The sequence below is a fragment of the Jaculus jaculus genome, chromosome 11 (assembly GCF_020740685.1).
Source record: "Jaculus jaculus isolate mJacJac1 chromosome 11, mJacJac1.mat.Y.cur, whole genome shotgun sequence".
NCBI lineage: Eukaryota > Metazoa > Chordata > Mammalia > Rodentia > Dipodidae > Jaculus > Jaculus jaculus.
In genome coordinates, this window is record NC_059112.1 from 60,012,838 (window position 1) to 60,157,016 (window position 144,179).

General features: G+C 44.5%; 3 protein-coding genes across 8 annotated transcripts; 1 reads left to right on the forward strand and 2 right to left on the reverse strand.

Annotated features, from left to right (window-relative positions):
* The first annotated feature begins 59,653 nt into the window (after positions 1-59,653).
* On the forward strand, positions 59,654-96,445 carry Acox3 (acyl-CoA oxidase 3, pristanoyl). Of its 6 annotated transcripts, none has more exons than XM_045161443.1 (21): positions 59,654-59,792; positions 60,088-60,248; positions 60,485-60,601; positions 65,732-65,889; positions 66,272-66,508; positions 66,956-67,030; positions 67,443-67,532; positions 70,838-70,981; positions 74,665-74,753; positions 79,253-79,349; positions 81,017-81,199; positions 82,479-82,601; positions 83,433-83,553; positions 85,298-85,393; positions 85,806-85,928; positions 86,571-86,681; positions 89,038-89,153; positions 90,020-90,194; positions 91,337-91,404; positions 92,081-92,167; positions 94,936-96,445. In XM_045161443.1, the coding sequence occupies exons 4-21, from the start codon at positions 65,743-65,745 to the stop codon at positions 95,041-95,043; spliced, it is 2,190 nt and encodes a 729-aa protein (XP_045017378.1). In that variant the 5' UTR covers positions 59,654-59,792; positions 60,088-60,248; positions 60,485-60,601; positions 65,732-65,742; the 3' UTR covers positions 95,044-96,445. The 6 variants fall into 6 exon arrangements, with proteins under 6 accessions (XP_045017378.1, XP_045017377.1, XP_045017379.1 ...); XM_045161442.1 differs by having other exon boundaries at positions 59,656-59,792; positions 60,485-60,617; positions 86,568-86,681; XM_045161444.1 differs by having other exon boundaries at positions 59,656-59,792; positions 86,568-86,681; positions 89,083-89,153.
* A 9,332-nt stretch (positions 96,446-105,777) lies between these two features.
* Positions 105,778-106,205, reverse strand: LOC123453297 (cytochrome c, somatic-like). Its single transcript, XM_045130181.1, has one exon. The coding sequence runs from the start codon at positions 106,203-106,205 to the stop codon at positions 105,906-105,908; it is 300 nt and encodes a 99-aa protein (XP_044986116.1). The 3' UTR covers positions 105,778-105,905.
* Positions 106,206-132,375: 26,170 nt separating this feature from the next.
* LOC101593977 (transmembrane protein 254-like) lies at positions 132,376-133,179 on the reverse strand. The gene has a single exon (XM_004673086.2). It carries the CDS (start codon positions 133,175-133,177, stop codon positions 132,803-132,805), a length of 375 nt encoding a protein of 124 aa, XP_004673143.2. The 5' UTR covers positions 133,178-133,179; the 3' UTR covers positions 132,376-132,802.
* Between the last annotated feature and the right edge of the window lie 11,000 nt (positions 133,180-144,179).

Consider the following 144,179-nt stretch of genomic DNA (forward strand, 5'->3'; position numbering starts at 1 on the left):
AACCCAAACTTTCTTTGGTTTAAGTCCCAAAACCTTTCCACATCACTTTCATATCCTCTTAAAACTTACAATGATATTTTACCTTATAATGTCTTTTTTGATCCAAAAATACATTTCTGGATGGAAGGATGGGTTAGTGGTTAAGGCACTTGCCTGCAAAGCCAAAGGACCCAGGTTTGATTTCTGAGGACCCACGTTAGCCAGATGCACAAGGGGGTGCACATGTCTACAGTTCGTTTGCAGTTGCTGGAAGCCCTGGCATGCCCATTCTCACTCTTGCTCTCTCTACCTCTACCTCCCTCTCTCTCTGACTCTAATAAATAATTTTTTGAATTAAAAAAACAAAAATATATCTCTTTCTGTAGAAGCAGGATTAGAATGTGGTGTATAAATATGTCTATTGTAGTAAGTATGAACAAGCATGTTGTCAAAAACATAGAAGTTAATTATTTTAAATGTATTGTAAACCTGGTTTTAAAATTTGACATCATCTTAAAAATATGAGTATTAGAACATTTAGTGACCATAAGCATTGGAACAATTAATACCCATAAATTTAGTCCTACATAAGGACAGACTACATGAAACAGAACACATGACATGACATGGTTGACCAACATTAGACATTTCATAGACAGACATCCTTTTAAGATTTTAGTTATATTTTAAATTGGTGAGGACTTAACAGAGCAACAGCCAGTGATTTGAATTTAAAGTTGACATTTTTTCTTTGGTGGCTTATAATGAAAAGAAAGGGGAAAGGGAAAAGAAAGAAAGGAAAAAAACCTGGAAGCTGTATAGTGAGTTTTACTTTTAGCAAGGAGAGAAAAATTAGATATCCATATGTAGAAGATGTTAAAGAGGCCTAGTAAAGACAGAGTTTCTTTAAGAAGGCAGGGTTTGTATTTGATTTAGTGAGATGGCTTGAATTTGGTGTGAGAGGGAGAGATCCTCACAAGTCATAGCCAGATAGCAGAACTGTGTGTGAGAGACAGAGTTTTAGAAGGTATAAGATTTTAGAGGCTTTTTGGTGACAAGGGAGAATTTGGTAGGTAGAACAAGAAGTACAAAGGGAAAGACAGGAGTGAAGGGCAAAGAAGCCCTGAAGGTAAGAAACCTTGGACCACTTGCAACGTTTTCTAAGGAAGTTATCAAGACCAGTAAGAATATTAAAATCAACAGTACCAAATTCAGGCCAGTGATGGCCATTATCTAAAGAATATTGTGGCCAAATTTTAACAGAGAGCTGGACTAATTTGGCAGGCAGGAGTTTAGGAACTTTGAATTCCTTTAAATTAGCCTTGAGACATGCCAATGGAGTGTCTTTTGGAACAGATAATTTAGAACCCATTTTGGAGGACAAGGACTAGCGTGGCTAATCCTACACCAGGGATATCTCTCAGGCTTAGGGAGGGCAAATGAAACCCAATGATTAGGAGGGACCATCCTCACATTTGTAATGCTTGGGGTGCCGAGAGGAATTACATGTGGGAGGCTCCTACTCTCCATTGTCCACAGACAGAAAAGTGAGGAAATCCCAGAGTTTCTAAGGTCTGGGGTGGGGACGCCTCCACCATAGAATGAGAATGAATACCTGGTCCTGAAGTTGTAATTTGATGAGGGTGTGGATGTAGTGGATCACATGGCAAGAGGCTTGTAGTCTGGAGGTCTAAAGTCCAGTGGGAGCTGGTGAAACGAACAAAAGGAAGAAGCCCCCAGGTATCAAGCTGGAAGACTGAAGGTTTCTGGTCACAGATGGCTGTTTAGTTCAGAACAGTGAGCACAGTGAGATTTTGTGCTCCTGGGGGAGCAAGGAAGTAAAGAGGAGAGAGAAAGGGAGTGCATGGCCTGAAAGCCCCAGGGCGCTCTGATCCTAGACACAGCACCAAAATGTAAGGAAGTGTAAGAGAAAAGCAGCACTGGGCCAGGCTGGGGTGTAAGCTTACAAGGAGAACCTTAAAAAAGACAGACTGGACCAGCTGCAGGTCCAGGGAAGTACATAAGGAACTATAGTTATTTGTATCTTTACTCAGAATAAGGTTTGTTTTTTTTTCAGATTTTTATATTTAATTAATCAGCAAAAATTTCGATCAAACAGACTTAGATGAAAGCCAAAGTTCATCCAGTTATGGAAGCCCAAGGATTACATCTTTCAATATAGTGGCATTTGAACAGCTACCCAGAGTTGATCACATCTTCAGGTTCTTGCTCCTGATTCTCTGCAGGGCTCTTGAGACTAGATCATCACAGTGAGTTTCTGTTTTGCTTTGTTCTGTTTCCGATAGGATTTCTTTTCACCCGGGCTGGCTTCAATGACACTGACCTTGCTCCACCTCTTAAGTGCTGGACTGCAGGTGTGAGCGCTCTCCACATTGGTTAGCCACTTTGATGGCAAATCCACATGTCTTCAACCACTTTCTTATAGAACAATTCTAGGGTGAGTTGCTTGTACAATAGAAACTATTAATCAAGTATTCCGTTTGTTTCCTAGTCAGGAACGCTTGCTTCCTGCAGAATTCAAAAATGCTTCCCTTTCACATGCTGAAGGGAAGAAACTGAGGAATCGTCCCAAGTTTTCCATCTGTTTCTGAGGCAGTAGTGCTCCAGCAGCTGAGCGCCTCTCTGGCCCACGACTGTTACAGCACACATTTAATTGGATTTTTAAATTTTATTTTATTTATTTTTCAGGTAGGGTCTCCTCTAGCCCAGGCTGACCTGGAATGCACTATATAGTCCCAGGCTGGCCTCGAACTCACGGGGATCCTCCTAGCTCTGCCTCCCCAGTGCTGGGCTTAAAGGCGTGCGCCAGCACCCCCAGCTTAGATATGTTTACTCCTTATTTTGGGACAGGGTTTCACATCCCCGGCAGGCTGACCTTGAACTTGTGGCAGTCTTCTTGCTTCATCCTCCTCAGGGCTGAGATTAAAAGCGTAACACACAGTAGGCGTTTAAAAACATGTAATAAATGGTTTACTTTTTTCTGATGCTGGGGATTCAACTCCGAGCTTTGCAGCGCATGTCCTCGGCTGAGCGACACAGGCCGGAGCCTGAACTTGAGTCTGGCGGCTTAGGAAAGAGCCCACGCGGAAGGCACGCCCTGACTTCGTTTTGCCTGCTGCGGTGTTTGCGGTGTTTACAGAGGAAGCAGAGCGAGTGCGCAGAACACTTCCTGCGGCGGGATGAGGGTTCCTGAGCTCTGGGCCGAAGGAAAGGAGCTGACCCGAAACCTAAGACACGTTGGCCATTTGGCTGCCACAGCCGCCCTACCCCTGGAACCTCCCTAGTCCAGAATAAGGTTTTTTTTTTTTTTTTTTTCCTCCTCCTATTTCATTTAATGTGGTTTTGTGCTGAACAAAGTTGCTAGGCTTTTCCACTCCCAGTGATATATACCGATACCCAGTACATACTGGGTCTTCCAGGGTCTCAAAAGCAAATAGTAAGCAGTTAAAAAAAAAATACATATATATATACATATATATGGCTAGAAAGATGGCTTAGCAGTTAATGCAGCTTGCCTGCAAAGCCTAAGGACCCATGTCTGACTCTCCAGGTCCCAACGTAAGCCAGATGCACAAAAATGACACAAGCGCAAGGCCACACAAGCCCACTAGGTGGCACAAGCATCTGGATTTGATATCAGTGGCTGAGGCCCTGGCGTGCCAATTCTCTCTCCCTCTGACACTCTCTCTCTCTCTCTCTCTCTCTCTCTCTCTCTCTCTCTCTCTCTCGTGCGTGTTCTCTCTAAAATTATATATATATATTATATATGTGTGTATATATAATATGTAATATACATATATATATATAGTCTCGATGGTTCAGTTTTTTTTTTTTCACATGAATATCAACTTTCTTAGTGGCTCAGGTCCAGTTGAAGCCAGAATCAGTAGCTAAAGCAGTTGTGCCCTTGGCATTGGCAGAGACCCTCGACCCTCCTTTGGAGAGTGTGGGGGCAGGGAGCGTTGGTTTTCAGAGCCTATGGTCCCCCTCAGCTATAACCGAGGTCCACGGGGACCTATCCCCACTCCTCTCCTTCCTCTTCCCGAAATCCTGAGATCAAAGAGAGTAACCAAGCTTTCCAAGTGCCTTGGATCATCGTTCATTCACATTTGCAAAACGCTAACGAGGAGACTAGCTAGCACTCCACTTGAAACCATCAGGCCCTGAGATATTTTTCACCGCAACCTTCCCTCCTCCCACCCACCCCGGCTGTTTTTCAAGTGAGGAGAAGTGAAGAATTTTCCACCAGCCCCAGTGGCTCATGATAAGCCTAGAGGAACAGAAGGGCGAAGGCACTTGACGTTTTTTAAGAATTCAAGCCAGAAGATGGGACAAGGCGGCTGGCCAGGAGCTAGGCCACCGGGGTGTAGCCTTCGAACCCACGGCCGCCCCTTGGTCTTCGTGGGGGTGCGGCAGGTGTGGGCCAGATGGGCGGGTGCTCAGCAGCCTCTGCGCGCCTTCGTGACGGGCTCTGTCCACAGTGGCCTGGGCCGCCTTGACCCCGTTACACAGTGCGCTTGGTAAGGGGAGGCGGGGGTTCGAAACCCCACCCACCTCTGGCTTCTGCACAGATGCAGTGAACCCTGTTCCGGACGAGCTACAACAGCAGTGACAAGCGAGTGCACGCAGAGCCTCCGGGGGCCTCACCCACCGGGCGTTGCTGCCAGCTGCCACCGCCCGGCTACCCCGGGAAGAAGTAGTCTCGATTGGAGATGTCATACGGACCCCGCGGCTCCCTCCCAGCGTCCGGGAAGCTGCGGCTCCCGGCGGCGTTTCCAGCTGGGGCTGCAGCAAGGAGAGGAACCAGCGCCAGGGTGGGCTTGGGCTGCTCGGAGGAGCAGGGCGAGGATGCGCAGGCTTTCCGTTCCTTCATCGCCTGTGACTTCCAAGTCTTCCTGAGCCTCAGGACAATGGCAACGCAGAGGAGCAGTCCAAAAGCCAGGCTTCCTCCAGCCACCAGGAATGTGGATAGTGACACTGAGGACAGATCTTGCACCGGGAGGCTTGTTGCTTTTGCAGAATTCCTGTAGCGAGCCTCGTCATAATAGTCTTCGTAAAGGTCCCAGATGGACGTCTTGGGGGTCACAGCCGGGGTGCTTCTGTTGTTGAAAAACCTATGACAGGAGCAGTCGTGAACCCTAGGGGTGTAACACCTGCTGGTGTCTGGCTAAATGTATATATTATACTCACAAACTGCCTGGTAAGCACTTCTCTTAATGTTATTCCTATATATTAACACTACTCTCACTTTTGGTTAGAGAATCTTCTCTTTTCAGATGGCAGTGACCTTGGGATGACTTGGAAGGCATCATGGTGCTGAGAAGTGACAGAGGAGTGCTCCGGACTCCAGAATAAGGTTTTTAAGCAAAGTTGTCTGGGGAGGATATCCCACCAGACGGTTTCTTTTCCTCAAGATTTTCTGTGCTAAGGGAAGTTTATCAATTGGGAGTTGAAGAGCCTGTCAAGGCCACATGTTTCTCAGGTTTCTTTATTGTCTGCTGGTCTTAGGGATAGTTATTAACTTTTTAGTTCCCTCTAGTTTTCAGGGAAGGCTATTAACCCTTCCCATATAATCTTGGGCAATTATTTGGGTCCTTTAATAGCCATTCATTGCTGTGAGTGATCTAAAGTCATTGTGACTATCAAATAAAACTTTGGTGGCTGGAGAGATGGCTTAGCAGTTAAAGGTGATTTCTTGCAAAGACTGACAGCCTGAGTTCAGTTCTCCAGTATCCATATACAGCTAGATGCAGCTGGAGTTCATTTGCAGTGCCACAAGATCCTGGCTTGCCCATTCTCTCCCTCTCCTTCTCTGTCTCCCTCTCCCTCTCCCTCCTTCCCTCCCTCCTCCTCCTCCCCCTCCTCCTTCTCCTCCTCCTCCTCTCTCTCTCCCTCTCCCCCCCCTGTCTCTCTCTCTCTCCTTGCAAATACATAAAAAAAAAAAAAATAATGCAATCTTTTGGAATGGACCCGAGGAGATGGCTTAGCAGTTAAAGTCTGTTTGCTTGCAAAGACTGCTGACGAGGGTTCAGTTCTTCAGTGAGGCAGTTTAAGGTTATCAGGACCCCCAAGTGAACTGCTTACTCTTGGCTAAATATGGGAAGTGCAGGCCTTTTATGGAGAATATGACTTTTTCTTAACTCCTAAAGCCTCACCAGAGGAGGTGAACGTGTGCCTCCATTTTCATCACTTCTTTTCCTGGAAGAGAAAGGAATGTAAAGGGATTAGCCCCTTCCCTACAGCCTGATGCCACCAAGACACCTACCATCATGAGTGAACTGACCAATCCAGCCACCCATCCAGGAGGCTCACAAAAAAAGACCCTAATCCAAGTCTCTAGCTGGGCTTTCCCATTTTCTAGGAACACTGCCCCAGCCCATCTAGACAGTAGCCCTGCATCTGACTCCTTTACTTTAGCTCTGAGCTCCATCTCTCTAAGCTATCCCTCCCCTAAGATATAATAAAGTCTTTCTAGATCTTATCCTCCTTTCTGTGGATTTCATTTGTTAAAATTTATAAAACAAGAATTCAGAGGCCACTGACTCAGTGAAAGCTTTGTGTGACCGTGATCTTCTGGGCCCTAGATCTTGAGTAACTACTCACCCAAGAGCCGAGATAAGGGTCCAGTACTCTGAAAGACACCCCAGGGCTGCAGAGATGGCTCAGGGGATAAAGGTACTTATTTGCAATGCCTGCTGGCCTAGGTTTGATTCCCCAGTATTTCCCAAGTACCCATGAAAAGCCAAATGCACAAAATGGCACCTGCATCTGTGCTAAGGGGCCCTGGAATGCCCTCTCTCTCTCTCTCTCTCTCTCTCTCTCTCTCTCTCTCTTAAATAAATATATTTTTAAAAGACACCCCAAATTCTCTTATCAACAATACCCACATAAAGCCACATTCATAAAGTAGTACATACATCTAGAGTTCATTTACAGCAGCAAGAAACCCTCATGCACCCATACTCACTCATTCATATTCTCTCTCTTCCCCCAAATGAAAATTTTAAAAGTGGGCTGGAAAGATGGCTTAGTGGTTAAGATGCGTGTCTGTGAAGCCTAGGTTTGACTCCCCAGTGTCCACATAAGCCAGGTGCACAAGGTGGTGCATCCATCTGGAGTGTGTTTGCAGTGAGTAGAGGCTCTAGCACACCCATTCTCTATCTCTCTCTATCTCTCTTTGTGCCACTCAAATAAATAAACATTAATAAATTATTTTAAAATATTTTTAAAAGTTTAATGAAATATTTTGAATGTATTAACTTAGCAAAGCACTGCCTCCCACCAACCCAAAAGCTAAGTATGTCATCAGACAATATCTGAAGCCTATTTCAGAGACCTCCCTATTTGCTATAATCTGGCCACCTAATATCCCCACCACCAATGTATTTATTTTCAAATATTTTTATTTATTTTTAAGGAAAGAGAGAGGGAAAGGGGGTATGCCAGGGCTTCCTGCCACTGCAAACAAACTCCAAATGCACATGCCACTTTGTGCATCTGGCTTTATATGTGTAGTGGGGAATCAAATCCAGGTCATTAGGCTTTGCAAGCAAGTGCCTTTAACCACTGAACCATCTCTCCAGCCCCCAGCAGTGTATTTTTAAATGCCTTTATTTGTTATGGATAAGGAGATCTTTCCTCCAAATTCTCTCTGAGCCCAACCTCAGCAATCCCCAACCTCAGCAATCCCCAACCTCAGCAGCTGTCTCAGTTCTTGTGCTCCCAAGGAAGAAGAATCCATACCAGAGCACAGGTAAGGCAAGTAGCCAAGGTTTCTTTTTGGAAAACAAGAAAGCATAAGTGAAAAGTTCATCCTCCAGAGTGGAGAGTAGCCAAAAGCTACTTTTAGTCTCTGAGTTCATGATTGTTTGTCTACCATTTCTCCTCCCTTGGGGAGGTGTGGAATAAACAGGTGGAAGCTTCCTTAGAAGCCATCTATGTTAGTTACTATGTTGTTGCTATGACCAAATACCTGGACAGAAGCAACTTAAACAATAACAGTGTATTTCAGCCCATATTAGAGGACATGATCCATCATGGCAGGGAAGGCGTGGTGGCAGGAGCATTGAGGCAGCTAGTCACATTCAGTTCACAGTGAGGAAGCAGAGTGATGAATGCTGCTGCTCAGCTAGCTCTCTTCTCTTAAGATAGTCTAGGTTCCAGATAGTGGACTGGTGCTACCCACAGTCATGGTTTGTCTTCCCCTTCAACTGACCTCATAGAGCAATCCTCCAGAAGTTATCCCAACTAGATGATCCTTCACTAGCATGTTTAGAGACTCCTTTCTTAGGTGATTCTGGGTCTTATCAAGTTGACAATCATATAAACTGTCACACTATCCTTACCCACAATTTAGTCTGCTACAATTATATGTGTTATATAAAAAAATATGTCTAAAGGTGTAACTAACCACAAAGTTGAGTTTACTAGAGGAAAGGGCAACAGTGTCTTGTGTTTCCTCCTCAGAAAGGAGTTCCATGTGGGCTGGCTACAGCCTGCTAAGATTAGCTTTGTTGTTTCTCCCAGATCCCTGTCTTTCCTTTGATCTGTCTTAGCTTGGCTATCTCATACTCTAGCTCCAAACCTTCTTATTCATCTTTCCCACTGCTCCTGATCTGCTCATTTTAACCCTAACAGGATGTAGTAGTCAACTTCATATTTCTCAGATGAACATCCTGAAACAGGTACTAGGAGTTCAAGAAAGTCCTTGAATCCCAAATCCAAAGTCCATGTCTAATTTTTTTTTGTTTTGCTTTGTTTTTCAAGGTAGGATCTCACTGTAGCCCAGGCTGACCTGGAATTCACTATGTAGACTCAGGTTATTCTTCTACCTCTGCCTCCCAAGTGCTGGGATTTAAGGCATGTGCCGCTATGCCCAGCTCCCGAGTCTACTTTTAACCAAAGAATTGAGTAGGATAAGACTAAGAAGAATAATTATTAAGTTATTATATTTATTGAGGGAAGTACTGAACCAAGGGAAGGAACATGAATACACCTAAATGGTCTGAGAGCCCACATGGTGGGACTGGAAAAACTGTAGAGAGGACAGAAAGGAAAGTACAAAGAGTTCCTGCCATGTTGAGGACAGGAGGAAGTAAAGAGCGCAGGTGGAAAGTAGATGTTAGGTGGTTCTCCCCTCACCTGACCCAGTTGGAGTGAGACAAAGGGAAACTCACCAGCAGAAGCTAGAGGTTTCCCAGTGGTCAGGAATTTGAGAGAGAGAGAGAGAAATATTGAGAGAGATTGTCATCCCCTAGTAAAATGAATTTATAATGTTATGGCAGTGGATTTTACCTTCTGGCTCAAGTGAGCCAGAGCCAGAGAGACAGCTGCTTGACCTGGGGCAGAGACTGGCTCAGGAAGTGGCCAGCCATGATGCCAAGTTCTGGAGTCTAAGTTTAACCAAATACAATATCAGGATTAGATCTGAATTCTATAAAAAGACCTCCCTCCCAGGGAAGGGCTCAGGTATGGAAAAACAGGTCTAGGGAACTAGGCAAGAGATAATAAATCAGTCCCCTTGGTTTTTCTTTTCTTTTTTCTTTTTTTTCAATGGTGAGGACCAAACCCAGGGCCTTGCACTTGCTAGGCAAGCACTCACCCACTGATCTAAATCCCAACCCCAGAGATAAGAAGTCAGATCATTCTTTGATTTCTGGCAAATGCAGACCTTCCTACCTTTTTACATTCAGGGGCCACCCTAACTGCCTAACAAAGCAACATGCCCCTCTCTCTCTCCCTCTCTCCCTCTCTCTCTCTCTCTCTCTCTCTCTCTCTCTCTCATTTTCCCTTCTCTTAAGAAAGCACTCTAAGTGCTGAAAGAGGAAGCAGGCCAGTGACTGGTCAGCCTTTACTGCTTCCAGCTTAGTGGGAAGCACAGAAATATGGCAGAGTCTCTCCCAAAGAGAGAACTATTCTAAAGGACCTTGAAAGTGAACTGATGGAGTGCAGGAAGACAGTCCTGGAAGGAAACATTGGGGAGAAGGAATAGAAGCAAAGAGTTAAGGAAAAGTGGGCACATAGCAAACTGGTCACCTTTAGGGTTTCCATTCTTGTAGACTTCTAGGCCTTTGCGAGCACTTGAAGGAACCCAGGTAGATGGAGTTGGATTGTCTCAAGACTTTCTGAGCATGAGCTGACAGAGATTTTCTCCCAGAACTGTGCAACAAATGGTACAGTAGTGTCTGACATTATCTGAAATTGTTTCTCTGTGGCTTCTAAAACAGATGAGCTATAAGCAGAGTTATCACAATACTTAACTTTGATGTAAGGTTCAGGAGTGACCAAGACCATGTAGACCACTCTAAGGCAAAGATGGAAGCTTTTACTGGGGAAAAACATGAGCTGCCAGGACAGAGTGGAGCAGTCAACTTTGAGATTACAGATAGTATGGTATATAGAGCTCTTCAGTTGGGGGAAGGTGAGGAAAGGAAGGCATTCCTTTTTTCTTTACATTAGCTATAGGGTGAGACCAGAGGTGACCAGGTGGGAGATAAGGGGGAAGGAAACCTAGACCTGGGGCATTGTTAGGCAAGGAAGGGATAATGGCTGGGTGGTTCTTTGAGGAATGTGGATGACCCACTTTCTTATGTCTCTGTAGCCTTCCTGCTGTCCTTGGTGACTCCATTTTGTCCTGACCTAACATTCCAGCCTTTTGTTAATGATAAGAGATGAAGGTTAATTTTTCATGCTGACCATAAGGGCGATGAGTTCTTATGGGAGAGGTTGGATAATGCAGTGGATAAGTCTCTCTTCAGGGCAGGTGATTAGGAGGCAGTTTCATGGTGGCTAGAGGTGGCAGAGTGATGAGATCAACAGTGCCAGTGTAGCATGTTGTTATGACTTGATCCTGAGTGAGGCAGAGACTTCTCTCATACCATCCCTGCATGAAGCTGGCTTCAGGGCAGTTTCTGGCAGACACCTGTTATAGAGAAGGTGAGGGAGATGGGCTCTGTACACCCTGTGAAAAGACATAAGAGAGAATGAAGGAGAGTGTTACTCTTGTCAAAACCACAGGTGTAAAGAAAGGATGAGCATTTAGAGGTAGGAGAGAGAGGGCTTGGGGCAAGAGGAGGCAGAGGAGCATTTTGGGAACAGGGGAACAGTAGGGACACAAGAGAATTTAAGTTTGAGAGTGTCTGTTGGGGTGGCAGTGTACTTATCCCTGGATGAGATAGGGTAAGGGCTAAGGAATGAGGGGGCTTCTGGCTAAGGCAAGTGGGAGGAGCTGGGGTCAGGGTAGGTGAAGTTAATCAGGGACAGGCAGAGGCAGAAGACTTGAGTTAATGTTAGAGTCTAGTTAGATCAGTTTGAATCATTGTTTATATTGTAGTTATATTTTTCTCGTTGGGTGCTAGAATTAACTGTATATTTTGGAGATCAATAATGGCACTGTAGGAGAGACTTTTAGGAACCTGTAAGTTCAACCTTGTTTCCAAGGAAATCCCAGTGTCTATTTTTTTTAACTTTTTTATTGACAGCTTCCATACTTACAGAAAATAAACTATGATAATTCCCTCTCCTTCCCCACTTTCTCCTTCACAAATCCACAGTCCATCATACCCCTCCCTCTTTCCATTAGTCTCTCCTTTATTTTGATGTCATTGTCTTTTCCTCCTATTATGAGGGTCTTATTATACAAGGTCATGAATATCCAGGGCAATTTATGTCTGGATGATTGTAATAAGTCCTACCCTTCCTTTGGCAATTACATTCTTTCTGTTACCTCTTCAGTAAGTAATGGACCCTGAACATTGGAAGGTGTGCTAGAGATGTTTTAGTGCTGAACATACCTCTGTCGCTTCTTCTCAGCACTATGGTGCCATTTGGGTCCAAAAGTGAGAGTAGCATTAATATATGGGTATGAGTGTTAAGTAAAATGCTTATAGGACAGTTTGGTGAGTATAATACATGCATTTAGACAGACAAGAGCAGATGTTGCTGTAAAGAGAACAAAATGTTATATTTCTCTACATTTATTTATATCAAGCTTAGAGAAAAATAGAAGTCACTTCCTTGGAGGAGCTCATAAAGAAAATAGAATGAAACACTTGCTTAAGCAGATGGTGGTGACAGATTGGTCAAAGGCCTACCTTACACCCCCTAGGCACTTCCTGTAATTGACCAACAGACATGTTCACAAGTTCATTTTGTTTTTTATTCCCTATAATCCTCTAAGAATAGAATTTCCCTGCTGTAATGCACCAAATTCCCCTTTATGTTTAAAATTACTTTTATAGTTATAACTGTAACATATGAGTTGTGATTTATGGTTTAACTCCCATCCTATTTTTACAATAAACATTTTGTAGATTTTTTTTCCAATAAAAGCTGACACTCTGAGCAGTTCAGGACTGCTCTCAGAGATCCCACCCTCTTGGCATGCATTGGTTAACACCGAGCACTTGGTGAGTCAGTGGTCTTACTTGTATGACACCAGACCCCAGTATGTTGTACTCCTAAGTCTCATAACTTCCCCCAGCATAGGCTTTTGATTAGGTTTTCAGTACTAGGCATGTGTGGTGGTTTGATTCAGGTGTCCCCCATAAACTTAGGTGTTCTGAATACTAGGTTCCCAGCTGATGGAGATTTGGGAATTAATGCCTCCTGGAGGGAGTGTATTCTTGGGGGCAGGCTTATGGGTATTAAAGCCAGTTTCCCCATGCCAGTGTTTGGCACACCCTCCTCTTGCTGTGGTCTACCTTATGTTGGCCAGGGGGTGATGTCCACCCTCTGCTCATGCCATCGTTTTCCCCTGCCATCGTGGAGCTTACCCTCGAGCCTGTAAGCCCAAATAAATCTCTTTTTCCCAGAAGCTGCTCTTGGTTGGGTGATTTCTACCAGCAATGCAAACCGGACTGCAACAGCATGTATTCCTTCCCATAGTGTTGGCTTCCAGTCCACATGCCACCATTGCACCCATTGCCTGATTTGGCCTGGCTGATCAAATTTGAGGCTAGCAGTGTACATTATTTTAACCATTGATGACTTCTGTCTCCCATAGGACTGAATGCAGTGCAGCTTTTTCCACCTTTTTGTCAGCTGGTCTACAGGAAGGAGGTTTTCAAATCATCCCCAGTTTGATTTCTTGGTGACCTTGCAATTCAAGCATGTGAAGTCTTCAGCAATAGTCTTATCTATTCCTGGTGGGAAACCAAGAGCCTTGGGAGTAATCTGTAATGTTATGAGGGTAACAGGGACCTACCTGGCCAACAACTCACTGGAAGGCATCTCATCTCTGGCACTGAAAATTTTCTAGTAACAGTCTATAGCTTCTGAGTATACCATTATCCCAAAAAGTAGGTTATCATATGACTTATTCACAATGTCATAAATTTTGATTAGTCCTCTTCTCACCCTTCTTTTACTCAATCTCTTCCCCTGACCTCACTTAGGCCATTCCACCCCCACTAATCTGTCTACTTACATATATAGAATACCATCCCCTTAAGTCCTCCCCTCTCTTTCCTTCTGTATAGCCCTTTTCTACCTTACTGGCCTGCTACTAATTTTTACTCCAATTCACACACAAGTCTGTACATTTGTAGCTGGGATCCATATATGAAAGAGAACAAATGAATTTTAGGATTGTTTTTTTCTATTTCCGTGAAGAATGCCATTGGAATTTGAATGGGGATTGCATTAAGTATGTAGATTGCTTTTGATAAAATTGACATGTTCACAATATTGACTCTTCCAATTCAAGATATGTTCCTTCTATTCCCAATTTCTGTAGAACATTTACCACGAAGGGATGTTGGATTTTGTTAAATGCCTTTTCTTTCATCTATTGAGATGATCAAGTAATTTTTGTCCTTCTGTCCATTTATATAGTATTACATTTATCACTTTGAACCATCCCTGTATCTCTGGGATAAAGCCTACTTAGTTGTGGTAAATGATCTTTATATATATATATATATATTCTTGTATTATTTTTGCCAATATTTGTTGAGAATTTTTGTTTTATGGTTTTCAAGGTAGGGTTTCACTCTAGACCAGGCTGACCTGGAACTCACTACATACTCTCAGGGTGGCCATGATGTCATGACAATCCTCCTACCTCTGCCTCCTGAGAACTGGGATTAAAGGTGTGCACCAGCATGCCCAGCTGTTGAGATTTTTTTTTTTTTTTGCATCTATATTCATGCAGGAGATTGGTCTGTAATTTTCTTTTTTTGTTCTGTCTTTGTCAGTTGTTGTTGTTCAGGTGCTGCTGGCTTTGTAAAGAAGGAGTTTGCAGTATTCCTTCTTCTTCTATTTTATATAAAAGTTTGAGAAGCATTGGTGTTAGTTCTTCCATGAAGGTCTGGTACAATTCACCAGTGAATCCATATGGGCCTGGACTTTTTTTAATTGGGAGATTTTCATAGGCCTACTTAATGGATTATCTCATCTTGATTTAATTTTGATAGGTTATATAAATCTAGAAAATCATCCATTTCTTTCAGATTTTCAATGTTAGAGGAGTATATATTCTTAAAGTATGTCCTTATGATTTTCCAGTGGTAATGTGCATTAGAAGCTTGAGAAAGTCTACAGGGAACACCTCTGGACCATGGTCACAATGCCAATCCATCCAATTGGGTCTGGCAATGGTACCATTGCTGGTATTTTCAGTGGGGATGTGGGCAATGGCCCCATAGGGTTAAAACTTGGGGGAAAGAGTAGGTATAGCCCTATTCTACATAGTGACAGAAGACATGATTAGAGGAGTTATCTTTTTTTAATATATATATGTATATATATATAGCTGTCTGTACCATATCAATCCATGAATAGGAACTAAAAAAAAAAAAAACAGGAGTCTGTATATACACTTTTAATATACCTTGTCTGTTAAATTCATGGATAATGTACATCAAGTCATTAATAGACCTACAAAAGCAGCTAAATTCCCTGGCTGATTTGGTTATACAGAACCAGAGAGGCCTAAATCTGCTTATAGCTGATAATGGAGTATTATGCTTATTTAAATAAAGAATGCTGATTTATACAAACAGATCTGGAATTACTATGAATAGAGTCCAGAGACTTAAAGAAAGTGTGGCTAAAAGAGAGAAAAATTAAGAAATTTCTTGCTGTTGTGGGACAGCTATTGGTCATGGGCTAACTGGTATAAGCCCTTGATTAGATCACCACTAACAAAGATCTTCTTAGGATTATTATTTAGGCCTTTTATCTTGGACCTCCTAAGTAGACCAGATGCTCTCAGCCCAAGGTCTTATTAAAATCCAATGAAACAAAAAGGCTCAGATTTATAAAAGTTGATGTCTTTTACATAAAATTGACAAGACTTCAAAAGGGGGGAAAATTATTGAAGGAATGCCATATATTTAATTTTCCTAGCTTATATTGGTTTAGATGGACTATAATCAATGTATCTATAAGAAATGTAAATATACCTAGGACTTTCAGTGAAGTGATAGATGTTGCACATCCCTCCTCTGACACTGTAGTGGGGGGGGGGAGATTCTTCTGATGGTAGCTAACAAGAATTCTGTGATTCTGAACCTGACCACTTTGGACAATATGTAACTACCTTACCTTTGGAGACAGCTGCCTGTACTGAATCTTATTTGATAGAATCCTACACTCAGGGATGTAAATCTCTCCCCTTTCTAAGTACAGGAAAATTCAGACAAAGGACTGAAAAAGGTATTTAAGTTCAGCACAATCTGAGTTCAGGGCCTCTGTCAGGGTTTTTTTTGGCATTAGCCAACATGAATAAAAGCTCTCTCCCTCACTCTGAAGTAGATTTTACTTATTATTCTCATTGACTCATTAATTCCTATTACAATAGCAATTAATTTGATGTACATTAGAAATTTTTATTAACATAAAGCAATATTATATCTTACCCATGACTTAAAATTGATAAGGCTTAGGCAAGCTATCTCAACATATTTTACAAATATATCCATACACACACACACACACACACACACACACACACACACACACACACACATATATATATATATATATATATATATATAAAGGTGGGGGACTGGAGAGATGGCTTAGCAGTTAAGGAATTTGCCTGCAAAGCCAAAGAATCCCGGTTCAATTCTCCAGGATGCAGATAAGCCAGATGCACAAGGGGCACATGCATCTGGAGTTTTTGCAGTGGCTGGAGGCCCTGGCATGCCCATTCTTTCTCTCTCTCTCTCTCCCTCTCTCTCTCTCGCTCTCTCTCTCTCAAATAAATAAATTTTTAAATGTATTTTACCTAACAAGGATAAAAGTTATGACTGAAATTAAATCTTGGGCTGGAGAGATGGCTTAGTGGTTAAGCGCTTGCCTGTGAAGCCTAAGGACACCGGTTCAAGGCTCGGTTCCCCAGGTCCCACGTTAGCCAGATGCATAAGGGGGCACACGCGTCTGGAGTTCGTCCGCAGAGGCTGGAAGCCCTGGCGCGCCCATTCTCTCTCCCTCTATATGTCTTTCTCTCTGTGTCTGTCACTCTCAAATAAATAAATAAATAAAAATTTAAAAAATCTTTAAACTTAAATTATAAATCTAATCATGACCATTTGAGCAAATTAGCATAAACAAAACAGGAGCTATTTTTTTAAAACCCCAATGTTCTTAGGTATGGGAACCTTATCTTGGAAAATTAAACACTAATAAGTGAACCTTTATCGCAAAGCTCAGTTTTTCTGATAGTGATAACCTCAACAAATAAAGAAATATAGTTAACTTGGTTGAGTACCTTTAAGCTAGTTTTTATAACCCTAAAACCATGAACAAATTAACATTAATTGGGACTTTAGCCCTGACACCTTGAGACTTGTATGACAAAAAGGTCAGGTTGAAGAATTATGTAGTATTTAAAATTGTCTTGTAGTGGTCAGTGTTTTATATTTTATAAGATAGTGCCCAGTCTCTCTCTGACAGAGAAAATTAGATTTTGTGATCTTTGGAGTCTAATTTGCCCAGTGTTTTAGCAGACAGTCAAGGAGAGTCCCTTGTGGAACTTTGGAGGTAGCTTTTCAGAGTGACCAAAAGAAACACAAGCCTTACTACTCTATTTAAACATCTCTAGTGAGCCTCAGCTATTCCCTAAAGAGATATCCCTCTTATGAGGAGATATCTCTTGTACCCATTCCTGTAGCCAGAGAATAGAACAAAAAGTCTACTGGTGTGGGGTCTCCAGACACCAGCATGACTCATGTATTTTTTCATCTTAAGATCCATGGCTTTAAGTCCTTTCCAGTGGGTCCTCAAACAAGCTTGACTATGTTTGGGAAGTATGCAATTGAACTCTTACAGGATGGGGCTCTGTTGCAGTCTGGGTCGCATTGCTGTTAGAAATCACCCAACCAAGAGCAGCTTCTGGGAAAAAGAGATTTATTTTGGCTTACAGGCTCGAGGGGAAGCTCCACGATGGCAGGGGAAAATGATGGCATGAGCAGAGGGTGGACATCACCCCCTGGCCAACATAAGGTGGACTACAGCAACAGGAGGTGTGCCAAACACTGGCATGGGGAAACTGGCTATAAAGCCCATAAGCCCGCCCCCAACAATACACCCCTTCCAGGAGGCATTAATTCCCAAATCTCCATCAGCTGGGAACCTAGCATTCAGAACACCTACGTTTATGGGGGACACCTGAATCAAACCACCACATTCCGCCCCTGGCCCCATAAACTGATATCCATACATGATGTAAAATACAATGCTTTCAGTCTGACTTTAAAAGTCCCCATAGTTTTTATCAATCTCAATGATGTTCATACATCCCCATAGTTTAAGATCTTTTAACTGAGCCATAATACCAAAATATAACCTCAAAAAACCCAGAATGGCACAGAATAAATATTCGCACTGCAATAGATGACATTGGGCATAGCAAAGAAACATTCAACCAATACAAGATTTAAAACAACCAGGGCAAACATCAAACTCTGTAGCTTCAAGTCCAGCAACTCAAACCAGAGACAAATCTTCAAGTCTGATAATTCTAACCAGCAACAAGTCTCTGGCATTCCAATTCCGCCCCTCCAGCTAGGCTACTCACAGAACTGGGAAACTTCACCGGAGCCGGCAGCTCCTCGGCAGCCATCTCATGGTCCCGGCATCTCCACTGGGTCTCCACTGCAAGCCACGGTTCATCCTCATGGCCCCATGGGGTCTCTATGCAGGCAAAAAGCAAACCTGCTTCACACTGCCCATGGCCATTTCCAAAACACAAGACTGTGTTGCAAACTCAATGACCCTCTTTCCAGCATTTCTTATACTCCACGATACCAGGTAGGGTGCCAATTTGTTAATCCAGGGGGGAATAAAGCAAACTTTGAAGAACAGGACACTCCTTGAGCACTCAGGCCCTTTCAAAAGAGTCGACATTCTTTTTGTTGCCCCAGACAGGTCAGCTAGCCCAGTCTCAAAGGTTGTAATCTCTCAGTTGCAGCTGAACGGGCAGCAGTTCACCCAAAGATTTTCTTTTCTGTGCCATATCCCTCTGCACACACCAGTTCATTTCTACGCTAAGCAACCCTGCACAACTTCTCAGGACACGGGCACAAGAGCAAGCTTCTCACACAAACTGCTAGCCCAGTCCAGGCACAGCTCTTTCTCACCCTCATAAGCCAAACCTCACAGTCCATAGTTCTTACTGCCTTCAGGTCTCTCAGCTCTGACCAGATTAGTCCATCAGGCTGTACTTACAGTACTGCAAGGCATCTCTTAGGCGTAATTTTTGGCTTACAGGCTCGAGGGGAAGCTCCACGATGGCAGGGGAAAATGATGGCATGAGCAGAGGGTGGACATCACCCCCTGGCCAACATAAGGTGGACTACAGCAACAGGAGGTGTGCCAAACACTGGCATGGGGAAACTGGCTATAAAGCCCATAAGCCCGCCCCCAACAATACACCCCTTCCAGGAGGCATTAATTCCCAAATCTCCATCAGCTGGGAACCTAGCATTCAGAACACCTACGTTTATGGGGGACACCTGAATCAAACCACCACAGGCTCTAAATTGTCCATGGCTTTAAGTTCTCACCAGAGTTCCCAAACAGTTTTGGGGCTATGGAATTAAACTCTTACTAGATAGGACTGTTTCCCAGGACCTACAGATTTGAATCCTTACTAATGAGTCCCCTATTCCTGTTCTCATGGTCAGAGAACAGGGCCCCTAAAATTCTGTCTGTATATTATGTTTCTAGCCATACATTTTTTTTTTCAAGGTAGGGTCTCGCTCTAGCCCAGGCTGACCTGGAATTCACTATGGAGTCTCAGGGTGGCCTCAAACTCACAGTGATCCTCCTACCTCTGCCTCCCGAGTACTGGGATTAAAGGCATGCGACACCACGCCCGGCTACATTTGGGTTTTGAACATGTGCCTGTCTGAAGGAATATTGACAACATTAAACCTTGGGAGTAACTGAAATGTAATCCAAAAACCTTTGGAAATCTGTATATCACTAAATGCAATGTATGAATCTAAAAGGTGAAACTTTTCTAAAATTAGGGGAAACCAAAAAATACCAAATGAGTATAACCATTGGCAAGTGTGGTAGTTTGAATAGATGTCCCCCAATGGATTCCAGAGTTTACTAAAACTTCTTGGATTTTGAGCCCCCTGGCTGGAAGAAGTGTCAGTGGGCAGATCTTAGGGTCCAGCTGTAGGGTGCATGGTGTGGTGGTGGCTTTGAGATTCCAGTCTAAAGCTATGCAAAATGCCTGAGCTCCTCCTGGAGCTCCTGACATGTGCTGTGGGGTGTCGCTTTTGGGCTTTTGGCTTGGGGCTTCTCTCTTTCTCTCTCTGTCTCTCTCTTTGCTTGGACCTGTGAAAAGCAGGCCAGCTTCTTCTGCCATTATGGAACTTCCCCTGGATCTGTAGGCTTCAATAAATATCCCTTCCTCCATAACTGTGCCTAGTTTGGAAGTTCATCTCAGCGAACCTGAAGCTGTCTACTACAGCGATTATCTTCAACCATTGAGCAATCTATTTGATCTTAATTGATCATCCATAACATAGAAACCTGTATTTAGGGGCTGGAGAGATGGCTTAGTGGTTAAGTGCTTGCCTGTGAAGCCTAAGGACCCCAGTTCGAGGCTTGATTCCCCAGGACCCACGTTAGCCAGATGCACAAGGAGGTGCACGTGTCTGGAGTTTGTTTGCAGTGGCTGGAGGCCCTGGTGCACCCATTCTCTCTCTTCTCTCCCTATCTGCCTCTTTCTCTCTCTGTCACTATCAAATAAATAAATAAAAATAAACAAAAATTTTAAAAAAGATTATATTTAGGATATCTCCCCTCACCTTTCCCCCCAGCCCCTAAGGTAGGGTCTCACTCTAGCCCAGATTGACCTGGAATTCACTATGTAGTCTCAGGGTGGCCTTGAACTCATGATGATCCTCCTACCCCTGCCTCCTGAGTGCTAGAATTAGAACCAAAGCAGGAAATATGAAGCATTTACAGTTAGTACAGTTAGTAGCAAGTGTTTCTAACCATTTAGGCATCCATTTAGCTTCCAGATGGAAAACATTTGATTGAGGAATTTTTCAGTTGATGAAATATCTTGGCTTAGTTTACCTATGTGATCAGGGAATCTTATATGACAGAGGTGTCTTTAGGCAATCAGAAGAGAGGAACTATAAAGAGAACCAAAGTTATATGTTGTTTGTCACTTCCTTTTTTCCTTGTCAGAGACAATTGTTCATTTTGTCTCTGGATGAGGTCTGGAGGAGACATGGCATAAATATGCTTGGGGTCTGAGATGAAGGGAGCACCAACCCTTTTCCCAGAGTCTAGCTTGACATGAATTTAAATACCATATAACAGTAAGCAAGAGCAACAGCAAATGACAGAGCACAGTTAAGCATCCTGGTATTCCTGATATTATTTTGAAATTGTCTATTTGATTTTCAGGGGGAAAATGAGAATTTTACACATCTGTAATACACAGGGTAACAATTTAAGCTGAATTTAAATTAAGTCTGTTCATATACAAAAATTTTAGGATATCTTTAAGAGTCTGTAAACAGTTTAAAACCTTTAAATTTAGGCATGGTGTTTATTTTTGTTCAGATGGAAAATTATCCTTGTTTCTTTCCTCTTTTGGTTTTTCAAGGGAGGGTCTCTCTGTAGCCTAGGCTGACCTGTTTTCACTATGTAGTCTCAGGGTGGCCTCAAACTCACAGCAATCCTCATACTTCTGCTTCTCAAGTGCTGGGATTAAAGGCATGCACCACCATGCCCAGAACCTTTTGTTTCTTATAAAAAGAAATTAAAAAAGAAAAAAAGAAAATTAGTTTTAGGCAAAATTTTGTCTTTTTAGATTTCTCTTATAATCTTTTTACATGTTACATACCTTTATATACATATTCTTAGCAAGCATTCTATATGTCCAATATTGCAAAATTCCTTCCCAGTCCCTTCAATCATCTCATCTTATAACCCATAAAACTTAATTAAACATCCTTTTTTATAAAGCTATTAAGAGTGACTACCCCAGTTTGATTTATCTTATTACCTATTGACAAAGAAGCAAGTAGTATAGCCTCAAAGGAAATTGGAAATCTGTAGAGAAACATCCTTAGCAGAAAAACATAGAATCTCCTTATATTACTTGTCAGGAGCCATTTGCCTGGACATCTGTGTATGACCTGAGAGAAGCAGAATGTTTTGCCAAGCATGAGATTAGATATCAGCTGAGGTTCTGGGAATTGAGAAAGAAGTAACATTTTGAGCTGGAGGCTAAGATTTGACTATTCTTTGATCAATGTAGGAGGATGTAGCTTTCTCAAGAGATCCTGTGTAAATATTAGCATTTTTCTGCTTGCATTCTTGTGCTCTGAGAAGAAGTATAAAATAGCTGAACTAAATAAAGTCGGGGCTTCAGTATTCACTGACAGCCCTCCGGAGTTCATCTTTTGTCTCTTGTACATTTTTCTTAATCCTCACTCCCCCCTCAGGTAGTGTTCGGCTCTGCTGGTGAGCTCCAGCAATTACTTCTGTCATCAAAATCTCTATATTCTAAATGAAATCTAAGAAAAACAACAGACTTGTCTTATAATACCAGTATATATACCTATAGACTCTATATACCCATCTCCTGTTAACAAACTCCATGAAATACTCTTTTAAAAGGTATAAGTTTATGAATATAGGCAAAACATGACAACTGTTTTGGGATAATCTTTACTAATACCTCTAATACATCTGTAAAAGATTTTATTAAGAGTAGCTAAAGCAGATTTTTATTGTCTGTGCTTTGAGGCAGTTGCTTCCTCCTTTCAAGCAATAGGACCATTACAACCAAGATCCTGTCATTTTCATAATCTATTAAATTACCTGGCAAATTATAAACCACCATATTTGGTAGAATTTTGTTGTTCCCAATAATCCTCTATGCAGGTAGAAGTTGGTCTAGTACATAAACTCTGTAATTATATTTATGATATTATATAACAAATTATGACCCATTGATGTAAAATTTTAGCTCACTATGGGCTACAGTTAAATCTGACTTTTTTTAAAAAAAAAAAGATCAGGGCTGGAGAGATGATTTAATGGTTAAGGCATTTAGCTGCAAAATCTAAGGACCTAGGTTTGATTCCCCAGTACATGCATAAGCCAAATGCACAAGGTGGCGCATGCATCTGGATTTTGTTAGCAGTGGCTGGAGGCCCTGGTGCATCCATCTCCTTCTCTCTCCCTCCCTCCCTCTTCTCTCTCCCTCTCCCTCTCTGTCCCTTTCAATGAAATAAACAAAACAAAATTAAAATAAATTAAAAATAAAACAACTTTGAAATAAATAGAATGCCAAAGAAAAACTTCAGGAGAAATCTGTTGTTTTTTCACATCAGTGGTGTTTGGATAAATGCCAAAGGAACACACAACACACAAAACATGATTTAAAGGGGAATCAAGGATTCCCTGGAGAGAGAACCCTGTACTGACTATACTCACAGCTTTTATTTAGAATTCATCAACAGAAAACTATGAGGAGCTACAGCCAAACTGAAAGAACATTTCTAATTGCCAACATAGGACAAGTCATGAGTTGACTGATGTATATCCTCATAGTCCACAAGTTTGCTTGACTCATGTTTCTCAGTTCAGATCACATTTATAAGTTATTTGGTTTATGATTATTTCATCAGGAAATCTTTTTTTAATTTTTAATTTTTATTTATTTATTAGATATGGACAGAGGGAGAGAGAGAGAGAGAATGGGCACACCAGGGACTCTAGCCACTGCAAATGAACTCCAGATGCATGTGCCACCCTGTGTATATGGCTTACATGAGACCTGGAGAATTGAACCTGAGTCCTTAGGCTTCGCAGGTATGTGCCTTAACCATTAAGCCATATCTCCAGCCCTAATGAGGAAATCTTTGGAGAAGGTATGAACTCCTGCCTACAAGATACTCCACCCAAGGTGCACAGTCTTCCATGTACTCAGGCTTAGCTTGTACAAAGATCAGCCTATGGTGAATTAGCTTGCTGTCTACATCTCCCCTTTTCTTTTTCTGTTAAGTCATCTCTCAAACTAGACATATTGTTGATGTCACTGGTGTGTAAATATCTGTAAGTTGATCCCTATGACTATGCAAAGAATAATTAAAGTACAGGTAATTAACCCAATGGCCACCAAATTGAAAGGCCAAGTATTTGAAAACCAGAAAGATGGATTCAGCCAAAACAAGTTGTTGGTAAAAACCTGATATCAAGATGTCTTTTCAACATTATCTGTAAAGCAAGTATAGTTTTTTGCTGTTGTTGTTGTTTTGAGGTAGGGTCTCACTCTAGCCCAGGCTGACCTGGAATTCACTATGTAGACTCAGGGTGGCCTTGAACTCTTGGCAATCCTCCTACCTCTGCCTCCAGAATGCTGGGATTAAAGGCGTGTGCCACCATGCCCGGCTAAGCAAGTACAGTTTGAATAATTTGGTCATGTAACTGATTAATTTCTAGATCATTTTTAAATTTATTTTTATTTATTTATTTGAGAGAGAGACAGAAAGAGGGAGAGAGAGAATAGGCACACCAGGGCCTCCAGCCACTGCAAACAATCTCCAGCTGCGTGTACCCCCTTGTGCATCTGGCTTATGTGGGTCCTGGGGAATTGAACCTGGGTTCTTTGTCTTTGCAGGCAAATGCCTTAACTGCTAAGCCATCTCTCCAGCCCTGATTAATATCTATAGTAACCTTACCATGTAAAAACCCTTGAACATGTTTTTTTGAAGACATTTTTATTTATTTATTTATTTATTACAGACAGAGAGAGGGAGAGAAAGATAGAGAGTGAGAATGGGCACACCAGGACCACTAGCCACTGCAAACCAACTCCAGACGCGTGCACCACCATGTTCATCTGGCTTATGTGGGACCTGAAGAACCAAACCTGGGTCCTTTGGCTTTGCAGGCAAATGCCTTAACCACTAAGCAATCTTTCTAGCCCAAACATGATTTTTTAAAAATATTTTTTGTTCATTTTTTATTTAGTTATTTGAGAGCGACAGACATAGAGAGAAAGACAGATAGAGGGAAAGAGAGAGAATGGGCGCGCCAGGGCTTCCAGCCACTGCAAACGAACTCCAGACACGTGCGCCCCCTTGTGCATCTGGCTAACGTGGGACTTGGGGAACCGAGCCTCGAACTGGGGTCCTTAGGCTTCACAGGCAAGCGCTTAACTGCTAAGCCATCTCTCCAGCCCCCAAACATGATTTTTTAATACTGTCCCATGTGTAGTCAGATTCATTACAAGGATGTGGAGTGACATATATGGATTTATGTCTCCAATCACAACTTAAAGCAGCCTGGAACTGAGTAGCTTGAATTTGATCTCCAACATACATTATGGCAAAAATTCCATTAATTGTACTCAGCTTAGCAGCTTGTCATCTGTCTCAGGTTGTATAGTAAGGGCACTAGTTACATCACATACAGCTTGATCTACAAATTGAGTCATTTGAGCAGATTGGGTGATTGCTGCTACTGCCATGGCAGAGCAGTCAGGATGAAAACAGCAGGCATGCCAACAAACCACTTAGGTTGATTGAAGGATTGTGCTACTATATTAATGATGGTAAGGGTACTGGATTCTTCCCAAGGCTCAGTGAGATTTACTAGTACGTAGGCATAAGCTTACACCATAGGATTTGATCAAGAGACAAGCAGTAAATATATACACTATAATAGCAGCTGGAAGGACACAGAATATAAAATAGATTTTCTTTTTGTGTAATAGTAAAAGGACCAACAAGAAAGACATATGGGTGGGGAATACAAAGTATAAAGTTGAAAAAAAAAAAAAAAACAAGGTATAAAGTTGAATTGGTCCAATATGGTGACAATGGAAAGTAATTGAAGAGACATTATTTACTTTTTGTTGTTGTTTGTTTTTTTGAGTTAGGTTCTTGCTCTAGTCCAGGCTAACCTGTAATTCACTATCTAGTCTTAAACGGGCCATGAACTCACAAACTCATAGCAATCCTCCTACCTCTGCCTCCCAAGTGCTTGGATTAAAGACATGTGTGTCACCACACCTGGATACTTTTGAAAATTTCCTTCCCCACATTGAATATTTCGTAAAGGAGGAGCCAAGTCACCAAATACAGGTTTGTGGTGGTCCTTTTCCTAAAAAGATTGGGGGATGTACAGCCCCTTTTCTCCCCACATAATAGAATCATTGTTATATAATGTTAAGACTTTTGATAGACATAGGCCAGACCAGGAACAATTATTCTTACCATCAATCCAAGTTTTAGGACACCAATCAGTAACAGACTGATACTCAGAAAGAAGGTCTGTATGAATAGACCAGCAGGATATAAGAGGCTGAAACAACTTGTTTCTTTCTTATGTGTATAACTTGTTTCTTTGTCTTGTGCATAACTATCCACAAACAAAAATTTAGCTTGGCCAGATTTTTTAAAATTTTTATTAACATTTTCCATGATTATAAAAAAAATCCCATGGTAATACCCTTCCTCTCCCCCCACACACTTTCCCCTTTGACATTCCATTCTCCATCATATTACCTCCCCATCTCAATCATTGTACTTACATATATACAATACAAACCTATTAAGTACCCTCCTCCCTTCCTTTCTCTTCCCTTTGTATCTCCTTTTTAACTTACTGTTGGCCAGTTTTTAAGTGGAGCCAAGCCTGTAGCTTGGGTGTTAGGCATAAATTATTAGAACCCCTGCATATAAGCAAATGTGTGGTCCAATAATTAATTTCTGAGGGTGAAATGTGGGTAAGATTAAATTGGCTGTTAATTTCAGGAGGCTATCTGCCTTCTAGCTATGATGTGATGTTATTGAACGTTGGGCCTTGAGAGGCTGGGGATGTGAGGCCTAATGGAACTTCCTGAGCCTAGCTAAAGTTTGGCAAACTGCCTCCAGGCAGCTATGACTCAGCAGGGGACCAAATGGCCTCTGGTCTGCTACTTCCGCACAGGAAGTTAGAGTTAGAACCAATCATCTCACAGGTCGCAGTGTGCTATTGGCCCTTACATCTCACCCCATCCTAAAATCCCCGCCTTTGTTCTCAACATTATATAAACACCTGCTGGTAACAATAAAGTGAGTTCCTGCTTTGAGGAGACTCCTGGCTAGGTGGTTTTGTTCCTGGCAGTCAACACCCACCCTCCTCCTCAACCCCATGAGAGGAACCAGCAGGCCTGATCCTCCCCCAGCACTACCTGCGGGGGTGGGGGGAGCCCAGCAATTGAAAATAGGGAAAGGGAGGCAGGGCTTGGTGGTGCACACCTTTAATCCTAGCACTTAGGAGGCAGAGGTAAGAGGATCACCATGAGTTCAAGGTCACCCTGAGACTACATAGTGAATTCCAGGTTAGCCTGAGCTAGAATGAGACCCTACCTCAGAAAACCAAAAAGAAAAAGAAAATAGGGAAAGGGCATCCATCCATGTAATGGGTTCCATAAAGGGAGGTCAGCAATGAACGCTCAATGTGCATTTCCTTTTACCCTGGGTTTACACATTACCACACAGGAGATGACTGCCACCATGTCCACAAGCATAATTGGTGGACTTCAGGTTGTCCTAACACAGTCAGAACCATCTCATCTGATGGGAAAGTTTCTTCAGGCTCCCTCAAGTCACAGTAGGGCCTTCCTGACCAGTAGGACTGGGCAGGATTGGTTTGGGTTTCTCTGAGTTTGAGCAGCCATAAGACCATCTTTTTGAGCCTGGAAAAAATTAAAAGTAATGATAGTAGCAGATAGGTGTCTTTGGCCTTATTCCTTATTCTCCCTTTTGTTTAAATAAGTCATGTGTCCTGTTTTGATCAAAAATATGTCTTTTGAGTGGGGAGGCTGGAGAGATTGCTTAGTGGTTAAGGTACTTGCCTGCAAAGCCAAAGAACCCAGGTTTGATTCTCCAGGACCCACATAAGCCAGACGTACAAGGTGACACATGTGTCTGGAGTTCATTTGCAGTGGCTGAAGGCCCTGATACTTCCATCCTCTCTTTCTATCTGCCCCCCCTCAAATAAAAATAAATTAAGGGGCTGGAGAGATGGCTTAGTACTTAAGGTGTTTGCCTGCAAAGACAAAGGATCCTGGTTTGATTCTCCAGGACCCACGTAAGCCAGATGCACAAGAGGGCACATGTTTCTGGAGTTTGTTTGCAGTGGCTGGAGGCCCTGGAGTGCCCATTCTCATTCTCTCTCTCTCTCTCTCTCTCTCTCTCTCTCTGTCTGTCTCTTTCTCTCAAACAAATAAATAAATACAATATATTAATTAAAAATGTTTAAATTTTGTCTTTTTGTTGTTGTTTTTTGTTTTTGTTTTGTTTTGTTTTTTTGAGGTAGGGTCTCGCTGTAGCCCAGGCTGACCTGGAATTCACTATGGAGTCAAAGGGTGGCCTCGAACTCATGGCAATCCTCCTACCTCTGCCTCCCAAGGGCTGGGATTAAAGGCATGTGCCACTATGCCCAGCTGGAGTCTTTCTTTTTTTCATGACATTTAAAAATATTTTTTTATTTATTTTCAAGCAGAGAGAGAGAGAGATAGAAGAGAGATAGACTGATAGAATGGACACACTAAGGCCTCTAGCCACTGCAACTGAATTCCAATTTCATATGCCACTTTGTGCATTTGGCTTTACGTGGTAGTAGGGACCCAAACTTGGGTCATTAGACTTCACAGGCAAGCACCTTAACCACTAAAACATTTCTCCAGCCCACAAACTGTTTTTAAATCTGGTTCTTATGTATAGTCAGTTCCTAACATCTCTAATAGAAAAATAACTCAATATAGCTTAGTAAAAATGTATAGATTAAATGTAATTTTTGTTTTTTTCTAGTTCCCACCTATAAATTTGTTGAAACTTGAGGTAGGATCTAACCTAACCCTATTCCAGGTTGATCTGGAATGCACTTTGGCCTGCCTTAAATACACAGAAATCTTTTTACTTTTTTCTTTCAAATATTGGAATTATAGCCATGTAAGTCTGGCTATTTTTTAATAAGTGAAAATTGATCTAAAAATATGACATTAGTTTAAAACTTAGCAACAAAACCATCCCTTTTACATACCAATATGTCTACCTAGATTCTTTTTTCTTAAATCAAGCTTTTAATGAAAAGATCATAAAATAACAGTTTGTCACTGTACATTAAGACTGCTCGCTTCTAGAGGTGAGCCACAAGTGAATCACTTGACACTGGAGCACCGCGAACCTGCAGCTCCAACCTGAATGTGTCCAAATTCTGAAAGGAGTAAACTCAAATGTGACACGTGACAACAGCGATGGCCAGTACAGGAGTGCAATCCCAGTGTCCATCCTCTGCTTTGGGAAGGGCATCAAGGACACCCTCTTCCAGTTCCAATTAAACAAAACAGAAATACCCCATCCCTTCCCATCCCCCTTGAGGTCTTTGCAGATTCTTTAATGCCATTGTCTTCTGGAATTTTATCTTCTGTAATCTTCACTAAGAAAAGTAATGAAGTAAAAATATTTCCGACAAGCACATACAATAAAATTTTACATTTGGTACTTGTACCTAATTCTGAAAAAGAAATCCTTTTGTGATCAATCTAATTAAAGAACCCTTAGTCTATATTTAGAGGTTTTGGTATATTTTATTTTTGTTACCTATGATCATTGAAAATTGGAATAGAGTTATAAAGACTGCTTTGGAAAGAAATCATTATCAAAATTTGTGCATCCAATGTTAACCTCTATACTTTAATGAAACTTTTGTCATATGATTCCAATGAATATTATATTTCCCAAACAAGTAGCATTTAAAGTTTCATGAAACATTTAGCAAATCTAAACATAACATTTTTTCTTTCTTTTATTCTTTCCTTTTTTTAATGTTTGATTTTATTTTTGACAACTTCTGTACTTACAGACAATAAAACATGATAATTCCTTCCCCACTTTACCCTTCACAGCTCTGCTCACCATCATATCCCCTCCCTCCCTCCATTACTCTCTTTTATTTTGATGTCATCATCTTTTTCATCTATTATGAGGGTCTTGTGAAGGTATTGCTAGGCACTGAGAGGTCTTGTGTATTGAGGCCAATTTCTGTCTGGACAGTTGCATTGTAAGGAGCCCTACCCTTCCTTTGGCTCTTACATTCTTTTTGCCACCTCTTCCCCGATGGACCCTGAGCCTTAGAGGGTGCAATAGAGATGTTTCGGTGGTGGACACTCCTCTGTCACTTCTTCTCAGCACTATGTTGCCTTTTGAGTCAACCCAGTGGTCACTGCCATCTGAAAAGAGAAGCTTTTCTAACCAAAAATGAGATTAGCATTAATATATGGTTATGAACATTAAGTGTAGTGCTTTCAGGGCAGTTTGGTGTGTATAATATATGTATTTATCCAGACAAGAGCAGGCTTTATACATCTAAGGCTCATGACATTCCCTGCCATAGGCTTTTGATCAGGTTTTCAGTACCAGGCATGTATTCCTCCCATATAGCAGGTGTTCAGTCCAATTAGAGAGAAGTTGGTTTCCCCTAGAGCAGACATGCCACTAATGCACCCATTTGGTCATTTGACCTGTCTGGCCAAACTTGAGGTTTCTAGTGTCCACTGTTTTTACCACTGATGACTTCTGTATCCCATAGCACTGCATGAAGTGCAGCTTTCTCCAGCTTTCAGTCAGCTGGTCTATAGGGAGAAGGTTTACAGCTCAGCCCCAGCTTGATTTCTCAATGACCTTGCTGCCTAGGCATGTGAAGTCTTCAGCAATAGGGTCTTACCATCTGTTTCTCAAGGGAAACCAAGGGCCTTGGCAATAGCCTGTAATGTTTTAAGGTAACAGGGACCTCCCTGGCCAACAATTCACTGGAAGATATTCCATCCCTGGCACTGAAAATTATTTTGAAACAATTTATAGCTTCTGGTTGTGCTATTATCAAAAAAGTAGGTTTTCATGTCTTATTCAGAATATCTTGAATTTTTAAAATATATTTTATTTTTTTATTTATTTATTTGACAGAAAGAGAGAGAGAGAGAGAATGGGCATGTCAGGACCTCCAGTCACTGAAAATGAACTCCAGATGGATGTGCCACCTTGTGCATCTGGCTAATGTGGGTCCTGGAGAATCGAACCTGGGTCCTTTGGCTTTTCAGGCAAATGCCTTAACTGCTAAGCCATCCCTCCATCCCAGAATATCTTGAATTTTTATTGACCTTAATCCCACCCTGCTTTTACTCAATCTCTTCCCCTGGCCTCACTTAGGCCATCCCACTCCCTGTAATCTGTTCTTCTACTTAAATATATACAATACCATCCCCTTAAATCCTTCCATCTCCCTCTCTTGTAGCCTTTTTCTAGCTTACTGGGCTCTGTTGCTGATTTTTGGTTCAAGCTCACACGCTAGTCTACACATTTGTAGCTAGGATCCACATATGAGAGAGACCATGCAACATTTGGCTTACTGGGCCTGGGTTACCTCACTTAATATACTCCTTTCCAGATCCATCCATTTCCCTGAAAAATCTCATATTTTCATTTTTCTTTACCACTGAATTGAACTCCATTGAGTTAATGTATCACATTTTTATTATCCATTCATCTGTGGATGGACAACTAGGTTGGGATAGGATAGGACATCAGTGTCTATCTTTTATTGAGAGATGAGTTTCCTGGAGGTAACAAAGAGGAACCTGCCTTTTAATCCAGTCTAAAAGCCTTTGTCTTTTGATTGAGGCCATTAATATTAAGAGTTATAATTGGGCTGGAGAGATGGCTTTGTGGTTAAGGCATATTGAAGTATATACAAGTTTTATATATTTTGAATTTTGTGGTGTTACTCTCTAATTTTTAAAAACAAAAATTTTGAGGACCAACAGACTGGCCTTTTTATTATGCAAGAGAGAGAGAGAGAGAGAAAGAGAGAGAGAGAGAATTAGCATATCAGGGCCTCCAGCCACTCCAGATGCATGTGCTACCTTGTGAGCATGTGCAACCTTGCACGCTGCTTCACCTTGTATGTCTGGCTTACGTGGGACCTGAAGAATCGATCATGGGCCCATAGGCTTCTCAGGCAAGAACCTTAACCACTAAGCCATCTCTCCAGCCCCATTCTCTAATTTTTTTATAAAACAGCATATGAAAACATCATGACAAATACATAAATCATAGGCTCACCTTAAGAAAATTGAGTTGAAACTTTTTATCTCTTGAAATGTAAAACTCAATTACAAAATAGATCACAGGTGAAGTTATTTATGTAAGTCTACTGGAGATAATTTCCCATTTGTTTTTGAGACCTAAGAAGTAGAGGGGGAGAAGTTTTACAGATGATAATGTCTTATTTTTGTATTGTCTATTTTGTCTTGAAAACTAGGGAAACTCTTTCAAGATATCTTATAGCACGGATGTAGATTTAGTGGCAGATCAGGCTCAGGCTCAGGCTCATAAGGAGAATAGCTATATGTTTCTTTAAATGAAGGACTGGTAGAATAGCACTTTGGGAGTCTCTTTACCTGAGGAGTTCAGTTTAGCAGAGCAGATAAGAGCAAAGAGGTAGGTAGGGAAAGAGCAAAGATGTAGGTAGGGAAAGATTAGGGGTGAAGTGGCCAATTTTTGTTTAGGATCCAAAGTGTGCTACTTCTGGGAGCGGTTTTCTTATTGTGTCTCTAGTTGCTCTCTTGAGGGTAGGAGAATAGTTAGAATATCTGAGGACTCAGCCTGTATGTGATATCCCACAAGAAAAGCCATGCACTGTCGAAAGTGGTAAACAAAATTATCCAACATGTGCTTGAAAGAAAAAGAGCTGGGCATGGTAGGAGGTTCACCATGAGTTCAAGGCCACCCTGAGACTACATAGTGAATTCCAGGTCAGCCTGCTACTACAGACCCTACTTTGAAAAACCAAAATAAAGGAAAAGAGAGAGAGTGCTATTTTCTGTGACACAGTGAAAGAAGGCAAGGTCACCTCGTTGGGCCAGGCAAGGTAAGTGCTCATAGCTAGCAGTAATTGTTTAATGGGAAGAACAGAGGTTGTTCCCCTAGGAGGAGTAACTGGGCCTGAGAGCAGATGTGACAGTGAGGGACAACACTGGGCTCCTTTCAGATGAGCCCATCTCATTCTCTGTCAGGAAACCAAAGATTAATTTCAAGTACTATCTACAACAGTTTCAAGAGCTGTTCCTCTGAGATGTGAGCCCCAGAGGATTTCAACAAGTGCTGAAGCACCTTTATATATTCTTTATTATCTGTGGATAACTGCTCCATATTACCCTGGCTGAACCACACTCCCCAAGGATAGGTGGAATGTCCATTAACTTATGGTTCTGCTGTGGAGCTCCCATATGTCTCCTTGGTTTTTTCATGCCATCTGAGTTATAATGCCCAGTTCCAGACACCACTTTGTTTATACCATCCAGCAGTGTTTGGATAAAAGTGAAATGAACATCCAGCACAGAAAATATGTTTTAAAGGAGAGTCAGGAGGTTCCTTGGAGAGAGAACCCCATACTGACTGTACTCACAGCTTTTTTAAAAAATTTTTATTTTTATTAGTTTTGTATTCAGCAAATACAAACAGTTTGGTACCATTATTAGGCTCATCCGTGACCTACCCCCTCCCCATTGGCCCTTCCTTGTTGAGGTATATGGGTCATGCATTGTGGAGTTAGCCCACAGTTATTGGTATGATAAATGTCTCTGCGTATCCTGACCCAACATGTGGCTCTGACATTCTTTCTGCCCCCTCTTCCGCAAAATTTCCCTGAGCCATGTTGGGTTCATTTTTGGTCTGCTTCAGTGATGAGGTGTTGGGGGCCTCTGAGGCTCTGGCTCTCTGATTTGGTAGGAGTTGATTTTTCTCTGTGTTGGTCTCCTTCCCCCTTGTGCTGGTATCCGGTTCATCAAGAAAACAGCACCTTTGCTTGTTTTGCCAATTTTCCTTAGTTTCAGCCGGGGCCCTTTTGAGGTATGATGGGGTGGCTCTCTCCTTAGGATCTGCATCTATGTGAAAAAGAGAAGCAGATTCTCCAATGGACAGCAAGTTAGCTACAGGACAAATGAAATAACCCTTACATTTTTTTTTCTTTTTATTTTATTTTATTTTATTTTTGTTTTTTTAATTTTTATTAACATTTTCCATGATTATAAAATATATCCCATGGTAATTCCCTCCCTCCCCACCCCCACACTTTCCCGTTTGAAATTCCATTCTCCATCATATTACCTCCCCATTACAATCATTGTAATTACATATATACAATATCAACCTATTAAGTATCCTCCTCCCTTCCTTTCTCCACCCTTTATGTCTCCTTTTCAACTTACTGGCCTCTGCTACTAAGTATTTTCATTCTCACGCAGAAGCCCAGTCATCTGTAGCTAGGATCCACATATGAGAGAGAACATGTGGCGCTTGGCTTTCTGGGCCTGGGTTACCTCACTTAGTATAATCCTTTCCAGGTCCATCCATTTTTCTGCAAATTTCATAACTTCATTTTTCTTTACTGCTGAGTAGAACTCCATTGTATAAATGTACCACATCTTCATTATCCACTCATCTGTTGAGGGACATCTAGGCTGGTTCCATTTCCCAGCTATTATAAATTGAGCAGCAATAAACATGGTTGAGCATGTACTTCTAAGGAAATGAGATGAGTCCTTTGGATATATGCCTAGGAGCGCTATAGCTGGGTCATATGGTAGATCAATCTCTAGCTGCTTTAGGAACCTCCACACTGTTTTCCACAATGGCTGGACCAGATTACATTCCCACCAGCAGTGCAGAAGGGTTCCTTTTTTTCCACATCCCCGCCAACATTTATGATCATTTGTTTTCATGATGGTGGCCAATCTGACAGGAGTGAGATGGAATCTCAATGTAGTTTTAATCTGCATTTCCCTGATGACTAGTGACGTAGAACATTTTTTTAGATGCTTATATGCCATTCGTATTTCTTCCTTTGAGAACTCTCTATTTAGCTCCATAGCCCATTTTTTGATTGGCTTGTTTGATTCCTTATTATTTAACTTTTTGAGTTCTTTGTATATCCTAGATATTAATCCTCTATCAGATATATAGCTGGCGAAGATTTTTTCCCATTCTGTAGGTTGCCTCTTTGCTTTTTTCACTGTGTCCTTTGCGGTGCAAAATCTTTGTAATTTCATTAGGTCCCAGTGGTTAATCTATGGTTTTATTGCCTGAGCAACTGGGGTTGTATTCAGAAAGTCTTTGCCAAGACCAATATGTTGAAGGGTTTCCCCTACTTTTTCCTCTAGCAGTTTCAACCCTTACATTTTTTTATAGAGAGTTTAATAGGTGTAGGCTCTACTCACAGATTTATTTAGAATTAATCCATAGAAAAATATGGGGAGCTATAGCCAAATTGAAAGAATATTTCCAATTACCAACATATGGTAAATCACGAGTTGATGGACTCATGTATGTCCTCATAGACTACAAGTTTGCTTAATCGTGCTTATCAGTTCAGGTCACATTTGCAAGTTATTTGGGTCATGATCATTTCATCAGGAAACCTTTGGAGAGTTCCTGACTTCAAGATATTCCACCTAAGGGTGCACGTGTCTGGAGTTCATTTGCAGTGGCTAAAGCCCCTGGCACGCCCATTCTCTCTCTCTCTCTCTCTAATTGCCTCTTTCTCTCTGTCTGTTACTCTCAAATAAATAAATAAAAATAAAAAACAAAAAAATTTAAAAAAGATATTCTACCCAAGATACACAGCCTTCCATCTCCTCAGGCTTACCTTGTGCAAAAATCACCCTGTTGTGAATTGCTTAATGTCCACATAGTTGAGCTGTTTGGATTAGGAAAGCCATACTGTCATTTATCACACATAAGGAACCCACCAGTCTAGATGTCCCTCGGTTGATGAATAGTTAATGAAGATGTGGTATATATGTACAATGGACTTATATTTGGCAGTAAAGAAAAATGAAGTTATGAAATTTGAAAGGAGATGGATGGACCTGGGTAGGATTATACTAAGTGAAGTAACTCAGACCCAGAAAGCAAAAAGTTGCATGTTCTTTCTCATGTGAAGATTCTAGCTACAAATGTTTAGATTTGTATGAGTTGGAGTAAAAATCAATAGCAGAGGCCACTAAGCTAAAAAGAAGAAGAAGAAGAGAAGACAGAGAGTGCAGGGGGTATTGAATATATTTAAGTACATGAACAGATTATTTGGGGTGCAATGGCCTAAGTGAGGTCAGGGGAAGGGATTAACTAATGGAAGGGTGAGAGGAGGGTTAATAAAAAGTTAAGATGTTATGAATACTCCATATGGAAACCTACTGCTTTGGATAGAAACATTTCAGTGCCAGAGATGGATACCTTCCAGTGAGTTGTTAGCCAGGGAGGCCACTGATGATCTCAAAACATTATAGAGATTTGCCTAGGCTCTTTGTTTCCCACCAGAAATAGATGGTAAGACCCTATTGCTAAAGACTCCCATATGCTTGGGCTACAGGTCACTGAGAAATCAAGCTGGAGCTGAGCTGAAAACCTCTTCCTTGTGGATTAGCTGACAGAAATCTGGAGAGAGCTATGCTGCATAAAGCCATGTGGCAGAGAAAAGTCATCAACAGTGATAAACAGCAGTGGACATTGGAAGCCTTAAGATTGACTAGCCAGAGCTAGATGGATGGCTTAGTGGTTAAGGTGCTTCCCTGTGAAGCTTAAGGACCCAATTCCCCAGGACCCATGTAAGCCAGAAGCACAAGGTGGTACATGCATCTGGAGATCATTTATAGTGGCTGGAGGCCCTACCATGCTTATTCTCTATATTTGCCTCTTCTTCTATCTCTCTGCCCTCTCTCATATAAGTAAATAAAATATATATTTAAAAATCTAGGGCTGGAGAGATGGCTTAGCGGTTAAGCGCTTGCCTGTGAAGCCTAAGGCCCCGGTTCGAGGCTTGGTTCCCCAGGTCCCACGTTAGCCAGATGCACAAGGGGGCGCACGCGTCTGGAGTTCGTTTGCAGAGGCTGGAAGCCCTGGCGTGCCCATTCTCTCTCTCTCTCCCTCTATCTGTCTTTCTATGTCTGTTGCTCTCAAATAAATAAATAAAAAATTAAATATATATATATATATATATATATATATGTATGTATTTAAAAATCTCAAAAAAAAAAGTTTTCCTAGGTAGGCCAAATGTGCCAATTGGTACAATAGTGGCATGTTGTGGGGAAAACCAACCACTCTGTAATTTGACTGGAGGCCTGCTCCACAAGAGGGAATACATGCCTGGTACTAAAAACCTAGTCAAAAGTCTATCCTATCGCAGGGAGGTCATGAACCTGCTGTTGTCTGGCTAAATGCATATATTATGCTCATAAAACTACCCTGTACGCACTTTTCTTAATGTTCATAGTCATATATTAATGCTGCTCTCACTTTTGGTTAGAGAAGCTTCTCTTTTCAGATGGCAGTGACTACTGGAAGACTCAAAAGGCACCATAGCACTGAGAAGTGACAGAGGAGTGCTCAGTGCTGAAACAACTCTATCACACATTCCAGGGCTCAGTGTCCATTGTGGAAGAGGTGGCCGAAAGAAGGTGAGAGCCAAAAGACTGCTTACAATGCGCTCTTCCAGACACAAAATGGCCTGGATATCTATGACCTTGCAGTGCCTAGCACTACCTACAGAAGACCCTCATAATAAAAGCAAAAGATGATGACATCAAAATTAAAGAGAGACTAATTTAGAAAGGGAGGGGATATGATGATGGGTGTATTTGTGAGGGGGCAAGTGGGGAAGGGGAAGGAATTATCATGGTCCATTGTCTATAATTATGGAAGCTGTAAATAAAAACATTAAAAAATAAAGAAACCAAAGGGTATCTGTAAATAACATCTTATTTGTTTGAAGCCTAAATAAAAGAGAAAATATCAGGTACAGTCACTAACTAGTTGTCTCTAACCATTAAGCAATCCAGAAAACATTTTACTAAGCAATTCAAAATCCATGTGGTTTTTAAATGTGGGACAGGCTCTGAAGCCTTCCCTGCTGTGCCCCTGTACCCTCTGAGGGATCTGGGTCATATATCCCTTGTTCAGGCTCTCATAGCTTGAAGAAGACAATGAGCAAAACCAGGAGGAAAGAAAAAAAAAAAAAGACTGAAGTTTTTTTCCAGTAGCCACAGGCCACGCCTACAGGCAAAGGTTCTAGGGCCCTGAGAAACCCAGTGGCAGTGCCAGACTACACTGCTGCCAGAGTAGGAGGGGCAGAACCCCAAGAAATCTCAGCTGGGGCTCAGCCGAGGTGAGGGGAAACTCACCAGAAGCTGGAGTTTCACCCGTGGTCAGGCAACCCAGAGAGAGAGAGAGAGAGAGAGAGAGAGAGAGAGAGAGAGAGAGAGAGAAAGAGTTTGTTCTCCCCTTGTAAAAATGTATTTATAACTTTATGGTGATGGGTTTCACCTTCTGGCTCAAGTGAGCCAGAGAGAGACAATTGATTGGTCTGGGATAGAGGCTGGCTCAGGTAGAGGCCAGCCATGAAGCCAAGTTCTAGGATCTAAGCTTGAGCAACCACAGTGTTAGGATTAGGGTTGAATTCTAAAAAAAAGACCTCCCTCCCAGGGAGGGGCTCAGGTATGGAAAAACAGGTCTAGAGAACTAGAGAAGACATAAGAAGTCATGTAATGGGGTGTTGAGGGTCCATGGGGAGAGCTGCGATGTGCCGCGCCCTAAAGATGGCGTCAGCTTCTGCCTTCCACTAGCCCCATAGCGAGCACTCTCTGGGATAAACAAGTCCTTATTTGGCTGAGGCTGCTTAACTAATTCTGCTTCCTTAATCGAGGACCTGTCTGCATGGGCCACGTGGCTCACTAGGGTTGGCTAGCGCAGGACTACTTAGCTTGTGGGTGGGCTCTCCCCGGGGTCAGAAGATTGTTCAAGGTTCCTGAATAAACTGCTTAAAGAAGAGCTCTCGGGTTGCGTCATTCTTGCTGGTCGAGGTGGTCTCGACAGGTCCAGAAAAGTCCTTGAACACCAAACTCTAGGTTTACTTTTAATTTTAAAGAAATGAGTAAAAGAGACTGAGATAGTTATTAAATTATTATATTTATTAAGGGAAGTACAGAGCCAAGGAATGGCCCCTATGTGGCTAGAGATCCCATGTGGAGGATGTGGAAACAATGTAGAAAGAAAAAGAGAGGAAAGAAAGTTCAAGCAACTCCTACCATATGGGCAGCTGTAGGGGGTAAAGGAGTGAAGGAACCCCAGGAGGGGGACCCCACGCTCTGCCCGGATATGGCGACACCCCAAATCACTCACAAGAAGCGGTCTTGATGCAAACTGCAAGAGGATTTTATTCCAAGCGCGCTGGGACCCACAGTCGTACACCTCACAGGGGTAGAGGACTGCAGAGCCCCGAATGCAGGAACGGGACAGTTTTTATAGGGTTTCTAACAAAGCCTGTGCATTAGACCAATCATTTCTTTTAATATCAGGAGCCCACAGGGTATGAGCCAGTCAGTTTGTGCCACCCCATAGGTTCTAAGCCAATTAGTTTAATTTGTTCAAGCCCCTCGTGGACCAATCATTCTCTTATGACCTTGGTGGTCAGCATTTGCGCAGGTCCTTGGGTCGGGGTAGCAGAGTATGGTATCAGCCTCCTATGACCTTGGTGGTCTGAGGCAGGCTGCTACAGCTTATGGTGCGAGCTATTAAGGCTTACAGTGTGGGCTATTAAGGCTTATGGTGCAGGCTATTTACAGAAACCAAATAAGTGGTTTACTTCATTACTCATTTCCCATCCTTGAGGGCTATCTCATGCCCTTTTTACCTAGTTTTATATTAGGAGCGGGCTCTGATATAATGAGAAGAGGGATTCTTTACTTGCTTCCAACAGAGAGTAAAGCCTGGAGTTTGAGGTATGCAGGGGCCCGCTTAAGCTCCCTTTGGAGTGTGATAGTATTTCTGGGCTTCTGAATTCTTGGACCTTTCAGGAGCTCATGTGGAGAGTCAGGGCTAGGGGCTCTCCCAGCCTAGGCCCAGCAGAGGGAAAAACTCACCCACGGCTGAAAGTTCCTAAGTGGTCAGAGAGCCTGCCATCCCCTTGCTAAGGTATTTATAACCTTATAGTGGTGGGCTGTCTTTTGGCTCAGATTAACCAGAGGGCCAGTTGGTTGGTTAGGGCTAAGGGCTGTCTCAGGAAGAGGCTATTTTGATACCAAATTCCAGGGGCTGTACTTGATCAGCCACAATATTTAAATCCTATGAAAGACCTCTCTCCCGTGTGGGACGGGGGTCCTGGTGTTTTGTGGAAAAACAGGCCTACATCTTTTTTTTTTTTTTTTTTTTTTTTTACTTCTAGAGGTCTAGTCACCCTAAACTGTATCTCCTCTCATTTTCCCCTCTCATGAGAAGACATTCTGACTGTAGTTAGAGGACAGTGGGAAATGACGTCAGATCTTGAAATACTTTTGGCTGAACAGGGGTGTAGAAATATGGTAGTTAGGAAGTCCTGGAACTATTCTAAAGGACTCCAAACATGTATTGATGGAGTGTAGGAAGATAGTGTTAGAAGAAAATGCTGGAGAGAAAGAATAAAAGTAAGGAGTTAATGAGAAGTGAGCACACAGCAAACTGGTCACCCTTAGAGTTGTCCTTTGTAGACTTCTAGGCCTTGGGGAACATTTGAGGGAACCCAGGCAATGGAGTTGGATTGTCTCAGGACCATCTGAGCATAAGCTGGCTGAGATTTACCCCCAGAACTGTTCATCGAATGGCACAGTAGTGTCGACATGGCCTGAATCTGTTTCTGTATGGCTTGTAAAACAGATGAGACAATAGCAGACTTATCAAGAACATATACACATTTAATCTTGTTTTTTTTAATTTTATTTATTTATTTATTTGAGAGCGACAGACACAGAAAGACAGGAGAGAGAGAGAGAATGGGTGTGCCAGGGCTTCCAGCCTCTGCAAACGAACTCCAGACACGTGCGCCCCCTTGTACATCTGGCTAACATGGGACCTGGGGAACCGAGCCTCGAACCGGGGTCCTTAGGCTTCACAGGCAAGCACTTAACTGCTAAGCCATCTCTCCAGCCCCACATTTAATCTTGATAAAGGCAAATATATCTAATTTTGTATAATAGCCTTTCAGAGTGTACCTTTTTTTAAATTTGCCCTTGGGGTAGCCTGGGACAAAGGTTGGTACCAGAGAGCCATTCGGTGCCAGTAGGAGGTGTACAATATATTTTTGGCCTAAGGACTTATTTAATGATGTTCTGGCGCAAGGAAGTTTTTGTTTTGTTTTGTTTTGTTTGTTTCTTGTTTTTTAAGGTAGGGTATCACTCTAGCTCAGGCTGACCTGGAATTCACTGTGTAGTCTCAGGGTGTCCTCAAACTCGTGGTGATCCTCCTACCTCTGCCTCCTGAGTGCTGGGATTAAAGGCATGCACCACCATGCCGGGCTAAGGAAGGTTTTTGGACTACCTATATATTATCTATATATAGATATATGTACCTATATATTAGATTTGAAAATAACCATTGTGACATCTATGGTTGTTTTGTCTTATTATAGAACTAGAACTACTGGAGAGGGGAACAACATGTCTTAAGGTCTTGTTTGTTTTTCCCTTTTGGAATGCTCTTGTTGTTACTTAATAAGCCATTTATATAACACTTGAGGTATCCTTTTATCTTTGGTTATAAATTTTTCTCTGAGTGTTTAAGGCCAAACATGTACCCAAAATTTAATCAAGGGTTAATTTTGGAGGTCACTAATGGCTCTCCCAAGGAGACTTTAAGTATTTGGGAGTAGCCCTATAGCTTCTCTGATACTGATGTTGTTTGTTAGGATGTCAGGGCCATGCTGGTCAAGTAGTCTTCCCTTCTTTGGGAAGCCAGGAGTTTCTGTAGGACTTTTACTATGAAGGGATGTTAGATTTTGTCAAATGCCTTCTCTGCATCTGATGAGATGAAATCAAGTGATTTTTGTCTTTCAGTCCTTTAATATAGTGTATTACATTTATCAGTTTGCATAAGTTGAGCCATCCCTGCATCTCTGAGATAAAGCCTATGGGGTTGGGGTGAATGATAGTTTTGATAAATTCTTGTATTCTGTTTGCTAACATTTTGTCAAGAAGTTTTTCATCTATGTTCATGAGGGAGATTCATATATAATTTTCTTTTTTTGTTCTGTTTTTGTCTGGTTTTGGTGTCAGGGCTTTGTAGAAGCAGTTTGGTAGTATTCCTTTCTTTTCTATTTTGTGGAAAAGTTTGAGAAGCAATGGTGTTAGTTCTTCCATAAAGGTCTGGTAAAATTCGCCAGTGAATCCATCTGGGCCTGGATTTTTTTATTTGGGAGATTTTTTTTTAATAACTGCTTGGATCTCCATACTTATTATAGGTCTATTTAAATTATTTATCTCATCTTGATTTAATTTTTGTAGGTCATATAAATCAAGGAAAGCATCCATTTCTTTCAGATTTTCAAACTTAGAGGAGTATATTCTTAAAGTATGTCCTTATGGTTTTCTGTATTTTTTTGGTATCTGTTGTAATGGTGTCTAGAACCAACTCTTTTTTTTTTAATTAATTATTTATTTGAGAGTGACAGACAGAGAGAGAAAGACAGATAGAGGGAGAAAGAGAGAATGGGCGCGCCAGGGCTTCCAGCCTCTGCAAACGAACTCCAGACGCGTGCGCCCCCTTGTGCATCTGACTAAAGTGGGACCTGGGGAACCGAGCCTCGAACCGGGGTCCTTAGGCTTCACAGGCAAGCGCTTAACCGCTAAGCCATCTCTCCAACCCAAGAACCAACTCTTTATTTCATTGATCCTTTGGATTTTTGTTGTTGCTGTTGCTATTGATTTCTGCCCTAATCTTTATTATTTCTTCCCATCTAGTGATTTTTGGTTTGCTTTGTTCTTCTTTTACTCAGGCCTTAAGGTGAATCATTAAGTTGTTTACTTGTAAACTTTCTGATTTTTAAAATATTTTTATTTATTTATTTATTTGACAGAGAAAGAGGGAGAGAGAGAGAATGGGCATTCCATGGCCTCCAGCCACTGCAGATGAACTCCAGACATGTGTGCCCCTTGTGTATCTGGATAACATGGGTCCTGGGGAATTGAACCTGGGTCCTTTGGCTTTGCAGGCAAACATCTTAACCACTAAGCCATCCCTCCAGCCCAAACTTTTTGATTTCTTAATATAGGCACTTAAAGCTAGAAATTTCCCTCTTTGGACTGCCTTCATTGTGTCCCAAAAGTTTTGGTATATTGTATTCTCGTGTGCATTTGAGTCTATGAATTTATTGATTTTCCTTTTGATTTCTTCAATGATCCATTCATCATTCAGTAGTGTACTGTTTAGACTCCATAAATTTGTATATGCTCTGTAGTATTTCTTGTTGCTATGTTGTAGTTTAATTCCATTGTGTTTATATAGAGTACAAGGAATTATATCAATTTTCCTGTATTTGTTAAGATTTGTTTTGTGTCCTAATATATGGTCTGTTTTAGAGAATGTGCCATGTGCTGCTGAGAAAAATGTGTCTTTTGCAGCATTTGTATTGACTATTCTGTAGATATGTTAGGTCCATTTGTTCCACCATGTTTCTCTGCTTATTTTTTTTTCCCAGTATGACCTGTCAATTGATGAGAGTGTGGTATTTAAGACACCCACCATAATTGTGTTTGGTGTTATCTGTGACCTTAAGTCTAATAGTGTTTGATGAAATTTGGAGCCCCCACGTTAGGTGCATATATATTTAGGATTGTAATCTCCTCCTGTTGGAGTGTTCCTATAATCAATATAAAGTGACCTTCTTTATCCTTCCTCACTAATGCTGGTTTCAAGTCTATCCTGTCAGATATTAGGGTAGCAACACATGCTTGTTTCCTAGGCCCATTTGCTTGAAATACCATTTTCCTTCCTTTCACCCTAAGATGGTATCTTTTATTGAGAGGTAAGTTTCTTGGATGCAACAAAGAGAAGGACCCTGCCTTTTAATCCATTCTGCAAACCTGTGTCTTTTAGTTGGGGCATTGATGCCACTGATATTAAGAGTTATTATTGAAAGGTATATATTTATTCTTATCATTATTTTTTAAATTAATTTATGTTTTATTAACAACTTCCATTATTGTAAACAATAGCCCATGGTAATTCCTTCCCTCCCCCCCCACTCACTTTCCCCTTTGAAACTCTACTCTCCATCATACCCCCCATCAATCAGTCTCTCTTTTATTTTGATGTCATGATCTTTTCCTCCTATTATGATGGTCTTGTGTAGGTGGTATCAGGCACTGTGAGATCATGGATATCCAGGCCATTTTGTGTCTGGAGGAGCACATTGTAAGGAGTTTCAACATTCCTTTGGCTCTTACATTCTTTCTGCCACCTCTTCCACAATAGACCCTGAGCCTTGGAAGGCACGATAGAGATATTTCAGTGCTGAGCACTAATCTGTCACTTCTTCTGAGCACCATGATGCCTTCTGCGTCATCCTAAGGTCACTACCATCTGAAAAGAGAAGGTTCTCTAACCAAAAGTGAGAGTAACATTTATATATGGGTATGAACTTTAAAAGAAGTGCTTACTGGGAAGTTTGGTGAGCACAGTATATACATTTAGCGAGACACCAGCAGATGTTACATCCCTAGGGCTCATGACTACCCCTATTGTAGGTTTTCAGTATCAGGGATGCATTCCCTGCCATGGAGTGGGCCTCCAATCAAATTAGAGGGCAGCTGGTTTCCCCCATAACAGACATGCCACTATTGCACCCATTGACTCATTTGGCCTGGCTGGCCCAATAAAAGGCTTCCAGTATCCACTGTTGAGTATCTTCACTGGTGATTTCTCTCTCTCCCATTGAACTACATGCAGCATGGCCTTTTTTCCAGCTTTCTGTCAGCTGGTCTACATAGAGGAGGTTTTTAGCTCAGTTCCAGCAGGATTTCTCAGTGACCCTGTAGCTCAAGTATGTGAAGTCTTCAGCAATAGGGTCTTACCATCTCTTTCTGTTGGGATACCAAGGACCTTGGAAATGGCCTGTAATGCTTGGGGACATCAGGGAACTCCCTGGCCAACAACTCACTGAAAGGTATCCCATCCCTATTTACTATTTACTATTTATTATTTACTATTTACTATTTACTATTTACTATTTCTAGTAATAATCCATGGCTCCTGAGTGCTCCATTGTACAAAAAAGTAGGTTTCTGTATGATACATTTATATCATCTTAGATTTTGATTAGCCCTCCCTCCATCTTTTCTTTACTCAGTCTCTTCCCCTGATCTCACTTAGGCCTTTTCACCCACATTAATCTCTCCATCTACTTACATATATACAATACCATCCTATTAAAGTCCCCCTCTCCCTTCCTCTCTATTCCCTTTATATTGCCTTTCTAGCTTACTGGCCTCTGCTACTGAGTTTTCTTCCTACTTACACAGAAGTCCGTCCAATCATGTATAGCTAGGATCCACATATAAGAGAGAACATGTGATGTTTGGCTTTCTGGGCCTGGGTTACCTCACTAAGTATAATCCTGTCCAGATCCATCCATTTTCCTGCAAATTTCATAACTTCATTTTTCTTTACCACTATGTATAACTCCATTGTGTAAATGTGCCATATCTTCACTATCCACTCAGCAGTTTAGGGACAGCTAAGATGGTTCCATTTCCTAGCTATTGTGACTAGAGTGGCAATTAACATGCTTGAGTACATATCTCTAAAGTAATGAGATGAGTCTTTAGGATATATGCCTAGGAGTGCTATAGCTGGGTCATATGGTAGGTCTGTTTTTAGCTGTCTCAGGAACCTCCACACTGATTTCCACAATGGCTGGACCAGACTGCATTCCTACCAACAGTATAGAAGGGTTCTTCTTTTTCTGTATCCTTCTAAGCATTTATGATCATCTGTTTTCATGATGGTAGCCAATATGACAGTAGTGAGATAGAATCTCAACATAGTTTTATCTGCATTTCCCTGATGACTAGGGATGTAGGACATTTAAAAAAATTTTTTTGGGGGGGGAGGATTTGAGGTAGGGTCTCACTATAGCCCAGGCTGACCTGGAATTCACTATGGAACCTCAGGGTGGCCTTGAACTCATGGTGATCATCCTACCTCTGTCTCCCGAGTGCTGGGATTAAAGGCGTGCACCAGCACACCGGCCATTTTTTTAGAAGTTTGTATACCATCTGTATTTCTTCTTTTGTTTAATTTCTTATTATTTAATTGTTTGAGTTCTTTGTATATCCTAGATATTAATCCTCTATCAGGTGTATAGCTGGCAAATATTTTCTTCCATTCTGTAGGTTGTCTCTTTGCTCTATTCACAGTGTCCTTTGCCATACAGAAAGCTTTGTAATTTCATCACATGATCATCTCATTAGATGCAGAAAAAGCATTTGATAAAATCCAAAATCCCTTTATGATAAAAGCCCTACAGAGACTTGGAATAGAAGGAACATATCTCAACATAATAAAGGCTATTTATAACAAGTCTATAGTGAACATATTACTAAATGGAAAAAAACTTGAAGCTTTTTCACTAAAATCATTAACAAGTCTAGGGTGTCCACTGTCCCCACTCTTATTTAATATAGTACTGGAAGTCTTAGCCATAGCAATAAGGCAAGAGACACACATAAAAGGGATACAAATTGGAAAAGGAAAAGATCAAGTTATCATTATTTGCAGATGACATAATTCTGTACATTAAGACCCTAAAAACTCTACCAGCAAACTGTTAGAGCTGATAAACACCTATAGCCATGTAGCAGGATATAAAATAAACACACGGAAATCAGTAGCCTTCCTATATGATAACAACAAACACACAGAGGGTGAAATAAGAGAATCACTCCCATTGTCAATTGCATCACATAAAATAAAATAAAATACCTTGGAATAAATATAACCAAGGATGTGAAGGATCTCTATAAGGAAAACTTTAAAACGCTCAAGCAAGAAATTGCAGAAGATACTAGGAAATGGAAAAACATCCCTTGTTCTTGGATCGGAAGAATCAGTATTGTGAAAATGGCAATCTTACCAAAAGCAATCTACACATTTAATGTTATCCTCATCAAAATTCCAATGGCATTCTTCATGGAAATAGAAAAAAACAATCCAAAAATTCATTTGGAAGCACAAAAATCTCGAATATGTAAAACAATTTTGAGCATCAAAAATAAGGCTGGTGGTTTCACCATACCTGATTTTATCCTATACTATAGATCCATAGTAACAAAACCAGCATGGTACTGGCACAAAAACAGACATGTAGACCAATGGAACAGAATAGAGGACCCAGATGTAAGTCCAGTTAACTACAGCCACCTGATATTTGACAAAAATGCCAAAAATACTCATTGGAGAAAAGACAGACTCTTCAGTAAATGGTGCTGAGGAAACTGGATATGTATCTATAGAAGAATGAAAATAGATTCTTATCTCTCTCCATGCACACCAATTAAGTCCAAATGGATCAAAGACCTTAATATCAGACCTGAAATTCTGAAACTGCTAGAGGAAAAAGTAGGGGAAACCTGTCAACATGTAGATCTTGGGAAAGACTTTCTGAATATAACCCAAATTGCTCAGGCAATAAAACCACAAAATAACCGCTGATACCTCATGAAATATTCTCACCATTCTTCTTGTTTTGTAGTACTTCCTGTTTTTCCTTTACTCTCTTGTACTAACTGTTATTTGCATATGGTTTATTTTTTCCTGTTTCCTCATGTGTAAGCTTTGCTTTCTCTTTAGTGTGAAGGATCGCTTCAAGTATCTTCTGTAGGGCTGGTTTAGTTGTTATATGCTCCTTTAGCCTGTTTTTGTTGTAGGATGTCTGGTGGAGACAAAGTTGCTCCTGCTGTTTGACATGGTCCCAGCTAGGAGGTTTCATCATGGCTGGAACATCATGATGGAACTGAAACCATTCGTTTTCCTGTGTTTGATTTACTTATTTGCCATAGCGCTCCTGTCTTTTTAGACTTCAAGAAAAGGAAACTTGGCCAGTCGTGGTGGCTCATGCCTTTAATCCCAGCACTTGGGAGGCAGAGGTAGGAGGATCACCATGAATTCAAGGCCACCTTAAGACTGCATAGTGAATTCCAGGTCAGCCTGAGCTACAGTGAGACCCTACCTCAAAAAAACAAAAAAAAGTAAAGGAAACTCAAACTGATCCCTGCTGTAGAGAAATAAGAGAGCTGAAAGAAAATGAGACTAAAACCATTTGTACAGATTTATGTTTCCTAGACAAATATAAGAATATGACAAACAAGGAGGTCTTTGCAAAGTTACAGAAAAAATAATTATTTGATCCTGCCATTACAACACCAGAAATTCCAAAGTCCACCTCGAGGAACTAAAGCAAATGCATTTAGGCTTCCTGACCCTACTGACCCGCCTCTACCCTATGCAGGGATTTATGATGAAAACTTGGGTCATGCAGTGAATAAGAATGGAAATGGGTACACTATAGGTCATTGTGCTTCTTGGAAAGACTTGCTCCATCAGGCCCTGCTTGGTGTTTGTGATCTAGAAAAGGCATTTGACAAAATCCAACATCCCTTCATGGTAAAAGTCCTACTGAAACTGGAAATATAAGGAACATATGTCAGCCTAATAAAGGCTATTTATGGCAAACCTACAGCAAACATAATACTAAATGGGGAAAAACTTGAAGTGTTTCCACTGAAATCAGGAACAAGACAAGTGTGTCCACTGTCTTCACTTTTATTTAATGTAGTGCTGGAAATCTTTGCTATAGCAATAGACAAGAGACACTCATAAGAGAGATAGAATTTGAAAAGGAAGAGATCAAATTATCATTATTTGCAGATGACATGATTTTATACATAAAGGATGCTAAGGACTCCACCAGCAAACTGTTAGAACTGATAAACAGTTTTAGCAATGTTTCAGGATACAAAATAAATACACAGAAATATAAATATAGCTTTTCTGTATACTAACAACAAACAAAAGGATGAAATGAGGAAATCACTCCCATTCACAATTGCCTCAAAAAAAAAAAAAAAAAAAGTACATTGGAATAAGCCGGGGCAAGGAAGTGAAGAATCTCGACAATGAAAACTTTAAAACACTCAAGCAAGATATTGCAGAAGACATGGTAATGGAAAGAAATCCCATATTCTTGCATTAGAAGAACCAATATTGTGAAAATGTCAATCTTACCAAAAGCAATCTACACATTTAATGCAAACTTTATTAAAATTCCAATGGCATTTTTCACAGAAATAGAAAAACAATCCTAAAATTCATGTGGAAGCACAAAAAACCTTGACTATCCAAAACAATTTTTTTGTTTTGTTTTTTGAGGTAGGGTTTCACTCTAGTCTGGGCTGACCTGGAATTCACTATGTAGTATCAGGATGGTCTTGAGCTCATGGTTATCCTCCTACCTCTGCCTCCTGAGTGCTGGGATTAAAGGTGTGCACCACCATGCCTGGCTTTTATTGTTTGTTTGTTTCTTTTGAGGTAGTCTCACTCTAGCTCAGGCTAACTTGGAATTCACTATGTAATCTCATGGTGGCCTTGAACTCACAGCAATCCTCCTACCTCTGCCTCCCAAGTGCTTGGATTAAAGGCATGTGCCGTCACACCTGGCCAAAAACAATTTTTTTTTTTAAATTTTTATTCATTTATTTATTTGAGAATGACAGACACAGAGAGAAAGACAGATAGAGGGAGAGAGAGAGAATGGGCGCACCAGGGCTTCCAGCCTCTGCAAACAAACTCCAGACGCGTGCGCCCCCTTGTGCATCTGGCTAACGTGGGACCTGGGGAACCGAGCCTCGAACCAGGGTCCTTAGGCTTCACAGGCAAGCGCTTAACTGCTAAGCCATCTCTCCAGCCCGCCAAAAACAATTTTGAGAAACAAAAATAAGGCTGGAAGTATCATCATACCCAATTTTAAGCTATACTACAAAGCCATAATAACAAAAGCAGCATGGTACTGGCACAAATACAGACACATAGATCAAGGAAACAGAACAGAGGACCCAGATATTAATTTAGGCAGCTACAGTCATTTCTTTCTTTCTTTGTTGTTTTTTTCAAGTCCAGGCTGACCTGGAATTCACTGTGTAGTTTCAGGGTGGCCTCGAACTCATGGTTATCCTCCTACCTGTGCTTCCAGAGTGCTGGCATTAAAGGTGTACATACCAAGCCAGGCTCAGCCATTTCATTTTTGACAAAAATTGGAGAAAAGACAGCCCCTTTAACAAATGGTGCTGGTAAAACTGGATATCTATATGTAGAAGAATGAAAAATAGATCCTTATCTCTCTCCATGCTCAAGAATCACATCCAAATGGATCGAAGACCTTAATATCAGACCTGAAACTCTGAAACTGCTAGAGGAAAAACTAGGAGAAACCCTTCAACATCTTGGTATAAGCAATGATTTTCTGAATATAACCCCAGTTGCTCAGGAAATAAAATCAATAATCATCCAATGGGACCTCAGGAAATTACAAAGCCTTTGTACAATAAAAAACGCTGTGAACAGAGTAAAGAGGCAACCTACAGAATGGGAGAAAATCTTTGCCAGCTATTCATCTGATAGAGGATTAATATACAAGTAATACAAAGAACTTAGAAGTAAGTAATAAGAAATCAAATAACCCAATTAAAAAAATCAGCTAAGGAACAAGATGGAGAGTTCCCAAAAGAAGAAATACAGATGGCCTATAAACATCTCAAAAATGTTATACATTCTTATCCATCAGGAAAATACAAATTAAAACTACTTTGAGCCAAGTGTGGTGGCGCACACCTTTTTAATCCCAGCACTTGGGAGACAGAGGTAAGAGGATCATTGTGAATTCAATGACACCCTGAGACTACACAGTGAATTCCAGGTGGGCCTAACTGTGGTGGTTTGATTCAGGTGTCCCCCATAAAGTTAGGAGTTCTGAATGATAGGTTCCCAGCTGATGGATGTTTGGGAATTGATGCCTTGGAGGGAGTGTATTGTTGGGGGCGGGCTTATGGGTGTTTTAGCCATTTTCCCCATGCCAGTGTTTGGCACACTCTCCTGTTGCTATGGTCCACCTTGTGTTGGCCAGGGGGTGATGTCCCCATATGCTCATGCCATCGTTTTCCCCTGCCATCGTGGTGCTTCCCCTCGAGCCTGAAGCCGAAATAAATCTCTTTTTCCCAGAAGCTGCTCTTGGTTGGGTGGTTTCTACCAGCAATGTGAACTGGACTGCAACAGTAAAATGGTACCAGGAGTGTGGTTGCTGCTAGACACCTGACTGTGTGGCTTTGGCCTTTTGGAGCTGATTTTCAAGAGGAATGTGGAAGGATTTGAAACCTTGGCCTAAGACATGCCTTGCAGTGCTGTAAGTACAGCTCGATGGACTATTCTGGTCTGAGCTGCAAGACCTGAATGCAGTAAGAACTATGGACTGTGGGGTTTGCCTTATGAGGGTGAGAAAGAGCTTTGCTTGGACTGGGCTAGCAGTTTGTGTGAGAAGCTTGCTTTTATGCCCATGTCCTGAGAAGATGTGCAGGGTTGCTTTGCATAGAAATGAATCGGTGTTAGCAGAGGGATATGGCACAGAAAGAAAAATCTTTGGGTTAACTGTTGCCCGTTCAGCTGCAACTGAGAGATTACAACCTTTGAGAGTGGGCTAGCTGACCTGTGCTGGGGCAACAGGAAGAATGTAGACTCTTTTGAAGGGGCCTGAGTGCTCAAGGAGTGTCCTGTTCTTCAAAGTCTGCTTTATTCCCCCCTAGATTAACAAATTGGCACCCTACCTGGTATTGTGGAATATAAGAAATGCAGGAAAGAGAGGGTCATTGAGTTTCCAACATGTTCTTGTGTTTTGGAAACGACCATGGGCAGTGTGAAGCAGGTTTGCTGGAAGCCTGCATGGAGACCCCATGGGGCCATGAGGATGAACCGTGGCTTGCAACGGAGACCTACTGGAGATGCTGGGACCACGAGATGGCTTCCAAGGAGAGCTGCCAGCCCTGATGAAGTTTTCCAGTACTGTGAGTAGCCTTGTTCCTGGTTAGAATTATTGGTCTTGGAGATTTGTCACTGGCTAGAGTTGTTGGACTTGAAGCTACAGAGTTTGATATTTGCCCTGGTTGTTTTAAATCTTGCATTGGTGGAATGTTTATTTCCTATCCCCAATGCCATCTTTTGCAGTTTGAATATTTATTCTGTGTCATTATGGGGTTTTTTTGAGGTTATATTTTGGTATTGTGGCTCAGTTAAAAGATCTTGGACTATGGGGATATATGAACATCATTGGAATTGATATGGGACTTTTAAAGTTAGATGAATGCATTGTATTTTACATCATGTATGGTTATCAGTTTATGAGGACCAGGAGCAGAATGTGGTGGTTTCATTCACATGTCCCCAATAAACTTAGGTGTTCTGAATGCTAGGTTCCCAGCTGATGGAGATTTGGGAGTTAATGCCTCCTAGAGGGAGTATATTGTTGGGGGCAGGCTTATGGGTATTATAGCCAGTTTCCCCATGCCAGTGTTTGGCACAATCTTCTGTTGCTATGGTCCACCTTATGTTTGCTAGGGGGTGATGTCCCCCCTCTCTCTGCTCATGCCATTGTTTTCCCCTGTCATCATGGAGCTTCCCCTTGAGCCTGAAAGCCAAAATAAATCTCTTTTTCCCAGAAGTTTCTCTTGGTTGGGTGATTTCTACCAGAAATGTGAACCATACTGCAACACTAAGCTAGAGTGAGAACCTACTTCAGAAAACAAAAACAAAACTATAAAAAACTATTTTGAGATTCTATCTCACTCCTGTCAGAATGGCTATTGCTGAAGACTCCACATACCTGGGCTGCAGTGTTACCAAGAAATCAAACTGAGGATGAACTGAAATTGTCCTCCCTGTAGACCAGCTGACAGAAGCTAGGACAAGCTGCACTGCATGCAGCCCTGTGGGAGACAGAAGCCATCAGTGGTGAAAGCAGTGGACACTGCAAGCCTCAAGTTTGGCTGGACAGGCCAAATCAGCTCGTGGGTACAATAGTGGCATGCCTGTTATGGGGGAAACCCACTGCTCTGTAATTGGACTGGAAGCCTAGGAGAGATACATTCCTGGGACTGAATACCCAATCAAAAGCCTATGGTGGGGGAGCTCAGGAGTTTTAAAAGTTTAACACCTGCTCTTGTTTGGCTGAACGCATATATTATGTCCACCAAACTTCCCTGTAAGCACTTTACTTAACATTCATACCCATATAGTAATGCTGCTTTCATTATGTTTAGAGAAGCTTCTCTTTTCAGGTGGTGGCGACCATTGGGATGACCCAAAAGGTACCATAGTGCTGAGAAGAATTGCCAGAGGAGAGCTCAGCACTGAAACACTTCTATCATCCCTTCCATGGCTCAGGGTTCATTGTGGAATTGGTGGTGGAAAGAATGTAAGAGCCAAAGGAAGGGAAGGACTTTTTACAATGCAATTGTCCACAAAGAAATTGGCCTCAATATAAATGACCTTGCATTTTGTAGCACTACCTTCACAAGAGCCTCATAATAAGAAGAAACGATGATGACATCAAAATAAAAGAGAGACTAATGGAAAGAGGGAGGGGATATGATGGAGTGTGGGTTTGTGAAGGGGAAGGTGGGGGAGGAGAGGGAGTTATCCTGGTTTATTGTCTGTAAGTATGGAAGCTGTCAGTAAAACGAAAATAAAATTAAAGAAACAAAAAGGTGTGTATAAACATTTTTGCTTAAAGCATAAAAAAAGAGAAAATATCAGGTAGTATTCAAATTAAAATTACATACATGTGGCTTTAAAATGTGGAGTCAGGCTATCATATTGGAACCTTGAATTGGTGATTCTTTTTTCTGAGCTTCCCAAGTAGTTAGGATTTAAGGCCTGTGCCATCAGGCCTAGCTCATTTTATTTTATATAATACCTGTATGAATAAATGATTTACAGTTAAGGGGCATATGTCTGGGATCCAAGCCTATTGAGGAAAACTGCAGCTAAGTGTCTAGGCCTGGGGCTTGGTTGGGGCAGTTTTCATCTCCCTCTCATTTAGGTGGCTGCAGTCTCTGGCTGGCAGCTCACTGCACTCTGGAGGTGTGGCCTCAAGTTTCCAATTGAACTGGGCAGAGGCCAGTGCCACAGGAGGGCAAAACCCATAGCAGAAGTCAGAGCTAAAAAAAAATAAAAATAAAAAAAAAATAAATAAATAAAAATAAATAATAAAATAAATAAATAATAAATTAATTAATTTAAAAAAAAAAGAAGTTGGAGCTCTAGTCTCCCACACCCCATGGGCAACCATGTGTCTCTTAGCACAGTGGTTTGTAATGGACAAAAAGAAAAAAAGAACCTAGAAGCCATTCCAGCCAGCTGTCTTTGGTTACCAGTCTCTGTGTGGCCATGAGGTACCTCACATTTGGCTCATCATAGCAAGCTTCCAAGCTCTGCAGTAATTTAGCTTTGTTAAGTGTGGCTACAGGTCACAGGACCTTAATTAAGTGAATTTCCCACAAAGGTGAAGTTGTCACCTTTACAGAAGTACCCTGACTGGTGACATCCCAGTTTGGCCTTAGGCGATAGCACACATTTCAACAAGGCCTGCAATCCCAGCGGGGTGGAGCAGGCCAGGTGGCTGGAGATGCCTGGCAAATAGGGACTGTGGTGGAGAGTCCCCTGTCCAGAGGGAGGCCTGTCTGCCTGCCTAGCCATCACCAACACCATGCACCATTCATTCCATTCAACTTAGTCAGAGAGAGTGGATCTTACCCTACAGCAAGAAGAGAAAGTAAACAAGTTTTCCCACAAGTGGAGAGAAGCAGTAGAAATGCCCAAATTGTACTCACAGCTAGAACACGTGCTTCCAATTTTCCCCTGTAATAGTACAATCATAAGTTTTCTTCTCAAGATAGTCCCTTCATGGTCACCATCTGTAACAGAGTGCTTGGGATCCAGGAACATCCTTAAACCCCAAAGCCTAGGTTCATTTTTAATTTTAATCAAATAATTGAAAACAAGGACTGAGAGGGGCTCAAGAGAAAGGACCCAGGTTCTATTCTTCAGGACCCACATAAACCAGATGCAAAGTGGCACATGCATCTGGAGTTTGTTGGTAGTGGCCTGTCATGCCCATTTTCTCCCTTTCTCTCTTCTGCCTGTCTTTATCTCATAAACAAATTAATTAATTAATTAAATACAAAAGACTGAGGATAGTTATTAAATTATATATATATATATATTTTTTTTTTTCGTGGTAGGGTCTCACTCTAACCCAGGATGACCTGGAATTCACTATGGAGTCTCAGGGTGGCCTTGAACTCACAGCGATCCTCCTACCTCTGCCTGCCAAGTGCTGGGATTAAAGGCGTGTGCCACCAGGACCAGCTTAAATTATTATATTTATTGAGGGAAGTACAGAACCAAGAAAAGACACCCACGTGGCTAGTGATCCCATGTGGAGGGCCTGGAAAAACCATGGGGAAAAAAAGAGAAAAAGTTCAAGGAGCTTCTGCCATGTGAAGAACTGTAGGGGGTAAAGGAGCCCATATAGACAGTAAGGGGTAGGGGGTTCTCCTGGCTGGGCCTGGGCCCAGACTGAGCCAGCCCAGGCCCAATGGAGGGAAAAACTCACTCATAGCTGGAAGTTCCCAAGTGGTCAGAGAGCCTGCCTTCCCCTTGCTTATAGTGGTGGACTCTCTTCTGGTTCAGGTGAACCAGAGGGACAGATGGCTGTTTAGGGGTAAGGGCTATCTCAGGAAGATGCTATCCCTGACACCAAGTTCCAGGGGCTAAATTTGATCAACTACTATATTCAAATCCTATGAAAGACCTCCCTACTGGGGGAAGGGATCCTGGTTGTTTGTGGAAAAACAGGTCTAGGTAACCTGGCAAGAGATAAGAAGTCAGATCATCTTTGAGTTCTAGCAAGTTCAGACTTTTCTGCCTTTTTCTTACTTCCAGGGTTCCAGTCACCCTAACTATACCCCCCTCTCAGTCAGATCATCCTTTGATCTCTAGAAAGTGCAGACCTTCCTGCATTTTTACATACAGGGGCTACTCTAACTGCCTGACAAAGATAACCTGACTCCTCTCACTAAGACCTCTCCATAGTGAGACCTGAGCATGTGCTTACTGGAAGCTGGCTGAGGCTCAAGAAGGCAGTGTTGGGGCTGGAGAGATTAGTGGTTAAGGTGCATGCCTGCAAAGCCTAAGGACCCAGGTTTTATTCTCCAGGTCCCAGATGCACTTGGTGGTGCATGTGTCTGGAGTTCATTTGCAATGGCTGGAAGCCCTGGCATGTCCACTCTCTCTTTGCCTCTCTGTCTCTAGTAAATAAATAAATCTAAAAAAAACTTTGTAAAAAGCAGAAGGCAGTGTTGGGCTGGAGAGATGGCTTAGCGGTTAAGGTACTTGCCTGCAAAGCCAAAGGACCCAATTTCAATTTCCCATGACCCACATAAGTCAGATTTACAATGTAGAATTTGTGTCTTGAGCTCATTTGCAGTGGCTGAAAGCCCTGGAGTGTCCATTCTCTCTCTTGCTTTCTATCTGCCTCTCTCTCTCTCTCTCTCTCAAATAAATAAAATAAATTAAAAAAAAAAGGCAATGCTGAATCAAGGGCTGGCTGGAGGACTTTCAATGCTCTGAGCATCCTTGCTGGCAACTCCATCAAGCCTATCAGAATGGGCTTTAGCCCATTTCAGTTTCAGCCCATGGGATTCTGGAAAAGTTGTTACTAACAACTTATCTCAAAATTTAAGCAATGGAGCTCAGATGCCCTGAAGGCAGAGTCCTTGTTCAGGAAAGAAGGTGTACAAAACACAGGCTGTTGTATGGCCTTTCCTGGGAGATAAGAACAAACATCTGTTCACCCTAAATAGGGCAGCAACCACAGATCACAGAAACAATTCCACTGAAATCTAGTCCCATCAGCTGCTTTTGGCCTGGTGTTTTGTCCCAATAATGACAAAGTCACTACAACTCTGGCCTCCATATGCTTGTGTGCTTGTGCACGTGTGTATACCCCCCCACACACACACACGAAGATTATGCACATCTTGCTGGGGAAACCAATGCGTTTATTTGGGTTGCCTACAGGAGCAACTGGAAAGCTCTCCCCAGCTGGGTGACAACTCATGCAAACTGCATCCCTGTAGCTCTTTGCACAACTTGAAGTCAGCTCTGCCAGTGTGTGTGTGTGTGTGTGTGTGTGTGTGTGTGTGTGTATGGTCTGCTTATATAACTGTGGGGAGGGGCTTGTGAACCTTGTAAGTCTCCTTTCTGCGACTTAGAAGCTTCAATAATTTCCTAAGTATTTTTTTAAAAAATGTATTTTATATACTGATTTGAGAGAAAGAGAGAGAGAGAGAGAGAGATGGGGTGTGGGGGATAATGGGCACACCAGGGCCTCTAGCCACTCCTGACAAACTACAGACACATGCACCACCTTGTACATCTGGCTTTACACGGGTACTGGGGAATTGAACTTGGATCCTCAGGCTTTGCAGCCAAGTGCCTTAAGCACTGAGCACAACTTCCTAAGTCTTTGAAGCTTCCCTTCTCCCTCTAACATATTCCTTTCATATGTTAAAACATATTCCTGGAAAGGAGGAGGGTACTTAATAGGTTGGTATTGTATATATGCAACTACAATGATTGAGATGGGGATGTAATATGATGGAGAATGGAATTTCAAAGGGGAAAGTGTGTGTGGGGGGGGAGGGAATTACCATGGGATATTTTTTATAATCATGGAAAATGTTAATAAAAATTTAAAAAATAAAAATAAAAAAAAATAAAAAAAGAGAATGGGCATGCCAGGGCCCCCAGCCACTGAAAAAAAAAACAAAAAAACAAAAAAACACATATTCCTGAAATCACTCCACAATTGCCTGTACCTGGGTTGCTGTGAGGAAACTGCTCAGCATTGCAGCATTCTACATAGGCAGTTTGTACAGAAACCTGTATGTCCTTGCCAAGAACCTAGTGCCAATTCCTGCAGTGACCCTTTGTATCCCATGATTTCTGATGCAAAATAGTTGTGTAATCTTAGCTTTGTGTTTCTTGGCCTCAAGCCCCTGAAATATGCATTGATTTTTCACAATAGCATAACCTAGTTGCAAAGTCTTCCCACTTCCAAATAAATGTGTTGATTAGTCAGAACCTGTCAGTTTGATTTTCCTTTTTTTTTTTTTTTGAGATAGGGTCTCACTCTAGCCCAGGCTGACCTGGAATTCACTATGTAGTCTCAGGGAGGCCTCAGACTCATGGCAATTCTCCTACCTCTGCCTCCTGAGTGCTGGGATTAAAGGCATGCAGCACCACGCCCAGCTTGATTTTCCTTTTTAGTTGACAATTTTCAGATGACATGTGTGGGGGTCATGTTGAAGGTTTCTTCCTTGGCTGACGACAGGTACACTCACAATGGCTAAAGCTTCAGCCTTTGTGCGTGCACTTTATACACAGCTATTGATCTATCCCTGCTCTTTCCCAGTACCCTTTTTAGCTGCCACTGCTGTGTGCAATGCTGTAGTGGGAAGGAGGCTTGTGACCTTGGCAGATTGTCAAGGGGCCATGCTTGATGTTGAATCTTTACCACTTGGTACCTACATGTGACCTGGTGACTCTACCCCCATACCATTTTCCTATGAATCTGGAGCAGGTGAAGGGTTAGAGGGGAAAAGGGATGAAGGGAGACAAGTCACCAGCGTGTGGGAGGAAACTTTAGTTTTAATAATGCAGAGTCGGACATGGTGGCACAGCCTGTAATCTTAGCACTTGGGAGATGGAGACAGGAGGCTGAAGAGTTCAAAGGCAATCTCAATGACATAACTAGTTCAAGGCTAGCCTGGACTTAAAGCTAGTCCTAACATTGTGGTTGGTCAAATTTAGACCCCAGAACTTGGTGTTATGGCTGGGCTCTTCCTGAGACAGCCCCTACCCCAGAGCAATTAACTGTCCCTTAGCTCACCTGAGCCAGAAGGCAGGGTCCACCACCATAGGGTATAAATAAGTTTGTGAGGAGATAACAAGGTCTCTGAGCTGCCTGACCACTTGGGAACCTCCAGCTGCTGGTGAGTTTCCCTTCAGCTCGGCAGGCTCCGGGCTGAGCTTGGCTCCCCCCACATGTCAGCAGCTCTTAGAACTCTCTTTTCTGTCCTTCACATGCTTTTTTAAAAACATTATTTTTATTATTTATTAGAGAGAGAGGGAGGAGAGAGAATGGGCATGCCAGGGCCTCTAGCCAAACGAACTCCAGTGGCATGCGCCACCTTGTGCATCTGGTTTACGTGGCACCTAGAGAATTGAACCTGGGTCCTTAGGCTTCACATGCAAGTGCCTTAACCGCTAAGCCATCTCTCCAGCCTCTTCCCAAGGTTTTTCCAGTCCTACCACGTGGGCTCTCAAGCCACGTGGGTGTATTCATTCTCCTTTCCCTGATTCTGTACTTCCCTCAATAAATTTAACAATTACCCTTCTCCGTTTTATTTTACTTTTAGACACAAACCTAGGTTTTGGGGTCCAAGGACTTCCCTGAACCCCTAGCCATCCCTATCCTTTATAGAACTCACAGTCACAGGAAACTTTCAGAGCTCCACTGCCACGTCAGTTATCTCGGCTGCCTCACCTCACCCGTGCCTCTGAGGCCGTCCTCCTTAGCCTGCCTACCGATCTCTCTCGCGGACCTGAAGGAAGTGCAGTTATTTAGGGCAACCAATCACCAACAAAAAGTAGTGGGGAGCCGGGCGTGGTAATGCACGCCCTTAATCCCAGTTTTTGGGTGGCAGTGGTAGGAGGATTGTCGCGAGTTCGAGGCCACCCTGAGATTACAGAGTGAATTCCAGGTCAGCCCGAGCTAATGTGAGACCCTACCTGGGGGGGGGGGGGTTTAGTGGGGAGACCTGGGGCTCATTCTCATGCATATTTGCCTGATCACAACACTACCACAAAGGCTGCCAAATAACACCACCTCGCAACAGTCCTTTCCGGAGAAGGCAATTGTGGGGAAAGCGCATCTAGAATAGCCGCGTGCCGAGGGGGCCCGCCGCAAGACTCTTCAGCCCAGGGTGGGAACTCGCGCGAGCAGAGGCGGGCGGGCGGCAGCGCGGGGAGGGCGCCGGGCGCTCCTGTGGGCGAGCCGGCCCGGGCAGCGGCGCGGCGCGGCGCGGCGCGATGACGTCACCGAGCCGCGCCGAGGCCGGGGGCAGACTGGGAGGGCGCGGGTCTCGCCCTGGGACCGGGTGCTTCAAACCGGTTCCAAGTCTGCGTAGCCGGCTCCTGAGCAAGCCCGGCTCCCGGCGCGGGACGCTGCGGGGACGCGGCCCCGGGCGGAGGCTGGAGGCTGCGGCGGGCGGCCGCGCCGTGCCGGTGAGCGTGTGCGGAGGCCGCGGACGGACGGGCGGGGTCCCTGCGGGACGGGGCTGCTGCGCCCCGAGGTCACCCGCAGCTCTGCGCGAATAGGGAATGAGCAGACGCGCTTTAAAAAAATCTTTTGCCCCGCGGCCGCGCGATGTCACCGAACAGAAGCGGCACATTTAGCCGTGGGTTTAATTGGCTTGTGCTTCACACCCGGCTGCCCCTTGTTCTGAAAACCAGGACCGCGCTCTGCTGGACAGGGCAGCGTTCCCACTTCCCCTTCCCTCATGCTTCCTCATCTCAACAGCTCGGGAATCCTAGAAGTCCTACGTGAACTATTCCCCCAGCTCTCTCAATTCTTTCCGAGTGTCTCCTAAAGTTTCCCAGGATGGCCTTGGACTCACAGGCCTCCTGCCTCAGCCTGGGTGTAGAGGAGGCTACCAACTCCTGCAAGAAGGGGTTTTCAAGGTGAGAACAAGGACAAGCGACAGAAAAAGTCGAAAGTGAAAGGTCATTCTCGTTTACTTTGCAGGAAGTACTGTAGCAGAGGGGACTGTTTCCAGGTTAAACCTACCAGTTTCCTAAAGGTTTCAGTCTGATAGAGCACCATTTACCACAAGTGACTCCATTTTGGGTAGGTCTGGTCTGTTGGGGTTCTGCATGTAGTACCTAAGACCAAACTGTCTATTTTTCTTTTTAAACAGAGAAAGATTGGAGGAAGCTGGTGGCAGGGTAATGATATTGAAACCACTGTTTACACCAGGAACCATTCCAAGTGCCTGAAGTGTGCCCCAGGAGCCTAGGTGGCAGACAGCTTACAGGTATTGAAGCCACTTGGTAAGGTCTCCCACCTAGTAAACCATAATGTTGGGATTGGTGCCTACTCAGTCTGTCTGCAATTCTTGTTTGTAACAGCTGTGCCACAGTACGGTAGTGTGGCAGACTTTGAGAGTAATGAGGCTGTTTTCAACCCAGATAGGTTCCACTGTAGTGGCTGAGCCTCATGAATTCATGTTGCACACCAAAGAAAAATTAAGGAATGGGGGCAAGGAGGACAAAATAGACTTTGTTAAGTGGGAGGATTCCCAAAAAGAAAGAGGGATTTGCTGGATCAGGGACTTGGAGCTGGGAATGTCAAGGTGAAAAAGCCCTCAAGTGTCAGGACAAGGAATTAACTCCAGTGACCAAAGGGGGGAAAAATTGAGTAAATGGAAAAGTTACCCTTTTTGAGTTAGAACTAAGAAAAGTGGACAGGCTTTGAAGTGAAAGTCTGTGAGCAACTGCTCCAAGAGAGGGACTTTTGGGGGGTATAGTGTGTGTCTCCTTAAGAGGATAACTATTCCTCCCACTTCTTCAGCATGTCTGTAGGTGAGGGATGGCTGTTTGACCAGGTGAGTGATTGACAGCTCCAGGTACCAGAGACTTTATTCCTCCGATAGGAGGAAGTGTCTTCCCTTTCTAATGTTATTAGGGAAACAGGAGGTAGGGTCCTCTCTTCAGTGACTTCATGCCTAATGTCTGCTGCCTACAGCATTTCCCTCTCAAGAATTAAGACACTAAAATTAGAAGTTGGATGGAAACTCAATTTGGTTTCTTCAGGCTGAATGGGATATACAGGGGGTTTCTAGGGTCTTCACTCTTGTTGACTTTTAGACCTTGGATAGCAAAGGGGACCCAGATAGATGGAGCTAGATTGTTGTAGGACAATCTGAGGATGGATATAACAGATTCCAAATGCCCTTGTCTTCAGGGACTGCATGTTATATAATTCCCACTTTAATGTAGTAAGGCAGGTCAGCAACTGTGTTCTCTTTCTATCTACCCACAAAAGGGGACTGCCTTGCTCTTAGTCTCTATCACTAGTGTCAGTGACCTTAGGTGGCAGGCGACCATTGGGGCTTGTTAGGATCCTGGGATCCAGAGCAAATCTGTTTGCTCCTTTACAGCAAAATTTATTTTATTTGCAAGGAGAAAGAGAGAGAGAGAGAAAGAGAGACAGACAGACAGAAAGAGATATGGGGGGGGATATGAATGAGTGAATGTATAGGCTTGCTAGGTCCTCTAGCCACTGTAAACGAACTCCAGATACATGTGCCACTTTGTGCATCTGGTTTACATGGGTACATGGGTACTGGCAAGTCAAACCTGGAGGCAAGCACCTTAACTGCTAAGCCATATCTCCAGTCCCAGCAAATAGTTTTATTTCATTTTTTTGGTATTTTTCAAGGTAGGGTCTTGCTCTAGCTGAAGCTGATCTGGAATTCACTCTGTGGTCTCAAGGTGGCCTTGAATTCATGAAGATCCTCCTACCAAATGTTTTTATTTCTAATGAAATCCCATTTCTTTCCTCCCCCCTCTCTTGCCTGTGCTTTTGGTGTTTTGTCTAAGAAGTCTTTGCAAATCCAAGATCAGAAGTTAATCTGCATTTTCTAATAGTTTTATAGTTCTGATTCCTATATGTAGGTCTATGGGCCACTCTGAGTGAGTTTGTGAATGTGTGTGAACTTCAGCTTCATTTTTTCTTTTTCTTTTTTTTTTTTTTTTTTTTTTTTTAGTTTTTCAAGGTGGGGTTTCACTCTAGCTCAGGCTGACCTGGAATTCACTATGTTGTCTCAGGGTGGCCTCAAACTCTCAGCGATCTTCCTACCTCTGTTTCCCAAGTGCTAGGATTAAAGGCGTGCACCATCACACCTGGCCTAGCTTCATCCTTTTTAATTAATTAATGTATCTTTTGGTTCTTTGAGGCGGGGTCTTGCTCTAGCCCATGCTGTTCTGGAATTTACTATGTAGTCTTAGGGTGTGCACACCATGCTTGGCCAGCTTCATCCTTTTACTTGTAGATGTCTAGTTGTCTCAAGAGCAGTTGCTGCAAGACTGTTCTTTATTGTTGAATTATGGTACACCTGACTGCATGTGTATGGGTCACTTCTGTTTGTTCTTTGAGACAAGGCCTCACGTAGCCCAGACTATCCTCAAGGTAGGTAGTCAAGGCTGACCTTTAATTTTTTTTTAAATATTTTTGTTCATTTTTATTTATTTATTTGAGAGAGAGAGAGGGAGAAGGAGGCAGATAGAGAGAGAGAATGGGCACGCCAGGGCTTCCAGCCACTGCAGACGAACTCCAGACGCGTGCGCCCCCTTGTGCATCAGGCTAATGTGGGTCCTGGAGAATTGAGCCTCAAACCGGGGTCCTTAGGCTTCACAGGCAGGCACTAAACTGCTAAACTGTCTCTCCAGCCCTGACCTTGAATTTTTGATCCTCTTCGTTCTACCTCCCAAGTGGATTATAGGTGTATGTCACCATACCTGGTATGGGATAACTTTTTTTTTTCTTTTTTCCTTTTTCTAAAGTAGGGTCTTGCTCTAGCACATGCTGACCTGGAATTCACTATGACCTTGAACTCACAGTGATCCTCTTACCTCTACTTCTGCTTCCCCAATGATTAAAGGACTGTGCCACCATGCCCACTATTTGTTGAGGATGCTGTCTTTTTTCCAGCCTGTATTGTTAGGGCCTTTGTCAGATATCAAGGAGCTGTAGTTGCTTGACCCAAAGTCCGAGTCCTCAGTTCTATTCCATTGGTCTATACTCCTATTTTTATGCCAGTACCATGCTGTTTTTATTACTATAGCTTTGTAATATAGCTTTAGATCAGGCATGGTGATGCCTCCAGAGGTATTTCTTTTGCTGAGGATCTGCTTGGATATGCGAGGCCTTCTGCCTTTCCATATGAAATTTGAGATCATTTTTTTTTTATCTCTGTGAAGAACAATGTTGGGATTTTAATTGGAATTGCATTAAATCTGTATATTGCCTTTGGTAAGATTGCTATCTTCACAATGTTTATTCTGCCTATCCAGGAACATGTGAGGTCTTTCCATTTTCTTAAGTCCTCCTCAATTTCTTTTTTGAGTGTTTTTTTTTTTAATTTTTTTTTGTAATTTTTTTGGTAATTTTTGTTTATTTATTTGAGAGAGACAGAGAGGGACAGAAAGAGGCAGATAAGGAGAGGGAGAGAGAATGGGCACGCCAGGGCCTCCAGCCACTGCAAACGAACTCCAGACGCATGTGCCCCCTTGTGCATCTGGCTAATGTGGGTCCTGGGGAGTCGAGCCTCGAACCGGGGTCCTTAGGCTTCACAGGCAAGCGCTTAACCACTAAGCCATCTCTCCAGCCCTTGAGTGTTTTTATTGCAGTCACTATAGGTCTACTTGGATTTTCTACTGCTTGTAAATCAATTTTGGCTAATTGTGTTTTCTAGGAATTTGACCATCACATCCAGTTCCTTTAGTTGTTGTGCCTGTGGCTCATGATATGGCCCTATATAATGTTTCCAGTCTGTATCAGTCAGGACATCCCCTCTGGAGTCCGAGTGTTCTCCTGCTCCTTCGATGAGGTGATGAGGTGGTAGAGATTGACAGTCTTTTCAGGAAGCAGCTTTTATTCTTTTTTTTCCCCTTCTGTAGCAATTACCTTCTAGGACAAAACACCCAACCAGCTGGGCATGGTGATGGACGCCTTTAATCCCAGCCCTCAGGAGTCTGAGGTAGGAGGATCACTGTGAATTCTAAGCCAGCCAGGAAAGTGAGTTCCAGGTCAGCCTGGGCTAGCATGAAACAAAAACAAACAAACAAACAAACCATCTAACCAGAAGCAGCTTATGGAAGGAAATGGTTTATTTCAGCTCACAGTCTCAAGGGGAGGTTTCATCGTGTGGGAAGAATAGATAGCCGGTTGGACACACTAGCTAGCATTGGCAGGTGGGACTGGATTATAAAGCTCTGTGCCTCCTACCCAGGCACACACCTCTAGTAAGGCTCCACCGGTTGGGGATTAAACATGAGGCCTAATCAGAAACATGAGATTTGGGGACATTTCACATTATCATCACCCACACTGCACCCTCGGGGCCTCACTTCACGTTAGTTTGCACTGCTTTTCTTGGGTCCCAGGTGATGTCCCAGAGCTGCTTTGGGATCAGGACTGCTGCGTCCTCATCCCCAGCTCAGGATATTGGGAAAGACAGCAGCCTGTCTAAGCCTCAGTGGCTACTGCTTCAGTGGAGACAGCCTGCTTAGCTCACAGTTGTAGGAGGATCACATAGGACCTAGTTGCAAGAGGGCAGGTACTCAGATGTGCCATCTCCCCACTTTTCTCTGGCATGTAGGGAAGCATCACTAACTATGACCATCATGTGCAGAGTCCAACCCTAGACCACCTAACAGTCACCACAGGATTCAAAAGGTCCCTGGGCCTCCTACCTGGACTCCACGCTTAGGTTGCTATAGGACAGGATTTGCAAGCCCTCCCCCAATGACTCAGCTCTGGAACATGTCAGCCTAGCCAGAAAATTCCGGAGCAGTTTTTCGGTAAACAACACCTGTGAGTGGGATGAATGTCTGCAAGTTGAGTATAGTCCAGGATAAAAGCTGTGATCAAAGTTCTCTGGCCAAGGGCCTGTGTTCTAGTGGGCAGGCACGTGTATTACATATGACCAGACTGGACCAACCAGCTGTGGCCTGATTCTAGAGAGGCAGCTCCCTGCACCCTGGGTCTGGTGAACCTTGAGGGCCTGGACTCCCTGGTCTCCCACAGACCACAGTATCCTCAGCAAGGCAGTGGCCCCTAGTATACTCTGTACTATCCCCAGCCATCTGGGTTTGTCACAGACAGGTTACTTTGGTCTTTTTCCCTGCTCTGGCCCCTGATGGCTCTGCTCTGCCCTGTGTTCTCAGTGCCCTGTTCGAGTATAACCAGAACAGGAGAGCTAGCCTCACCCTCCCCTCCCTTTTGGAAACCAGTGCTCACCATGCTGCCTCCCTACACCCCCAGCCTACTCTGCTGCTGTCACTTTGGAGCTTGTGGCTTTTCTCTTACTCCAGTGTCCTATGGTGTGGTTGTTCACTGGGCACCATGCAGAAAATCACCTGAGGCTGACTACTCTGTGCAGGTCCGCCTCCGATGATGGCGCCCCCACTGGAAGGAAGCAGTGATGCTCTGTGGCCTGATTTCCCCCAGGGGCCCCTCAGTGCCTGCCGAGCAAGAGCCTCCTTCAGCTATAAGGAGCTGCAATTGTTCTTGGAAGGCGAGGATATACTCCGCTTCAAGGTGAGACTGCGCCACAACCTGTCACAGTAGTGCACACTGAGCCCAGGAACACCTTTGTTCACTGGCACAGATGGCTTTATAGTGCTAAAGCCCAGGCCCTCCCTGGGTCTCATGTGCTCTGTAGGATGGGTGGGCCTTGGGCAAGCATGAACTTGTCGCCTCTCACCCCAGGTGGGTCCAGGATACCAGGGAGGGCCAAGTGGACACAGGTTGCCCGAGCTTCCAAAGCCTCTAGCCCTCTTCTCCACTGGGGCCTATGTTTTTCCTTTGAGTGCTTTTGGGCCAGTCTGGGTCCCAGGAAGCTATGGACCTGAGAGGAACCATATATGTAGGAACATGAGAAATGCCACTTTTTGCCTCTGGCTGTCTCCTGCACTTGTAGAAAACCATATACTCAGCTTTGGAGAGAGACCCGCTCTTTGCCCATTCATCATCTGAAGCAGACCTATCACTGGAAAAATACCGGGAGCTAACCTTCCTTCGGTGCAAGCGAATCTTTGAGCATGGCTTCTTCAGCATAAAGGACATGTGGCAGAATCCCCTGAGGGTCCTAGCATTGATTCACTGCTTGGGCATGTATGACTGGTCCCTTTCCACAAAATGTCTCCTCCACCTATTGGTGAGTATGGTGCAGAGGGAAAGGAGTCTCATGTCTACACAGAGATGTGGAAACTGCAGCCTCTTGTTTGCTAAACTGCATGCAGCACACAAGATATAGAACAAGGCTAGATATTTCAGCTGTCTGTAAATTTACACTCACGAAATTTGGATAAAACAGTGTTACAAAGTTTACCATCTCTAAGCTGGGCATGGTGGCACACGCCTTTAATCCCAGCATTTGGGAGGCAGAGGTAGAAGGATTGCATGAATTCAAGGCCACCCTGAGACTATATAGTGAATTCCAGGTCAGCCTGAGCTAGAATGAGACCCTACCTTGAAAAAAAAAATTACTGTCTGGTAAGAAAAGGCACATGAGAGAGCAGGTGGGGCAAATGTGAGATGTGTGGGCAGCCATGAGCTCCAAGCAGCAGGGTCTACCCACTTACATGCTGCTGTTAAATTTCAGGTTTTTGCATCATCAGTTTTCAGCTCTGGTTCTGAGCGACATCTCAAATACATTGAGAAGATCTATAATATGGAGGTAAGGTCAGGTTCATGATGAGCTGTGAGCCCAGTGTCATCTTCATTCTTAGTGAGCTATGGTGAGGGCAGGGCACAAGAGCAACCTTGGGGAAGGGCAGGCCTTGCTTATTTAAGCTGGTACTCTTCCTACCAGTTGTTACCAGTTGGGTTCCTGGCCTATGTGAACTTAGTTTTCCTGTCTGAGCTGAACCCCTCTGTGGCCTCCTTTGATTGTAGAAGTCTTTGATGGTGCACAGCTTAGGCTGCTGGGGCGGGCGGCATCCAGGATGCCATAGTGACTTAGTTAAGTCAGCAGTTAGTTAAGTAGGCAAGTGGAGATGTGTGGGCCTGTGGTTTAGCAGTAGTGGGACCTCTGCAGGAACACCCACCAAGATGTCTCATTCAGCGTTGTTTTGGACTTCAACTTACAGATGTTTGGCTGTTTTGCTCTTACCGAACTGAGTCATGGGAGTAACACCAAGGCCATGCGAACTACTGCTCACTATGACCCCGCCACTGAGGTAGGAGCTGTCTTCCTGCAGTGGAGTGGATGCACTGTTGTGAATGAACAATAATTAGCCATAAATGCTGATCTCAAACCAGTGCTCATCAGAGGCCACTGAGAGCATATCTGGTGCTGAAAAGCTGGACTTGTGCTTTCCATTTCTATGTGGTGGAGACCACCTGGGTGTGGAGTGTGTACCTGCAGTGCAGGGGGAAGCCAGGTCTTTTTTGTTTTGTTTTTTGTGAAAGGGTCTTGCTCTAGCCCAGGATGACCTGGAATTCACTCTGTAGTCTCAGGATGACCTTAAAGTTACGGTGATCCTCTTACCTCAGCCTCCTGAGTGCTGGGATTAAAGGTGTGTGCCACCATGCTTGGCTTCCAGCATTTTTTTTTTTTAATTTTTATTTATTTATTTGAGAGCAACAGACACAGAGAGAAAGACAGATAGAGGGAGAGAGAGAGAATGGGCGCGCCAGGGCTTCCAGCCTCTGCAAACGAACTCCAGACGCGTGCGCCCCCTTGTGCATCTGGCTAACGTGGGACCTGGGGAACCGAGCTTCGAACCGGGGTCCTTAGGCTTCACAGGCAAGCGCTTAACCACTAAGCCATCCCTCCAGCCCTCCAGTATTTTTTTAAAATATTAATTCCTTTGAAATATATTTATTTATTTACAAGCAGGGAGAAACAGTGAGAGAGAGGCAGAGAGAGAATGGGAGTGCCAGGGCCTTTAGCTGCTGCAAATGAGCTACAGATGCATGTGCCACCTTGTGCATCAAACCCATCATTAGGCTTTGCAGCAAGCACCTTAACCACTGAGCAATCTCTTTAGCCTGCAGAATTGTTGCTAGGCAGTCATGATATGGGATGCATATTGTTTCAGGTGGCTCATGCTTTGTGAGTGTCCAGGAGATCATTCTGTCTGGCCCAGTCTCAGCACCTGCCTTACCTACCTATCTGCCTGCAGGCCTTTCAGCAGCCAAGCAACATGCCCACCAAGGCCTGGATCTTCTATTTCTTGTCATTCTTTTTCCTCCTTGTGACATCTTCATTGCTGGTTACCGCTCAGGGCATCACTGAGCACTGGCCCTCTAGGAGCCTGTGGTATACAGACTAGGAGGGAGATTGGCACTAAATGTCTTGAGGTAGCCAGTGCTATGTGTGTCGTGGCACCTTCCCCTCTACTCACTTTCCTCCCATCTCACTGAGGCCCACACCCCCCTGCCTCCTTCCCTATCTGCTGAGGAGGTTGGGGCATTGGGAACCTCTCCCTTCCCACACCCTATGGAAGGGTGTCTAAGAAGGGTTCTGCATATAGGAGGTGAAGTTGGTGGTGTTTGTTCATGTCCATTGTTTGTTCATTCTTTATTCATTCATATGGCCAGATGTGCTCTCTGGCCCAGCTGCTGCATGATAAGAAAACAACAGAGGACAGTACCATGCACAGCCTTGCTTGTGTGGGGACAAGTAAGGAGGAGACCAACACATCTCAGTGAGGGCTGCCATGGGGACATGGCTCCAGGCCAAAGGGCCACTATATAGGTATGAGGGAGAGCTGTCTGTGTAACGTGTCCTTGTGGCTTCTTGCTTGCTTCTCAAATCTCAACTATCACCCAAATGTGGGTCTTTGGCTTTTCAGTCCTTCTTCTCTTGCTGCATTCTGATGCCTGCAGCTCCTGCATAGCTTGATGAGATAGCCTCTTGTAACCTGTGGCTGCAGGTCCAAGGCCACACCTGGGGCTGTGGGGCAGTCCCTGCTTCCATTGGCCTCCTCCTGGCCTCTGGTCCTCCAATGTGGTAACCACTGCTCTCTGCTGGGCCACAGTATGCATTCATCTTGGCGGCAGACATCTAGTGAGCTGCTACTGGATGCTAGACATTGCTGCCACACTGGGCAGGGCTCTGGTGGGCCTGTTTCAGCTCTCAGCGAAGATAGCTGCTAAAGGACAGCAGTGGAGAGCAGTGGGTGTTGGGGGCCATAGAAGATAACAGTGTACCAGGGCAGCTATGCAAACAATAGGTGTAGACTCGAGCAAGACAATATGAGGCATTCAGAAATTTGACTGGCCTGGCCTGAGAGTCTGTGCACCCACACATGCAGAGGACAGGCTGCCACCACCAAAAGAGGTGACCCAGCCCAGTCCCAGGAGCCAATGGTTTGATGGTCCCTTGGAGAAGGAACAGGCAGGACTGGCAGAGTTCTGTCCCTCTTTAGTGAAACTTACTGAGTAGAGTACTTCCAGGATCCTCAGTCCGCACCCTGCTGTGTGTCAGGCACTGTAGATTAGGGGAAGGCGTTCCCTGTTGATAGACTCCTTCCCCAAGGAGGACAGTAGCAGAACCAGAACTTGCCCTGACATCCTGCCAGTGTTTGCCAAACATAGCAGTGCACTCAGATGCTCATCTGGCTCCAGTCTTTGAAGCTCCGTCAAGAAGGTCTGCTTTGGGCTGGAGAGATGGCTTAGCGGTTAAGCGTTTGCCTGTGAAGCCTAAGGACCCCGGTTCGAGGCTCAGTTCCTCAGGTCCCACGTTAGCCAGATGCACAAGGGGGCGCACGCGTCTGGAGTTTGTTTGCAGAGGCTGGAAGCCCTGGCGCGCCCATTCTCTCTCTCCCTCTACCTGTCTTTCTCTCTGTGTCTGTTGCTCTCAAATAAATAATAATAATAAAAAAAAACAATTTAAAAAAAAAAAAAAGAAGGTCTGCTTTGAGAGTCCACTTCTGCCTAACATGTTCCCAGTGGATATGACACCCTGGGGTGGACACAGCAGCCCTGGCTCCCAACCCCTTTTCCTCTTATGGCCTGCTGCCTCTTGCTTCCATGTCCCACTGTGCCCCTCAAAGGGATTGCCACAGCTCACTCACCAATTCGTGCTGGCTCCACTCAGCCTGGTGTTCCTGTGGAATGCCTACTGAGCGTTTAGGGGCCAGCCCTCCTTGCTTGAGGTGGTAGAGTGAGAAGCAGCAGAAGGGAAAGGCATCATTCCTTAGAATGGTGGGAATGGATGTGGCAGGAAGTAAAATAGGCCAACTGAACTTACAGAACACCAGGGCTGGCCTCTCTAGGATGAAGTGTGATGACAAATACCACCTGGGGGTGTATGTCAGTAAGCATTTAACTGTGTAAAGACTGAGTGTCATTTTCTCATATGACCTTGGAATATGCTGTTTCAAAAATAAGGTCAGCTTGGCCCTTATAGAAAACCAAGTATGTAGTCCATCTTGACTGCTTCTCAAAGACTTTGACTGTAGGAGGCAGAATCTGTTCATGAGGGAAAGCCATTCTGTGTGGGTCTGACATAGTGCTGCCATTTTCCCCTCCACAGGAATTCATCATACATTCCCCGGATTTTGAAGCTGCCAAATGTTGGGTTGGCAACATGGGCAAGACAGCAACTCATGCAGTGGTGTTTGCCCAGTTGTACACGCCAGGTGGTCAGTGCCATGGGCTGCATCCCTTTCTGGTGCAGGTAGGACCCACTGGGACTGGTGAGGGTTGACAGCTACCTGAGGCCACATGCATGGTGTCTGCAAGCACAGACTTTGTATAGAAACTGCCCAGGCTAGAACTCAGCTCATGCAGTATGTTTCATTTTCAGATGCTTAAGTCTCTTTATGAGCTATGCTAAAAATATTCATCAGGCCTGGTGTGTTGACATGCATTTGTACTCCCTGCACTACGAGGCTGAGGCAGTATTGTGAGTTCAAGGCAGCCTAGGGCTAAATTATGAGAGCCTGTCCCATAAAACAACAACCACTGGGCTATGGAGATGACTCAGTGGTTAAAGGTGCTTGCCTGCCAGCCCAGATTCATTTCCCAGTACCCACGTAAAGCCAGGCACACAAAATGGCACATGTGTATGAAGTTTGTTTGCAGCAAGAGGCCCAACACTGGTGTACACATTCTCTCTCTCTTTCTAAAGCAAATAAATTAAAAAAAAAAAATTAAGACAACAACCACAAGAAAACCTCAGCAGAACCTTATCATTCCTCCCTCCAGCAAAGTGTCACTGTGTATCCAAGGCCTGCCACAGCCTACCTTCTCTGATTGATGGTCTTTGTGGGAGGAGACACACACACATTTAGAGAGAGAGAGAGCCAACCAAGCAATCACAAGGTCATGAATTAGAATGGTGATTTTGTTTTGTGTCCCCCCCCCCCGTAGTTTTTCGAGGTAGGGTCTCACTCCAACCTAGGCTGACCTCGAATTTACTATGTAATCTCAGGCTATCTTTGAACTCATAACAATCCTCATACCTTTGCCTCCTGTGTACTGGCATTAAAGGTGTGCCACACCCAGCTGGAATGGTGGGTTTTGCTCCTGATCCTTAGCTGAGGAGGGAGAGGGTCTTTCTCCGTCTGTTGTGTCCTGTGTGGTTTGCAGTGTTTAAGCACCATGGGAAATGTGACATGTCGAGTGGCACACAGATACATGAGTAAAGTGTAGCCTTTGAGGATCAAATTTGCTGTAGTTTACAGCTAAGTTTCAGTTTCCCGGAGAGGCAGGCAAGACTTCTGGGAAAAACCACAAAGGACATGTCCAAGGTTGTGGGCTCTGGGGACTGAGTCAGTTTCTAGACACATGTCCCTTTTGCAACCCTCCATGCCTTCTGCCCCAACCAATCAGAGATGTACAACTGTAACTGCTGCTTGCCTAGCCAATCATTTTAAAAGATTACCTCACCTGCCCCAAATGCCCCTAGTTGTGCTTAAAAGGGGCCTGCGTGCTCCTCTCCGGGTCACCATTTTGTATGAAAGGTGGACCCCCACATGTTGGCTGATTCTGCAGAATAAGCGCTCTTTGCTTTTACATACTGTTTGAGTCTGGGTTCTTTTTTCAGCGATTCTCGGACCCTTACACCTTAACTCTTTCTGCTTGAATTTCAAAGTTCTTAACTCAATTCAAGAGAGGGATTCTTGCTATTGCTACATTTCCTTTCATTTTCTAAATAAATGGAGAACTGGAAAGAGCAGTATTTTTTTGTTGTTGATTATTTGAAAAGTGCCAACTATTTTTGTCAGGTTTGTCTCTCCACCTGTGTTGTCTTTTTTATTGCTGTGACAAAACACTTGAGGCAGCCAACTCCATAGAAGAAAAGGTTCCTTCTAGCTCCATGGTCTCTTGGTTCTGTGCCCAACCTGTCATGGTGGGAGGGGGTGGCAGATGAAGCTGCTCACGTAGCATCATCAGGGACAAAATGAGAAGACAGGCAGTACCCTCGCAGGGCTGCCTCGAGGTCATCATCTCCTTCCACAAGGCCTCACCCACCATACATAGCACCATGGCTGGCGCCCAAGCCTTCAGCATGTGTGTGTAAGAGCTAGACTGTGACTCCCCTTGTTTGCCTCTACTCTTTTCCCCAACTACTTTATTGTTACAGCATTTACTTCAAAAACAAAAACTTTTTAAAACTTTGTCTCTGACTCTTGCCTGAGGTTTACTAAAAACCATTAGAGATGAAAATGTGTCTTCTGCTTGAGTTTTAGCCCATCTTAAAGAGTTCTTTTTTTTTTTTTTGGGGGGGGGGTTTCGAGGTAGGATCTCACTCTAGCCCAGGCTGACCTGGAACTCACTATATAGTCTCGGGGTGACCTTGAACTCATGGTGATCCTCCTACCTCTGCCTCCCAAGTGCTGGGAGTGCTGGGATTAAAGGCGTGTGCCACCATGCCCGGCTTTTAAAGAGATCTTTAATAAAGTTCAATTAAGTTAAATTTACAAGATAAAACCTAGTGATTCATACACATGACTACATTCTAAGTGTAGATTCAACTAGCCTTCCCTATCTCCCACTTTCTCTCCTTACCCTCTCCCTCTTTCTCCAGGGCCTCCCATATGCTAAACCTGTACCGTACCCTGGGCTACGCCTCCAGCCTCCTTCTGTCTTTCAAACACAGTGTCTCACCTCAGCAACTGTCTTTTCAGACTAGGTCACTCTGTGCTGGGCCATCCTGTGTTCTCCAAGCCAGCAGTGTCCTTTAAGTAGGACCACAGTATTTCCAGACATGGCCCCCTGCCCCCTTGAGGGGAAGGGGATGTGGTGGGACCTCTTCAGTTGGGACTCCCTGCTTTAAGTGGGATGCACCTTATTCTCTTTCCCTGGAAGTCCACAGATCAGGAGCACCAGTATTCCTTTAGGGAACAGTGTTGAGTGGGTACCCATTGTGGGGGTGAGTTCCAAAGTCAACCTGGCAGTCTCTCACAACACATGTGCACAGTCATTGTCATTTGACTGGAATCCCTCTGTAGTACTCAGCCTCACGTTGCTGGGATGAACCTCCAGATCAGGTATAGTTTATGGGAGGAAGAAGGGATTTATTGAAGCTTACAGTTAGAGGGGAAGTTCCATAATGGCAGAAGAAGCTGAGCCTCTTTTACAGGTCCAACCAAGAGAAAAGCCATTACCAAAAACTAGCAAGCACACTTCAGGAGGTCCATACTGAGCTCGGGCACTTTACATAGCTTTAGACTGGAATTCCAAATCCACACCACACCTTAGGGCTGGGCCCTAGGATCAGCCCAGCAACACCTCCTCTAGCCAGGTGGCCAGAGATCTAAATTACAAGTTTTAATAAAATCCTGAATACATTGGGGACATCCATTCAAACTACCATACCCAGCAAACACAATGCACCAGTGTTGCTCCGGCAGCGTGTGCTACCCAGTCCAACCTACCCTGCTACCACACCTCTGCAACTGATGCACAGTGCCTCCATCAGGGCTGAGACTGCAGAGCCACTCGGCTTTGAGGCTGGAGTCAGGAATCAGTGTGGCCCTTGAAGATTTGGGGAGCTCCCTTATTGCCCCTCTTCTTCCTCCCACTCTTGCCTTCTTTGGCTAGCTGCTATATCACATCAGCCTCTGCCTCTCTGTCCATCTGTTCCCTTTAATCCTTTGTGTGGACCTTTGTCATGGACTTAGGTCCCCCTGGGAATCCAGGGTGATCTCACATCATGGTCTCTCCCTCATTATAGCTACAGAGACCCTCCACAGAAGGCCCTACCCTTATATCCTAGGGTTGGAACTGGATGTGTCATTCCTGGGACCCACAGCTATTCAGAGCCATCCTGGCTCAGCCATCAGGCTGTGAACATGGCTGTTTAGATTCTCTTGAGATTCTAACTGGCCATTTGTTTTCTGTGGCTCTGTATAGATTCGGGACCTGAAGACCCTGCTTCCCATGCCAGGGGTCATGGTCGGTGACATGGGGAAGAAGCTGGGGCAGAATGGCCTGGACAACGGGTGAGTGCCGCTGGCGTCAGTGCTCAAGTGTCACTTCCTAGGTCCCCAAGATGCTTTCTGAGCCCCAGGCTGGGATCTCCTGTCCACATAGCCCCCACACTCCCACAAGATAATGAGACTAGGAAAGAAGCCAAAATAGGTGTCCTCACACAGCCTTGGAGGCATTTGTCTACCTGCTACTCTACACAGTCCAGCCCTCAGAGCATAGGGAACTGCCTCCAGCTGCTGCCATTGTTGACCAGTCCTGAGGTCCAAGGAGACTGGCCTCCTGTAGAGAGAGAAAGCTGACACTGGGCCAGGTGCTTCCCAAGAGCCTCCTGGAGACCTACCTCTGGCTACTCCTCTTTAGGAGGAGCGGGGTGGGGTGGGACAGGGGGTCCTCTCAAGTCTCTACTGGGGCCTTCTGGGTGCCCAGGTTGGCTGTGGACTGTGTGGAAGGACTAGAAGCTTAGCTGCACAGCTTTAGCCTGTGCCTTGAGGACAAAGTGTGGGGCTTAGAAGTCACAGGTGCTGCCTTTCCCTCTGTTGAGGATGTGTGTGTGACTTGGCATGTCTCTGCTTGTGGCAACTTGTCACATGTAGAGGGTGATAACAGAACCTTCTATTTTATGGACTAGAACCTTGGAAGTTATTTAGGAACAGCATAGAGAAGCCTCTCGCAGCAGCTCCTGTTCTCAAGCGTTCCAGCATCAAGTCAGAAGTTTTTAACAGACACATCATATAGATGGGCAAAGGCTCTTCTGAGACTCATGGGTGTTCAGGAGTCTGTTGTGATGACAGAGAAGCAGTTCAGTAGAGCAGAAGCACTGGGATTAAAGGCACCCTCTCAGGTTCCTGTCCACCTTGTCTGGAGGCCGCCTGCAGAGGGCGCCAGGGCTCCAGAGCTTAGGGACATTTCTGCTGAACTGTCTTTGAATTCAAGGAGCTATGGAATTAAATGTTGGTATTTTAAAACCAATTTCAAGGTCATTTATTGTGGGGGGGAAAAGTGGTGACAGTTTCTAGGTTATCTTTCACCCCTTCACAGGGCCCCCAAGCCTGTTATGACTGTCTAGGAATCAGAAGCAGACGAAACTACAGGGATGAGTGTCAGCCAAACTGGTCTAAAAGATGACTTTTCCAAGTGACATTTTCAGCCAGAATATTGAGGCAGCTGAAGTGGTCTCCACAATGAGGCCAGGCCCTTGGGCCTTGGGCTCTGCAGCAGATGGCTTCAGGTCGCTGAGATGAACTTCCAGACCAGGCGCAGTTATGGAGGAAGGGATTTATTGAAGCTCACAGATCCAGGGGAAGCTCCATAATGGCAGAAGAAGCTGGCCTGCCTTCACAGGTCCAGACAGAGAGAGAAGCACAAGCCATATCCTTAAAACCACACCACACAGCACCCTTCAGGAACTCCAGGCACTTTGCATATCTTTAGATTGGAATTTCAAATCCACTGCCACACCTTAGGGCTGGACTGTAAGATCCTCCCAGTGACACCTCCAGTCAGATGGCTGGAAATCTGAGAACTTTTAATAAACTCCTGAATCTATTGGGGGACATTTATTCAAACTACCCCAGGATCCCTCTTGAAGTGGCCTGGAGGGAGCCACAGGATGAAGGTCTGCTCCAGGTAGGGTGCTGGTGGTGGAGGGGGAGGAAGTTGCTGGCACTTGCAAGAGGAGAGCCAAGAGAGAAGGTGGGCGCACATATGTTCCTGCCACACAGATCCTATGCACTGTCACACACATACAGCTTATACTGAGCCTTCCACACTCCTCCAACACCATGTGCCCTGTGCCACATGTCCTTTGTCATTCACACATATCCCATGTCACAAGTACTCTCTATACATGCTGCACCCTCTGCCACATACACCTTCCAAGACCCCCACACTATATGCCCCATGTTACTTGTCATCCCAAGTCATGCCCTGTGTCAAAATTTAGTCCACCGTGTCACATACTCCCTGTGCCACACTCTGTGTCACACTGTCACACCCTGTGCTGTGTAGTCATTCCCTGTCTTCTAGAGACTGGCATGCTGGTGGGTCAACCAGTTGACCTCATCTGACCATTTATAGAGCTGCTGTAGGGGTGCAGAAGTGGCCCAAAAAGAACTGTGAGTATGGTAATTTGAATTTATGTCCCCCATAGGATCAGGTGTTTTATTGAGCTTATAGCTTTGATTTCCAGTTGCCTTGTTGGAGGAGAGGTGCCACTGAGGCAGATCCTGGAGTCCAGCCCTAAGGTGTCAATAGGGGCGGTCCTGAATTCTAGCCCAGAGGTGTGCAGAGAAGTTTGAGCTCTGCCTGGGTCCCTGCTGTTTGGCCATTCCTGTTTGCTGCTTTGGGTTTTTACGGGCTTTTGGGTTGTTTCTCTGCTTGGGTGTGTGGAGGCAGCTTCCACCACTGATGGGACTCCCCCAGATCTGTGAACTTGAAATATACCCCTTCCTCCCCTAAACTGTGCCACACAACAGGACCAGTGGTGTCCCGGAAAGGGTCTACCTTGTAGTCCTCTGGGATAGGATAGAGAAAGGGATGGACTTCCTGGAGGAAGTGGCCGCTTGGAGGCACTGAAGGGCACTGGTGGTTTTCTGTTTAATGGAGGCAAGCTCAGGTGAGGCAGGGCCATCCCTGAGCAAGGACCAAAGGAGGTCGAGTATGGGTGAGAAGCACCTTCCTCATCCAGCCAGCTGTCCCTGTCCACAGTGCAAATGGCTGCTGAGGCCTGATGAGACCTCTGAGGACTTGTGAAGATGTTCCATCTCATTGCCGAACATGTTAGTCACCAAATAAATTGCTTTAGAAACCAATGATAGTTTCAAGCTTGTTTTGTTTTGTAGTTTATATAATATTTATAGTCTTATATGAGCTTTTCCTGAAACTTTTACAGAATGTCTTAAATTGTTACTACACACGGGTCCTCAATGAAGATGTCTAGGGGACGCTTTTCTCAGCTGCTGAGATAGAGCAGATAGCCGCCCCTGATCAGGGAAGCCGTACTGCAGGCTCTTAGGTTTGACTTAATGTTTTAAAGCCTCTGTTTGCTCATTTTATCTCACAGTATTACAGATTTTGGGTTGAGGTTGAAGGCTGCGAATCAGAGATGCCAGTCTTTGGAATCAGAGCCCATCTTTCTGTAGGTAGTGGGAAGCTTTTATTCTCACAGGTTGCCAGCACACTGGTGGCAAGTGCTTGGGTGCCTGGCATGGAGCCCAAACCGCTCCTCCCTGCCACCTGCAGAGTCGCCTTGTTTCAGAAGATGAGGAACCGGGCCTTGATGGCTCACACATGGCCCCCACATGTGTTCTTTGTTTTGGGGGCTGTATCACCTTAAGCTGCACTGGGAGGAAGAAAGGCTGGAAATTGTGGGACAGTGTTACAGAAGATGGGGTCAGGTTGTTTTGTGGGACACTTAGGGTGACTGGGCCCCTGAAAGTGAAAAGGCAGGAAGGTTTGCACTTGCTAGAGATCAAAGGATGATCTGACTTCTTATCTCTTGCCTAGTTCCCTATGCCTGCTTTTCTATGCCAAGCCCCTCTCTGGGAGGGGAGGTCTTTCTCTAGAATTTTGTGATTGGTAGCTTAGACCCTAGAACTTGCTGTTATGGCTGGCCTCTTCCTGAGCTAGCCTCTAGCACAGACCAATCATTTGTCTCTCTCTGGCTTACCTGAGCCTGAAGGTAAAACCCTCCATCATAAGGTTATAAATATGTTTTACCAGAAGAGAGAAATCTCTCTCTCTCTCTCTTGCTCTCTCTCTCTCTTGCTCTCTCTCTCTCTCTCTTATTCTCTCCCTCTCTCTGCTGCTGCTTGACTACTGATGAACTTCCAGCTTCTGGTAGGTTTCTCCTGGTGTTAGCCTGGCTGAGCCAGTTGAGGGAGAACTGCCTAACACCTACTTTCCACATGGGCTCTTCTCCACATGGCAGGAGCTCTTTGTACTTTCTTTTCTGTCTTCTCCATGATTTTGCCAGACCCACCATGTGGGCTCTCAGGCCACATGGGTGTATTCATATTCCTTCCCTTGGTTCTGTACTTTCCTCAATAAGTATGATTTATTTTTTAGTTTTATTTATTTGAGAGAGATAGAGGCAGGATAGACAGAATGGTCATGCTAGGGCTTCTAGCCACTGTAAATGAACTCCAGATGCATGCTCCACCTTGTGCACCTGGCTTACGTGGGTACTGGGGAATTGAACCTGGATCCTTAGGCACATACACACACATTTGGTGTTTTGAAGTAGGGTCTCACTGTAGCCCAGGCTGACCTGGAATTCACTATGTACTCCAGGCTGGCCTCAAATTCATAGCAATCCTCCTATCTTAGCCTCCTGAATGTTGGGATTAAAGGCATGCACCACCATGCCTGCCGTAAAGATAATTTAATAATTATCCTTCTTAAGTCTTACTCAATTCTTTGGTTAAAAGTAGACACAGACCTAGGGTTTGAGGTTCAAGGACTTTCTGAACCCCTAGCACCCCATTTCAGCCCCAACTTTTCTCCTGTGCAGGTTTGCCCTGTTTCACCAGGTTAGGATTCCTCGCCAGAACCTTCTTAACCGGACTGGGGACGTTACCCCTGAGGGCACCTACATCACCCCCTTTAAGGTACAGGCAGAGCTGTGGAAGTTTGTGGGTTGTGCTTCTCTGGCTCCTGTCCCTATAGCATTTGGGAGGGAGGTCCTAACCCAAGAGTGGCCAGCTGTGGGCATACCACAGGTTTCTGGGTTCCAGTGTCCTCTGCAGGGCTGGCAGGCAAGGACAACCCGGCCTATCAGCAATTGCTGGATGTCTGTGGCCATTCATGCCTGCCTGATTTCTAGCTAAGAGTAATCAGAGGGGAGGGTGGCCTTGTGTGTGCTGTGCTCAGATGGGATGACCAATAGGACTGTCTGCTATCCGCTAACAGTAGCAGAGATGGTGTATCCTTGGGCGGAGATGGCTTCTGGTACAGTAGACAGCCCTGGGGAATGGCGAGCTCACAGAGGGTTGACCCTGAAACAGGGACCTCCTGGAGAATTCCTGGAAGGACACGCCCAGGAAAGACACTCCCCTGACAACTTTACTCCTATGTGTGGAGGGAGAGCAAAAACAACAGAACAGCTGAAGAGGGAAATTAGCACCCTGAAGTGAGAAGCCACTTAAGATGAAGATACAATAACGTAAAAACTAATCAGTAAAAATCCTCTGTAAAGTAAAATAATTAAAAGGAAGAACGTGGTGGACAGGTCACCACAGCAGGTAAACACCCTAGAGCAGTGTGCCCTGCAGAGGGCAGCAGGCACAGACTGAATAGTCCTGGTGAGGCAGCTTTTGGAGAAATAATAGCAAAATGTCCCCAAGCTAGAGAAGGAAACACCTTAGATCAAAAGGCATCCTTGTTCCAAAGAAGAAAAGTTGTATCTGAGACACAGAAGAGAAACTTAATAAATTTCAGAGAGAAAACGGAAATTTTTCTCATCTGATAGCCAATCATAATCACTTTGACCTCAATTTCTCCGACATATTACATGTGACAGACCAGGACATAACAGTTTACACAGCAGGGAAAATGAATGTATTTTAAAATGCAACAAAACTATCTTTACCCAAGAATGTGTTAAATGTTCCCAAGTACACAATATTTGGAAGATGGACACACAAATTCCACAGGCTTGGAAGAAGGGCCTAAATAATAAACCCAGAGCAGTGTAGAGACCAGGCCATTCCTGTCCCACAATGCCATGGACAGACCTGTCCACAGCTGCTGGTAATTGCATTGAAGGGCAGGATGGGTGTGGATGGTGAAGGCTGGAAGCACTGGGTCACACACCCCACAGACTGAAAGGACAGAGGATGTCTGCTAAGCCCACAGAACACTGAGCTTCATAGCTCAGCAGCTGGGTAAAAGGAATGTGTTGCACCACCAGAGTGCTCAATGGAAATGGAGCCATGGCCTGGGCTTTTCTGCCCTGTGGGGCCCAGGTAAAGGCAGGGTCTGGCATCCCCAGGTGGACAGTTTACAGGTACCCCTACAAAGAGCTTAGTCACATAGCTCCCTCGACTCAGAGCACCTTTTCCTCTGGCAGCTGGATGTCTTCTCTACCCACAGTGTGCCAGTAACAGCAGTGCCCACCTGCAGCTTGGCCCGCCAGCCATCTAGTGTCTGGAGGTCTGGGCATTGGGGTGCTATGGCCCAGGCCAGTACCATGAATAAGGGGTGGTCCTTCATCTTTGTGTCACTCTTTGGGATGGCCTTGTGGTCTGCTACTGCGTGACACCTGCTCTTTACCCAGGATGTCCGGCAGCGTTTAGGAGCATCACTGGGGAGCCTGTCCATGGGCCGCATCTGCATCATTGGCATTTCTGCCGTCAACTTGAAGCTAGCCGTGTCCATAGCGCTTCGATTCTCGGCCGCTCGCTGTCAGTTTGGACCCACGGATGATGAGGAGATCCCTGTCCTGGAGTACCCCCTACAGGTACTAGTCATCCTCTTTCTCGTAGCCTCTGGGACTTGCTAGCACGCTCGTTGATTCACACAGCGGGTGCGAGTGCCGCCTGTCAGGCAGCTGGCCCGCTGGAGGGTGGCTTTTAACTAAAGAGGAACCCGTATGACCAAAAGTAGGAGTATGGGAGGAAGTGAGCTGGGGGACAGGGATCTGGCACCAGGAGGTGCCTGCTGCACTAGCAAGTACACTCACACTGGTTTTGTCAGGTGACAGTATTGCCCCATGTCCAAACCACATCTTCGACTTATCCATGCCACCCCTAAGAAACAGTGCCAAGAAAATGATTCTTGGAAGCAGCAGGGGAGCACAGCCCTGCTTACATATGGCCTGTCACACAGCAGAAAGGATGCCTGCTTTCATGTCCTTGAGGATCAGTCAGGCAGCACCACGAAAAGCATGGAAGACACAGAAGAAGGTGGTGTATCGTCACAGCACCTTCCTGTGGAGCTCCCAGTAGGAGCTCTGCTGAACATCTGGTCAGGTGCTATTCACAGTCTAGGGTCACAGCTCTGACCCCTCTGTATGGGGACTGAGGGTCAGATAGGGTACCAGCTGCTAAATCTGGCTCAGGTCCTAGGCCAAGTGCTGCCTAAACAGGCAAAAGTTGGAGGAATTGAGAACAGAATGGCTTCCTCTTCACTTTTGCTTTGCCATGGCAGTGAGCCTGTTCTGAACTGGAAGTAAAAACAGAGAAGCAAAGTGTCTTGTTATGTTGGGGAGGTCTGTGTTCCTTCCCATGGTATCCCTGGTCCCTGTGGCCACAGCACCTTGACTCCTCCAGGTACCAGGGGAAACTCAGTGACTGAGGAACTCCATCAGGTTCTCCTAGTGCTGCCATTTCTGTGGCATGTGTAGGGCTTGAACACCCATCACAGCACTCCATGTCAGCTAGCATGGGAACAGGCACTGTGCGTGCTGGGCAGCCGCAATAGCAGCTAGTTGGATTCCTTTCAGGCTTCACTCCCCTTCCATGTCCATCTGTACATCCAGTAGTTGATGTGCTGTGTGCTGGTATGCATAGGTAAAAGAGGTATTTCCTAAGGAACTTTTGTTCCTACATGAGCCTCAGTCCCCCTACATATACATCTTGAGCTTCATGGGGTCAAGAAGCCGGGCCACTAACTAGCAGTGTCTGTGCTGGGCTCAGTGGGTGCCAGCGGCGGGTTCTCTTCATTTCCAGAGTCACTGGGGTGGGGTGGTCAGATGAGCTGCCCTTCTGAGGACCTGTAATTTGTCTTATTTCCCTTAGCAATGGCGCCTGCTTCCCTACTTGGCAGCTACCTACGCCTTAGACCATTTCTCCAAGTTACTCTTCATGGACGTGATAGGGCTGCAGCATGACCTGCTGAAGGGAGACCGCAGTGCCAGGCAGGTGAGGCACCCCTACTGTGGCTAAGTTGTGCAGCCCAGCTTCAATAATATATCAAAACAAGGCCAGGCACGATGGCACACGCCTTTAATCCCAGCACATGGGAGGCTGAGGTAGGAGGATGCCTGTGAGTTCAAGGCCATCCTGAGACTACATAGTGAGTTCTAGGTCAGCCTGGACTAGAGTGAGACTCTACCTCATAAAAACAAAAATAAAACAAAACACAAAGCAGCTGGGTTCTTCAGGACAGAGACTTCACAATTCCTTCAGCCACTCCACCCATTTGGGGCTCTGCTTTTGAGTGACTTGGGCAGCATCCATTACCCCATTTTTCAGAGTGCTGACATGAGGCTGACTCCCATCTGTGAGCTCAGCTGGTCTCTTGAGAACAGGATGGTTTTGCACAATCCTCATTACCAGTCCCTCGGAGGATTTCACGGTTCTGATCCTTTTATAAGCAACTGTCCAGAGGTCTGAGTCCAGCTCACTGGATCTGAGTTGACAGCCTAGGATTTGTGGCAGAAACGAGCATGCAAATCCACCGAGTCCCTTGCTCTGTGGCTTTCTCTACAAACAGCCACAGTCTTTAGCCGTATTGTTCATTGTGTGCCCAAAGACTGTACAGGCTGAGTCTTGTGCGCATTTTCCTGCAGTGTGTACATTTGAGATTCATTTGCTGTACAGTACAAAGTGCAGTCATTATTTTCATGCTGTGAAACTGCAAGTTGAGTCCAGCTTGGGAGACAGCTCTTTCAAGGTGGCCCTGAAGCTGGGGCCTGACTTTGGGTGTCAAACTCTCTCCACACCTCCTCTCATTGAGTTCTCTCTCCGTAGGCAGAGCTCGGACGAGAGATCCATGCCCTGGCATCAGCCGGCAAGCCCCTGGCCTCATGGATAGCCCAACAGGGAATCCAGGAGTGCCGGGAGGCATGTGGAGGACACGGCTATCTGGCCAGTAGGTTTGAGAAAAATATTCAGTGGTTTCCGGTCCTTGCTTTCTCTAGGGATGATAGACCAGGGTGAAAAGAGTACAGCCTGTTCCTGTAAATAAAGTTTTATTGGAACACAGCTGGACTCATTCATTCACATGTTTTCTCTAGCTGTTTCTGTGCTCATTAGTGGCAGCACTGAGTTGTGGAGAAAGACCACATTGCTCACAAAGCCTGGAGTTTAAAAGTCTGGCCTATTACAGCATAAGTTTGCCGACTCCTGCCCTAGATAGATCCCAGAACTTTCTGATGTCTCACATTACCTAGTCAAAATCTAGGAATGAGCCAGTAGTGGTGGTACATACCTTTAATCCCAGCACTCAGGAGGCTGAGGTCGGAGTATCACTGTGAGTTTGAGGCCAGCCTGAGACAAGATAGTGAATTCCAGGTCAGTCTGGGCTAGAGTGAGACCCCCATCTCAAAAAACAAAACAAAACAAAACTTTAGGAATAAGTATGAAGTGTGTATATGTGTATGTGTATGTGTGCATGCATGCATCCAGTAAGACATAGTGGAAAGCAGGTTATCTCTTTATTTCAGTCATGGCATTCAGCTGACTTGGTAGGAACCACACATCAGATTTTACTGTTACAGAAAATTCCAACTTGCTGACCCAGCCAGAACTTGGCGGAGTCCTGTTGGATTGGTAACTGGGTGAGTTAACCTCACTATGCCTCAGGTTTTTTTTTTTTTTTTTAGAAAATGGGAGTATAAAAATGCACAGCACATAGGGTCTTGCAAGAAGTGAATTAATTAAAATTCATTCATTCATTCATAATTTACTGCAGGTTCTGGCCTGCAGGCCAAGCCCAGTAACATTTAGTTACCATTAAGTCAGCAGAACTTCCTGCACAAGCAGCTTAAGTAATGATTGGTGCAACTTGGCTGCTCACAGTTGGCCAGTGTGCCTGAGACAGCAGCCGGATCGCAGTCCTCGGCAGCCTTAGCTGCATGTCGGGTTCCTGTGAGCTGAGAGTGTGCCTGGAGTGACCTGTGCACGGTGCCGTCCGGGGTGTGCTGTCCCAGCTGCACAGTGTTCTGCGCTGCTGCCGCGTGGGAGCCTGGCCCTGGGGCCCTCCACACGCTCTGCTGCACACTGACACGTGGATTACTGTGGCTGTGCATGTTATTTGTTTGCATGTTTTTGTCCACTGTGCAGAGTTCTGAGCTTTTATTTGTTGTTATAACTTGTAGAAACACTAAATAGCATAGCTTTTTTCTGGGTTTAAATGGAATGAGGAAATTGAACTCTGCAGTACTGCAGACAGCAAACATGACTGAGTCACCCATACGTGACTTGCACCGGCACTGGGCTGGGACCACTGAGAATGAAGTCAGTGACAAAAGGCTGTATCAGATTAAATTACTAGCCTTGGGCTAGAGAGATGGCTTAGCGGTTAAGACACTTGCCTGAAGCCTACGGGCCCAGGACAGGTACACATGGTGGTGCATGCATCTGGAGATTTTTTTTTTTTTTTTTTTTTTGCAGTGGCTAGAGGTCCTGGCATGCCCATTCTCTCTCTATCTGCCTTTCTTTTGCTCTCTCTCAAATAAATAAAAATAAAATATAAAAAAATATTATAAAGAAAATACTAGTCACATTTCCCCCTAAGATCTCTCTCAGTTCTTATATCAGGTGTGCCAACTGTGGCATGGAGGAATTTAGCTTGTCCTCTCCTCTCCCTTCTGGCTCCTCCTTCCACCCCACAGTCATTTTCCATCAGAGGAGGAGAAGCCATGAAGCAGAGCTCAAAGCATGCCTAATGAAGTGCACACAGGCACTGGGCTGCTTAACTGGCAGGAGAGGTAAGAGCATGCGAGCTGTCTCAGACTGAAGTTCCTTTGTAGAAAGCATTCATTTAGCTGTAGGAGGAGGAAGGGAAGTCCTCACCCCAGGAAGTCAGCACCCTTGGAAATGTCTCATCTCTGGAGTGATCCCTATGTCCTGAGGAAGCTGTGCCAGATGATCCTGCAGGCGATACCAACAGACAGGAAGGTGACACTCCTGCAACCTTAGGGATACCAGCCCTGTGCTGAATGCCCCATGCACCACCTGCTCTTCTCCTATTACCTTCTGGGAGGTGACTTTTCTTCCCTAAGGCTGGCATAGAGACACAGCCAGTAGGGGTAGGTCTGAGAAACAGGGAGTCAAGGGCTGTGGGTGGGCATCTCCCTGAAGAGCATCTTAAGTGACACAAATGTTACGGGTTTCTTGCAGTGAATCGGCTAGGTGAACTCAGAAATGACAATGATCCGAATTGCACATATGAAGGTGACAACAACGTCCTGCTTCAGCAGACGAGCAACTATCTACTGGGCCTCTTGGAGCGTCGGCTCCAAGGTAAGCATTGGGTACTAGAGGAGGCAGGGTAGGGCCAGGGCTCTTTGGCCTCCATGTGTTGAGTGCTTGTGTCATGATGTATCCTCTGTTGGGGCATGGGGCACAGTTCTGTCACCCCAGCACTCAGTAGGTTGAGGCAGGAGGATCTGAGTTTGAGACCAGTCAGGTACATAGCACGAGCCTTCCTCAACAACAAAAAGCAGAAGTGAAAGCAGGGCTGTCAGTTAAGGTGCTTTCCTGCGAAGCCTAAGGATCCATGTTTGACTCTCCAGGACCCATATGAGCCAGATGCACAAGGTGACACAGCGTGCAAGGTCACACATGCACACAAGGTGGCGCACACATCTGAATTCAATTACAGTGGCTGGAGGCCCACCACTTCTCCCTCCCCCCCCCCCCTCGTATGTGCAATGTGCAGGTGCTCTCTCTCTCTCTCTCTCACATAAAAAAAAAATGGCCAGTTTGTTGGGCTTGCCTCAAAAATGAAAGCAAAGGCCTGTGTGCAGGACTAGTGAGGGGTCGATGCCCTAGCCGCTCCCCAGGCACAGGCCCAGTGCGTGGGGAATAGTAGTCAGTGGGCCCGCTGGCAGAACGGGCTCTGTGGTTCGGGATTCCAAAGTCACTGTGTGTGCACCCTAGAAGGAGCTCGCTTCTCAAGCCCTCTGAAGACCGTGGACTTTCTGGAGGCCTATCCGGCAGTGCTGAGCGAGAAGTTCATGGGCTCCAGTGTGCCCAACTGGTTGGACCCAGCAGGTATGCTGTTCTCTCCCCAGTCATGTTTCTGAGCAGACAGCTTCCCTGGCCCCCTCCTCCTTGTCATTAACCTAAGAAATGTTCAAGGCTGCTAGGCTGGGGGTGGGGTCCCTGTAGCAGTTTAGCCAGGCTTTTCTGGCCTGCTTACCTCCTTGGTTCTGTTATTCTAATGCAAATCACGGAAACACTTCTTCAGAACCTCCTTTCCTTCTGACTGTGACCACCAGCCCTAGGGACAGAGTTTGGGGAGCAACAGGCCCACGGAGTTTAAGAACAGCTGGGAATCACATGGCCTTGGCTATGGATATGGCTTACAAAACTTGATGGTGACAGTTAAGACTGAAAGAGGAGCATCAGGCAGTCTGGTGTGTTACTGTTCCAGGTCTGTCTGGGTTCTGAGGAGATCAGACATACACTGTCTCTCAGGGCAGAGGCAGATATCCAAGATCAAGGTGTGTCAACAGAACCTAGCTCTCTCCCAGCTACTGGGGCTTCCAGGCATCCTTAGAGTCTGGCTATATTGCTCTGTTGTCGCATGACCTTCTTTTCTTTGTCTCCTTGTAAGGACCTTTGCTTGTCATTGAAGTTGGGCACTGCCATAATCCAGGGTGACTTCACCTCAGTGTTCACAGTTTTATTCCACATGTAAAGACCCTCCTACTAAAACTGTGGTCACATGCTCTAGCAGTCAGAACGTGACAGATCTTGTGGGTCCGCCAGTCAGTGCACCTCACCTGGCATACCCAGAAAGGGTACATCATCCCAGGCCCTCTCCCCTGTTTTACCTGTTCCCAGAACATGTGCTTGGAGTCACAGCAACCCTATCTGGTCTCTGTGTGACTGTGGGCCAGCTTCTTGACATCTCTGAGTTTGTGAGGTAGTTTTGCTTGTCTCTTTTTTTTTGGGGGGGGGGGTCAGATAGAGAATGGCCGCACCAGGGCCCATAGCCACTGCAAACGAACTCCAGACACACGTGCCACCTTGTGCATCTGGCTTACGTGGGTACTGGGGAGTTGAACCTGGTCCTTTGGCTTTGTAGGCAAGTGCCTTAACCACTAAGCCATCTCTCTAGCTCTTTTTTTTTTTTTTTTTTTTTGGTTTTTTAAGGTAGGGTTTTGCTCTGTCCCAGGCTAACCTAGAATTGACTGTGTAGTCTTAGGGTGGCCTTGAACTCATGGCTATCCTCCTACCTTTGCCTCCTGAGTGCTGGAATTAAAGGTATGCACCACCATGCCCAGCTTGTCTTTCATTTTTATTTTTTAGAGGTAATTTCTTTCTTTTTTAAAAATTTATTTATTAGAAAAGGGGCCTGCGGGAGGGAGAGAATGGACATGCCAGGGCCTCCAGCCATTGCAAATGAACTACAGACGCATGTACCACCTCATACATCTGGCTTATGTGGGACCTGGAGAATCAAACCTAGGTCCTTGGGCTTCACAAGCACGTGTCTTAGTTACTAAGCCATCTCTCCAGCCCTTATTTTTATTTTTGAAGTAGAGTCTCACTCTAGCCCGGGCTGAGCTGGAATTCACTGTGTAGTCTCAGGGTGGCCTTGAGCTAATGGTAGTCCTCCTTCCTCTGCCTCTGGAGTGCTGGAATTAAAGGCATATGCCACCATTCCTGGCTTTCTTGCTTGTCCTTTAATGGGCTTGTGAGTTGAACCTTGAAAGGTTAACCAGTGTCACAGCAGGGAGGCAGTGAGATTCTCTGTGGTGTCTTTTTCCCAGGGAGGAGGAATTGGACCCAGACCTAATGTAGCAAGGCCCTCATTTCCTTCTCAGGAACTCTTGGCCAAGAGCAGCTGATGAGCAGAGGGTTCCCTGTTCCTTCCTGTATGCAGCCTGCAAGTCCCTCATAGTCAGGTACCCGGAATCCTGAGAAGAGGGAGTGAGAACGTGGACCCAGACATGTGGTTGGTCCAAATCCACTTCTCACTCAGATCTGTGTGTCCCAACCTGCCTGGTGTCCTATGTCCTCAGTAGGGAAGGTACTGCCTTGGGAATTCAGGTCAGAATGTGGCCCTGTTACCTGGAAGGGAGGAGGAAGGCCTGCTACCTGTCTGTCTGTCCAGCTGCTGCCTGGATGGCTAGCCCCTGGCCTTCCTGTCAGCATCCTCTTCTCCCTCCCAGGGTTGAAGCTTTGAGAGCCAGCACCAACTCTTAGCTCTCTAGCTGGCTAGTGAGGTTGGAGTGAGGCCTGGCGATGGAGGCACAGATGCCTCTTGCTCTTGCCATCCTCTGCCAGGCAGGCAGGCAGGCATCCTGATGGTCATGCAGGTCTCAGTGGCGCTGTCTGCCCAGAGTTAAGTGCACAGGGAGAGTCAGAGCTCACTGTGCTTCCCTGTCCCCTTCTGAAGCCCCCCTGGCGGCTTACAAGTGGCTGGTTTGCTATTTGCTTCGAGAGAGTCATCAGAGATTCAGTCAAGAGAAAAGATCTGGAGGCAGCGACTTTGAAGCAAGAAACAACAGCCAGGTAGGTACACTTTACTTTATTCTTTGATCGGTTTCTGGTTGCTCCGGTGTCCCTGGCAGTTGCAGGCCCCAACCTAGCATTCCCATGACCTTGGGATTGTGTACTGCTTGACCTCTTGGCACCTGGTTTGCTCTGCTGTCATTTGGGGTCATTGGTACCTGCCTTTCTGGGCCACTGAAGAAGGTAGAGTTTATCATTTACATTGCCAAGTGTTATCTGCTGTAAACCAGAGCTGCGACTGAAAGATGATGTGGAGCTGAGGGACCTTGGACCCACTATGGGGCTGTCCATAGGGCAGTGAGTCACCTGGTCCTCTGCACACCTCTTCCCACTTCTCTGCTCTGTGCTTTGCCCACCAAGACTTCCATTTCCCTCAGCAGGACTTGCTGAGAATGAGCCACAGCAGCTTCTGACCGGTCCTCACACTTAACTAGTCTGAGCTGCTGCTCCCATTCTTGGAACCCATGGCACCAAAGCCTCTTTGTGCTAGGCTACACTGTACCAGGCCATGTGGTAGGCCTGCCCGTGTATGCAAGCTGATGGCTGTCATCTGAAGTGGCCCAGCAGGGGAGGCAGTGGACCTAGGCTGTAGAAGCATGTGACATACCAGCAGTGACCATCTTCAGGAGGGAAAGCTTTTCCCCAAGAGAGGATCAGTGTGACCTGGAATGGGGGACAGGCTAGGAATCCACATGCTGAGCCCTTAAACCCAGCTTCTGGCTGGGGTTGGTGATTACTGCCCATCCACTGTTTTTGGGAAAAGTTACTAGCCATTCCTATGATGATAAAGTGTGCTTGCTCTGTTCCTTAGCAGGGCAGGGTGTGGAGGCTGCCTCCCCGTCACCAGCCTCTGCTCTGTTTTGAAGGTGTACTGTTGCCGGTCCCTGGCCCTGGCCTTCGTGGAGCTCTCTGTGGTGCAGAGGTTTCAGGAACACACACATGGTCCTGGTGTGCCTCCGTCTCTGCGGGCTGTGCTGGGGCGGCTCAGCGCACTCTATGCCCTGTGGTCCCTCAACCAGCACACAGCCCTGCTCTACCGAGGTAAGGCTGGATCAGGCACCTGCTGTATTCAGTTAGCTCTGCTCCCACCTCCCCACCCCATAGAACCACCACTTATATGCACTTGTCACAGCCAAGGGAAAGGAAGAGACAGGGATCCCAGATTCCACAGTGACACATGAGATCCACAGCTGGTCAGCTGGTACTGGTCAGATGCAGCCTTCCCTGCATGCAGGCTCCTGGCCAAGTCCTCTGTCTTTTGGACCAGAGGTGCCACCCAAGGCCCATGCTTACTGGGCAGTAGGCTGGTTTCAGAGATGAGCCCAGCCCTCCAGGCCCTTGGTAGTAATCTGACCACATTTCCTAGGTTGGTTGCACCCAGCCGAAGAGAGCAGGGAGAACCAGAATTGTCACCTTTTCTCTGGTTTTGCCTGTAAGAAGCATTTTCAGACATTCTTCCCTAATTGTCCCATGACACCTGCTGGGTACTGTGTACTATCCATGTGCCGTATGTACATCAGGCTTAGGAAGAGCGAGATGAGGTTACACACACAAACATAGCCCTGCGACACCTCTGGAGGGTCTGAGCATACAGGTCAGCCGATGGGGCCCTAAGGCTCTGGCAGAGGCAGGGTTGGATAGGGAGAGAGCCCACTTGCTGTCTGAGAAAGTTTTGGATCAGGCACCTTCTCTCATTCCATTTCTCTGGTGGCTTCAGAGGTGCATGCTGTCCTAAAACTGTGGCTCTGCTGCTTTTTGTAGCCTCTAGCCCTACACTCCTGCTCACAGCGTGACCATGCCCATGTGGCTATGCCCCTCCACTGGTGCACGCTGCTTTTACCCCAAAGCACTCCCCTGTCCTGCAGAAGGAACCTGTCCAGTCTCTTAAGCCTCAGGGGTTTTCTGTCCCTCCTTCCTTCTTGGTGAGGCCCTGGGCAGGTTCTATGTCCCCAGCCTCTGGCCTATAACTTGTCTGTTGCATGCCAGGAGAACCAAGAGGGACAGGGCACTCAGAACTAGCCTGAGGCAGCATGCTGCTTCCCAGGGATCCCAGTGGGCTTCAGTGCAGTTTCGTCCTGACATCGCCACCCGAAAAGCAGGGTATGGAAAGGCTGCTTCTCACTCAGTGCCACAGCTCGTGGGGCTGAAGTGCTGACCGAGCGTGATGAAGGCTGTGCTTTCAGGTGGCTATATTTCTGGTGAGCAGGCTGGAAGAGAGATGGAGAAGGCCATCCTGGCCTTGTGTGCACAGGTGAGTGGAGTCACCTCACCATTAAGAGCGGCTGCTGTGCTCTGTGCAGTTGCCCCGATTCTAGGGTGCATCACCCCACACACAATCCTGAGGCTGTCTGCCTGCTTTATGAAGTCACCCTGATACTAACATGAGTCACAGTGTGCTTGCTAGGTGTTATTTGAAGCTACTCTAAATTTGAAGAAAAAAATTATTTGCATTTCAAGAAAGTTCTTTGGTATCTCCTTAGTGAGATTTTTCCAGTGGGGTTGAATGAGGTCTGGGTGAGGAGAGGAGTCGCAAAATCCTTGCCCCAGAGCCTGCAAGTGTGGTGGCTTTTGCAGGCACTCATGGGAGCTTTCTGTTTCTGTGGCTCCTAGACATACCTCCCTGTTTCAGGACAGCAGTTGCCAGGGCTGATGAGCCCCTGGGGATGGCACTGACTCAGCAGGCTGCACTAACCCTCATTGCTTCTGCCAGCATCCCTACCTTGCTGGAAAAAACAAACAGGCTGTCCTGAGTGAATGCGACATGTTGGAAATATGTGCAAGCACACCCAGGGGCCTGTAATGCAGGCCCTGTGTGCCTGCTCAGGTTACCAGCAGGCTGGAGCAACCAGCGGTGTGACTCTGTTACACAGCGGTCACCCTGGAGACTGCAAGGTGTTGCCAAGTGGACAGACTTTGTTTTCCAACAGCTGAAAGATGATGCAGTGGCCCTGGTGGACGTGATTGCCCCTCCTGACTTCATTCTGGATTCCCCAATTGGCAGAGCAGATGGCGAGGTAAGGGGAGTGCCCCCTGTGGCCTGTTGGAGTGGGGCTGGAGTCCGTGCACACATAGCTTGAGATAGTGATGTGATGTCAGGAGTCTTGGGTGCCTCCTGGGAAAATGTTGTATTTTGGGGTGCTTCCAGGGGACAGATGTTGTGTGATCTTCCAGCTCTGTACTCCAGTTCTGTGGTTTTGGATCGCTGTCCCTGGCCTTCTCTGCCCTTGTGGGATGGGAAAACAGAGCCCCTTGAGGACCAGCAGCACGGACCCCTGTTCCCCTTATCAGGAGACCCCTGCTGCTCAGTTCCAGACATAGATGTCAAAACTGACTTTGGCTGCCCCTGCCCCGAGCCTCCTGGTCAGGGGTGTTCCTGTCTGCTTGGCCTCCTGGAATAAAACCTCAGAAACACTGGGTGTGGTGGCATATGCCTTTAACCCCAGCACTTGGGAAGCAGTGAGTGGGAGGAAGATCACAATAAGTTCAAGCCCACCCTGAGACTACATAGTGAATTCCAGGTCAGCCTGGGCTAAAGACCCTACCTTAAAAAAAAAAAAAAAAAAAAAAAAAATTAAACCTCAGGAACATTTTCTGGCTTCTTCCACCCTGACCTCTAGCCCCAGCCATCTATAGCGCTGACCATTCTGGTTCTCCACTTCCCCTCTGTGCTCACCCATAGTTCCCATATGCCTCCCCGATGTCCACTTGCACCTAAGTTCCAGACAGGTTGGCTCAGGCCTAACTCTCTCCCCTGGGGCCCTCCACCAACAACCAGCCTTCTAAGATAGAGCAAGACCCTCCTATCCCCTTGCATTTGGGTTGCGCTCTGCTGAATCTTGCCCCTCCCTCCCCTGCCATGCTGCCCTCATCTCTGTTCTAGCATGCTGGGTTCTTTCCCAACCCAGGCCTTAGCATCCACTGCCCACTATATAGACCTTCCTTCTGTTCTCTCAGCTGGTACTGAGCCCGGCCCTCTCTACCCCACTCTCCTGCCACGTAGCCCTGGCAGCTTGGAGGTAGCTCTCTGTACTACTCATCTACCCTGTGGTGGTCATGCAGGTGACACTCAGCTTGATGTCACCTAGCACCTCACCACCCATGGGACTGCTGTCCCTGTGTCAGAGGCCATATGGTTGTAAGCTGGGGGACAGGGTTTGACACTCACCCTACTCCAGGACTGGGTTCTGCTGTTGAGGACCTCTACTGACACAGAGATTGATGGTGAGGGACAGGAGCTCATCTCGCCTCGGGGCGTGCTCTACTTGACACGCTGTGGTGTGCCCAGGGAGGAACATGTCTTGAAGCTGCATGATCAGATTAGGTGTGCATTGGAGTGGGGTGCCTGTTAGCAGAGGTGGGCCTGCGGGCCAGAGCAGGACAAAGGAGATTCCTAGTCATAGGACAAACATCTGTGGGGGTCTGAAGCTCCAGTACTAGCCCTTGGACAACCTCCTGTATGTCACAGAATAAGTTACCAGGTCCTCTTTGTTGATGAGAAACAGAAGCTGGGTAGCCCACGGCCGCCCATACAAGGTCATGTCAAGCTAGGTCTCAGGCACATATCTGGTCCTGATGTTAGAAGAACTGGCAGTGCCTTGGGTTCGAGGAGTGCACTGAAGACCCTCCCAGGAGGTCCCAACCACAGGCAGGCCAATGGGTTGTTTTGAAGTGAGGCCTGCATGGTCGGAGGACAGGGACATAGAAGCTGTCCCCTGCAAAAGGAGCCTCAGCAAACACTGCCTCTCTTCTCTGACTGGGAGTGGCTAGAGGCAGGGGGGAGCTGTCCCTGATGGGGAGGGACCTCTGGCTCTAGGTGCCACAGTTCAACCTAAGGTACCAAAGTACCACCTGGCAGGGTGGCTAACCACATTTTCCAGCTTTCAGGAAGCACTATTTTGTTTTAGATGGGTGCTGCCAAGTAGAAATGAGCCTTCAAACCCAGCTGGGACATTATGAGAGCACAAGGAAAGTCCCACACAATCAACTGATCAAGTCTGTCCTTTAAGAGGTGACTCAACAGTGCAGGACAGGAGATGGGTAGCACACTGGGCAGATGCAAGCAGCTGCTTCTGCAAGTCAGTGTGGCCACATGAAGAATAGCCACTTGTCTTACATCTGCACAAGCCAGCATGTTCAGAGCTGTGGGTCCTTCTGAGCTGTCTGGCCCATTACAGCTCTCCCCCAGCTGACCCTTGGCCTCTGTCTGGAGCCATGAGGTCAGGCCTGAGCCACTCCTTCCACTAGTACAGTAGCCTCTCTGCAGCACAGTGGCTGCTCTCTCCTGAGAGCAGTGAACAAAAGTCCCAGAGGAGACTCCAGCAGAGCTGCTACCATGGGCAGAATGAAGGACCAGGACTTAGATGAGGCTGCTTGAAGAACTCAGGCCACCTCCTCCCACTGCTTAGCCAAGTCTGGTTTATGCAGCCAGCAGGTGGGATGGCCAGTGTCAGGTCTCAGCGCATACATAATGTGGCCTGGCAGATGCAGAGGTGTCTGGTCCTATGCAGGTGTGGAGTATCTGATGTCTACACTGAGTCCCAGGGAAGGAGCAGGGTCAGCTCTCATCAGCAGTGACTTTATAGTACTAATTGAATTTTCTTAATTAGTTTCCACCAAAAATAAAAGACTTGTATAAATTAGATTTACATTAGCATTTCCCAAAAAGTGACAGTGTAGAATTTCCTGTGTCCTCACAAGACCAGAGGGTATCAGTGGTCACTTACTGTCCAAGGACTCTGCTCTAGCGATTCCTCCTCATTTCCACCTGGTATACTTTCTGCAGCTCTATAAAAACCTGTGGACTGCCATCTTGCAGCAAAGCGGGGTGCTGGAGCGCGCAGCCTGGTGGCAGGAGTTCACTGCGAACAAACCCACGGTGAGCAAGCTGTAGCCCCAGCTGCAGATGCGGTGGCAGAAGCACGCGCATGAGCAGCCAACCCAACAGACGAGACTTCAAGCCACGCACACCACACCTTATCCCCGGGTTCTGCCACACCCATGCAGGGTCAGCCTGCGGCTGTGATTGGTTGTGTGTCTGCTAAAGGAGCTTATACTACCATGTCTTCCTGGGGGACCTGGGCTTTTGATCATTGTGATTTTATGATTTTATGCACTTTTTCTCTGGGCACAGGCAGGAGTGTGGTGGTGAACAGTGCTCACAATGAAGAGGTGATCTTTTGAATCCATCTGAGATTTCTTATAGAACTCTGCTTCACTAACTAATAAATGCCAGTCTGATTCTTTATTCTACTGGGCCTTGATCATGCTGCTGTTTATATAACCTTACTAGTACTGCAGACCATCAGAATGATTCAATTTAAGGGTTCTCTAAGAGAAAATGTCATTCGTTTCTTTGGTGAAACTGAAAGTTTCCACAGAGAAGGAAATGCCTTGTGACAGGGACACCTGGACAATGACCCCCTTTCCCCTCCTGCTATGTCAGTGACTGTGTATGCAGTGAGATTAATCCTTTTAGACCTAGAACAAGTGAAATGCCCATGCTGTTGTTCTCCCCCCCAACCAAGTGTCCATGGCAGCCAGAGTCTAAAGGTGCCATGTGCTTCTGAAGGGCGCCTGCTCCATGGTGCCCATCCCTTCTTGCTTTCAAGAGGATGGTATGTATTCGTGATCTTTAGCTTTTCTAGTGAGTCATTTATGGGCTCCAGGTGCCCAAGAGGCACATTCAAGAGCCTTCCTGGGTCAGTCATCCTGTAGGTTTCCCAGCCCAAGATCATGGGTGGACTTGGGGTCCTGCCAGTTTAGGTCCCTCAGATTTCCACCAGGTAGCCTTTGTGGGTGTGCCATGGATGAGCTCCGCCACCAGGGTTCATGGCTTTTTCCAACAATGATGTGTTGCTCCCAGGTCCTCCTGGAAGTGCTAGGTGTCTGGTCAGAGTTGGAATTTCCACCCTCTCACATGCCTTTCAATCGCTCCTCAGCCCACCTTCGCCAAGTGACCAGCCTTTAGTATTTTGTCTTATCTTCTTCTCAGGAGACTACAGCTGGAAATTGACCAGCAGGTCATGGTGGTGTCCACTCAGGGTAATGTCACACCTAGAAAACAATTTAGTGTGGCTTTCAGGGCAGATCGTCTGTGTACTCAGTCCTGCTCCCATGCCACGCCCTCACCCCTCAGTCCCGAGGATGAGGCTGGGCTGGTGGTAAGTAAAGCAGGTTGAAGTGCAAAAGCCACACTAACTGAGATGACTTTGTAAGAAAATGTCACTTAAAAGGAAAGCATTTGTAAACAGCAGTAAAACCTTGAGTAATTGCAATAAAATGCTTAAGATGAATCCTCATTTTTTTCCACTGTTTTTATGCTTACAGAGCTAGTGCAGGTCATTGGGTGCTCTGATAATATAGCAGAGTTCAAAGAAACCATAGCTGTTACATTTTATTCCTTCACTTCAGGCCACAGGGCAAAGGATCAGTTCACTGTGATCTTTGGCTCATGCAGGTTCCTTCCATCCAGGTGAGGGGCTGGAGCAGTGACAGTGACCTGTGTTGCATGCTGGCCTTCCTCCTCCCCAGGGGCCTCTGTCACCTGCCCTACATGTGGTTTCATCTTGCCAGCTGGTGCCACCTTAACATGTGCCGTCCCAGTTGCTTTCTTCCCATGTGTCTGGCGGGGGTTGTGGGCATCCTTTTCCCATCCGAAGGCATGGCACAGCATTTCCCCCACCAAGCCACAGGAGCATGCGAAGCTTATAGACCTCCCCTGGGGAGAGTTGAGTCTAGAGGCCCGCACTCTACTCTCATGGTGGCACCCTGCATCTCTGTACGTGATCAACTCCAGGAAAGAGCCTGCTGGGGTGTGCTCTGTGCTGTGAAACTCAAGCTGCCAAGCTGCCACCAGGTACGAGAAGGGGTGGGTGAAAGCAGTGTCCCAAGTGGATACACCAGGACTGGACGTGTGACATCCTTCCTATAGAAAGCAAGGCCTAACCCTGTCCCTCATGCTGTACTGAGCAGAGAAGTGGGCAACCATGCAAACTAGAGCCTGGCATGTGATGACATCTTGTGAGTCTCATCAACTGGTTCCCCAGGGAAGAGGGAAACCTTGTGCTCTCCAGAGCGTTGCACACCAGGGGCCTCACCAGTGCTTCTTCCTATAGCCCTTGCCATAGTGTGGGGGGGGGGGGAGGGGCTGCTCTTGTGGTCTTTTACTCCCTGTGGAGGCCAAGCCTGTCTCCCTCACACTCCTTCATTTGTGCTGACTCTGCCCAGGAAGGAAGTCTCTTCTCATTCCTTGCCTAATAGAGCATTTAGACTGTCAAGATTTTTGTCTGTAAAATATTTTTACATATTAAAAGTAGTAAGCCTTTAACATATCCATTGTAAATTAATTTCCATCAGTTATTTGTCTTCTAATTGTGTTCATGTTTTGGTTTAAAATGACAGCTTAATCATCACTCTAAATTTAAAACCAAGCTTCGTGTGTGTCCCAGCCTTTGTGATCATACTCAGAAATCCTTCTCACATCAAGATTATTTCCATTTTTAGGGACTTTTGGGTAAGATGATGGTATAGTAGCCACACCAGAGCAGCCTAGTAGGGGAAATAAGCAGAAAAACAGCAAAATACCAAAAAGTGAATGTGTGATGTCCCCAAAACATTACGGGCTATTCATTGCAAAGGCTGTTGGAGTCCCACCAGAAATAGATGGTAAGATCCTATTGCTAAAGATTCAACATGCTTGGGCTGCAGGTCACAGAGAAATCAAGCTGGAGCTGAGATGAAAACCTCCTCTCTAAAGATCAGCTGATAGAAAGCTGGAAAAAGCTATGCTATATGCAGCTCTATGGGAGAGAGAAGTCATCAGTGGAGGTAAACAACAATGGATACTGCAAGCCTTAAGTTTGGCCACCCAGGCCAATGAGCCAGAGGGTACAATAGGGGCATGTCTGTTATGGGGGAAACCAACTGCTCTCTAATTGGACTGGAAGCCCGCTCCATGGGAAGGAACACATGCCTAATACCGAAAACCTATTCAAAAGACTATGATGGAGGAGGTCATGAGCCCTAGGGGTGTAATGCCTGCTGATGTCTGGCTAAATGCATATATTATGCTCACAAAGATGCCCAGTAAACACTTTGTTTTTAATCTTATTTTTTCTCAAATTTTTTAAAACATTTCCCATGATTATAGAAAATATCCCATGGTAATACCCTCCCTCCCCCCTTCCCCTTCGAAATTCCATTCTCCATCATATCCCCCCCCCATCTCAATAAGTCTCTCTTTTATTTTGATGTCATGGTCTTTCCCTCCTCTTATGATGGTCTTGTGTAGGTAGTGTCAGGCACTATGAGGTCATGGATATCAAGGCCATTTTATATCTGGAGGGAGCAAGTTGTAAGGAGTCCTACCCTTCCTTTGGCTCTTACATTCTTTCTGCCACCTCTTCCACATTAGACCCAGAACCTTGGAAGGTGTGATCGAGATGTTACTCAGTACTCTAGCAGTCACTTCTTTCCAGCACTATTACACCTTCTGAGTCATCTCAAAATCATTTCCATCTGAAAAGAGAAGATTCTCTACCCAAAGTGAGAGTAGCATTAATATAAGGGTGTGACTGTTAACAGAAGTGCTTAATAGGCAGTTTGATAAGCATAGTATACAGACTTTTTCAGACATCAGCAGATGTTACACCCCTAGGGCTCATGATGACCCCTGATTAAGTTTTCAGTATTAGGATGAATTCCCTCCCTTGGAGTGGGCCTCCAGTCCAATTGGAGGACAGTTGGTTTCCACCATGACAGATGTGCCACCATTGCACCAGTTGGCTCATTTGACCTGGCTGGCCAATTATAAGGCTTGCAGTGTCCACTGATGAGTATCTCCACTGGTGGTGTATCTTTCTCCCATTGAACTGCATGTAGAATGGCTTCTTCCAGCTTTCTGTCAGCTGTTCTACATGGAAGAGGTTATCAGCTCAGTTCCAGCAGGATTTCTCAGTGTCCTAGCAGACCAAGTATGTGGAGTCTTCAGCAATAGGGTCTTGCCATTGATTCCTGGTGGGAAACCAAGGGCCTCGGCAATGGCCTATAATGTTTTGGGGGCTTCAGAGACCACCCTGGCCAACAACTAACTGGAAGGTATCCCATCCCTGGCACTGAAAATTTTCTGGCAATGATCTACGGCTCCTGAGTGTTCAATTGTCCAAAAATCGGAGGATTCCATATAATTTCTTTGCATCCTCTTAGATTTTGATTAGCCCTCCCTCCACCATTCCTTTACTCACTCTCCTCCCCTGACCTCACTTTGGGCCTTTTCACCCCCATTTATCTATTCTTCTACTTACATATATACAATATCAATCTATTAAGTACCCTCCTCCCTTCCTTTCTCTTCCCTTTATATCTCTTTTTTTTTAGCATACTGGCCTCTACTACTGAGTTTTTTCCTTCTCACATAGAAGCCCAATCATCTGTAGCTAGGATCCACATATGAGAGAGAACATGTGGCACTTGGCTTCCTGGGCCTGGGTTACCTCACTTAGTATAATCCTTTCCAGATCCATCCATTTTTCTGCAAATTTCATAACTTCACTTTTCTTTACCGCTGAGTAGAACTCCATTGTATAAATGTGCCATATCTTCATCATCTACTCATCAGTTGACGGACATCTAGGCTGGTTCCATTTCCCAGCTATTATGAATTGAGCTGCAATAAACACGGTTGAGCATGTACTTCTGATGAAATGGGATGAGTCCTTCGGATATATACCTAGGAATGCTATAGCTGTGTCATGGGAGATCAATTTTTAGCTGTCTTAGGAACCTCCATACTGATTACCACAATGGCTGGACCAGATTGCATTCCCACCAACAGTGTAGAAAAGTCCCTCTTTTTCCACATCCCCGCCATCATTTATGATCATTTGTTTTCATGATGGTAGCCAATCTGACAGGAGTGAGATGGAATCTCAATGTAGTTTTAATCTGCATTTCCCTGATGACTAGTGATGTAGAACATTTTTTTAGATGCTTATATGCCATTCGTATTTCTTCCTTTGAGAACTCTCTATTTTTTAATTGGCTTGTTTGACTTCTTATTATTTAACTTTTTGAGTTCTTTGTATATCCTAGGTATTAATCCTCTATCAGTTATATAGCTGGCAAAGATTTTTTCCCATTCTGTAGATTGCCTCTTTGCTTTATTCACAGTGTCCTTTGCAGTACAAAATCTTTGTAATTTCATGAGGTCCCAGTAGTTAATCTGTGGTTTTATCACCTGAGCAATTGGGGTTATATTCAGAATGTATTTGCCAAGACCAATTTGTTGAAGGGTTTCCCCTCCTTTTTCCTCTAGCAGTTTCAGAGTTTCAGGTCTGATGTTAAGGTCTTTAGTCCATTTGGATTTAATTCTTGTGCATGGCAAGAGAGAAGAATCTATTTTCATCCTTCTGCAGATATTTATCCAGTTTTCAAAACACCATTTGCTGAAGAGGCTGTCTCTTCTCCAATGAGTATTTTTGGCATTTTTATCGAATATCAGGTGGCTATAGCTACTTGGGCTTACATCTGGGTCCTCTATTCTGTTCCACTGATCTACATGTCTGTTTTTGTGCCAGTACCATGCTGTTTTTGTTACTATGGCTCTGTAGTATAGGTTAAAATTAGGTATAGTGATACCTCCTGACTTATTTTTGTTGCTCAGTATTATTTTAGATAATCGAGGTTTTTTTTATGATTCCAAATGAATTTTTGAATTGTTTTTTCTTTTTCTGTGAAGAATGCCTTTGGAATTTTCAAGGGGATTGCATTAAATGTGTAGATTGCTTTCAGTAAGATTGCCATTTTCACAATATTGATTCTTCCAATCCAAGAACAAGGGATGTTTTTCCATTTCCTAGTGTCTTCTGCAATTTCTCTTTTGAGTGTTTTATACTTTTCAATGTAGAGATCCTTTACTTTCTTGGTTAGGTTTATTCCAAGGTACTTTATTTTTGTTGATGCAATTGTGAATGGGGGTGATTCTCTGATTTCATTATATGGTTGATGTTAGCATATAGGAATGCTACTGATTTCTGTGTATTCATTTTGTATCCTGCTACATGGCTGTAGGTTTTGATCAGCTCTAACAGTTTGCTGGTTGTGGTGGTTTGATTCAGGTGTCCCCCATAAACTTACGTATTCTGAATGCTAGGTTCCCAGCTGAAGGATATTTGGGAATTAATGCCTCCTGGAGGGAGTGTATTGTTGGGGGTGGGTTTATGGGCTTTATAGCCAGTTTCCCCATGCCAGTGTTTGGCACACCCTCCTGTTGCTGTGGTCCACCTTATGTTGGCCAGGGGGTGATGTCCACCCTCTGCTCATGCCATCCTTTTCCCCTGCCATCATGGAGCTTCCCCTCGAGCCTGTAAGCCAAAATAAATCTCTTTTTCCCAGAAGCTGCTCTTGGTTGGGTGATTTCTACCAGCAATGCGAACCGGACTGCAACATTAAAGTGGTACCGAGGAGTGGGGTTGCTGCTAGACACCCGACTGTGTGGCTTTGGCCTTTTGGAGCTGATTTTCAAGAGGAATGTGGGAGGATTTGAAATCTTGGCCTAAGAGATGCCTTGCAGGGCTGTAAGTACAGCCTGATGGACTATTCTGGTCTGAGCTGCAAGACCTGAATGCAGTAAGAACTATGGACTATGAGGTTTGGCTTATGAGGGTGAAAAAGAGCTTTGCCTGGACTGGGCTAGCAGTTTGTGTGAGAAGCTTGCTCTTATGCCTGTGTCCTGAGAAGTTGTGCAGGGTTGCTTTGCATAGAAATGAACTGGTGTGAGCAGAGGAATATGGCACAGAAAGAAAAATCTTTGGGTGAATTGTTGCCCATTCAGCTGCAACTGAGAGATTAGAACCTTTGAGATGGGTTAGCTGACCTGCACTGGGGCAACAAGAAGAATGTAGACTCTTTTGAAAGGGCCTGAGTGCTCAAGGAGTCCTGTTCTTCAAAGTCTGCTTTATTCCCCCCTGGATTAACAAATTGGCACCCTACCTGGTATCGTGGAGTATAAGAAATGCTGGAAAGAGGGTCATTGAGTTTGCAACATGGTCTTGTGTTTTGGAAATGGCCATGGGCAGTGTGAAGCAGGTTTGCTGGTTGCCTGCATAGAGACCCCATGGGGCCATGCGGACAAACTGTAGATTGCAGTGGATACCAGTGGAGATGCTGGGACCACGAGATGGCTGCCGAGGAGCTGCCAGCCCTGATGAAGTTTCCCAGGACTGTGAGTAGCCTAGCTGGAGGGGCGGAATTGGAATGCCAGAGACTTGTTGCTGGTTAGAATTAACGGACTTGAAGATTTGTCACTGGCTAGAGTTGTTGGACTTGAAGAAGCTACAGAGTTTGATGTTTGCCCTGGTTGTTTTAAATCTTGTATTGGTTGAATGTTTCTTTGCTATGCCCAATGCCATCTATTGCAGTGTGAGTATTTATTCTGTGCCATTATGGGTTTTTGAGGTTATTTTTTGGTATTATGGCTCAGTTAAAAGATCTTGGACTATGGGGATGTATGAACATCATTGGAATTGATAAAAACTATGGGGACTTTTAAAGACAGACTGAATGCATTGTATTTTACATCATGTATGGATATCAGTTTATGGGGGCCAGGGGTGGAATGTGGTGGTTTCATTCAGGTGTCCCCCACAAACTTAGGTATTCTGAATGCTAGGTTCCGAGCTGAAGGATATTTGGGAATTAATGCCTCCTGGAGGGAGTGTATTGTTGGGGGCGGGTTTATGGGTATTAAAGCCAGTTTGCCCATGCCAGTGTTTGGCACACCCTCCTGTTGCTGTGGTCCACCTTATGTTGGCCAGGGGGTGATGTCCACCCTCTGCTCATGCCATCCTTTTCCCCTGCCATCGTGGAGCTTCCCCTCGAGCCTGTAAGCCAAAATAAATCTCTTTTTCCCAGAAGCTGCTCTTGGTTGGGTGATTTCTACCAGCAATGCGAACCGGACTGCAACACTGGTAGACTCTTTAGGGTCCTTTATATATAGAGTCATGTCATCTGCAAATAATGATAACTTGATCTCTTCCTTTCCAATTTGTATCCCTTTTATGTGTGTCTCTTGCCTTATTGCTAAGGCTAAGACTTCCAGTACTATACTAAATAACAGTGGGGATAGTGGACACCCTTGTCTTGTTCCTGATTTTAGTGGTAAAACTTCCAGTTTTTCCCCAGTTAGTAATATGTTGGCTGTAGGCTAGTCATAAATAGCCTTTATTATATTGAGATATGTTCCTTCTATTCCCTGTCTCTGTAGAACTTTTATCATGAAGGAATGTTGGATTTTAGATGATCATGTGATTTTTGTCCTTCAATCCATTTATATAATGTATTACATTTATTGATTTGTGTATGTTGAACCATCCCTGCATCTCTGAGATAAAGCCTACTTGGTCAGGGTGAATATATATTCTTGTATTCTGTTTGCCAATATTTTGTTGAGAACTTTTACATCTATGTTCATGAGGGAGATTGGTCTGTAATTTTCTCATTTTGTTCTATCTTTGTCTGGTTTTGGTATCAGGGTGATGCTGGCTTCATAAAAAGAGTTTGGTAGAATTCCTTCCTTTTCTATTTTATGGAAAAGCTTAAGTCCCTCTTAGGACTGCCTTCATTGTGTCCCAGAGATTTTGTATGTTGTGTTCTCATTATCGTTTGACTCTATAAATTTTTTGATTTCCTTCTTGATTTCTTCATTGACCCATTCATCATTTAGTAGTGTATTGTTTAGTTTCCATGATTTAGTGTATGATCTATAGCTTTTCTTACTATTGATTTGTAGTTTGATTCCATTGTGGTCAGACAGAATCCAAGGAATTATTTCAATTTTCCTGTATTTGTTAAGATTTGCTTTGTGTCCTAATATATGGTTTATTTTAGAGAATGTTCCATGTGCTGCTGAAAAGAATTATATTCTGCAACATTTGGATGAAATGTCCTGTATATATATGTTAGGTCCATTCCTTCCATGATCTCATTTAGTCCAGATGCCTCTCTGTTTATTTTTCCCCGGGATGACCTGTCAATTGATGAAAGTGGGGTGTTGAAATCCCGCACTACCACTGTGTTTGGTGTTATCTGTGACCTTAGTTCTAATAGCATTTGTTTGACGAATTTGGGAGCCCCATGTTAGGTGCATATATGTTATAAGGATTGTAATGTTCTCCTGTTGGAGTGTGCCCTCAATCAATATAAAGTGACCTTCCTTATCTTTCTTGACTAACGTTGGACTAACGTTGGACTGAAGTCTACCTTGTCAGATATTAGGATAGCAACCCCTGCTTGTTTTCTAGACCCATTTGCTTAAAACACCGTTTTCCAACCTTTCACTCTAAGATAATGTCCATCCTTTGTAGAAAGGTGAGTTTCTTGGAGACAACAAATTGTAGGATCCTGCTTTTGTTGTTGTTGTTGTTTTGTTTTGTTTTTTTGAGGTAGGGTCTCACTCTGGTCCAGGCTGACCTGAAATTAACTCTGTCATCTCAGGGTGGCCTTGAACTCATGGCAATCCTCCTACCTCTTCCTCCCGAGTGCTGGGATTAAAGGCGTGTGCCACCACACCCAGCAGGATCCTGCTTTTTAACGCAGTCTGCAAACCTATGTCTTTTGGTTGGGGCCTTGAGGCCGTTGATATTAAGAGATATTATTGAAAGGTGTGTATTTATGTTTGTCATTTTTTTTGTAGTTCTTCCGGTTCAACCTTTGCTCTCTTATGTTACTAGTATTTGAATATTGTTTGTTTTTTCTAGGTTCCTTATATGTGTGCTTTTCCTTCTCTTCAGCATGGAGGATTCTTTCAAGTATTTTCTGAAGAACTGGTTTTGTCTTCAAATACTCCTTTAGCCTGCTTTTGTCATGGAATGTCCTTATTTCTCTGTTTATTTGAATGGATAGCTTTGCAGGATAAAGTAATCTTGGTTGACAGTTGTTATCCTTCAGAACTTAGAATACATCACTCCAAGCCCTTCTGGCTTTTCAAGTTTGTGTTGAGTAATCTGCTGTAATCCTGATGGGCTTGCCTTTGTAGGTAACTTGACTTTTTTCTCTAACTGCTTTCAATATTTTTTCTTTAGATTGTGTGTGTTGCAGTCTGGTTCACATTGCTGGTAGAAATCACCCAACCAAGAGCAGCTTCTTGGAGAAAGAGATTTATTTTGGCTTACAGGCTCGAGGGGAAGCTCCACCATGGCAGGGGAAAACGATGGCATGAGCAGAGGGTGGACATCACCCCCTGGCCAACTTAAGGTGGACCACACAGCATCAGGAGGGTGTGCCAAACACTGGCATGGGGAAACTAGCTATAAAGCCCATAAGCCTGCCCCCAACAATAAACTCCCTCCAGGAGGCATTAATTCCCAAATATCCATCAGCTGGAAACCTAGCATTCAGACACCTATGTTTATGGGGGACACCTGACTCAAACCACCAGTGTGTTTGGTAGTTTGATTATAATATGGCAAGGAGAGGTTCTTTCCAGGTTTTGTCTGGCTGGCTTTCTAAAGGCTTCCTGTATCTGCACTGGCACCTCTTTCCCAATTTAGGGGAAGTTTTCTTCTGTGATTTTTTTTTTCTCTTTACTGCAAGCCAATTTTACTTAAATAAGGACTCTCCAACAAAAATACTCTGTTAGTCATTCATGATCTGAATTGTGGTGTATGAAATCAGTAAAATTATGGTACACATTAAAAGCCATGTGACATTTCTGTTTTATAATAAATAAGGCAGAGGCCATTACTCATTAGTAGCTTTTTAAAGATAAGCTATTAGGTCTGCTCTTCCTCCTTTCTTCTTGATGCCAGCTAAGATCATTTTTGTTCCAGGGATGTACTTTTTGGGATTCTCCAGATACTCCATCAGTGTGTCTTCTCCCCAGGTGATGCCTTTGTTTTTGTTGGCATCTGTGTAAGAGAATCCAGCAGCCTGACCGGTCTTCCGTCCAAACAGACCATGGAGATTTGGTCTAGTCTTGTGCTTGCCTCCCTTTTCCACAGTGTGGTACTGGGCATACTTCTGAACAAAGATCTTCTTGCCTTTCTCAACATCACCCATCTTTAGTTCGCTCTGCCATCGCCGAGCCCACGCGCGCTACCCATTGCAAGGCTGGCGTCCCGCTCTGCAGACTCTTCTGTGATTTTGTTGAAGATGCCTACTATGTCTTTGGAGTGAAATTCTTATCCTTCTACTATGCCCTGAATTCTAATATTTGATCTTTTCATAGTGTCCCGAATATCTTGAAATTCCCACTCATACTTTTCTGTAAGTTTGTCTTTCTCTTTGTTGGACTGTATTAGATCTGCCACCTGATCTTCTAGCTTAGATATGCTGTCCTCTCCCTCATCCATCCTATTGGTGAGATTTTCTACAGAGTTTTTTATTTCATTAACTGTGTTCTTCATTGCTAGTAATTCTGACTGGTTTTTCTTTATTATTTCTATTTCCTTATTTATGTCTTGTATTGCCTTCTTTATTTCATGAAATTGGTGTCCTGTGTCTTCTTTGATTCCTTTGATTTCCTCTCTGATTCCTTTGATTTGTTCTTTGACTTCTTTGAACATACTTACAATCATTCTTTTGAAATCTTTCTCAGGCATTTCCTCTAACTAGTTCTCACTGGAGGTCATTTCTGATGCATTAATACTTTTTGGTGGATTTATATTGTCTTGATTTTTAGTGTTTCTTGTGTTATAATGTATAGATATTTGCATCTTGGATTAAGTTAATGGTTGTATTTTTCTAACTAGCTGAGTATTCTTAGCTGTATCAACTGATCTGATGTTGTATATCTTCAGGGTAGGAGCTTAAGGTGTTAGGTGTGACTCTTAAGACTCTCAGACTATCTACAAAGGTATTCCTAGGGGTTGGGTTTGCCTGCTATGGTAGTATTCAAGTAGGATGAGTGGAGCAAAATACAGATAGATTCTAAAATATAACTAAACAATGTACACACTCAATGAAAAACAGCACTGAGTATTTATGCAAGAGTAGGTATTATAACAACCAGATCCTCTATCAACAAAGATGTTAAGATTTCTAATCTGTTGAGGGCTCCATGTCAGCTTGTGACCAAGTGAGACCCTTCCCTGTTGCAATCCCAGTTACGTTTTTAGATGATTTTGGTCTCAATTATGCATCCCTCTTTGGCGTCCTGTGGGTTCAAGTAAGCTGGCTGGATTGCTGGACCACTGTTAAGTTTTCTGGAACTGGGCACTGGCTTTTCCTGTGGGGCAAGCTGAGCCTGGCAGCTGTGGCCCCACAGACCTGGCTCTGCCATTGCTGGAGCTACCGCTGCTGGAGGAGCTGCTGCTGCTGCTGGAGCTGGAGCCTCCACTTCCACTGCCACTGCCGGAGCACCCACTGCCTGAGCCGAAGCCCCCACTGCTGGAGCTGGAGCCAGAACTGCCGCTCCCAGAGCCGCTTAGGCCTGCCTGTGTGGGCTCTGGATGCCCTGGATCTCTCCTACTCCTCTGCTGCCATTTTAATTTTTTATACACCTCACTTTTTAGCAAAAGTGTATATTTTGCTGGGTATTCTTTGGCTTTTTCTCTCCTAGGCTGCTTTGGTGTGTTTCCTAAGCTGCCATCTTAACCAGAAGTCCAGTAAACACTTTTCTTAATATTCATACCCGTATATTAATGCTGCTATCACTTTTGGCTAGAGAAGCTTCTCTTTTCAGATGGCAGTGACCTCTGGGAATGACTCAAAGTGCACCATAGTGCTGAGAAGAAGTGACAGAGGAGTGCTCAGCACTGAAACATCTCTGTCACACCTTCCAAGGCTTCAGGGTCTAATGTGGAAGAGTTGGCCGAAAGAATGTAGGAGCCCAAGAAGGGTAGGACTGTTTACAATACAATCTTTCAGACAAAATGGTCTGGATCTCCATGACCTTACAATGCCTGGTACTACCCACACAGGACCCTCAGAATAGGAGGAAAAGATCATAACATCAAAATAAAAGAGACACTAATTGAGAGAGGGAGAGGAAATGATGGAGAGTGGATTTGTGAAGGGAAAAGTAGGGAGGAGAGGGAATTACCATGGCTTAATATCTATAATTAGAAAGTTGTCAACAAAAGAAATTTAGAAAAAGATTATTTCCATTTTTATTTGTGGGGGGGGGTAGTTGAATTCCATACTCTTCCTAAACTCGTGTGTTTGCTTGGGTCCCAGCTGATGGCAATTGGGGAGGTGGATCCTCCTGGAAGAGGTGTGTGACTGGGCTGGGCCTTATTAGCCCCTAGCTTGTCAGTTTTAGTTTGGCACACTCTGCTGCTGCTATTGGCCAGGGATTGGTGTCTAGCCTCTGCTCTCATGTCATCCTTTCCCCTGCCTTCATGGAGCTTCCTCAAATTTTGTAAGCCAAAATAAGCCCTTTTCTCCCATCAGCCACTTTTGGTTGGCTTCTTTGTGCCAGCAACATGAAGGTGACCGCAGCAATTGTGTGCATGGATGTGTGTGCCCCATATGCATGTGTGGAGGCTTCACAGGTAAGTGCCTGTACTGTTTTGTGGGCTTTGGTGCCTATGGGTGGTGTCCCACCCTTGTGTGGCCAGCTTTTGCCCTGGGTGCTGGAACTCGGGTCCTTGTGCTTGTGTTGCATATGCGCTTACCTGCTGAGCTCTCCTCAGCCCTTTGTGCCTCTGTCTTTGGGTACAGTTGAGTTGTCCTTGGCTGGACACTTACTGTGAGGCCCAGTGTGAATCAGATGAAGTATCGATGGCCCACTGAACGGTGTCTGGTCTGAATGTTGTCTCTGCTGCATGTAGAGGTGCCTCCATACTTGTGGGCTGGGGCATCTGAAGTCTCTCTTGGGAACTTCTGTGACTCTGGGCAGTCTCTGATTTGTTTTGCTTCTCTGTAGCACTTGCTGTCACTGAAACTTAAATCAGGGCATTTTCCTCAGGCTAGGGCTTAGATCTTAAATCTGGGAGATTAGTGTGGCTCTGTGTGAGAACTCGGAGCCCTGTGGCTTCCAGGAATGCCCCTCTGCCCTGTTCCCAGGCAAGTGCAAGGATTGACCTCAGCTAGTTTTCATCCCACCAGCCTCCTTAGCAGCTGCCGGGAAAGTGACTCAGTTTGCGTTCTAATGCTCAGAGGGAGAAGTTCCCAGGGCCATGGTGGTCAGTGGAGGGACAGGCAACGAGAAGTGAAGCATGAAGATGTCCCTCCATGTACGCACTTGTCACAAGCCAGGAGGCTGCACTTCTTCCTTGAGTGGCTCGGTCCTGAGCCTCGAGCACTGAGCTCGGGAAGCTTGCCTGCCTTTTCCATGGGGTTCACAAGTCCATTCCAGTCTGCTCACTTTGGGGAGGAGACGGGTTGGTGAGCTTGCAGGTCAGGCACTCCAGCTTTGGAGGCAGTGCCCCAGAGCCTTGCTCACCGCCTCTTCCCAGGGCTTCACTTTGCAGGATGTTACTTCAGTTTGCAAACTATCTAATAGCTATTGAAATTTCTTATCTTTATTGTAGGACAAGGCTTATAAAAGCAAAGTAAACTTTAGGAGCATTTTCCTATGCCATCATTCTTGAGGACCCTGGCTAGATGGGTGTCCTTCCTGTAGGCTCCTGGGAGATAGGGGGCTGCAGGTAGATTGGGGAGGTATGGGCAGGAGGCCCAGGTTTTAATTCCAACTTGGCCTCTTGCTGTGGGACTCTGGATGCATTTCTTATCTATACTCATTTTATCCTGTATAAGCTATAAAGTACCTGTCTGTGGTGTCATAAGGACTGCCTGAGAGAGTGTATCAAGGTCTCCAATATACTCTGGCACAGTGAAGGGCCCACTGAACTGGACCTGGGATGGGCTGGGAACTGGCACTCCTTCAAGCATCCCAGAGCAGTCCTAGCACCATCTCAGAAGCACTGACATACATTCCTTGGTTCAATCTAGTGTGGAAGGGCAACGGATGGTGGTCCTGGGTAGGGGAGGGGCCTCTTGGATTGCTGATAGAGACCCACCCTGTGTGTTTGGTATCTGCTTTTGTTAAGTGCCTGGTTCTGTTCTCAGCCTGCCCTGTGCCCAGAATGAGCCCTCCTCCCTATGGATCCCACTGAGATGGTGCTGTGAGTCCTGGGCCATGTTCTGAAGTTTTCTCCCCAGGGTTATCCATGGCTGCCTTGCTTCTCAGCCCAGACTCGCATCTGAGTTACCCTCCCACCCCCACAGGCCGTCATGTGCTTCCCGCATCCCCACTCCTTGCCCAGAGTGGTGGTGGGTTGAGAAGAGGACTTGCAGCACGTCTGGCATCAGAGCATAGCCGCCAGTTCCTTTCTCTGCCCATCTAAAACCCATGTGCCAAAAGGAAATGTTGCTCACCTCCCTCATCACATAGGACATAGAAGCCTGTCATCTGGCTTATTTGTGGTTAGTCAGAAATCACATTGAGGTCAGGGACCCCATCTTAATCATCTATATCCAGCTTCCAGAAAAGAGGCACATACAGGGAAAGTGCCTGGCAGGCACTGAGGAGGTGAGTTATCCACGAGTATGAATGGGTGGACGGGTGAATGAAGGTGTACGGGTAGTCACGTGACTGCTGGGTGGCTAAGTTGGTGGATAGTCAAATGAAAACGTAGATGGAGCTGGGAGTGGTGGTGCACGCCTTTAATCCCAGTGCTTGGGAGGCAGAGGTAGGAGGATTGCTGTGAATTCAAGGCCACCCTGAGAATACATAGTGAATTCCGGGTCAGTCTAGGCTACAGCAAGACTGTACCTCAGTTTAAAAAAAAATGGTATGATGGGGCAGACATGGGCAGGTGGCATGGGTGGGTGAGTGAGTAAAGGTACAGAGGAATGAACAGATAATGAATGAATGAATTGGTGAAGGAGTGAAATGGCTGGTCCAGGTGTTGGAGATGGAAGCAGACCACTTTGGCACGGTAGCCCCAGGAGTGACCCAAGCACATTGTGGTCTAATCACAGTGCTCTGTGATCCCTGCTCCTCACGGGAGACCCTCTTCATCACCACTTCCCAGGGCGGGTGTGGCTGCCTCGACACCAGCGCAGGCCGTGCTCCCTCCTTTCCTCTGCTGCTTGTCGGCACCATCTGTGACAGTGCAGGGTCTGTGCGTGGTTGCTACCCACGGGTGAGGCTGCCTCCCTTTCCCTTCTGTTACCAGAGACAGGAAGGGGCGCTCCTTGTAGAACAGCAGTGAGCTGAGGGTAGGCCCCATCCTCCTAAGGATGGATGGAGCCTCATGTGCAGGGGGCAGGGTGGAGGCTGCAGAAATGACGAAAGGTCGAGATAGAGAATTAGCCAGTGAAAGATGCACTTTTCATTCTGCAAGATTGTTGGAGTTCACATTCTTTAAAAACCATCAAGTGAAATAAAATTTTCAAAAAACTAAAAGCTGCTGTTCCCTTCTAGACTTACCGAGAGAACAAATGCTGTTTCCAGAGGCACTCCCTTGCCAGCTACAGCCACCGAGACCTCAGAAAGCTTGCGTTGTTGTCCCCATGGATTCAGTGGAATGCCATAGAGTGCAGGGGAGGGCTGGAGAGCGAAGGTCCCCAAGTGTTGCAGGAGTCTCTACTCATTGTACTCTGCTCTATCACTGGACACAACGGTGGCCTTTGAGAGGGATACAGAGGTAGAATATTATGGTTTTGACCTGGGAGGTAGCCCGAAATGTTCTTTGTTGAAGACTTGCTCTCCGATGCCCCAGGATTCAGAGGGCTTATGGATGACTGGATCTTGAGGGCTCTAACTTCTGAATGGACTGGTCTACAATGGGTTCATAATCTGATGTGAAGGCAATGGAAACAGGAAGTAGGGCCTGGTTAGAGGAAGAAGGGTGCTTGAGGGTGTTCATTTGGATTTTTCTCCTTCCCTTCCTCTCTCTGTCTGTGTGCTTCCAGGTTGCTGTGAGGTGAGCAGCTGTCCTCCATCATGCCCTTCTCCCATGATGCTCCACCTCACCACTGGAGCCAGCTGGGCATGGCCTGAGTCCTATAAAACAGTGAGATAAGACAAACCCTTCTTCAAATAGTTTGTCTTGGGGATTTGACACAGTCGCAAAAAACTATCTTACAGGTTTAGACTGACATTTGAGGACAGATCCTGGCCTTTCTAGAAATGGGGTCAGTATGTACAGACTTGTTTCCATGGTGATTCCAAATTCTCTGAAATTACCTATCAGAGATTAACCATCACACATTCACCCCTTGTTAACTTGACACTTTAACATAATGCTTGCAAGCCATTAACCTTCAATTCTGTGTTCCAATCAAAATGCATTCCATTAAACTTTAAAAGTCCCTGTAATTGGGCTGGAGAGATGGTTCAGCAGTTAAGAGTGCTTACTGTGCAAGCATGAGGGCCTGAAGAGACTTAAGGCCACTGTGTTTGATGTCCCCAGAACCCATGTAAACATGTGCCATGGCTACATGCGTCTATAACCCAGTCCTGTGGACAGCAGAGATTGCATGATCATGAAACTAGCAAACTTCTGGATCAATAAGAGACTCAATCTCAAGGAGAGACAAGTGGATGAGTGATGAAGGAAGACATTCAAAGTTCTCCTGTGTCCTCCACAGGCACACAAATAGGATACCACATCAGCACATACACATATGCATACATCACACACTGCACACCACACATACTGCACACCTGCAAGAAATAGTCTACACGTAATCCTCAACAGTTCTAACTCTGTTCAAAAGTGGAAGTCTTTTCTGAGACTCAAGCAAACTCTTAACTGTGAGCTCCTATGAACATCAAAAAAAAAAAAAATTCACATACTTCTGGCATGCAATTGTACAGAGTAAACATTTCCATTCCAAAAACGAGGAATGGAGGTATATCAAGGAAGACTGAATGAAAGCAAGGTGGAAACCCAGCAGGGAAAACACCAAACACTGTTGCTCCATGTCTGGCCCCTGGGGTTTATGATGGAATCATCTGGGCTCTAAAGGGCTTGAGCCTCTCCCCTTCAGATCTGCTGCCTGAAACACACACAGCCTCTCTCTTCACCAGCTCCACTTCATGCCTACAGCTTTCCCTAGTGGATGTTCCACATTCATCATGGAATCTTCAATTTAGACTTTTTGCCAGCCTCAACAATGGCCTCTCAGGGCCTTTTTGCAAGGAATCAACCCCTGCCACACATTGCCTGGCCTCCTCAGCTGCTCTCTGAAGCCATGAAGCAAGATGCCATGGCCTTCTGTGTATTGCATCTTTCTTGCCTCTGAAATCAGTACCCTGTGGATAATAATGCCAATCTTTTTCTTTTTCTTTTCTTTCTTTTTGGTTTTCTGAGGTAGGGTCTCACCCTAACTCAGGCTGACCTGGAATTCACTATGTAGTCAAAGGGTGGCCTCGGACTCTCAGGTCTCAGTGATCCTACTACCTCTGCCATCTGAGTGCTGGGATTAAAGGCATGTGCCATCATACCCAGCAATATTGCCAATTTTTGTTGGCAGCTCAGGACAAAACCTGGGCCCCTTGGACCAAAGTTAGAGTTACATCTGTGTGCCTTAGTTATCTAATCTGTGAAAAGACTTTCCCAGGCAGTTCTTTTTTTAATTTTTAAATTATTATACTTATTGAGGGAAGCACAGAGCCAAGGAAAGACACCCATGTGGCTAGAGATCCCACATGGAATGCCTGGGAAAACAGTGGAAAGAAGAGAATGAAAAAACTTCAAGGAGCTCCTGCCATGTGGGGAGCTGAAGGGGATAAAAGGGCCATGTGGAGAGTAAGGGTGAGGGGCCCCTCCTGACTGGGCTCAAACCGGCTGTAGGCTGCATTCTCTCTTACGTGTCAGAGCCTTCAGTAGGTGAAGTCTTGCCCTCTGGGCATCTCTTCTAATGTACCAGTGAAAAGGTGACATTCCTCTTTAATCTCAACAATTACAGATGCTTTGTCCTCTAAAGTCTCCTTGTCTGGAACTTTAAGCTTGCTCTCTCTCTCTCTGTCTCTTTCTCGCTCTCTCTCTCTCTCTTTGAGGTAGGGTCTTGCTCTAGCCCACGCTGACCTGAAATTTACTCTGTAGTCTCAGGCTGGCCTCAAACTCACAGTGATCCTCCTACCTCTGCCTCCTGAGTGCTGGGATTAAAGGTGTGTTTCACCATGTCCTACCTTCCTCTTTTTTTAAATTAAAAAAATATTTTTTATTTATTTACTTATTTGAGAAAGTATGAGTGAGTATGGGCACTCCAGGGCCTCTTGCTGCTACAAATTCTAGACGCATGTGCCACTTTGTGTGTGTGGTTTTACATGGGTACTGGGGAGTTGAACCTAGGCCAGCAGGTTTTGCAAGCAAGTGCCTTTAGCCACTGAGCAATCTCCCCAACCCACCATTTCCTCTCTTCCACTTTTTTGCTCTTGTTTTTTCTATAGATCTGGGAATAGTTACCATGCCAAGTTTCAATGCTGTGCTGCCTTGAGAATTCCGTCACCCAAGAAATTAGCCCGCTACTTGTAAATTCAAATTCAGCCTTACTCAAGTCTCAGGACATAGGCAGAATGCAGTCAGACTTCTTGTCAGCATAAAACATGAACTGCCTCCAGTCCTGTTCCTGATAGAGTTCTTGTTCCGCTATGAAATTTTATGAGCTGAGCCTCCAGTGTCTGCATTTCAGCATTCTGACCTTACACACTCCCTCCAGAATAGCCCTAAGCTCTATTTGCATTAGTGTGAGGCTTTTTAAGCCCAGTTTCAAGATTTTCCACACATCTCCCACAAACCAGTTCCAACAGCCTAGGAACCATATGGTCAGGCTTATCACAGCAACAACCTTGCTTCTGTCTACCAAAGTCCTGATCATGTTCAGTCCACAGTGACCATGCGGAGACCTTACTTTCTCCTTTTCATTTAGTCCAGGAACTCCGCCCCACCTACTGGTGCTGCCCACAATGAAGGCAAGTCCTCCCATCTCAATTAACCTAATCTCAAAAATCTCTCACAACATTCCCAGAGAAGTGTTTCCATGGTGATTTAAAATCCTGTCAAATTGACTACCAGAAATTAACTATCACAGTGAGACCACCACTGGCTGCTGGCATCAGATGTGGCTGGTCTATGTTTATGCAACTTCTCCCCTGCCAGGCTGTTGGGCCACCCACTGTGAAGAGAAGATCTAAAACCAGGTGTTTTGAAGACCATGGCTCTAGCCTGCATGTTGCACTCTCTTCTAGTGTTGATGCGGAGCTCAGAAAAGCATGAAAGGGTTGCGGCAAGATGTTGGGGAAAACCAAGGAGACGGAAAAAGGAAGGAGAAAAGAAAAGGGTAAGCCAGGCATGATGGCACATGCCTTTAATCCCAGCACTTGGGAGGCAGAGGTAGGAAGATCTCTGTGAGATCAAGGCCAGCCTGAGACTACCTAGTAAATTCCAGGTCAGCTGAGTTAAAGTGAGACCCTACCTTGGGCGGGGGGGGGGGGGGGGGGGAGAAGAGCTATATAGAAAACTAATGATGTTATGAATAAGAAACCTCCTTCATTAAAAATACAATTTTTTTGGTTTTTCTTTTTTTGTTGTTTATTTTGATTTATTCATTTGAGAGCGACAGAGAGAGAAAGGCAGATAGAGAGAGAGAGAATGGGTGCACCAGGGCCACCAGCCGCTACAAACGAACTCCAGATGTGTGTACCACCTTGTGTATCCGGCTAACGTGGGTCCTGGGGAATCGAGCCTCGAACCAGTGTCCATAGGTTTCATAGGCAAGTGCTTAACCACTAAGCCATATCTGCAGCCCTTTTTTTAGTTTTTCGAGGTAGGGTCTCGCTCTAGCCCAGGCTGACTTGGAATTCACTGTGTAGTCTCAGGCTGGCCTCAAACTCATGGCGATCCACCTACCTCTGCCTCCCGAGTGCTGGGATTAAAGGTGTTTTTTTTTGTTGTTGTTGTTGTTTTTTAAGAGAGCATTTGGACAGAAATACCCTGCTGGGGTGGAGAAAGCCATAGGTTGTTGCAGGTGAATTCTAGTGCTGGTGACAGGTCACCCTCCCCCAACAGTGAGCTGTTGAGTGAGGACCATGTGTTAAGTGAGTGCCCATGAGGTCCTTAAAACGACATAGGCCACTGCCAAAGTGTTTGTTTACCCATGAAAACTAACTAGATGGTAGGACCCTGTTGCTGAAGATATTGTAAACTATGGTGGCAGGTCACTGAGGAATTATGCTGGAAGGTAGTTGAAAGCCTTCTCCCTGCTAACTAGCTGCCAAGGTGCTATGTGAGCTGCTAGTGATAAATGTATCAGCAGTCTTTAACAAGCACTGAATCCTGCAAGCTGCATCAACCAGCCAGGCAAGATGAACCCATGAGTGCAATAGTGGCACATAAGTTAAGTACTCTCTGACTGGACATGGAGCCCACTCAGCAGGTGGGAATTCGCAAGTCAAAAGCCTGTGGCGTGGAAGGTCATAGACCTTAGAGGGAAGCTTCCACTCTATTTTGGCTAAACAGAGAAGTTATGCTTATCAAAAAACCTTCCACTGGGGGCTGGAGAGATGGCTTAGCAGTTAAGTGTTTGCTTGTGAAGCCTAAGGACCCCGGTCCAAGGCTTGCTTCCCCAGAACCCACGTTAGCCAGATGCACAAGGGGGCGCACACATCTGGAGTTTGCAGCAGCTGGAGGCCCTGGCACGCCCATTCTCTCTCTCATCTGCCTTTCTCGCTCTTTCTGTTGCTCTCAAATTAAAAACAAAAACAAAAACAAAAAAACCCAGCTTCCAATGGGAGCCGGGGCTGCACACTAATTCCAGCACTCAGGAGGCAGAGGTAGGATTGCCATGAGTTCACGGCCACCCTGATAGTACATAGTGAATTGCAGGTCAGCCTGAGCTAAAGTGAGACCCTACCTCAAAACAAAAAAGATTCCACTGGGGACCGGAGGGATGGCTCAGCAGTTAAGGCCTGTGGTGGTTTGATTCAGGTGGGTGTTCCCCATAAACTTAGGTATTCTGAATGCTAGTCTCCCCAATTGGCAATTGGCAATTGGACATTAAAGCCTCTTAGAGGCAGTGTATTGTTGGGGGTGGGATAATGGGTTTTATAGGCAGTTTCCCCTTGCCTCTCCTGTTCCTGATGTTGGCCAGGGGGTGATGTCTACCCTCTGTTCATGCCATCATTTTTCCTTGCAATCATGGAGCTTTGCCCCTTGAGCCTGTAAGCCAAAATAAACTTTTTTCCCACACGCTGCTTTTGGTTGGGTGATTTCTACCAGCAGTGAGAACCTGACTACAACAGTAAGTTTGATACCAAGAGTGGCATTGCTGCTAGACACCTGATTGTGTGGCTTTGGCCTTTTGGAGCTGATTATCAAGAGGAATGTGGAAGGATTTGAAACCTTGGCCTAAGAGATGCCTTACAGTGCTGTAAGCGCAGCTTGATGGATTCTTCTGGTCAGAGTTGCAAGACCTGAATGCAATAAGAACTGGACTTTGGCTTATGAGGGTGAAAAGAAGCTTTGTCTGGACTGGGGTAGAAGCAGTTTGTGTGGGAGGCTTGCTGTTATGTCCCTGTCCTGAGAGAAGTTATGCAAGATTGCACTGCATAGAAATGGACTGCTGTGTGTAGAGGGATATGGCACAGAAAGAAATCTTTAGGCCATTCAGCTGCAATTGATTACAACCTTTGAGATTGGAGCAGCTGACTGGCATTGGGCAACAGGAAGAATGTAGACTCTCTTGTTTTGTTTTCGTTTGGTTTTTCAGGGTAGGGTCTCTCTCTAGCCCAGGCTGACCTGGAATTCACTATGTAGTGTCAGGGTGGCCTTGAACTCATGGCGCTCTTCCTACCTTTGCCTCCCGAGTGCTGAGATTAAAGACATGTGCCACCATGCCTGGAAAATGGTGACTCTTTCAAAGGGCTTTGCCTACTTGGTATCCATGGAAACATGCATGCTGTTCTCAGTGTGTGGTCTCAGGTCAGCTCTCTTGTCCACATTGGGTATTGTATGGTGTCAGGTCACAGAGCTCTGCTTTTCAGGTTGTGCTTTCATTGTGTGTCCCTAGGGCCATGTGTCTACCCTTCTCCTACTGAAGGATGTTGGGCCAGGTCCTCTTTGGGACTACTCTGAGCACTGTTTGCACAGGCATGTTAGGTGGTGAGCACCTGGTCTCCCTACAGGTATCAGTGTCCTATAGGTTGAGCAGACCCTTCCTAGTGGTCTTCCATACCCCATCAGCTCCCTTCCATCATCTTTGATTCTTAGGAGTTCCCGAGATGGCACCAACCTTGGGCATTCCATCCTGTCCTTTGTTCTTCCCTATGGATGTCCAGACCCTCACTGTGATTCAGCTTACACTGTGCTAATAGGAGCACATATTTTCCCTGTTGATTGGTCCTTGGGTGGCTTTTGTGAGGTATCTCTTCCTCTGCCTTATTTCACACAATGATGCCTGACCCTACCCAGGAGGATATGTCTAGAGGAACTCAGCCCCTTGTCATTCTGTTCACTTCACTAACAGTGTCAAGGACAACCCTGTAGGGGCTGGAGAGATGGCTCAGAGAGGTGGTAAAGGCACTTGCCCTAATGACGAGGATTCAATTCCCCAGTACCCACCTAAAGCCAGATGCATAGTGGAGCATGCTGAAGGCCCTGGTACCTATTCTCTCTCTATCTCTCTTCTATTTCTTTATGCTTGCAAATAAATAAATAAAAAATATATAGCCAGGTTTGGTAGCACATGCCTTTAATTACAGTACTCGGAAGGTAGAGGTTAGAGGATCACCCTGAATTTGAGGTTAGCTTAAGACAAAAGAGTTACTTTCAGGTCAGCTTGTGCTAGACCCTACCTCCAAAAAGCAAAAGAAAAGGACAATCCCACCCCAAAGCAGGGCTGAGAAACAGACTTAGAATGTGGGGTTATCTTCACAGACAGCCACTCTCCTGTGAGCCACACCCTCATTCTGCCTGGGATGTCCTTTACCCAACCTTGGTACATTCCCTAGGTGCAGGCTGTGTATCCTGTATGTGAGGTGATGTAAGATCTTGTTTCATCTACACAGCCTCAGTCAGCCTTCCCTCATGCCTCAGTTTCCCTATCTACTGAGTGAAGGCATTAAAAATCACAGCACCATGATGAGTCTTCCAACTGAGTCACTCCTTTCTTAAAATAAATATAATATCAAATGCTAAGGTCAAGGAGAAGAATCACCAGATGCTGTCCAGACCACAGAAGCTATCTCCATGGGTATTTCGTCAGTGAAATTTCATTTCATGAGTGACTTTCATGACATAGTCATACTTCCCTCACTCATGTTTGTTCTAGTTATTTCTCCAACTAGTACTGGACTGGGGGTGGTTCCCATCATTCTTTGAATTTTTTATCTTATTTCAAATTTTCATTAACAACTTCCATGATTATAAAAAAATATCCCATGGTAATACCCTCACTCTCCCCACTTTCCCCTTTAAAATTCCGTTCTCCATCATATCCTCTCCCCGTCTCAATCAGTCAGTCTTTTATTTTGATGTCATGATCTTTTCCTCCTCTTATGATGGTATTGTGTAGGTAGTGTCAGGCTCTGTGAGGTCATGGATCTCCAGGCCATTTTGTGTCTGGGGAGAGAACGTTGTAAGGAGTGCTACCTTTCCTTTGGCTCTTACAGTCTTTCTGCCACCTCTTCTGCATTAGACCCTGAGCCATGGAAGGTGTGAGAGAGATATTACAGTACTGAGCACTCCTGTCACTTCTTTTCAGTCCCATGATACCTTCTGAGTCATCCCAAGGTCATTGCCATCTGAAAAGAGAAGATTCCCTACCCAGAGTGAGAGTAGCATTAATATAACTGTATGGACGTTAAGAGAAGTGCTTACTGGGCAGATTGATAAGCCAGACAGCAGCAGATGTTACACCCCTAGGGCTCATGATAACCCTGTTTAAAGTTTTCAGTATCAGGGATGTTGTGGTTTGAATAGATGGCCACCAATATATTCAGTTCTTTATTATTTGTAGTTTGCATCTGCTGGCTACTTGGCTGGAGGCAATGTCACTGGGTGATCTTAAGGTGTGGTGGTGGGTTTCTGCTTTCAATCTAAAGATACGCAAAGTGTGCCTAGTTGGAGTTCCTGAAGTGTGCTGTGGCTTTTGACCTTCAGGCTTGTACTCTCTCTCTCTCTGCTTGGTCCTGTGAAGGCAGGCCAGCTTCTTTTGCTATTTATGGAACTTACCCTGGATCTGTAAGCTTCAATAAATATCCCTTCCTCCATAACTGTGCCTGGTCTGGAAGTTCATCTCAGTGAACCTGAAGCTGTCTGCTACAGAACTTGGTACCGAGGAGTGGGCTGAGATGTACCTGGCTATGTGGAAATTGATCTTTTGGAACTTTTGCTTTGGAGAAATAGGCATGGACTTGGTGCTTACAGCTGAAGATGTCTTCTGGAGTGGTAAGCCAAGTTTTATGGAATATTCTGATGAGAGTCTGAGAATGCTCAGTGCAGACAGCATTGAACTTCGAGGCTTGGTTTATGAGCTTTCTAAGGGAAAGGAAAGACTGCAGAGGGCTTTGTTGGAACTGGGCTACTGGCATAAGGGCTGGCTGTGTCCTGCTGCCCAGGCTTAGAGAGTTTGATCAAGGTTAAATTTGTAATGGACTGATGTGCTTGGCTACAGATATTGGACTGAGAGACTTAAGATTTTAAGCTGGAAAACTTTAAGCAAGTTAAATTTATTGGCACAGAGACTGGCTTTAGATTACTAAAGCTGCTATTGTCAAACACATTAGCAATCTTAAAGGGCCATGGAAAGGATGCCTGAGGAAAGACTATCATAGAAATGCAAACACTTTGGGAAAGAGTTGATTGGAGAAGGAACCTGCTTTTCAAGGCTATGATTTGTTTCGTCCCTGAATTAAGAATATGGCTGTGTCCTACACACATGGTATTGGTTTCAGAAGCATGAAAAATGCAAGGAGTGGTCGTGAATTGCACATGCTTTCTGGAGCTGCCGCTGAGATGTGGCATGAGATAGGGCCTGATGCCCTGATAGGCTGAAAGCACCTTTGGAACATGTGAGGAATGGTCATGAATTGCACATGGTTCCAGGAGCTGCTGCTGAGACGTGGCATGAGGCAGGGCATGATGCCCTGATAGGCTGAAAGAGCCTTTGGAAGATGGACCATGGTTTGCATGAAGACCTCAAGATGTTTTGGATATACCAGGACTGTGCAAGGGCTACCATGGAGTGCGCTGTTGGCCTGGGATGGAAGTGTTCCCCTGCTACTCTGCCCAGCTGGAGGGGCAGAATTGGAAAATCTGGAGACTGTCAGTCTCTGGTTGTATTGGACTTGAACTGCAGAAGTTTGATGTTTGTTTGATGGTGTTGAATTTGCATTGTTTTAGTCTCTCCTTGCTGTGCCTTAAAAATGTTTACTCTGTGCCTTTATATGTTACAAATGTTTAACTTGTTTGATTTTACAGGTTTTAATATCTTAAATTGGTGAAGACTGTGGAGATCTTTGAAATTGAACTGAATACAATTTACAATGTGTAATGGTTATAAATGTATTGGGGGCCAGGGGTGGAATGTGGTGGTTTGAATAGATGGCCACCAATATATTCAGTTCTTTATTGTTTATAGTTTGCATCTGCTGGCTACTTGGCTGGAGGCAATGTCACTGGGTGATCTTAAAGTGTGGTGGTGGGTTTCTGATTTCAATCTAAAGATATGCAAAGTGTGCCTAGCTGGAGTTCCTGAAGTGTGCTGTGGCTTTTGACCTTTAGGCTTGTACTTCTCTCTCTCTGCTTGGTCCTGTGAAGGCAGGCCAGCTTCTTCTGCCATTATGGAACTTCCCTTGGATCTGCATGCTTCAATAAATCCCTTCCTCCATAACTGTGCCTGGTCTGAAAGTTCATCTCAGCAAACCTGAAACTGTCTGTTACAGGTGTATTCTCTCCCATGGAGTGGGCGTACAGTCTAATTAGAGGGCAATTGGTTTCCACCATGACAGACATGCCACTATTGCACCCATTGGCTCATTTGGCCTGGATGGCCAATTATAAGGCTTGCAGTGTCCACTGTTGAGTATCTTCACTGGTGATTTCTCTTTCTTCCATTGAACTGCATGTATAATGGCTTCTTCCAGCTTTCTGTCAGCTGGGCTACATGTAGGAGGTTTTCAGCTCAGTTCCAGCAGTATTTCTCAGTGGCCTTGCAGCCCAAGTATGTGGAGTCTTCAGTGATAGGGTCTTACCATGGATTCCTGGTGGGAAACCAGGGCCTCAGCAATGGCCTATAATCTTTTGCGGGTATCAGGTATCTCCCTGGCCAACAACTCACTGGAAGGTATTCCATCCCTGGCACTGAAAATTTTCTAGCAACAATCTATGGCTCCTGAGTGTTCCATTGTCCAAAGAAGTAGGATTCCATATGATTTATTTATATCCTCTTAGATTGTGATTAGCCCTCCCTCCACCTTTCCTTACTTAATCTCTTCCCCTGACCTCACTTGGGCCTTTTCACTCCCATTAATCTATTTTTCTACTTACATACATACAATGCCATCCAATTAAGTACCCTCCTCCCTTCCTTTCTCTTGCCTTTATATTTATTTTATAGTTTATTGGCCTTTGCTATTGAGTTTTCTTCCTACTCACACAGAAGTCCAATCATCTGTAGCTAGGATCCACATATGAGAGAGAACATGCGACACTTGGCTTCCTGGGCCTGGGTTACCTCACTTAGTATAATCCTTTCCAGATCCATCCATTTTCCTAAAATTTCATAACTTCATTTTTCTTTACTGCTGAGGAGAACACCATTGTATAAATGTGCCATATATCCATTATCCACTCATCAGTTGATGGACATCTAGGCTGGTTCCATTTCCCAGCTATTATGAATTGAGCAGCAATAAACATGGTTGAGCAAGTATTTCTAAGGTAGTGAGATGAGTACTTAGGATATATGCCTAGGAGTGCTATAGCTGGGTCATATGGTAGATCTATTTTTAGCTGTCTCAGGAACCTCCACACTGATTTCCACAATGGCTTGACCAGATTGCATTCCTACCAACAGTGTAGGAGGATTCCTCTTTTTCCACATCCTCACAAGTGTTTATGGTCATTTGTTTTCATGATGGTAGCTAATCTGACAGGAGTGAGATGGAATCTCAACATAGTTTTAATCTGCATTTCCCTGATGACTAGGGATGGAGAACATTTTTTCAGATGCTGCCGAATGCCCATCGATCCCAGGTGTAGAAGTATAGACTGCTCCGCCCACTAGCCCACTTATTGCTCCGGCCACCACAGGTTCAGTGAGTCCAGGCAAAAACAGAGAATCACTGATTCCCTCGTGGGTTGGTAGCCCACCCCTCCCCCTAAGTAACCACTGTATCCACGATGCTGCCGCATGCCTATCAATCCCTGCATGTGGAAGCTTAGACTGCTTCGCCCACAGCAAGTGCCACACAAGCTCAGACTGTGTTGGTCACTTGTGCCAGCTTAGGTGCCATCCCCTACCTGTCTGCCATGCCCGCCATCTGCCATTGTCCTGTGGTGGGGGAAGGCAGACTGCTTCCGGTTTCCAGTGTTCCCACGCCAGAGTCTGGGTTGCTTCAGTGCTTGGTACCTCAGTGTCCCTCCTAGCTTGAATGCAGGCAGCTTTGGTGCATTACCGCTTGGAAGATCAGGCAACTTTGGCACCCTGGCCAGGCAGTAGTCAAGCAGTTTTGGCAAGTGAGAGCCAAAGCCCAGGCTACTTGGCAACTGCCCCAGGCTGCCTCAGATTCCCACTGTGCTTGAGCACAGGCTGATCCACCCACCTATGTGCCCATACACTGTCATGGACAGACCACAGGGCAAAAGAAATAACATGAAAAATTAAATGCAAGGGGCTGGAGAGATGGCTTAGCGGTTAAGCGTTTGCCTGTGAAGCCTAAGGACCCTGTTTTGAGGCTTGGTTCCCCAGGTCCCACATTAGCCAGATGCACAAGGGGGCGCACGCATCTGGAGTTCGTTTGCAGAGGCTGGAAGCCCTGGCGCACCCATTCTCAATCTCTCCATCTATCTGTCTTTCTCTCTGTGTCTGTCGCTCTCAAATAAATAAATAAAAAATTAAAAAAAAATTAAATGCAAGAAAATCCAGTTAGATCACCCAGTCCTACAATGAACATATCTAATCAAAACATAGAAGAGTCATTAGGATCAGAACACCAAAATGAAGCTATGAGCAATGCAACCCTGAACAAGCTACTGGTAGAACTTGCAGTAAAGCAACAAAGGACCGATAATTATGTGGATGCTACCATCACTAAGCTAGACCTAATAGATATGAAAATGGAAGGAATTCAAAGACCATTAAGAGATTTGAGGGGAGTGAAAAAAAAAGAAGACCTCAAAAATCAGCTGGCCGGGCTGGAGAGATGGCCTAGCAGTTAAGCGCTTGCCTGTGAAGCCTAAGGACCCCGGTTCAAGGCTCGGTTCCCCAGGTCCCACGTAAGCCAGATGCACAAGGGGGCGCACGTGTCTGGAGTTCGTTTGCAGAGGCTGGAAGCCCTGGCGCACCCATTCTCTCTCTCTCCCTCTATTTGTCTTTCTCTCTGTGTCTGTCGCTCTCAAATAAATAATAAAATAAAAAAAATCAGCTGGCCAATGCTTATTGCTACTCAATTTATAATAGCTGGGAAATGAAACCAGCCTACATGTCCCTCAGCTGATGAGTGGATAATGAAGATGTGGCACATTTATACAATGGAGTGTTACTCAGCAGTAAAGAAAAATGAAGTTGTGAAATTTGCAGAAAAATGGATGGATCTGGAAAGAATTATACTAAGTGAGGTAACCCAGGCTCAGAAAGCCAAGCACCACATGTTCTCCCTCATATGTGGATCCTAGCTACAGATGACTGGGCTTCTGCATGGGGAGGAAAATACTTAGTAGCAGAGGCCAGTAAGTTAAAAAGATATAAAGGGAAGAGAAAGGAATGGAGGAGGGTACTTAATAGGTTGTTATTGTATATATGTAAGTACAATGATTGAGATGGGGAGGTAATATGATGGAGAATGGAATTTTAAAGTTGAAAGTGTGTGTGGGGGGTATTACCATGTGATATTTTTTTATAACCATAGAAAATGTTAATAAAAATTAAATAAATTTAAAAAATCAAATGGCTATGCTAAATGAAGACATAAAGAAATGCAGGGACGAATTCCAAGAATCATCAAGAAAATCAGAAAATGATGTGAAAAGGGAGATTGACAGAGGGATGGAAATTATACATAGAAAAGTAGTAGAAAATGCAAACCTAATTGAACAAGTCCAAAAGTCTCTAGAAGCTCTCAAGAATAGAGTCAGCCATGTGGAGGATAGAAACTCTGATCTGGAAGACAAGATGGAAGAAACACTTCGAGAGTTCAAAAATTTCAGTAAGTTCAAAAGTTCCTGTGAACAGAACATGAGGGAATTGTGGGATACACTTAAACATCCTAATATCAGGATCACTGGAATATCAGAAGGAGAAGAAATTCAGACCAAATGCATAGCGAACTTATTTAACAAAATAATTGAAGAAAACTTCCCCAGTCTCTTAAAAGAAAGGCCCATCAAGATACAAGAAGCCAACAGAACTCCAAACAGACTGGATCAAAGGAGAAACTCTCCAAGACATATTGTCATTAAGACTCTAAACCTTGACACCAAAGATAAAATCTTAAAAGCAGCTAGGGAAAAATAGCACACCACTTTCAAAGGTAACCCCATCAGAATTACTTCAGACTTCTCAGTGGAAACCCTGAAAGCTAGAAGGGCCTGGAATGAAACACTGCAAAGTCTAAGAACCTATGGCTTCCAACCCAAACTTCTCTACCCAGCAAAAGTATCCCTTATAATAGATGGTAAAAGAAAAACTTTCCATGACAAAACTCAGCTTTACAATTATATGAACACAAAACCAAACCTACAGAGAGTATTTCAGGTTATTCTTCAGAGAGAAGAAAAAACTAATCAAACTCATATGCCTACAAGAAGCAGATCACAATAACCAAACTCAGAGTAGACACAAAAAACTTCAAAGTCCATGAAAACACCAACCCACATATACCACCACAATATGGCAGGGATCAAATCAAATCTCACAGTCATTACCTTAAATATTTATGGCCTTAATTCACCCACCAAGAGACACAAGCTAACCGGATTGATCAAAAATTAGGCCCCTCAATCTGTTGCCTTCAAGAAACCCACCTCACCATTAAAGACAGACACTTCCTCAGGGTGAAAGGGTGGAAAACAATATTCCAAGCAAATGGGATAAGAAACAAGCAGGCATAGCTATATTATTATCAGATAAAATAGACTTCAAACCAAAAATAATAAAGACAAAGAAGGCCACTTCCTATTTATCAAGGGAACAATCCATCCAGAGGATATTACAATCATATAGCTGTATGCACCAAACACAGGGCCCCCACAGTTCATAAAACAAAACCTACTTGACAATGAAACAGAAATAACCACCAACACCATCATAGTTGGGGACTTCAATATACCATTATCAGTAATAAGCAGATCATCCAAACAGAAACTCAACAGGGAAGTAAGAGAGCTCAACAAAACCATAGACCACTTAGACCTAATGGACATCTACAGAACTTTCCATCCCAAATCCACAGACTACACATTATTCTCAGCAGCCCATGGAATATTCTCTGAAATAGACCATATACTGGGTCACAAAGACTGCTTCCACATATTTAGGAAGATTGACATAATTCCCTGCATGATATCAGATCGCAGTGCTATATTGCTAGAAATCAACAACAAAAGACCCACCAAAAACCCCAATGACACCTGGAAACTCAACAGCACACTTTTAAACAATAAATGGATAGTGGATAAAACAAAAAATGAAATTGCAAAATTTCTAGAATTGAATGACAATGAGAACAATTGTACCAAACTTAAGGGACACAATGTAGGCAGTCCTGAAGGGAAAATTCATAGCACTCAATGCCTTCATAAAAAAAGACAGAGATATCCCAAATCAATAACCTAACCATCCATGTAAAGGCACAGGAAAAGCAAGAAAAATCCAACCCAAAGAGCTCCAGAAGGAAAGAAATAATTACAATCAGAGCATAAATTAATGAATCAGAAACCAAGGAAACAAGTAAGACAACTGACAAAACAAAGAGCTGGTTCTTTGAAAAACTAAACAAGATGGATAACCCCTAGAAAATTTGATCAAGCAAAAAAAAGAGAAGCTTTAAATTAACAAAATTCAACATAAAAAAGGAGAGATCACAACAGACATAAGTGAAATTGGGAGAATCATCAGGACTTATTTCAAAAACCTCTATGCCATAAAACTAGACAATGTGGAGGAGATGGATAAATTCCTGGATGCATACCATCTATCAAAGCTAAACTCAGAGCAGATTAATCTCCCCAATGAACCCATCACACTCATGGAGATTGAAAAAGGGATTAAAAAAAAAAAAAAAAACTCCCCCAAAAGAAGAGTCCAGGACCAGATGGCTTCTCAGCTGAATTCTATCAAACCTTCATGGAAGAACTCAAACCAATCTTCCTCAAATGGTGCCACACAATTAGAGAACAGGTTAAGCTACCCAACTCCTTTTATAAAGCTAGTAGCACCCTAATTCCAAAACCAGGGAGAGATGCAACAAGAAAAGAAAACTACTGGCCTATTTCCCTGATGAACTTAGATGCAAAGATCCTGAAAAAATCCTCACAAACCAAATCCAACAATACATCAAAAGCATTATCCACCTTTACCAAGTAGGACTCATCCCAGGAACACAGGGGTGGTTCAACATATGGAAACCTGTCAATGTAATACACCACATAAACAAGGTTAAAAATAAAAACCACATGATCATTTCAATAGATACAGAAAAGGCCTTTGAGAAGATACAACATCACTTCATGATCAAAACATTGGAGAGAATTGGCATGGTTGAAGGCAATTATACAAAGCTTGGAAGGCCCAAATAATACTTAATGGAGAGAGACTGGAGGAATTCCCATTAAGATCAGGAACAAGACAGGGTTGTCCACTCTCACCTCTGCTTTTCAATATAATACTGGGAGTCCTAGCTCAAGCAACAAGACAGGAGAAGGAAATAAAAGGGATATAGTTTGGAAAGGAAGAAGTTAGCTGTATTTGCTGATGACATGATTGTATGTGTAAAAGACCTGAGAGACTCCATCCCAAATCTCCTGAAGGTGATTAACTCCTATAGCAAAGTAGCAGGATACAAAATCAATGCACAAAAATCAGTAGCCTTTTTATATGCAAATGAAAGATACAGAGAAAGAAATAAGGGACATAGTCCCATTTTCAATAGCAACAACAACAAAAACAATACCTTGGAATAATGTTAGCCAAGGAAGTGAAAGATCTATACAATGAAAACATCAAAACACTCAAAAAAGAAATTGAGGAAGACTTGAGAAAATGGAAAGACCTCCCATGCTCCTGGATAGGCAGAATTAACATTGTAAAGATGGCAATCCTACCAAAGGCAATAGATTTTATTTACATATTATATATTTATATTTTAAATATATATATTTATAAATATATATAATTGTAATAGATATAGATTTAATGCAATTCCAATTAAAATCCCTACAGTGTTCTTCACAGAGATAGAAAAAAATGTTCTCAAATTTCATATGGAAAGGCAGAAGGCCTCACATATCCCAACATATCCTGAGCAAATGAAATACCTTGGGAAGCATCACCATGCCTGATCTAAAGCTATATTACAAAGCCATAATTATAAAAACACAGCATGGTACTGGCATAAAAACAAGAGTATAGACCAATGGAATAGACTTGAGGACCCGGACCTTGGGTCAAGCAACTATAGCTACTTGATACCTAACAAAGGCCCAAACAATATAGACTGGAAAAAAGACAGCATCTTCAACAAATGGTGCTGGACAAACTGGATAACCATATGCAGGAAATTGAAACGTGGTCCACACATTTCGCCATGCACTATACTCAAGTCCAAATGGATCAAAGACCTCAATATAAAACCAGAAACTTGACTACTACTGGAAGAAAATTTAGGAAGTACTTTCCATGATATAGGAATGGAAAATGACTTCCTGAACAAAACCCCAGTAGCTCACAATCTTAAACAGTCACTCAACCAATGGGATCACATGAAGCTGAAGAGTTTCTTTACAGAAAAGCATATAAATAGATTACCCACAGAATGGGAGAAAATATTTATGGGTTATCTAGCTGACAGAGGTCTAATCTCTATATTCTACAAAAACTCAAAAATCTAAGCAGTAAAATGTCAAACACTCCACTCAGAAAATGGGGCAAAGAGTTGAACAGGCAATTCACAGAGGAAGAAATACAAGTGGCAAACACACACTTAATAAAATGCTCATCATCCCTAGTCATCAGGGAAGTGCACATTAAAACTATGAGATTCCAACTTACCCCAATAAGGATAGCAAACATCAAAAAATCAAATGAAAATAAATGCTGGTGAGGATGAGGAGAAGTAGGAACACTAATCCACTGTTGGGAATGTAAGATGGTTCAACCACTTTGGAAAGCAATATAGAGACTCCTGAAAAAGCTGACTATAGAGATACCAAAAGACCCAGTTATTCTCTTACTGGGCATTTGTTGGGCCCTGAAAGGCCCAGGCATGAGGCCTAGTGGAACTTCCTGAGCCTAGCTAAAATCTGACGACCTGTCTCTGGCCAGCTAGGACTCAGCAAGATGCCTACTGGCTTCTGGCCTGCTACTTCTGTGCAGGAATTATAATTACCATTTTAATAGTTACAGTGAACTATTGGCCCTTACCTCTCCCCTCTGTCCTAAAATCTCCACCTTCATCCCCAACATGATATAGGCAACTGCTCATAGCAATAAAGAGAGTTCCTGTGAGTTCTTGCTTCCACAGGACTCCTGACTCAGTGTGGTTTTTCTCCAGTGGCTCGGAGAGGTTTCTGAGTCATGGTATGCTCATCTTCCTCCTCAACCCCTTGGGAGCAACCAGCCAGCCTGGTCCTTCCACAGCACTACCTGCCCAGGGAGGATCCCGGCAGGCATCTACCCTAAAATTGTTAAACTACAGGCCAGAGAGATTTGTTCAACCATGTTTGTAGCAGCTCAATTTGTAATAGCTAAGAGGTGGAATCAACCCAGATGTCCATCACTAAAAGAATGGATAACTAAGATGTGGTATATCTACACAATGAAATTCACATCAGTAAGAAAAAATGACACAATGAAATTTGAGGAAAAATGATTGAACCTGGAACAGATCATTCTCAGTGAACTTACCCAATCATAGAACAAAAGAAAAAATCACCACATAGTCTCACTCATCTACAGCACCTAACCTGAATCTACCCAAGATACCGACATACCCAGCAAGCATCTTGTGGACTAGACAATAGGATGGGTGGGGAGGGGAACGGAGGGGTGGGAAACACAAATCTAGACCCAAACAGCAATGGTACCATAAAATTCTACATCCTAAAAGGCAGACAAAATGGCTGAACCTTCACCAGGCCCTTAGAGGGAACACCTGAACCACAAGATACTGGAGAGGGTATGATGAAGACTAACCTTAATCTTCTACAGCTTCCTTCCTTCCCTCTCCCTCTACCTCTCTCTCTCTTCTCTCTTCTCTAATATACTCTTGTATATTAGTTATCTTTTTGCTCATTTTCTTAGTGGGCACTGACCTGTAACTCCCAGTACCAGCATGTGGCTATCATCCACAATGAGCTTTTTTTTTTTTTTTTTTTTTTTTTTTTTTTTGTTGCACACATTTTATTAACTGGAAATGCAAACAAGAACAATCCACAATGGAAAGGAGACACTAGCGTCACCACAGTGACCGAGCATGCAGGCGCTACGTGGGCCACAGGCAGCCGGACAAACACGGGGGAAGGACGCAGCCACAAGCAGAGCGTTCTGCAGCTCCGTATCAGAAACAGACGGTACTTGAAGGGGACAGTTTCACGGAGGAGCCTATCTGAGAAAAAGCGTCCAATGTGGCCAAGACATCAAGACTGACAAACACAGATGCATTTGGTCAGAGAGACAATTCACAGTATTTGACTCCAGTCGATCCTTTCCATTCAATACTCCGGGAGGACCACTCTCTAAACCAAAACAAAACAAATCTAGAGTAGATTTCCATGATGTTTGTGATTAAAAGAAAAAAAAAAAAAAGAAAATCTTTGTTACCCAAGTAAAACCCCTTAATCACAAAACAGAGGAGAGACCCAATGCTGCAAAGATCCATCTCCACGAAAACAATTCACAGCCCATTATCTTTTAGGGGACACCTTCACTTGGGGAATCTTTTGGGTGGTTTTCTTTTTTAAGTATTTATTTGCAGCAGAGAGGGACATGAAGAGAGGGGACGAGTGCACCAGGGCCTCCTGCCACTGCAAACCCCAGATGCATGTGCCGATTTCCGCAGCTGGCTTTACCTGGGTGTTGGGGAATTGAACCCAGGCCATCAGGCTTTACGGGCAAATACCTTGACTGCCCAGCCATTTCCCCAGCCAGGGGTGAGTCATTTCTCATAAGCGTTTTTAATACAAACAACTGGCCCTGCTGTATCACACATGGAGACTGAGGAACAGGTGGTTCTCCAGGGAAGGCACCCTCCTGGCCCAGGGTTAGGGGACAGAGGCAGTGACCGCTCCTCCTCAGCCTGTCAGTCATCAGGTACATCCAGGTGAACAGGGAGGTACTAGTGAGCTTGATAACCCATGGGCTAGAGTCAACAGACCAGGAACACTGGTGTGAGTGTACACCAGAGCTGAGCAGGGCATCAGGGCAAAGACCCACGGAGAGGTGGCACTGCCAGCAAGAGGCAGCCTTGAGCTTTTCTGTTGCGATAATGGGGCACTGATTGGACTCAGCAGTTTCATATGGAGCAGGGGAAAGTGAGATCGGGGTCCTGACTTTGTGGCACCATGGATGGGGCACAGCCAGCTGGAATACAGGCACCTAGGGGCAAGGGAAGCTAAGAGGTGGCCTGAGTTGGACAAGCAAGATAGCAGTGACCATCAGCTCCCTGCACACTACAAGCATGGATTCCCGGAGCCACAAGTAGGGCAGGAGCACCCCTAGCTGGCAACATCATGGGGGGCTCAACCCTCGGCTGTCAGGTCTCAGCAGGTCCCTCGAGCCTGTGTGACAGCTCAGCTGCACCAGGCTCGTGCTTGTGTCCCTGATCTTTCTCTGTTGTTGAAGACACGGAAGTAGGGGATGAAGCGCATGCCGCCCAGGTGCCTGATGTAGATGGAAATGATACAAAGTGTCACTTTATCTTGGTCGTAAAAGATGAAAAAAAACAAAACAAAACTGGAAACTGAAGCTAAGATGTCGGTGGGAGAATGAGGATGTGTCTGTCAGAAAGTGGGGCAAAAGGGAACCAACAAGCAAAGCTAGTTGGTGCCTCAGCCACGTGGCAGGGGAGCCCTGGCACAGCCAAGGACCACAGGAGGAGGCCCAAAGCTTCCTGCCATGCAGGTGAGAACCGGAAGGCCAGAATCTTTCCTATTTCTGTCCCAGGCAATAACTTGTCTCTTCCAGGTCAATCAGAGCATCTAAGAGGAAACGAGTAACTAGAGGGTCTTAGCTTTGCTTGACAGACGGCGTCCGGGAAGTAGAAAGCCTTTGTAAACTCAGCATCAGAGTTTGAAAGTAAAGGCGGAGAAGAAGCGCTGCGCCATCTAAGTGCGCTTCAGGTGCTTTGGCCGGTAAGTAATGAGGATGGAGAGAGACGCTATGCCGAAGAGGAAGGTCTGCAGGAACCAGAGCAGCTGAGCCTGGCTGTCCGTGATGCCCTTACGTTTGCACAATACCATGGCATAGAAGGACTCTCCCACATGAATCATCCACACAAGCCAATACCCATAGAGCAGGAGTTTGTAGTGGTGGTCCACCAAGTACTGGGTGAAGGGCCCCAGTGGTCCAAGACTCTGATAAGGGATATTATCAGGCCAGAAGACAACCCACGTGTAATAGCCAAAGGAGAGGATGATGACCGGGAACCACAGCAGACTGCCCCGCTGGAAGAAGGCTGCGTCGCCCGTCGCGGTCGCCATGGCGGCTGTACCACAATGAGCTTTTGATCAGAGAGTCCGACAAGGTTTCTCAAAAGAAAGACAGATTTCTGTCCGAGTAGTTGATGACCCACCAAAGGTTAGTGGTAAGACCCTACTACTGAAGACACTGTATGTGGTCGACATGTAAAATGGAATGGCATGGCTGGAAGCAGGAAGAGAGTCAGTCCCCAGATAGTCAGCGTGCCTAGTGCCAGAAGGTGCTACATGGGTGACTGGGGGAAAAGGACCAATATCTGTCCAAGCAATTCATGGTCTAATCTACGTAGCAGCAAATAACCTGTTGTGATGCCCACACAAATGCAATAGTGACACACAGCCATGGTGGGGAACCAATTGCTATTGATTTGGCTAACTGATCCCCTCAGTGGTATGGGACCCATAGCTGGAGCTGGGAAACAAGTCAGAACCATAAGTCCACTCTCCATTATCAAGCTACTATCAATCGTGGGCTACAAGAGGGCCTACACCTATTAAATTCTATATAAAAAAAGTAAGGGTTATCGCATTTGTGCTGGTGCTAACATACTCTCCGTTGGAGAATCTGCTTCACTTTTTCAAATAGATGTAGATCCTAAGGAGAGAGCCACCCCATCATATCTCAAAAGGGCCCTAGCTGAAACTAAGAAAACTTGGCAAAACAAGCAAGGGTGCTGTTTTCCTGGTGAACTGGGTACCAGCACGAGGTGAAAGGAGATCAACACAGAGGAAAATCAACTCCTACCAAATCAGATATCCAGAGACCCAGAGGCCCCTAACACCTCATCACTAAAGCAGACCAAAATGAACCCAACATGGCTCAGGAAAATTTGGCGGAAGAGGGGACGGAAGGAATGTCAGAGCCACATGTTGGGTCATGATATGCAGAGACATTTATCCTACCCATAACTGTTGGTCACTCCAGAATGCATGACCCATATACCTCAACAAGGAGTGGCCAAGGGGAGGGGGTAGGTCATGGATAAGCCTAATAATGGTACCAAACTGACTGTATTTGCTGAATACAAAAGTAACTAATAAAAAATTTAAAAAATTTAGGTAGGTCATATAAATCAAGGAAATCATCAGATTTTATATACTTAGTGGGATATATGTTTTTATAGTATGATTTTTTTTTTGAACTTCTGTGGTATCTGTTGTGATGGTGCCTTTTTCATCTCTAATTTTATTAATTTGTGTCTCTTCTCTCTTTCTTTTGGTCAGATTTGCTAAGGGTTTATCAATATTGTTTATCCTTTCAAAGAATCAACTCTTTGTTTCATTGATTCTTTGGATTTTTTTGGGGGGGGGGTTCTATTTCATTAATTTCTGCCCTAATCTTTATTATTTCTTCCCATCTACTGACTTTTGGTTTGCCTTGTTCTTTTTTTCCAAGGCTTTAAGGTCAATCATTAGGTCGTTTGCTTGTGACTTTTCTAATTTCTTAATATAGGCACTTAAAGCTATAGGTTTACCTCTTAGGACTGCCTTCATTGTGTCCCAAAGGTTTTGGTATGTTGTGTTGTCATTATCATTTGTCTCTATGAATTTTTTGATTTCCTTCTTGATTTCTTCACTGACCCATTCATTATTTAGTAGTGTATTGTTTAGTTTCCATGATTTCGTGCATGCTCTATAGCTTTTCTTGCTATTGATTTGTAGTTGGATTCCATTGTGGTCAAATAGAATGCAAGGAATTATTTCAATTTTCCAGTATTTAGTAAGATTTTCTTTGTGTCCTAATATATGGTCTATTTTAGAGAATGTTCCATGTGCTGCTGAAAAGAATTATATTCTGCAACATTTGGATGAAATGTCTGTATATATATGTGTGTTTGTGTGTTTGTGTGTGTGTGTGTGTGTGTGTGTGTGTGTGTGCACTTTTCCTTTTCTTCATCATGGAGGATTCTTTCAAGTATTTTCTGTAGAACTGGTTTTGTCTTCAAATGCTCCTTCAAGCCTGCTTTTGTCATGGAATGTCCTTATTTCTCTGTCTGTTTGAATGGATAGCTTTGCAGGATAAATAATCTTGGTTGACAGTTATAATCTTTCAGAACTTGGAATATATCACTCCAAGCCCTTCTAGCTTTTGAAGTTTGTGTTGAATAATCTGCTGTGATCCTAATGGGCTTGACTTTTTAGGGAACTTGATTTTTCTTTCTAACTGCTTTCAATATTTTTTCTTTGGATTGTGTGTTTGGTTGTTTGAGTATAATGTGGCGAGGGGATTCCTGTATCTGCATTGGGACCTCTTTCCCAATTTGGGGGAAATTTTCTTCTATGATTATGTTGAAAATGCCTACTAGGACTTTGGAGTGAAATTCTTCATCTTCTAATATACCCTGAATTATTTTTCTTCTCAATTTCTATTTTCCATGATTATAAAAAATATCTCATGGTAATGCCATCCCCCCCCAATTTCCCCTTTGTAATTCCATTCTCCATCATATCCCCACCCCCATCTCAATCAGTCTCTATTTTTTTTCTCAATTTTTATTAACATTTTCCATGATTATAAAAAAAAAATATCCCATGGTAATACCCTCCTTTCCCCCCCACTTTCCTCTTTGAGATTCCATTCTCCATTATATCCCCTCCTCATCTCAATCAGTCTCTCTTTTATTTTGATGTCATGATCTTTTCCTCTTATGATGGCCTTGTTTAGGTAGTGTCAGGCACTATGAGGTCATGGATATCCAGGCCATTTTATGTCTGGCAGGACCACATTGTAAGGAGTCCTACCCTTCATTGGCTCTTACATTCTTTCTGCCACCTATTCTGCATTAGACCCTGAGCCTTGCAAGGTGTGATCAAGACGTTACTCAGTACTCCAGTCACTTTTTCCAGCACTATGATGCCTTCTGAGTCATCCCAAGGTCATTGTCAGCTGAAAAGAGAAGATTCTGTACCCAAAGTGAGAATAGTGTTAATATAATATGATAGAATAGAAGTGCTTCCTGGGCAGTTTGATAAGCACAGTAATTTTATCCAGACATCAGCAGACACCCCTAGGGCTCATAACTACACCTGTTTTAAGTTTTCAGTATCAGGGATGTATTCCCTCCCATGGAGTGGGCCTCCAGTCCAATTGGAGGGTAGTTGGTTTCCACCATGATAGACATGCCACTATTGCACCTGTTGGCTCATTTGGCCTGGCTGGCTAAATATAAGGCTTGCAGTGTCCACTGTTGAGTATCTTCACTGGTGGTATCTCTTCCTGCCATTGAATTACATGTAGAATGGCTTCTTCCATCTTTCTGTCAGCTGGTCTACATGGAGGAGTTTATCAGCTCAGTTCCAGCAGGATTTCTCAGTGTCCTTGCAGCCCAAGTATTTGGAGTCTTTAGCAATCGGGTCTTACCATCTATTCCTGGTGGAAAACCAAGGGCCTTGGCAATGACCTATAATGTTTTGGGGGCATGAGGGACCTCCCTGACCAACAACTTACTGGAGGTATCCCATCCCTGGCACTGAAAATTTTCTAACAACAATCTATGGCTCCTGAGTGTTTCATTGTCCAAAACTGGGGGATTCCATATGATTTATTTGTATCCTCTTAGATTTTGATTAGCCCTGCTTCCACCTTTGCTTTACTCAGTCTCTTTCCCTGACCTCATTTTGGACCTTTTCACCCACATTAATCTATTCTACTTACATATATACAATGCCAACCTATTAAGTACTGTCCTCCCTTCCTTTCTCTTCCCTTTATACCGCCTTTTGAACTTACTGGCCTCTGCTACTGAGGTTTTCCCTTCTCACACAGAAGCCCAATCATCTGTAGCTAGGATCCACATATGAGAGAGTATATGCAGCGCTTGGCTTTCTGGGCCTGGGTTACTGCATTTACTATAATCCTTTCCAGATCCATCCATTTCTCTGCAAATTTCATAACTTCATTTTTCTTTACCGCTGAGTAGAACTCCATTGTATAAATGTACCATATCTTCATTAACTACTCATCAGTTGAGGGACATCTAGGCTGGTTCCATTTCCCAGCTATTATGATTTGAACTGCAATAAACATGGTTGAGCATGTACTTCTAACGAAATGGGATGAGTCCTTAGGATAGATGCCTAGGAGTGCTATAGTTGGGTCATATGGGAGATCAATTTTTAGCTGTCTTAGGAACCTCCATACTGATTACCACAATGGCTGGACCAGATTGCATTCCCACCAACAGGGTAGAAGGGTTCCATGTTTTCCACATCCCTGCCAGCATTTATGATCATTTGTTTTCATGATGGTGGCCAATCTGACAGGAGTGAGGTGGAATCTCAATGTAGTTTTAATCTGCATTTCCCTGATGACTAGTGACGTAGAACATTTTTTTTAGATGCTTATATGCCATTCGTATTTCTTCCTCTAAGAATGTTCTATTTAGCTCCATAGCCCATTTTTTGACTGGCTTGTTTGATTCCTTATTATTTAACTTTTTGAGTTCTTTGTATATCCTAGATATTAATCCTCTATCAGATATATAGCTGGCGAAGACTTTTTCCCATTCTGTAGGTTGCCTCTTTGCTTTTTTCACTGTGTCCTTTGCAGTGCAAAATCTTTGTAATTTCATGAGGTCCCAGTGATTAGTCTGTGTTTTTGTTGCCTGAGCAATTGGGGTTGTATTCAGAATGTCTTTGCCAAGACCAATATGTTGGAGGGTTTCCCCTAGTTTTTCCTCTAGCAGTTTCAGAGTTTCAGGTCTGATGTTAAGGTCTTTAATTCATTTGGACTTAATTCTTGTGCATGGCGAGAGAGAAGAATCTATTTTCATCCTTCTGCAGATATATGTCCAGTTTTCCCAACACCATTTGCTGAAGAGGCTGTCTTTTCTCCAATGAGTATTTTTGGCATTTTTATCGAATATCAGGTGGCTATAGCTACTTGGGCTTACATCTGGGTCCTCTATTCTGTTCCACTGATCTACATGTCTGTTTTTGTGCCAGTACCACGCTGTTTTTGTTACTATGGCTCTGTAGTATAGGTTAAAATCAGGTATGGTGATACCACCAGCCTTATTTTTGTTGCTCAGTATTATTTTAGATATTCAAGGTTTTTTGTGATTCCAAATGAATTTTTGGACTGTTTTTTCTAATTCTGGTAAGAATGCCATTAGAATTTTGATGGGAATGCATTAAATGTGTAGATTGTTTTTGGTAAGATTGCCATTTTAACAATATTGATTCTTCCAATCCAGGAACAGGGGATGTTTCTCCACTTTCTAGTGTCTCCTGCAATTTCTCGCTTGAGTGTTTTATAGTTTTCATTGTAGAGATTCTTTACTTCCTGGTTAGGTTTATTCCAAGGTACTTTATTTTCTTTGATACAATTGTGAATGGGAGTGATTCTCTGATTTCATCCTCTGTGTGTTTGTTGTTAGCATATAGGAATGCTACTTATTTCTTTGTATTTATTTTGTATTCTGCTATATGCCTGTAGGTTTTTATCAGCTCTAACAGTTTGCTGGTAGAGTCTTTAGGGTCCTTTATATATAGAGTCATGTCATCCTCAAATAATGATAACTTGATTTCTTCCTTTCCAATTTGTATCCTTTTTATATGCATCTCTTGCCTTATAGCAATGGCTAAGACTTCCAGTACTATATTAAATAAAAGTGGGGATAGTGGACGCCCTTGTCTTGTTACTGATTTTAGTGGAAAAGCTTCCAGTTTTTCCCCATTTAGTAATATGTTGGCTGTAGGCTTTTCATAAATAGCCTTTATGATAGTGAGATATTTTCCTTCTATTCCCAGTCTCTGTAGGACTTTTATAATAAAGGGATGTTCGATTTTGTCAAACGCTTTCTCTGCATCTAACAAGATGATCATGTGATTTTTGTCCTTCAGTCCATTTATATAATGTATTACATTTTCAATTTGTGTATGTTGAACCATCCCTGAATCTCTGGGATAAAGCCTAGTTGGTCAGGGTGAATGATCTTTCTGATATATTTTTTTATTCTGTTTGCCAATATTTTGTTGAGAATTTTTGCATCTATGTTCATGAGGTTGATTGGTTTGTAATTTTCTTTTTTTGTTCTATCTTTGTCTGGTTTTGGTATCAGGGTAATGCTGGCTTCCTAGAAGGAATTGGGTAGGATTCCTTCTTTTTCTATTTTATGGAAAATCTTAAGAAGCAATGGTGCTAGTTCTTCCCTAAAGGTCTGGTAAAATTCAGCAGTGAATCATCTGGGCCTGGGCTTTTTTTACTTGGGCGATTTTTGATAAATGCTTGGGTCTCCATGCTTATTATAGGTCTACTTATGTGATTAATCTCATCTTGATTTAATTTAGGTAGGTCATATAAATCAAGGAAATCATCCATTTCTTTCAAATTTTCATACTTTGTGGAGTATATACTTTCATAATGTGTCCCTATGATTTTTCGAGTTTCTCTGGCATCTGTTGTGATGTTACCATTTTCATCTCTAATTTTATTAATTTCTGTCTCTTCTCTCTTTCTTTTGGTTAGATTTGCTAAGGGTTTATCAATCTTGCTTATCCTTTCAAAGAACCAACTTTTGTTTCATTGATTCTTTGGATTGTTTTTTGTTTTCTTTTTCATTAATTTCTGCCCTAATCTTTATTATTTCTTACCTTCTACTGATTTATGTTTGCCTTTTTCCTCTTTTTCCAAGGCTTTAAGGTGAAGCATTAGGTTGTTTACTTGAGACCTTTCTAATTTCTTTTTTTTTTAAATATTTATTAGCATTTTCCATGATTATAAAAAAAATCCCATGGTAATTCCCTCCCTCCCCCATCCCACTTTCCCCTTTGAAATTCCATTCTCCATCCTATTACCTCCCCATCTCAATCTAATTTCTTAATATAGCTATAAAATTACCTCTTATGACTGCCTTCACTGTGTCCCAGAGATTTTGTTATGTTGTGTTCTTACTATCGTTTGACTCTATACAATTTTTTATTTCCTTCTTGATTTCTTCATTGACCCATTCATCATTTAGTAGTGTGTTGTTTAATTTCCATGATTTTGTGTATGCTCTATAGCCTGTCTTGCTATTGATTTGTAGTTTGATTCCATTGTGGTCAGTTAGAATGCAAGGAATTATTTCAATTTTCCTATATTTATTAAGATTTGCTTTATGTCCTAATATATGGTCTATTTCTTCTTTTACTTCTTTGAGCATATATGTAATCATTCTTTTGAAGTCTTTCTCAGGCATTTCCTCCAACTTCTTGTCACTGGAGGTCATTTCTGATGCATTAATACTTTTTGGTGGATTTATATTGTCTTGATTGTTGGTGTTTCTTGTGTTATTATATATATATTTGCATCTTGGATTAATTTAATGCTGGGATTTTCTAGTTAGGTTCAGTATTATTAGATGTATCAATCAATCTGATGTTATATATCTTCAGGGTAGGATCTTAAGGTACTAGGTGTGGCTCTCAAGGCTCTCAGAGTATCTACAAAAGTGATCCTAGGTGTTGGGTTTGCCTGCTATGAGAGTATTCAAGTAGGCTGAGTGGAACCAAATACAGATGGTTTCTAAAATTTACTGACCAATGTACACTTTCAATGAAAAACAGCACAGAGAATTTATGCAAGAGTAAGTATTATGACAACCAGATCCTCTAACTGTTCCTTAGGGTGTGTGGTGCCCCACACCCTTAACCTGTCAACTAGGAAGTTAAGATTTCTGGTCTGTTGAGGGTTCCAAGTCAGCTTGTGACCAAGTGAGACCCTTCCCTAATGTATAACAGAAGAGGAAACAAAGCTACTATAAATTAAGAAGCATTTAAGAATGGCAAATCTGATCATCCATCAGATTTAACATATAATTTATCCTGATATGGAAGGTACAATTAGCACTTCTGGTTCAGGCCTATATACCAGGCTTATTTGGTGGCTACTGACCTGGTATAATCCCAGTTACCTTTTGGGATGGTTTTGGTCTCAGTTATGCTGTTCTCCTGTTTGGGTCCCTCTTTGGTGCATTGTAGGTTCAAGTAGGCTGGCTGCATCATTGGATCGCTGCTCTGTTTGCCGGTGCTGGGTGCTGTGATCTCCCTTCCGCTGTTCTCTGGTGCTTGCTGGCGTTTGTGCCAGTGGTGGGGGAGGGGAGGCTGTCGATGGTGGTTCTAGTTCTCTCGCTGGTCCACATAATCCTCTACCTTATGATCTGCTCCTCCATTGTTTACTGCAGTTCTCCACTTTCTTGAATTTGTGAAGAGCTCCGGTGTGAGTGGAAAATCCCCTCACCTGGCTTTTCCTGTGGCTCAAGCCAAGCCTGGCAGCTGTGGCCCTGCAAACCTGGTACCGCCGCTGCTGGAGCCACTTCTGCCTGCCTGTGTGGGCTCTGGATGCTCTGGATCTGTCCTACTTCTCTGCTGCTGTTTTAATTTCTTATACACCTCACTTTTTAGTAGAAGTGTGTATTTTTGTTGGGGTTTTCTTGGCTTTTTCTCCCCTAGGCTTTTTTGGCATGGTTCCTATGCTGCCATCGTAACCAGAAGTCCTCTAATTTTTTTTTAAATTTATTTGAAAGAGAGAGAAAGAGAGAGAGAGAGAGAGAATGGGCACACCAGGGCCTTCAGCCACTGTAAATGAATTCCAGGGGCGTGTACCACCTTGGCCTTCTGGCTTACGTGGGTCCTGGGGAACTGATCCTGGTTCCTTTGGCTTTGCAGGCAAGCGCCTTAACTGCTAAGCCATCTCTCCATCACCCCCCCCCCCAACCTTTTTTTACAGCTATGTCATATTCCACAAAAAAAAGCTGGGCATGAGGCCACTCTCTGCTTTTTTGCAGAACAGGTTGCTGGGTAATGGTAAACAACTGACCTTGGGTGTATCCTTTACATATTTGGCTGATTTCCTTAGCTGCACCCCGGAGCCAGCACATTTCCTGCATGTCTGATGGCTGATATGCATTTGTCTTTCAAACTCTAACCTAATTTGTAAAGTTGTGACAGTCAGGTTCACATTGCTGGCAGAAATCACCCGACCAAGAACAGCTTGCGGGGACAAAAAAGGGGGGGTTATTTTGGCTTACAGACTCGAGGGAAAGCTCCATGATGACAGGGGAAAACGATGGCATGAGCAGAAGGTGGACATCACCTCCTGCCAACATCAGCTGGACAACAGCAGCAGGAGAGTGTGCCAAACACTGGCAAGGGGAAGCTGGTTACAATACCCATAAGCCCACTCCCAACAATACACCGTCTTCAGGAGGTGTTAATTCCCAAATTGCTATCAGCTGGGGACCTAGCATTCAGAACATAAAAGTTTTTGGGGGACACCTGAATCAAACCATCACAAAGGCCATCTGCCAAGTTGCACATGAGGCTATGTAGAGTTGTACCAATTACAGGCAGGTGGAGATGAACTGCTGTGGGTATGGCTTGCCTTTGTGTATTGGCTCTCTAGGCACTCTCCCAACAGCCCCAAGGAGCTTTGTCCTCCCCTCTCCAAACCCCGCCACAGCCAGTCAGCAGGGAACAGGCTCTCTCCTTCATACCTGGAGGCAGAGAGGATAATGAGAGCACTCTGCAGATGCCAGGCACTCTGGGGTCAAGCTCTGGAATCATAGCCTGTGCCTCCTTTACCTGTGACTTGTGCTATCCCAGAAAATGGCATATCTTGGGGTGCCAGCCAGACACCAGGATCATTCTGGTCCCCAGGAATCTGGTTTTATCTACTCTTCAGGATTGCTTCTTCCACAGGGACCCCTCTGAGCCAGCATCTCATTGGCAGCCTATGAGGGGAGTAGCTCTGACGTGGTGCTGGCACCATACCTTCACTATGCTTCCTCTCTGGACTGGCATTAACAGACTTCCAAACCCCATCTCTATGATGTCTGCTCGGTCCCCCCACCCTTCCTGCCTGTTCCCAGCCTCTGCAGTCTGGCCACTCTGAGCCCGCCCCACACTCTGCTGCTCTTGTGTGCAGGCTCTCTGTGATCCTCCCCACCTGTGCAACGTGGGCTGTGGTGCCCGAGCCCAGGATCCTGTCCTGGGCTTCTCGAGCCTGTCCTTTATCTGCCTCCCACTGCTTTGGCTTCCTTTGAAAGGACTGGCACAGAAGGCCAGTAGGCAGAGACATAGACAGACAGAAGTTGGAGCTCTTGGCCACCATTCCAGGGTTAGGCAAGTGATATAAACCGTAGTACCTTGATGCCCTCATCTGTAAGATAGGGACAGCATCACCTAGGGGCCAGGAACCTGTGAGGACTCATGAGAGATAGCAAAGCCCACACTATCTGGTCAGTACATGACAACTGCTGAGTGGGGACCATGGCAAGGCCAAGAGGTACAAGATGGGTACCCAAGAGTGCATGAGGCAGGCCGTACTCTGGCAGAAACTCATAATGGTAGAAACACTAGGTGGGCCCATTCTGTTGTGGGTCTTGCATAGTTAGGTCTTTCAGACTATAAAAGCCAGAACTGTAGATGAGTTTGTCCTGTAGTCAGATCTGTGGACCCAGTACAGCCTTGTCTGCTAGCTGAAACCAGCCAGAACTTCTGGCATAAGCTCTCCAGTCCAACACAGCCAGCTTTTCCTGCTCAAAACAGGAGAACTGCTGGCCCACTGAGGTTGTATCTGCTCTGTAGTTGGATCTGTGGGCCCAGAACAGCCTGCCTTGCCCATCCAGTATTGCCAAGTATGGCCTAGCTGGTTCTGCCAGGCCAATACAGCCAGTACTGCTGACCCATTGCAACTGGATCTGCAGGTACAGGACAGGTGAATTTGCTGGCCCAGGTCAGCAGGGTCTGCGGGCCAGTGGTATCCAATGAGGCCACTGTAGCAAGATCTTCCATCAAGGACATCTAGGTTTGTTAGCTCATGACAGCTAGATCTGCCAGCCCAGTGGAGCCGCATCTGTACCATAGTGAGGTCTACAGACTGCACCATAGCCAATCTGTTGCCCAGGACAGCAGGGCATCCAGTCTGTGGGCCTGTGACAACTTTGTCTAATAAGCCCTGGACTGTTGGATCTGCAGGCCCAGTTCAGCTGGGTCGACCAGCCCAATAAAGCCAAAAGTTGCC

What these genes read in the sequence shown, in the direction of transcription:
- Acox3 (XM_045161442.1), top strand. Translation starts at nt 65,743, where the DNA reads ATGATGGCGCCCCCACTGGAAGGAAGCAGTGATGCTCTGTGGCCTGAT. An exon ending in CAGAATGGCCTGGACAACGG is followed by an intron (nt 74,754 to 79,252) that starts GTGAGTGCCGCT and finishes TCTCCTGTGCAG; the next exon opens with GTTTGCCCTGTTTCACCAGG. An exon ending in AAGCAAGAAACAACAGCCAG is followed by an intron (nt 89,154 to 90,019) that starts GTAGGTACACTT and finishes TCTGTTTTGAAG; the next exon opens with GTGTACTGTTGCCGGTCCCT.
- LOC123453297 (XM_045130181.1), bottom strand. Translation starts at nt 106,205, where the DNA reads ATGGGTGATGTTGAGAAAGGCAAGAAGATCTTTGTTCAGAAGTATGCC.
- LOC101593977 (XM_004673086.2), bottom strand. Translation starts at nt 133,177, where the DNA reads ATGGCGACCGCGACGGGCGACGCAGCCTTCTTCCAGCGGGGCAGTCTG.